The sequence below is a fragment of the Haliotis rubra genome, unplaced genomic scaffold (assembly GCF_003918875.1).
Source record: "Haliotis rubra isolate DU_JTF1 unplaced genomic scaffold, ASM391887v1 Scf102, whole genome shotgun sequence".
NCBI classification, from domain to species: domain Eukaryota; kingdom Metazoa; phylum Mollusca; class Gastropoda; order Lepetellida; family Haliotidae; genus Haliotis; species Haliotis rubra.
In genome coordinates this window covers 1,047,435-1,191,613 of record NW_025764915.1, presented here as the reverse complement: position 1 = coordinate 1,191,613, position 144,179 = coordinate 1,047,435, and the positions used below count along the sequence as shown (strand labels likewise).

At 39.0% G+C, this 144,179-nt stretch overlaps 3 protein-coding genes and 1 long non-coding RNA gene across 4 annotated transcripts; 3 read left to right on the top strand and 1 right to left on the bottom strand.

Moving 5' to 3' along the window:
• Positions 1 to 18,672: 18,672 nt before the first annotated feature.
• LOC124270226 (kelch-like protein 24) lies at positions 18,673 to 25,708 on the top strand. Its single transcript, XM_046705267.1, has 4 exons — positions 18,673 to 18,823; positions 21,040 to 21,223; positions 22,053 to 22,426; positions 23,082 to 25,708. Exons 1-4 carry the CDS (start codon positions 18,807 to 18,809, stop codon positions 24,436 to 24,438), a joined length of 1,932 nt encoding a protein of 643 aa, XP_046561223.1. The 5' UTR covers positions 18,673 to 18,806; the 3' UTR covers positions 24,439 to 25,708.
• A 22,875-nt stretch (positions 25,709 to 48,583) lies between these two features.
• Positions 48,584 to 61,914, top strand: LOC124270210 (CD63 antigen-like). The gene is made up of 8 exons (XM_046705250.1): positions 48,584 to 48,920; positions 52,914 to 52,917; positions 53,633 to 53,821; positions 55,397 to 55,471; positions 57,706 to 57,801; positions 59,103 to 59,240; positions 60,370 to 60,453; positions 60,862 to 61,914. Exons 1-8 carry the CDS (start codon positions 48,865 to 48,867, stop codon positions 60,925 to 60,927), a joined length of 708 nt encoding a protein of 235 aa, XP_046561206.1. The 5' UTR covers positions 48,584 to 48,864; the 3' UTR covers positions 60,928 to 61,914.
• A 1,958-nt stretch (positions 61,915 to 63,872) lies between these two features.
• LOC124270200 (outer dynein arm-docking complex subunit 2-like) lies at positions 63,873 to 123,693 on the bottom strand. The gene is given in 21 exon segments (XM_046705239.1): positions 63,873 to 64,360; positions 65,356 to 65,577; positions 103,446 to 103,634; positions 104,304 to 104,418; positions 104,865 to 105,046; positions 105,584 to 105,799; positions 106,212 to 106,317; positions 106,908 to 107,146; positions 107,319 to 107,363; positions 107,366 to 107,530; positions 107,922 to 108,068; positions 108,618 to 108,774; positions 109,534 to 109,584; positions 112,599 to 112,822; positions 114,587 to 114,709; positions 115,101 to 115,246; positions 115,953 to 116,059; positions 120,072 to 120,324; positions 121,981 to 122,153; positions 122,592 to 122,865; positions 123,588 to 123,693. Coding segments are annotated over 20 exon segments (3,204 nt in total). The 5' UTR covers positions 122,822 to 122,865; positions 123,588 to 123,693; the 3' UTR covers positions 63,873 to 64,246.
• On the top strand, positions 65,871 to 75,500 carry LOC124270218. The gene is made up of 3 exons (XR_006896706.1): positions 65,871 to 66,058; positions 69,465 to 69,466; positions 75,486 to 75,500. It is a non-coding gene; the product is annotated as an uncharacterized LOC124270218 (long non-coding RNA).
• Positions 123,694 to 144,179: the final 20,486 nt, after the last annotated feature.

Here is a 144,179-nt window from a genome sequence, read left to right as displayed (position 1 = left end):
CACGAGAATTACAGAATACTTTGATGATTGTTCTTGAATAGATCAGATGACGCACATTCTACCATCTTCTTACAACATACATTTAAATATTTATGAAACCGTCTTCAAGATGTTATTTACGTGTATATGATTGTAAAAACACTGCATTATCAATTTAAAATCTTTATAATTTCTTCAATAAATTAAACAGACAAATTTTACTTTTTAAAGAAATGTGTGATCTGTCTCTCAGTGATGTTATTCCATTGAGTCATGATATCTGGAGCTGCGATTCATTCTCAGACACAGGTTACTTATGACATGTTCGTTTGAAGCCGAACGTCCTTTTAAAACCTTTTGTACTGACATAACACAAAGGTTCCCCTTGATGTCGGTCTTGGCCGTTGTAAGGAACCGACATCGGTCGGGAATAGGTAGAAGACGACACAGATTAGCCTTTGGTTTTAAGTTCAGATTGTCTGTGTAAACGGGAGAGTAGAGAAAAATAGTACAGTTCAACTCATGCTAGATTCGATGGAACCTTTTTCAATCGTTACAAACGCGTGAAAAATTGGAGTGTTGGACAGATGTGTTTGACAAACAGGTATTGTTCAGAAAAATACATATCCAGCACACATTCTACATTCTATCAGTGTCAAGGATTATCAGTGACCGATTTATAATCAATTTCTATTTTGTCTTCCCCCAATAGAAACTGTTTTGTCATATAATCCAGACTGGTTATTTTCTGGCATTGACGTTTTATGTTTGTCAACCCTTAAACTTTCTGTGGCTCTGTCGGGGCAAGAGAAATGCATTCAATACATATTTAATACCACGATTAGATTCATCTGTTAAAATATAAATTCTTTTCAATTTGGACAATAACATCAGCGCCCGTGGATCTAACAACATTGAGTGAGTGATTATCCTTCTTGTCCACACCACGACGAAGGCAAAAACAATCAGGACCACAATCAGCGCAAATCTTGGATTCGATCACTCTGATTCTATTAGCTGAGGGACAATTCTGTATGGAGAAGGGAGGAAGACTACAATGGCAAGAGTTACAGATACCTGTGTACTAAATCTGGACACGCCGCCTTCAGTGGAGAAGATGGAGAGCGAAGTGAATAAGTCTGCAAATATGATGGAATGTAGTCTGTCATACAGACCTTGAAACATACCCAATGTAGCCCATGTCAGTCCATGATGGGATGATACAGAGTAAGATTTGGACAGGTAGGTTAGTCTAATAACATACGTGTACCCAGTGTTTGATACTGACCGACGGTTTCATCTTGTTCTGGGTTATGACTAGAGTCTAAAATGTCCACAAAATGCCAAGCGAGTGCTATATGTGCAGAACTGTTGTTAGTCTGTTTGCTGTCATATCTGGTTTTCAGTGATCCATTCATATGTATTTTTTTCTTTTTACGAACAAAGGAATCGTTGGTTTTGATGATTTTTATATTTACAAGACAACGGAATGGACAAGCGCGCCAGATTTTACTGTCTCAGTATGGTCAGGTTACGGACGATGTTTAGTAGTCGAATGCACGTTACTATATAACAAAATCATTTAGAACCTACAAAACGAATTTACATAAAATAAAATGAAATCGTTTATTCTGGAGAAAAGGGTCTTAAATACTATTACAAACGCAATTGGACATCATAAAAACTCCTCACATAAACGCAAATATCGGTGTCATACGAGATTTTGATGGTATTTGTTTGTATATTTCTACATAGGATATTGTTAGCCTGTAGTGCGACAGCCCTCAACGTTGTATTTGTGCTTTAATTCTTTTAATCAATTTACATTTAAATTCCCAGTCCCTCTACACATCCATACATATGCCCTTCATGCTGCCCGCAAGCTTCATCCAGTAACTAAATTGTTGGTCGGGATCAGCGCATCCTCTCTGCCATAAGCGTGTCTCGGGGGTGATACTGTAGTAGTCAAGAGCTTACGTGAGAGCATGACACATCTATCAAGGGTATACTTCACGCTGGTAACATTGTTATAATTACACAAACATCGTGTCATGAAATCGAGGATGTAGTGCAAAAATGTATCCTCGGAAAATATGAGACGTAAAGGTGCACTGCAAAGAAACTGCGGATGTACTTTCAGGGAGAACCTGGTGACCTTCAGGGAGTAACTATGGTCATGCGGAAAAAACATTTATATTGTACAGCACATCGCATTTACATGTTTTGAAGAATCGTACGTTGAAATACGTTGGGATAGTCTCACTATTAATAAAGTTTATCATACTCACCTGTATTACAATTGTATTTTTGTTACACGATGCATTGTTTTTGTACTTTGTCTTGTTTTAAATCCTTATGGAAATGGTTGAACTGGGATGGGATATATTGGTATGCGGAAATTTAACTGTGTTAAAATGAAATTAATATTAATAACGATATGATTTCGAAGTAACGATGTTCTTACATAATACACACTATTCCATTGCCAAGAGAGTCCAGGATAGTTTGATGCATTCAAAGGGGATAGTGGATAAATCCTACCTTACAATTTGTTGCCCTTTACACTTGTACATATTATACAAACTATTTCGTCATACCGTTTGTAAAGAACAGCAAATGGTAGAATTTTAAAGTTAGCGTTTTAATTTTAAGTTGCAATCTTTGGAAAAGAATATTGGGTCTGTCTTGAAGAAAAATGAAAGACAGGTGTAATTTAAACCTCTGCAAGACCCCAGCACGAGAACTATGAACATGATCACAGTTATTTTATCTTTGAGTATAAAATCCCTCGCTCTTTCTTTTACATGTGTCGCATGGATGTGAAAACTGAACGGTCAAATGAATGCTACTTAAGGGTTGCCTTTCGAACAAAGTACACACGGGTATTACATGGATTATATACCCCGGGAAAGGTTAAGCACTGCTTACGGTGTAGTTCCTATAAAATACTGATTTCGTTAATTCTGGCGAATTACGGTTTGCGATTTTCAGTGATCTATATAATTAACACCCCTATTTTCCTTTTACGGCCTGTGGAGTCTGACGAATGACAGCGACTATTCTTGGGCGTTGATGTTTCATATTTTCACAATCATGAATCCATACGGATATGAGAGATCAACATGAAATATAGTCTGTTCAGGAAAGCCAACTGGGATATGCCAAAGTATGGCATATGTTCACTTTTTAAATAGGATTAGCCACACACATTACAAACAGTGACTGAATATGGGTTTACGCCAATGTAAGCAATCCCAGTACTTCACACATTGCACCAATGTGGGGAATCGAACCCGGGTCTTCGGCGTGACGAACGAACACTTTAGCCACTAGGCTACCCCATCACCCAATATTACAAAAAAGACATGGGACATGCACATTTGATGACATGTGACGACGTGAGACCGGCACAGTTTCATACAAACACAATAGCATCACGTAGATGTACTTTGAGCGGCATGTACCTCGTGTGGCTGTTTCTATTTAAAGTGGTGTCCCCTGTCGTGATATTGCTGGAATATTGCAAAAAGCGGCATGAAACCATACTCACTCACTCACTCTATTTAAAGTGTGCACATATCCATAGTTTGGTAGTTCTTTTCTGGTGTTCGTAACTGGGATCATACCTTGAGACATATTTTGTAAAGCAATAGTTTTTCGAGTAATTTTCCAATTGCTTCCTTCACTTCTTCTGTGCAAGTCTCACAATCATGCAGTGTTCTTGCAACCTTTCAGAAGTCATTCCTGGTATTTGTAATACTTGTGAAAACTTAGACGAATATCAAATGCTGATATTTCAAAAGTTCTCGAGATTTGCGATAAATGAAAACAAAGGGTGGTGCTTAACGTTTTTCCAGGAGAATATATGTTGCTACATCCCATTACTTTGCTACATATATGCTACTACATACAGTAACTTTGCTATATATATGACGCTACATACAGTTATTTTGCTATATATATGACGCTACATACAGTAACTTTGCTATATATATGACGCTACATACAGTAACTTTGCTGTATATATGACGCTACATACAGTAACTTTGCTATATATGTGATGCTACATACAGTAACTTTGCTATATATATGACGCTACATACAGTTACTTTGCTATATATATATGACGCTACATACAGTAACTTTGCTATATATATATATCACGCTAGATACAGTAACTTTGCTATATATATGACGCTACATACAGTTACTTTGCTTACTATATGTTGTTAATTCCATCGTTTTAACGTTTTAGAAGATTCAACGCTAAACACCATAAACACAAAGGTGGTAGTATGTTTGCATGATTAGTCGTGTGTTGAGATTGGACCGAGCAAAGCCGGCAGACGAAATAATAACAGTATGATAATATATAAATGTCGTATTGCATTTGGATAAAATATCAGGTATAATGTGAGTAACTATTGACTTTTTAAGAACTAACTAATCAAATGCTCTGTTGGAGTGTCCAGTGACTACATTCCCAGGGACGTATGAGTGAGTGAGTGAGTTTAGTTTTACGCCGCGTTTAGCAGTATTCCAGCAATATCACGGAGAGGGACACCAGAAATGGGTTTCACACATTGTACCATGTGGGGAATGGAACCCGAGTCTTCGGCGTGGCGAGCGAACACTTTAACCACTAGGCCACCCCACCGCCCCTCAGGGATGTATAGAACGTCCACGGCTGATAATACATTTCAAATATCCACCCAAACAAATTCCACTGAATATAACAGGCAAACTAGGAATGACATTTATATGAATCATTGAAAATCACTGACACCAGGTGTTCACGAACTGGGGAAGAATGTCCAGCTCTACAGTAGCATTACGCTTATATTTTGTCTTTAAATGATCATATTTTACAGATATATGACGAAAAGATTAAATTAAAATAAAATACAATAAAAATGAACCCAGAGACTTTCTTTATTTTCAGTTCCTAAAACTGTGGTAATTTATTCTTGTCACACATTCTAGACTTGCACGGGCTGCATTGGGTATATTTGTTTCAGGGTCTGTCTGACAGACTAGAGTAGAAGCCGTCACTCACACTAGAACAGTGGCTGCTGTTACCAGACGCCACACAGATGTACTCGTGCCAAGCCCTGGTGGCATGTGTATACATAGATATATCATTGTGAAACACTACACACTAGCCCCAGTATACAGAGTTCCATCTTTGTTCAGCCACATTACCAAACGACTCGAAGAATTTTATCCTCCAAATTTGAATAGACACCATTCGACAAATAATTATGTTTCGGCCTTCGCAGGTTGATTTTAACAGGACTTAAAACAATCAAATATATAATAGGTGTGTGTTTTTTCCACCTAAACATTACTGTTTATTCCGGGACGAGTACTATTACATGTTGATTTTGACTTTGTTACAAGATTTGTCAAAACTTCTGATTTTAAATTTAAAAAATGTTTGACACCTAGTCCGTCTCGGACATGTGACTTGAGACTCATACCACATAATGATAATGCCCTAACTACACATTTTTGAGAATAAATGTTAAACATTTTTATTGAACCGGTTTTGTTGTGTTTATATGTATCCAGAACACATACATTCAGAAACGCAAATTCAGTTAAGGATGTGATGACGTGGAATGTAGCGCCACACAAAGACAGACGTCGCCATTGATGAAACGAGTGAGTGTGTGAGTGAGTGAGTGAGTGAGCGAGCGAGTTTCATACATTGTCCCCAGGTATATGGAACTGAACTCGGCCCTTCTGCGTAACGACCGAACGCATTAACCATGACACTACTTCACGGCCCGACTTACTGAGTGAATGACAAGAGAATGGCCACCACCAGAGAAAATATTCAGTCACGCAAAATGCAAAATAGTGATGAAAAGTACATGAATGTACAGAGGAAAAGCTAAACGATGCAGACTGTTTAAGCTTTCATTTTGATGAAACCCACGAGGGCGGGCATGGTTCTGACAGACAGCACCAGGGATTTCTAACCATTAACCAGATCCTGGCATTGTTAATGGACAACACTCCTCACTACAAACTGCGGCTCCCTAGATCGGTGAGTAGACTAACCACTAGTCTCTGAAATGAACATATTTTACTGAAAAACAGTTCATAGTAAAAATATATATAATAATACAAAGGAGCCCTGAGACCTGAAGCTGTAGAAATCTAGACTTGTCACATTTTCTAGACTTGAGGTGAAAGCTTTCTTGGATATATTTGCTTCAAAGTCTGTGTGACAGACTAGGTCGGTGAGCTGCGGATTAACTAGTGAAGGTGAAGAGACCGAAACGTTCATTGTTTTCCATTTTTCTTCATTTTGTTGACTATATAAAAATAATATTCAAAGGATGTACTTCACACTTCATGGGTCAATATTTAAACTGATATTCAAACATGTGTAGGACTACACCCCGAGGTATTTATGCACACACTATGCGTGGTACAAACGGGAACGCTAGGAAACCCGGGTTAAATGTGTCTTGGGAAGTGAGAGAGTTGGGCATGAGGTAGCCTGTCTCACAGTCCCTGAACCACATCAGTTTCCCTACTGCCTAACATTCCCTGCAATGCTAAAGCCCTAAATGAAGCAAGTCTAGATTTCCCCAGGTTTCTGAATCTCCCAACTCACTGGGACCTGCATGGGTTTATTTGTTACCAGCAAAATTACATATATTCAGAGACTAAGAATTAGTCCAGGCATGAGGCTGAAGTGGATTAAACAAAAGTGGCAAACCCTTTCCAAAATTGTCAGAAATATCTGCTACAAGCGGTGTCGATCCGATTTTATCATTACAAAGTTTATATAATTTCATTCATGCATTCGACGTAAATATGATTTGTTGGACATGGAAACTTGACATGCATACAGCGTGTGTATGTCATGAAAGTCGTGCATGTTAATCCAGGACATTGTGCACTGGTAAAGGGAAAGGCGTTTTGTATTAATGTTCCAAGAAGAAATCCAGATATTACTCGGCAAGACGATTTCACTCAGTCTCATTCTGCTGAAAATATTATCAATCTTTAAATAATGTGCTCAAATGAAATTCAAGAGCACCTGATTATTTCATATGACTGTAGTTCATCTTTCATGACATAACCACAATAACATGAAAGGTGTTTTCCGCGAATGATACCTAATACCATTTGATTCAAGTGATTCAAGAGCCGAGTTGCTTCTCTTTGAGGAGCCAGGATCCTCTGTCCTGACAGATTAACCAGAGTACTGACTGACTGAGTTTGGTTTTACGCTACTTTTAGCAATATTCCAGCAACATCACGGCGGGGGGACACCAGAAATGGGCTTCACTCATTGTACCCATGTGGGGATTCGAACCCGGGTCTTCGGCGTGACGAGCCAACGCTTTAACCACTAGGCTACCCCACCGCCCCCTTAACCAGAGTAAACCCGTGAAGGTCCGGGTTAGAATATTGATCTTCAGTAACCCATGCTTGTCGTAAGAGGCGACTAACGGGATCGGGTGGTCAGGTTCGCTGACTTGGTTGACACATGTCATCGGTTCCCAATTGCGCAGATCGATGTTCCTGCTGTTGATCACTGGATTGTCTGGTCCAGACTCGATTATTTACAGACCGCCGCCATATAGCTGGAATATTGCTGAGTGCGGCGTAAAGCTAAACTCACTCACTCACTCACTTAACCAGAGTAATGTAAAGTAATTTGGTGTTCTTTAACTTCGTATAGTTTACGCGTTCTCTTATTGTTTTTCAGGCGTATATTTATCCGAAATTGTCCGACACTGTCATCTCTTACCCAAGGCATCCTGGACATACATATACTTACCAAAAAACCCAACAATGAACCTACAAAATTTCAAACTGAAAGGCATTTATGGAACCAATTGTCCAAATATGAATAAGAAATACAACCTGAAAACATTACAGACTCTGGAAATCTGTACAAACCAACACACAACAGTCAATGAAATGATCACTAATGTCACTCCCTATTTATATTTGTAATTGGAAACAAATGAAGATAGCGCCCGAACGCAGCAGGAACTCGGGGAACACAGCTGTGCAAGATGCAGCGCTAATTAGATCAAGCATAAAACTAAAAGATCTCAGAGCTTTTTGAACATCAAATGATTACCTCTTGATCACGTAAAAAGTCACGTGACCTTATCCCTATTATTCCTGGAGGGCACTGGTTTAAAGCCGGCCACTAGTCCCGAGTGGCTCGCGACGTCGCCATATTGCTTTGATGCTACGAATATTCTCCGCTCAGCCGCCATTTTGTTTCCTGTAACAGAGGTCCGTGGTGCGCGGTGCGCAGCGCTCCAACTTCACATCGTCTATGGAGACTTTCGAAGATATTTCTACGACACTATGGGGTCTTTGATGTAGGGCTTTATTGCGAATTATGAAACTGTTGTGTTTTTTCTCGCTGAAGGCCTCATAATGAATTTATGGCGGTGTCCATACGTCAGAGATGTACTTGTGCTGCTTGCTTTGATGTCATGAACATTCTGATAGTAGGGATGAGGGCGAGGATGAAAGAAATAATATTGAATTATTTCAAATAGTCTTCAGCTAATAGTTCCGCAGTCATGTTGTTTAATTTCAAAAGAAAACTCCATTTACTTATTAATAGCGTTTTGACAGACTAGTTATGGAGGAGCCATGTTCCCATGAACATAAGAACGCAGAACGTGTTTATTCCATTAGAAAGGAGCGTCGCGTATGAGACGTGACACTTTCATGTGACAGCCACTATTGGGATCCCAGTTTCGTAATGGCTGTGTGTATCTCAAAAGACCTAGTTTAATAGATGCAGTGGAAACCTAGTTGAAGTGACGCAAAAAAGTGTTATTGTCAAACGAACGAAATACCTTTGTGCACCAGTTCTTCTTCTCTAATTCGATTTAAGGGTCGAATAAAACGGAAGGTTAGCACGGTGCATAAAACACGAGCGTGCCGTGTGTGATTAGAAGTAGAGAAACTCCAATCTTGGTGAACTATAGACTTCTTTTACATTGGTATATGGTTTTGATAGATATCATGTATATTGTACCTTTGTGAGGTATCAAGTTCCGATTCCGGACATCTACGTGGGAATCCTGGAACCTCGCGTCGCCAGCTCGACACTTCGGTTATAACGACATCTCATCCTTGTGATTTCGACACAGCAGGAGTCATTTCAAATCAATGTCCAAACTTAATGTCTATCTGGGTGGCGTTGTACAAAACAACCTTAATTAGTCCTGTGACTGTCGTAGGTCTATGTAAAGGTATGGGTGTTACGATCACTGAGCCCTAAGATCGCTCTGTACAACGGCACCCTGATCATTATTTCTCGACACCGTGTACAAAGAATATCATTTTTATTGATATTGTGAACAATATTGATAATGTTCACCCAATACCTGTGTTTCTGAACATTGTTTCTTCATGTGCACCCAATAACTGTGTCCCTGAAAATAATCAATCAATCAATCGATCGATCGATCGATCGATCGATCGTCTAAATCAAGCAATGCCCAAATGATATGTTTCGGACAAATTCGACATCCAAAATGTATGTCTCTGATTATCATTCTTTATATGTACACTCCATGAGCTCCATGATCGGGTGGTCAGGCTCACATGGTTTACCCATGTCATCGTCTCTGCATTGCGAATAGGGACGCTAGTCACCTGATTGTCTGTTCCAGATTCGATTATTTGCACTCAACCGTCATATAACGAACAGGCTCAATATCGAACTCCAGTGGTTGGTTCAGGAGAACTATTGGGAACATCTGACAATGATTGTAGGTACACTGACATTACCATCCACTTTAACATCTGACAATGATTGTGGGTGCACTGACATCAACATCCACTTTAACATCTGGCAATGATTGTGGGTACTGACAATGATTGTGGGTACACTGACATTACCATCCACTTTAACATCTGACAATGATTGTGGGTACACTGACATTACCATCCACTTTAACATCTGACAATGATTGTGGGTACACTGACATTACCATCCACTTTAACATCTGACAAAGATTGTGGGTACACTGACATTACCATCCACTTTAACATCTGACAATGATTGTGGGTACACTGACATTACCATCCACTTTAACATCTGACAATGATTGTGGGTACACTGACATTACCATCCACTTTAACATCTGACAATGATTGTGGATACACTGACATTACCATCCACTTTAACATCTGACAATGATTGTGGGTACACTGACATTACCATCCACTTTAACATCTGACAATGATTGTGGGTACACTGACATTACCATCCACTTTAACATCTGACAATGATTGTGGGTACACTGACATTACCATCCACTTTAACATCTGACAATGATTGTGGGTACACTGACATTACCATCCACTTTAACATCTGACAATGATTGTGGGTACACTGACATTACCATCCACTTTAACATCTGACAATGATTGTGGTTACACTGACATTACCATTTATTTTACATCTGACATTACCATCCACTTTAACATCTGACAATGATTGTGGTCGCACTGACATTACCATCCACTTTAACATCTGACAATGATTGTGGGTACACTGACATTACCATCCACTTTAACATCTGACAATGATTGTGGGTACACTGACATTACCATCCACTTTAACATCTGGCAATGATTGTGGATACACTGACATTACCATCCACTTTAACATCTGACATTATCAGGATCTGTTGCCTCACCCATGTACAAAGTTCTAAGCATATATGTCCAAACTTTTGTTATTCCAGCTATGAGACGGTTATCGATAGATAATTGAGCCTGGGTCCGACAACAGGTGATTGACATAATGAGCATCGATTTAAGCGAATGGGACTCCTTGAACTCCCGCGAGTGAGTGAGTGAGTTTAGTTTTACGCCGCACTACTCAGCAATATTCTAGCTATATGGCGGCGGTCTGTAAATAATCGAGTCCGGACCAGACAATCCAGTGATCAACAGCATGAGCATCGATCTGCGCAATTGGGAACCGATGACATGTGTCAACCAAGTCAGCGAGCCTGACCACCCGATCCCGTTAGTCGCCTCTTACGACAAGCATAGTCGCTTTTTGTGGCAAGCATGGGTTGCTGAAGACCTATTCTACCCCGGATCTTCACGGGTCTGAACTCCTGCGAAATGAAGTCACATGTATGGGTTGATGGGTCCCTTTATTTGTTCGGAATCCTATCGGGTGGATTACAGAGTAACATGGTTTCCAGACATTTCATATATCTGCGACAACCTTTTCTCTTATCAACATGTAAATCAAAAGCATTGTGATTCTTAACAGAGGTAGGACTCAAGGTCCCATTTTTGGCCCACAGGACCTGAAATATTTAAGAACCTATCAAAAGTTTTATGAACTTACAAGAGAAAGAAAGGAGAAGGCAAGATATTTAAAAATTTGACATTTCCAGTGTGCCAAAAAACGGCCCATATCACACCTCTACAGAGAGAGGTAAGATATGTGTGAGTGAGTTGGTTTGGAAGCCGCTTAAGGGTTTTTCAGTTATATCCTAGACTAACAACTAGTCTCTCAAATGAACATATTTTACAGATAAAACTGTTCATAATAAACAAAAAATACAATAAAATATAATGAAGAGGAGCCCTGAAACTTTCTTCATTTTCTGAAACTGTGGAAATCTAGAAATATTCTAGACTTGAATGTACTTTCTTGGATATATTTGTTTCAATGTTTGGTTGACAGAGTAAGTTATATCCCAGCTTGTCAATTTCATGTAAAAGGACTGCGAGTTCAGACTTCATGAAATCCAACATTGTTCTATGTTCCATTTGGATTTATGTTTGATATTTTGTAGATAATATATCATTATAAATAACATAACTTTATCTCGGAGACTAAACGCTGGTCAAGACGAAATATAACTATGCTTTACAATGTACCAATGTGAGCAATCAAGCCGTGACATGCTGGACGTTCAAGTGAATCCCAACTGCCATCACTAAGGCTTTGATACTATTTATAAATTTTGTATAACGGCAACCTAGTCGGGAGCCATTGTTTCCTAAAACCGTTATTTTAATCAACATCTTTAATCCCCAAATTGTACGTTTATGTTCAAAGGGCTGTTTTGAGTAGAATTTGGAATCTTGCAACACAACTAAATTCTCATCTCATCAGCATCTTTAATTTCCTCGATATTAGTCTTTTGAAACTACCTATTTCAATTAGCCTTATATTATTCTAATAACGCACCTTGCTAAATTTTTCATCAACTTTTGTTCGGCGCCATGTCGATGTCGAAATCCTTGTCAGATTGAGCTTAGAGCATCGACTCGTTGTTGCGTGCTCTCAGCGAAAATCCTCAGCAATTTCCGGAAAAGTTTACGACCACCCCGTATCCCCTGAGAAAAGGCATTTTATCTTCGCCATAGTTATCGTTGCAGACATGAGAGACGGGTTTATAGCTCAAATGTACATGCTAAACAGCTAACCTGTCATTTTCCCGCCTTAGTGCTCTACAGCAGACGATTTCCTCCGATTCACGGTTGTCGTAAACGTTAGATTGCATTTGTTAACTTTAAGTACTGACTTACGGAGAGTTGTTGGAGTGTGATAGACGATATGATGATTGTAATAAAATTTACAAAAGTATGCCAACCGTGATAAAAGTAGCATTTGTATAAATCACAAACGACAATTACAAATTTTTGTCAGACTCAAAATGTGGTTTATTATTGCCATGAGAAAACCTTCATGAAGTAGTAGAATAGTATGTAAATTGTTCTTTAAGGATTAAGTAAGATTAGGCAGCCAGGGCGTAGATTTTCGAAGCTCTCTTAGCGCTAAGATAGTCGTAAGTTAATGTTAATGTATGGCATTTACGACTATCTTAGCGCTAAGAGTGCTTCGAAAATCTAGGCCCAGGTCGACATTAAATCGCAGCAAAAAAGCCAAACAGCAGGGGACTTAATTTGGTCCTGGACAGGTGTTGTCTTGGGATGGCTCCCTGTGTGCAACACTGATCACGAACTACTCCGGAATTATGGTCCAAATATACGTAGACTCTGCTTTAGTCATGATATTGGAGGACAAGGTCGCTTTTTGGCAGGAGCTCAATCTGACCCATGGTTTTGCTGCCTTTTCTACCTCCGCAAATTAACAGCGGTCTACAAAATCCTGGACCAGTGATCCAGTGATTGACATCATGAGTATCGATCTACGCAAATGGGATACGATGCCATACATCAATCAAGGCAGCGATCCAGACCACCCGTTAGTCGCCTCGTACGACATGGGCTTCTAAGGACCAATGATAATCCGGATCTTTACGAGTCCTCAGCCTGTCCTTTCACTTTCCTTCTTACGAACTCGCTTAAGGAGTAGGTGTGAAGTTCGAGCCTGTAACTTTCCTAGCAACTAGTTAGGTCGATAATATACTTACGGAAAGTCCATGTGAAGAGTGATATGAGCAATTAATATTTCTTCAAACGTTGAAGAGAAAGGTATTATTGTAACTCATGTAAATCAAACGCCATTTAAAACAAACTGAATTGATTTCATACAATGTATTGGTTTTCATCACTCACTACATTATTTTACACTCTGTTAAAAAGACGATGAAGTTAACTTATTGCCCTTTTCATCCGGATCCGTATTATTGGAAAACAACTGGCGGTTTCATTTGTACGTCTCGTAATACAACATTCTCTCGAGGAGTTTTCTGATCTCGAGGTTTCTACAACAAAAAATATCGTTTCCATAAAAAGAAACTGATAATTCTGGTTTATCATAGTAGTCGTGTGTAGAATGTAAATGACATGGGCTATTTCAAAGTGACAATCGACAATTTGGTACAAAATCAAATTGAGTCCCTTCGTGTTTGCATATTTCTTACACGATTGGTTTTTATTGGTGTCTTCCGACCTGGTGCATCCTTTAAATTTAGTCTTAAGTACTATTGTCGATATCCAGTTTACACGAAATGTCCACAAGGGGATTATGACACTGGGAATGAGATTCAGCTCCACAGAGCATCCTCCAAACCCAGCGAGAGTATGAGGGTGATCGCGACGGGCGATCGATAGAAGTAAAGAGGACGAATAAACAAACGTGGAGTAAGGGAGGCAACTCCAACAAAGAAATATACAAAGCGCTCGTAAAATACATTGTGAAATGTGACTTTCCGTCAGAGCGTTGGCGGTACATGAACGCTGGGTGTTTACGTTACGTTTACACCAAGAACACGAAAATCGATTCATGCTGTAGGAATTGGTCTGACAAAACCCGAAAAGGGCTAAAGTCACATTTATCAGCCATTTTGTCCACACGATCAACGTTATTTTGTTTGACCAGTTAATGAGTGATGCACAACGCACTATAGTCGGCCATGTTGTCCAATACTCACACTTTGCTAAGGATCACAAAACTTCACAACACAACTTTTATAATTATTTAGATTTAGATTTATAATTTGAAATTGTATCCATTTAAAACTGGATAAATAATAATATGGTAATCCCTCTTTAGGCAAACAGTCACTTTAATCTAACCTTATGCGCTTGATACATGAGTAACCATAAAAATGGTTTTCATGGCACGAATCAACCATTTTGCAAATCATGGAACGAGTCACTGACAAGTACACAACATCTGTCAATAGCAGGTATGGGTTCCACAGGTTGAAATGACCTAGAATCCATGCTTACAATAAGCTTAGATATTTAAACCAAATTTGACCCCACATCATAGTTTTCTGTTGAATCCATGATTTGATCCTTAGCAAAGTGTCAATAGTATATATTCTTATGAGTGGAAGAGTGTGGTTTTACGCCGCCTTCTGCAATATTCCAGCACTATCACGGCCGGGGAAACCAGAAATTGGCTTCACACTCTGAAATATTCTTATGAAACAAATGAAGTCCAGGGGTGGAAATAACCCATTGCCCGACGTTCGAGTCCAGTGTTTTTTTCTGTCGGGCAAGCACATTTGTATATCACGCTGTACCTGTGTCCAGTTGACATTCCAATGTTAATTATGTTGTTTGTTTAAAAAATCACCAAGAAAATCGGCCGGTAGAGCGGAAAACTTATCAGGGCAAGTGATTTTTACATGTGCCACTGTACCGGAATACACTAGTAATTTTAAAGTTATTTCCACCCCTGAATTGGAGTATTGTGTATCTCTTGTTCAGGCGATGGTCATGTCAAATATCGGAATATGACGTATACGGTATATCGAAATAATATAATCATGGATTAGTGTTCATGTCGACAGTGACTGGTCTGACATGTAAACAAACAAAATGTGAAAATACCAGATACGAGTAATGTTTAACTTTGCCGGCTGGTAATATTCAGTGGCTATAATCGAGTCTTGGTCATGCTAACCAGTAGCTGATACAATGGGCCAGGTCAGTCTGACCCCAAGAATCCAATTTCTTGCAATATGAGGTCGACACGAGCGAGTTAGTATGGCTTTACACCGCTTTTAGAATCATTGTAGCAGAACGATGGCGGACACCAGACACCACTGTATCCATGTGGGGAATCGAACCCGTAAACCACTAAGCTACCACCGCCTATGGTCGATTTTCTGATTGCGCACAGTATTATTATTCATTCGTGTCCAGACCGCCTCCGTGGTGTAGTGGTTAGAGCGTCTGCCCGGAGAGCGTAAGGTCGCGGGTTCGATCCCCGGCCGCGTCATACCAAAAGACGTTAAAATATGGTACTTGTTGGTCCCTGCCTGGCGCTCGGCATTAATGGGTACAACAAGGACTGGTCGGCTCGGAGTCAGTATATTGTGTCTTAGTGTCTGGGCTAGTACAAGCAGCCGCACATACACGTACACGCGCATGCACGTCGTCATATGAGCGAAATATTCTCAAGCACGACGATAAACCCAATTTCACCTCATATACACAATACTCCAATTCAGGGGTGGAAATAACTTTAAAATTACTAGTGTATTCCGGTACAGTGGCACAGGTAAAATCACTTGCCCTGATATTGGAATGTCAACTGGACACCAGTACAGCGTGATAAACAAATGTTGCTTGCCCGACAGAAAAAAACACTGGACTCGAACGTCGGGCAATGGGTTATTTCCACCCGTTGACTCCATTTGTTTCATAAGAATATTTCAGAGTGTGAAGCTTCACTGCGGCATGGTATCTCAGTGAGCTAGAACTATAAAACCAGTTTAAGTCTGGGCTAGTACAAGCAGCTGCACATACACATACACACGCATGCACGTCGTCACTATGGGCACCTGTTTATTTTTTTTTACGACACGTATATTTTCCAGTATATACTGGAACAAGTCCTGTTTTAAATACTCCCGAACCCAACCGTCACTTACATTATCAAAAGCCGTGTCCGTACAGGTAGAGAACTCTCTTAAATGTAAAATGGCATTGCGACAAATATGGAACGCCAAGCATCACTAGTACTGTTACATACGACTTACCCTATTCTGCAGGGTTCATTCCTCGTCTGATTGGTTTAATTTGCGAATAGTAGACATTGGCAGCAGCTCTGTCACCACAAACCTGCAATGCCCATGGAACATTGAAACCAACAGCCCGGGTTACACGACGCCTGCACGTGCACACAGCTCCAATTTCATGACTTTCGAACATTACGTAATATATCGTTATACCGTTTGTATTGGTATATTGAGGTGTCACAAGTGAAAGAACATTGGGTTTCACAGGATTGTCAGCCCATTCATTTCACGGAAAGTGGAAGTAAGATATTGCACTTACACGAACATTTTCACATAAAGAAACCTTTCCAACGTGCACCCTCAGAGGTATGTGCCGGTGTGGTAGCTTTGTGGTTAAAGCGTACCCTCGTCATTAGATTCCCCACATGGGTAAAATGTGTGCATTTCTGGTGTCTCCCGCCGTGATACTGCTGGAACGTTGCTTAAAAGCGACGTAAAACCATACTCACTCACTCACTCACTGAAAGAGGTGGACCTCACCTCTTAAATCCAAAATAGTGGTGGAAGCTGGTGGGAATTCGTGGTTTATAATATAAAGTGCACCTGTGAGTAAATTAGAAACAAGTCTCGAATCCCCTGTCGCTCTTACACAACCGACGGTGACCGTAACACCCCGAAACTTTTATAACGATCAAGTCTGCCATATTCATTCACACCACAAGGGTAGATAACTGTAATTCTCGTACAAAAAACATACAATAAAGACCCTTCGATAATGTTGGCTCCGGTTCGAATCAAGCCATGATGTTTTCTCTAGTATTTCAGTCATTTCCTGCATCTAACAATTAACACCACAATCTTTCTCATGCCACTAAATGACATTTATAATATCTGGTACTGGGTACTAGGGTTATGTCAAGTTCAGTATTAAAATCAGCTGTATATTAATGTAGATGAAACCTCGACACTCACAAACAAATTATAGCGTCAGTTTTCCAATCAATTCTGAATTTGGAAAAGTGCCTCTGCAAACACAGTATACATAAATATATTTCTTTTTAAAGGTTTAGACTAAAGAAAATTAGAATTGGTTTGCTCACTAGAAATACGAAAAATACATCCGAATGACAACTCTGCTCATCTTCTCGAGGCAAGAGTGTGCCCACTTGCCCATATCAAAGTCAAGTATAAACTCTTAACTATTATTTGGCTCGATCGTGATGCCACCCCTAGGCTAACAACTAGTCTCCGAAATGAACATATTTTACTGAAAAAAGTTCATAGTAAAAAATAAATATAACTACCTTAGCAAACGACCTGGTCAGGTAACGAAAAGATTCGAGACTTCATCCCTGGCAGACAAACAAAATATCAGCAGATATACTTATTACTGACACTTTTGGCTCTAACAATAACAGAATGGTGCAGTCATGTGAGTGTACACTGTATCGAGCAATGCATTGCGGCAACCATCTAGACTAACAACTAGTCTCTGAAATGAACATATTTTACTGAAGAAAAATTCATTGTAAATAGAAAATATATAATGAAAAGGAGCCCTGATACTTTCTTCATTTTCAGAAGCTGAGGAAATCTAGACTTGCCACATTTTCTAGACTTGCGTGGGCTTTCTTAGATATGTTTGCTTTAGGGTCTGTATGACAGACTAGCAACCATCCTAAAGGGGAGTTAACTGATCAGGAAAGTCCATTTTCCACTGGAATATCGGGGCTCGATCTCTTTCGGCTGGTATGTGTACCTCCACGTGTAAAGATCCAGCCTCTTATATTGCTTGTTCGACAAGGGTGGAAACTGGACTGTTATAGCCAGTTAACTACCTTGCCAAGGGAAGATGAACGTCGGTAAGCGAGGTCTCCTTCAGAGAGTTTTTTTCATGTATGCAATAGAGTACATATAAGGTAATGAGAGAGTATCTAGACTCGCAGGCTATCTGTGATTATATGTTCTCGATTAGTCGACAGCATATAAACGTATACATGACAATTTATATATGTAAAGAGGATTATCGTCACTGTTTTGCAACTTCTTGACACGGATGAAAATATTATCCTTGCATGATATAACTCTCTGTTATGAATGTATGTCAATTGTGACGAAGACATTTAATTGTACAGACATGAAGGTATGGTAAAATTAGCTTGAAAAATAATATGCTTGTATGGGGACTCGATCCCACAATTACCTATAACCGTATGAAGTTTTATTAAATCGGAGGCCATCGCGACTTACCTCCCTTAGACTAACACTAAGTCCGGAAGCCTGAAAGCGAAAGTAGGGAATGCCGATAGGTTTGGAATTTTCTGATTATACGCAGTGGGTGGGAATAACCAGTTACAGTTTCATTTGCTAAGACAAGGACACTGAGGAAGTAGCGTTGACTACAGGATGGCCTCACTAGTACCGTGAGTAAACTCGCCATATTTAGCCCGCGTCCAATGGCTGGTATTCAGATATATAGTTTGCCAAGTTTACGTCCTACTTACTTGTATCGCTATTCTTTAGAAATATTTGGATGTGTGTGCGCTCGAGCGTGCATGCGTCTGTGTTTCATATGCGTGCATTGGTCACCAGTTGATATTATGCCACAGCTGACATTGCGTTTAGCGAGAAACAGGATTGGGTTGATTACTCAACTTACTGCAGTAGGGATAGTCTGTCTCACAGTCCCTGAACCACATTATTTTCCCTACAGCCTAGCCTTCCCTGTAGTGCTAAAGCCCTTAACGAAGCAAGTCTAGATTTCCCCAGGTTCTGAATCTCTGGTCTCCCAGGGGCTCCTTTTCAATATCAATGGGCTTGTTTGTTACTATCAAAATTTTATATATTCAGAGACTAAGCCTTAGTCTACAGTAGGGAGTGTGAGGCGGGCTTTCAGTGACAAATCCCACCCAGCACTCGGCTGGGGTCGCCTGATGTTGGGATCGCAGTACAGGGTTCTCAAGTGTGAATATTTATAGCGGAATAATACTCGAAAATACCAATCTACTTTTTATGTTTGTTTGGTTTTTAGTTTACCGTCGCACTCAGCAATATTCCAGCTAAATGGCAGCAGTCTGTGAATAATCGAGTCTAGACCAGACAATCCAGTCATCAATAGCATGAGCATCTACTCAACCGGGATACGCGTGTGTCAACCTAGTCAACGAGTCTGACCACCCGATCCCGTTAGCCGCCTCTTACGACAAGCATGGGTTACAGACCAATTCTAACCCGGACCTTCACGGATTAATCTACTGTCTACATATGGGGAAGGGCAAAACTTGTACACAATGACAGCAATGTTTTGTTTTAAAATATATATTTTGTTAGAATATCAAAATGATGGAAACAAACTAATAGCTTGTCGTTAGGCAAATAAGGTTCAGTTAGCTGGTTCGTAGTCTGTCTCACAGCCCCTGAACCACATTATTTCTCCTTCCTCTCAGTCCTTTCTGTTATGCTAAATCTCTCAATGCAGTAAGTCTAGATTTCCTCGGATTCTCCCATCTCACTTGGGCTCCTTTTGGCCTTGAAGGGGATTATTTATCAAAGCTGTATTTATTCAGAGACTAGTTTAGCTGGATGATTGTGTGACAACGTACCAAATCGGCTGGTTTAGTATTACAGGGAAACATTGGAGATAAATACCGCTAAACAACGGGGGTTTCACATAACATCCTTCTTTTCACTGATTTTCTGCCGGGCTTGATTCAGCATATTCCTATTTGCTATTTGACGGATATCTCTATAAATACCAAATATAGGTGGACAATAGATTCGAAACTAGGGTTTCCCTATTTTTACAGTGTAGAAGTGAAAGTGAAATGAATTTATGATGCTGAGGAAATGTGGAAAATTTTTAAATGACGAAGTGCTCAATGCCATAATCGGGCTTGCTGTCACCTGGTGTTATTTCCTGGATTTAAAAGTGGGATTTTCAAAACAATATTTATAAAAACTTTTGAAACGAAATTCAGTTATTTGGCTTTATGTGGGACGACATTCAGGATTTAGTGATTTTCACCCTTTTTAAACCAACGAGGACGAGAATGGGTATCGTATTGACAAACCTAGAAACGTAATGAGGGTAAAGCTGGAATGTCAACCCACAATCATACGCCCACAACTAAGGGACGCAACTCTGTAAGCTAATCGTAGTGCATTGGTCGACTGTGACACCCTATATGCATTAAGAGCGGGGCGGGGTAGCGCAGCAGCTGAAGCGTTCGCTCGTCGCGCCGAAGATCCGGGTTAATTCCCATTGGGTACAATGTATGAAGCCCATGTCTGATTACAACGATGTGACTGGGGGTACCTAACTCTGCACATCGCGCTGAACTGCTCCTTAGACGATTTGGCCACCAGTGCCCCCATTGACAAATAAAATACAACATAGAGTGGATAATGATTAAATGAATGTCTAACGAAAAGTAAACCTTTGTTATTTTATAGAGGGATCCGGTGGTCAGGCTCGCTGAATTGGTTGACACATGTCATCGTATCCCAATTGCGTAGATCGATGATCATGCTGTTGATCACTGGATTGTCTGATTCAGACTCGATTATTTACTGACCGACGCCATATAGCTTGAATATTGATGAGTGTGGCGTAAAACTAAACTCACTCACTCTTTTATAGAGACGACTTTGATCCTGAAGAGATGGCCAGCCTGCGCTACGTCCAGGAAACCCTATCGGATGATGAAGGGGTGACAATCACAGAACCCTCCGTCCGGGACACTCTTCTTCGTGGGGAGGTACTGACCCACCTGCACGACGCCTTGGCCAGCATGTTCAAGGAAGAAGAACTCACCGACCTTCAGGTCAAACTGTTTAATTGTTTTGCTATTTGTAGTTCTTACTCCCCACCTGGTCTCATCCAAGTATGAGACCGCCTCCGTGGTGTAGTGGTTAGAGTGTCCGCCCGGAGAGCGGAAGGTCGCGGGTTCGATCCCCGGCCGCGTCATACCAAAAGACGTTAAAATGTGGTACTTGTTGGTCCCTGCCTGGCGCTCGGCATTAATGGGTACAACAAGGTCTGGTCGGCTCGGAGTCAGTATACTGTGTCTGAGTGGGGTATTCATGATTAACTGCGGCATGGTATCTGAGTGGGCTAGCACTATAAAACCAGCTTAAGTCTGGGCTAGTACAAGCAGCCGCACATACACACGCATGCACATCGTCATATGAGCGAAATATTCTCAAGCACGACGTTAAACCCCATTTCACTTCACCTCACCTCACCTCATCCAATTATGTGCCACTTGTTATTCAATTACATGGTAATTGTTTGCTCTGCATTCTAGTTGGTGAGTCAACAATAAAACATACAACTTTATGGATAACAACTTCTTGTTTATTGCTCAGGGGCTGTTAGCTTGTGAACCGTGTATCAACGCCGAAACGTTGCTCTGTTCAATAAGGTGATAACAAGAAGTTGTTATCCATAAAGCTGCATGCTTTATTTTCAGTTACATACTGTTGTTAATGTTAATCTGATGTTTGTCACAACTTACTCTGTATTTTTACTACTCAACACTTGTTTGCAGTCACTTTTAGCTCGAAAAACTGTAAAAATACACATCGAAATGTCACTCTTTGCAATAAACAAAAAGTTGTTATCCATAAGGTCGCATGTCTTATTATCTTCAGGTCAAAGTTGAGGGCAAGGTCTTTAAGTGCCATCAAGTGATAATGGCAGCCATGTCAGGCTACTTCCGGTCCCTTCTTACTTCCGGTATGCAGGAGAGCCAGAATGGGGAGGTAGAATTGCAAGATGTCTCCAAGAGAACCTTTGAACTCCTCCTGTTGTACATGTATTATGGCGAGAATGTTGTCAGTTCGGAATCTGTGGAGGACATTCTGAAAGCTGCAGTCCTGCTCCAGATAAAACCCTTGGAGAAAGCCTGTGTGGAATACATGAGCAAGAGTCTCAACTCGAGTAACTGTATGGGAATCTGGAAAGCAGGCAAGACATTCGGTTGTCCTGCACTGGTGGACACGGCCTGGGCAGTTATTTTGAGAAAGTAAGCCTATGATCAATAACTACAGACTTAATATAAATGAAAATAAATCATTTTTTCTCAGCTGAGGTATGTGCTGAACATAGCCAGGTCGTCATACATTTTACTCAAGAGGTATTGGGTGAGAAAAGCGCTTCCGTTGAGAGCCGGACAACCCAAGCAGCCATTAGGCTGATATTAAGATAGATGTTTTTAACTGTATGAAGCCTAATCGTTGTATCATGCTATTACGCTTAGGTTTTGCAGAGTTGAGTTTGTTTATGCCTTCATGATAAATCTGAAATAATGCTGTCGTTTGCAAACAACCGGTCACAAACTTTACAATGTTAGACACTGTTGAGGGGCGATGGGGTAGCCTAGTGGTTAAGAAGAAGACCCGGGTTTGATTCCCCACATGGGCACAATGTGTGAATCCCATTTCTGGTGTCCCCCGCCGTGATATTGCTTGAATATTGCTAAAAGCGGCGTAAAACCATACTCACTCACTCATACTCACACTCAATAGACACTGTTGAAAGGATTTTTAGTTTTCACTCCACATTACGTGAACGTCATAGTCCGAAATGAGTCGTGAACAACTTGAATTTAACCCGAAGTGTCTGTGAATACTCACCATCATTTGATCCATCCACTTAAGTTCAGCACATCCATGTTTCAGTTTTGAGGAGGTCAGCCACCAGGAAGACTTCTTGGCCTTGGACATGGACGACGTTGTAGCCATTTTGGACGATGACCAGTTGAACTCCAGCAGCGAGGACCCCATCTGTGACGCTGTCATTTCATGGATCCAATCTGACCTCTCTGAGAGGGAAGAACACATGGAAGACCTGCTGAGCCTTGTTTGTGTACCCAAGATGTCGTCGTCCTTTGTCTATGACAGACTCCTCCTGGATCATGATCTTATGCAGAAAAACACCTGCTTCTTTAAATTTGTGATGGAAGCCACGCGTTGCCACATGAAGCCAGATGAGAAATCGAAAGTGATGGCAAAGCAGACCAAACTGAGGAATGACCCCAATTACCGAAAGGTTGAAGCTCTCGTTGGTGGATATTTCATGACAGATGATCCACTTAAATGCGTTCTTTGTTATGATTTGAATCGGAGAAAGTGGTACACGGTTGCTTCCATGCCTCAAGAACCTGGTGAGGACTTTGCAGTATGTACTTACCAAAATGAGATGTATGTTTCTGGGGGATCTCGGAGTCTGAACACATTCATCAAGTACGTCCCAGGCAACAATGACTGGCTCGATCAACCATCCCTCATCACAGGACGAGAGTGCCACAGCATGGTCGTTGTCGGAGAAAATGTCTACATTCTGGGAGGAAGAAACTCCCAAATGGAGGAGGACAGCGGTATCGTCAAGGACATTGAGGCATACAACACGACAAGAGGAACGTGGTCCAAGGTTGGAAAACTTGAGATTCCTTTGGATAGCCTCTCTGCTGCAGTGATGAATGAAAAAATATATACCTTTGGTGGAACGGATGAAGATGGCCAGAGCTCTTCTGCCATCCAGTGTTTCGATCCAAGCAACACAAAGTGCAGTTTGGTAGCATCGTTGCCTGAGTCAACATCAGCAACTTCAGCAATTGCTTTCAATTCCAACATTTATGTCCTCACTCAAGAAGGGATGGTCTTCCGGTTCGACCCCACCCAGTCCTTGTCAAAGGTTGCGGAATTTGAAGGAAGATCCAAGTTTGGGTTGTATGTGGACGGGCACAGTCTCATGGTGGTCGGTGGACAGGATGAGAATGGGACATTCCTGGATAAGATCCTCAAGGTCAACGTGAAGTCCGGAAGCGTTGCAGATGCTGACACAAAACTTCCAATACCGTTCTGTGGATTCAAGATGGAGTCGCTGGTCCTGCCGAAGGTCATGCTGGCTCAAGAAGGGTTCAACGTCCAGGGTCAGAACCTGTTTGACCCAGAACTAGAACTCCGTGAACAATACAAAGCTGAACAATACAAAGCGAAGACACGAAGGCATCCTTTCTTACAGAACGAATTCTAGACTCGGAGCTGTGTTCTTGGTGGAGGAAATCTGATGTTAACAGATACTGAAAAGAAACCTGCCAGGGATTTCTTGAGCCAGTCGTTTGCCAACATCCATGATAACCTTCCACAACCTACCAAATGTTTTGAGCAGTTTACTACGTCAGTTATATTTAGACGTACTGCCACCAATATAACATTTCAGTTTGATGTAAATCTTTTACATCGACATTCTAAGTAATAAGAAAATTCTAAAATTGTATTTGCTTTAGACATCTAATTTAACATCTGAATTCTACAAAAAAAAAAGATATATTCACTGTATTTATCAAATTGGTTGCCTTAGTACCATGTTACAGTTAGCGTATAACAATAGCACATGCAGAGATCTATGATTATCGCACTGTGAAGCTACTTGACATTTAAGGCTTAATCTCGATTAATCAAGTCATGCATTGAGACCATTCAGGTGATATCGATGCTCGTCACGTTTTTTAACGATTTCTAGTTAACATATATTTGAAAGATGTATTCGGATAAGTAAGAGTTTTAACTTATGTATTAGTTATTGCTGTTATCAATAAAGTCGATTGGTAGGGTAGTCTAGTTGCTAGAGCGTTCGCTTTTCCAGCTGAGTTCGATCCCCAAGTTTTGCTAATGTTGGAGTCGCCGTCTTTGTATTGTAATCAGGATTCAATTTTGTGTAAAAACGATAATTATTTGATATGCATGATTTAGTTCTGTTTGCAGGATTATGCGTTGAATTGGTTTCAAATAGATATTACAGCTTTCTAAAATACATTTACGGCCAGTATGGTCCCATCACACCTGCTTCAGTCCCTGAACATATTTTTTCCCTTTTCACTAGCTCTTTTGTTTTGTTTGTTTATTGTTTAACGCTACACTCGGCAATATTCCAGTTATATGATTGCGGTCTATAAATAATGGATTCTGGACCAGACAGTCCAGTGATTGACATCATAAGCATCGATCTACGCAATTGGGAGACGATGACATGCATTTTATGTCAAGCATGTGTTGCTGAAGATCAATTCTAACCCGGATCTTCACGGGCCCGTAGTTATTAGAGGCTCGTGTAATTGCACGGAACCCTCGGTTCTTGTCAGAATGATATGGAGACAGACTAGCGTTGCTCTGTGTTGCTGTAACTGCGTACTTAACATGCAAGTGGAATGTATGTCCTGTATTGCGTCGATATTTTACATTGTATATCATATATTGCTTTGTGTTAAATAAACGTTCGAAACGAATAAACGTTATTACTGTAATACGTTAACGTTCACAATGGTGTCTCGGACTGTCTCTTCGGCGATAACCGTGGTCTAGCGGATAGAACCCCTGCCCGTAGTGCGGATGGTAGGTGGTTCACTCCCCAGCCGCATCATATAAATGGACGCTAAAATTTACTTGGTCATTCGTAAATACTCGACTCTTTCCGTGACCTAGCCATCCGGCTTGCCGGAATGACACGAGTAGTTACGAATGGGTACTTGGTGTTACCCTGTCATGCGCTCGGCGTTTATGGACCCTTCATAATTTATGGCTAGTGGTGGTGATGATAATTTTCATGGAGAAGCATGTACAATGTGAATGACCCCCCCTAAAATTTATGTACAAAGTAAGTGACCCCACTGCATGTCATGTACAAAGTCAATGACCTCCCCTCCCCTTTCCATATTTTTAAAGCATAATTTAAAAATATTTTTATGTACAAAATTGCTGTCTCCCAGGAAACGTGTACAAAATTGACGACCCCTTCCTCCACCGAACACAATGGGTGACCCACCACCCCCTAAAAATCATCATATCTTCTCTTTTTCCTCTCCTCCTCTTCCCCAAAAACAAAACAACACCCCCAAAAACCCCCAAAAAAACCCCAACAAACAAAAACAAAAAAAGCCATACATTATGAACGGCCCCTAAGGGGTTAACCAAGAGATGGCCGGCTTCAGTAGGGTATCCAGTTATTCTGGTCGGCTCGGTGTACTGTGTCTGAGTGGGTGAGTAGGGTATCCCGTTAAACTCAGAGCTAACTATTCAGTTCATTTAGTTCTAACTAGTACAAGCAGTACACGCACAGGCACACACAAAGGCGATCGCAAGTGCAGATACGCTGCTGTATAAATACAGTAAACCCATATTAACTTACGTTAGACGAACCAAGTTTAAATGACATCCACTTTCCCGACAAAATGTCAGCTATCCTCATCGCTAACTAACAAAACATATTCTACAATTGTCACTTCAATGTGTCGTTTCAGCTTAAATGTTTGCAATTCCTCCAGTAAACATCGAAACACAAATTGAAAAGGAAATGATTTTGTTGAAGTAAACAGAACATCATGATGATGATTACATTTGTTATGTACTTTAACGAAATTTAAGTGAAAAAATGTATTTTCTAAATACGATCCATCCCAAGGTAATGTGCCATTTCATATCGAAGCGTTCGTAAAATATAACATTTCCACCCATAGTCGCCGATCCGTTCAGTGTTGATTTGCTGTTGCCACTCAGAGATCTGCAGCGTCTGTTAAAAACAAATGTACTCCTCCTACTAAGGTAAATGCTAAATGTTATATCTGCATTAAATATCAATGTATATATTTTAACTGACGGAGTCATAGCACAATGGAAACGTCCTTTTGCTTGGTGCTAAGACCCTTTCAGTGACAATATATACTACCCATCAAAAGTTTAGACTCGCTTAAATCAATCACTATAAGGTACATATGGTTACAACGAAGATGAATTTCTCCATTAACTTGGAGGAAACATGTGCAAACCTTATGCAGATTAATTGCACGAAGATCATGCATCAAATTGCTGAAAAGCATGTGGAAATATCGTGCATGTGAACAGCTGCGTTTTGGTGTAAAGTTTTGATTTAAAAAATCGCCATTTTTCACCGAGTTTCATCATTTATTGAACACATGACAATAAACTTTTCATCGTCACGAATTTGTTTTACAATACATCAGCTCATGTATAAACAGTACCTTTAAACTGTATGGATTATTTTACAAAATCTAGTTTAGAATACTTGATAGTAAGTGGCTACATTTACTCCAGTGAGTCTAAACTTTTGATGGGGAGTATATAAGTTTGTGACAGTTTTTTAGCCTTGCAACCCCTTGTGAAATAACTGTTATAAGCGTCTGTGAAATCATCCGTGATTGCCATTTCTCAATGGATTCAAATACTGGCGTTTTAAGTTTATTGACGTTTTAAGGTGTGAGATGTAATGTTGAAACATTCTACTGTGTTAGATTGTTTGTAATCATATTGTATCACTGTTCATATTCATGGTCTGGCTCTGAAATGAGCAATCAAATGTGCAGCATTATAAAATATATTAATTAAGCTATCAGACATGGAAAGTATATAGGGCATTACTTTGTGTGACATAGTGATAGAGCATTACTTTGTGTGACATAGTGATAGAGCTTTACTTTGTGTGACATAGTGATAGAGCATTACTTTGTGTGACATAGTGATAGAGCATTACTTTGTGTGACATAGTGATAGAGCTTTACTTTGTGTGACATAGTGATAGAGCATTACTTTGTGTGACATAGTGATAGAGCTTTACTTTGTGTGACATAGTGATAGAGCATTACTTTGTGTGACATAGTGATAGAGCTTTACTTTGTGTGACATAGTGATAGAGCATTACTTTGTGTGACATAGTATAAAAGCACAATATTGTGTAACTATGGATAGAGCGTTTTTGTGTTACACTACACAAAACAATACTTTTAAAACATTATATTGTAATATAAAAAAGCACTAAAAGTAACACTGTATAGAATATTATATTCTTTATTTTTTAAAAAGAACATTATATCATGTGATGTATTTAAAATCACTGTACATGCTGTAGCATTGTATAGAGCAGTATGTTGTGTAAAAAAGCATTACATGGTAAATCACTGGTCCGATCGTTATGTCGGGTAACACTGGGTAGAGCATTATGTTGTGCAACATTCTAAAAAACCCATTATTTTGTGAAACTAAAAGTGCATTCTAAAAAAACATTATTTTGTGAAACTAAAAGTGCATTACGCCATGTGATATCGCATAAAACATCACGTTGTGTTACACTAGGAGAGACTGTTACGTCGCTGAACATTGAATAGAGTCAAATGGCGGGTACAGTTGTATAGAACATTATGTAGTAGACTATTTAATAGATGGTCACTGTGTGTAACATTGTATAAAGAGATGGTGTACATCAATGGTGGGGCCAGGCTCAGTGACTGATCTGATTGTCATTGTATCTCAGTTGCGTGAACGTTGTTCGCAATGTCAATTACACAATGACTGCATGTATGCAGAACATCCTGGGGATGGTCGTCCTGCTTTGTCTAGACTGACATGGTTTTACCGTAATCAGTCACATGACTGAACGCTAACACTGATATAATGATTCTTGTTGTGACTCTCTTGTATCGGTGCGGTAGGGTAGCCTAATGGTTAAATCGTTCGCTCGTCACGCCGAAGTCCCGGGTTCGGTTCCCATATGGGTACAATGTGTGAAGCCCAGTTCTGGTGTCCTCCGCCGTGATATTGCTGGAATATTGCTAAAAGCGGCGTAAAACAATATTCACTCACTCACTTTGACTTTGTTAGGTAGCATGTTGTGTGACAAGTATTTTGTTACACTGTTGTTGAACGTAAACAATGCTTTTTGATGTAATGTAAACAATAGTTTTACTGTGATGTTAAAAGCTTTATATGAGTGTGCCCCGGTATCTTTTTCCTTGTTTGCTCACGTATCTGACTCTTCAAATGACCTAAAAGCGGCGTAAAATTTAAATGACCTAACCGTTTAGTTATGTTTCTGTCAGTAGCAGCGTCACAAGAACTTACGCACCTGCTCTCCAAACTCCGACGTTCAAGGCCACCGCCACATTCTTCCAATGATGCAACGCTGCACCTGGCGACGCTGTTTCACGGCACCGTGGTGTAAGATTTGAATCTGCACCGCTCAACAAACACGAACCGTGAAACAATAGGCATTACCAGCAAGCAAGCAAACAAATAAACAAAACCCTCAGCTGTCGCCGTGGGATTAGCAGGCAGAGTAAACTGATCAATGGTGATGAGACCTGCATTGTTTGAGAATACAGAACGTGGATGGACATCTAAAACAATGAATCACTTAACCTAACGGCCGAGACGCCTCGGGCTCACCTAAATCATATTAAAGGCCATGCAACAAGGCCGAATGGTGTCCACACGTAATTGCTTACAGGACATTAACCCACCTGTGTTTTTAGAAGAGTGTGTTTGAATTAGAGCGGGCTGTAGTTAAGATAAACGCCGATAGGCCTATGTCTTTGGGGCGTATTTGTCGAGTTATCCGATGTACGTGCAATGTGTCAGTATTAAATCATTCTCTGTTCAATTCGATGTATATGGGCCATGTTATTTGTCGAGTTATCCGTAGTTCTGCAGCGATGTCATTATTGGGCAACTATGGCGTCGTGCATTAGTGTTTGAACCGTCGGATTTGTATAGGTATCTGTAGTTCTGTAAATGTTGTGTGCCTGTTTCAAACCAAAAAGTTGTCAACTCGGGGTTTATGGGCCAAAGTATGCGGGTTATCCGTAGTTCTGCAAATGCGGTGTCCTTATTAGAAAACTCTGGCGTCACATCGGTCTCTTTGGGACATCAAATTTGTCGAGTTATCCGTACTTCAGTAAATGCCGTGTGTCCGTTTTAAACCAAACTGTCGTCAACTCGGGGTCTGTGGGCCATAGTATTTGGCGATATATGTGTACTTCTGTACATGCTCAGTGGGAGTGTTAGACCACTCTGACGTCACCAGTGTTAGTGTTTTTACAAATGTCATTCCCCGGGAAAAAGATAAAAATCGACACGGACGGAAGTAGAAAGCAAAAGATACATTCAAATTAATTTCCTACTGCGTAAATAGTATGATAATGACTGATTTGATGACTCAAACTTCCCAAAGCTTTATATATAGCATAGGCGGATCCAGAGGGGGGTTGCCCCCTTCCTTGTGCTGAATGTTTGTTAAATGACCATTGAAACTCGGGTGAAAATGAAGTGTGCACCCCTCCTTTTCTCAATAGTGTGCACCCCCCCCCTCCCCCTTTTCTCAAAAAGCTGTATCCGCCCCTGCATAGCCTACCAGAGCTTATAAGCTGATCCGTGAAGATACGGGTCTTGAGCTACCCATGCTTGTCGTAAGAGGCGACTAACAGGATCGGATGGTCAGACTCGCTGACTTGGTTGACATATGTCATCGTATCCGATGCTCATGCTGTTGATCACTGGAGTGTCTGGTCCAATATTTACAGACCGCCGCCATATAGCTGGAATGTTGCTGAGTGCGGCGTAAAACAACAAACAAAGCAAAGCATAAGCTAATTCTGTCAGTTTTATAACGATTCCTTATAAATGCATTTGAAAATACATTTTTATTATTTAAACGGAAATGTTTGGCGTGTGGATGGTCCTTCAAACACAGATTCACAGACGCTGCTCTGACACAGATTTCGAATCGTGTCAACAATTCCTGCAGCGTTGTCAAACACTAACAAATCAATACTCCCCGTCCGAGATTGACGTTCAGAAACACTGCAAGCTCTACTATACGCGTACACTAGGTTTCGACATACATGTATACCAGCTTCTATTTTGTATTTTGTGAATACAACATGTGGTCCCACTACAATGAGTCATTCTCAGAATCGTTGATTGCAACGCTGGGAAAACAAACCCGATAGCATAGCAGATGTCGCGTGGTGCACTTTTCGAAGTTGACCCATGACCCCGCGTAGAGTCGATCACGTGACATTATTATGTGGCGGGGAGATATAAATATCTTATTACGTAATGTTCAACTGTCGTTATTTAACTGCCAGTCAAACACCTTTTTGTTCTCGTCGAGGACTTAACTCGCGCTTTTGTAAATAAACTCGGCTAATATCGGAAGGCTGATAAAGCAACGGCATTGCTAATGAAGAATGTTTCGACGTGAATGTACACAAAACTAATGAAAATAGTGAGTAATTTATGTAGGAACATATTACTGTCACGTGACCTGAAACATGACGGTATGTAATCAATACAGGTATTAATGTTTTGAACTAATGATTGTACTCGCAAAGGACAAGGTTCGATTCCCAATATGATTCAGTCGATGAAGTTCATTCTTGGTGTCTGAGGTCATAAAACCAGCAAAGGCGGTAACAGACAGCAAATATTTTCAACAATCCTACCGTTTCGCACCTGTCATTAAGGCTGGTTTTAGCTGATGTTATCAGCTGAGGGCCTTGTGAATACAGCGTTTGCTGGGTGGTGAGTGAGTGAGTGAGTGGGTGAGTGAGTGAGTGACAGTAGTAAATAACACTAATAACATGAAAGAATCAGGTGCTCTTAAACATCTTTTCAGTGAGTTAGTGAGTTAGTGAGTGAGTTTAGTTTGACGTATCTTTTAGCAATATTCCAGCAATATCACGGCGGGGGACACCAGAAATGGGCTTCACACATTGTGCCCATGTGGGGACTCGAACCCGGGTCTTCGGAGCGACGAGCGAACGCTTTAACCACTAGGCTACCCCACCGCCCTGTCCGGATGAGAGGAGTTCAATCACCACCGCGCTGGGTCATAAAACGGAAACGGAGAACTAAAGTCGTTTCGTTGGCCTAAAATATCATGGACTTCGATTTTCTTTGTGTACGTTTAACAGCTGGTTTAAGAATTTCTGAACAGAATGATTTATTCTGGCAAAACAACTCTCAAGCAGAGTAATCGTTACGACATTCGTGTCAGTGTCCTAGTTTAAGTGTGTGCAGACACGGGGCACCTGGTGAAAGATTGGAAAAACCTCAAAGCATTTGGTAGCTTCAACGTCGTTGCAATATACTGACTGACTGACAGAGTTTGGTTTTACGCCGCTTTTAGCAATATTCCAGCAACATCACGGCGGGGACACCAGAAATGAGTTTCACACATTGTACCCATGTGGGGATTCGAACCCGGTTCTTCGGCGTGATGAGCCAACGCTTTAACCATTAGGCTACCCCACCGCCCCTGCAATATACACTACGGCGTGTCTACTACCAGAGTAAATCTGACAGTAAATGATGGATGAATGGTTGGTAGTTAAAATGCCGGCTTATCTGTCAATTCTCCGTTACCGCGATAATTTGGTTGAATGAGACATAATTCTGTTTACCTATACACGACCGCTTGTCTCGAACTACGGATATCTCGATGCTTTGCTTATCTCGAACTCGATGGTACAAGGACTTCGAGATAAGGAGGTTTAACTGTATCTGAGTGAGTCTGTATGGTTTTACGCCGCCTTAAACAATATTTCAGCAATATTAGTGCTGAGGACACCAAAATTGGCCTTTAAACATTGCGTCAATATGGTGAATCGAACCTTGGTCTTGGAGTGACAAACGAACGCATTTACCACTAGGCTATACCCACTGTATCTCAGAGAGAGACTGAGTTTGGTTTTACGCCGCTTTTAGCAATATTCCAGCAATATCATGACCGGGGACACCAGAAATAGGCTTCACACATGGGGAATCGAACCCGAGTCTTCGGCGTGACGAGCGAACGCCTTAACCACTAGGCTTCCCCACCGCCCCCACTGTATCTGAACACCTTGCACTGTTGACAAAGACTCTGGTGGGATTTATCGCATATCCTTGACCGTGATGTGGTGGGACACGGTGGTATTGATCATATGTGTCTGAATATGTGTAGTGAATAAAGGACTTGGTTCCGTCTATAAATACACACTACAGGTAACGCACAGAAGCTATTAGCGGCGGTGAAATAATGAAGAAATTGTTATTGTGGCATCAACATTTCCAGCCATTCGCTTCATTGTGTTGATGAGATAGATATAATTTTGTTTTCATTATCCAGTTTTTATTAATATACAGGAACGGTGCATTTCATGTCATAATTAACAATGACAGCGTGCCACTGTGTTTGTTCTGTCGCACGTAGAAATACATTGCCTACAGAATAAATACGATGTCCATTACTTTCATAACCTGTATGTTTGGTCGTATGTAGTTTGCTTATCAATTTCCAATTTAAAATTAAGAGTGAACATTGTGTTACGCCGCAATCATCAGTATTTACAGTTACATGTGTATCACTGCAAACTAGTCTGGGCCAAGCAGCCGAGTGGTCGATAGCACGAGCACCGATACACACTTACACAGGACAGCACACATTCAAAACTCTGCCAAACCCCCGGTGACTAGTCTATCCAGGGTCTATACTGGAGACGTTGCCTGGCCGTCCATGCGGGGAAGCTCTCTTTATCCAGTGCATCGTATTACTGAAAAGAGGGGGCAGTGGGGTAGCCCTGTGTTTAAAGCGTTCCCTCGTCACGCCGAAGACCCGGGTTCGAGTCCCCACATGGGTACAATGTGTGAAGCCCATTTCTGGTGTCCCCTCCGCCGTGAAATTGCTGGAGTATTGCTGAACTCAACTAACTAAACTCACTCACTTACTCACTACTGAAATGATTCTTTCATGTTACTACTAATACTATGGTATGTAGAGAATGTTGTAACAGATGAATATTGCAATATGGTTTGCTCCAAGGCTGTACTTAATACGTCTATGAATGTGTAGTAATTTTATATGCCGAAGAGGACGCCACTCTCTTTTTGGGACTACTTTTTTCATATATAAACCAAAAATGACGACTTATACTAAATTTTGCTGCATAAAAGGCGGTCTATGTTGTCATACCAATACTTGGTGGCTTCCTTTAAATAATCCAGTCTGGACCAGACAATCCAGTGATCGACACCACGAGCACCAATCTACGCTGTTAAGTTACGATTACATGAAACAACCATTTAGCGGGAATGACCACCAGTTATGCCTCTTATAACAAGCATGATAGATGAAGACCTTGACCAGTGTATACAGTCAATTTTGTGAGTTTTGAGTGTCCTTTAGATCAGTGGATTGTCTGGTCCAGACTCGATTATTTAAAAACCGCCGCCATATAGCTGGAATATTGCTGAGTGCGGCGTAAAACTAAACTCACTCAATCACTCCATGCAGTTGCTTCTTCATCCGACATCACTGCAGTCTGTCAAAACGTCCCAGTCCCTTATGTCTAAACCATTACCCTTGATACTCCATTACCCTAATGATACTCCATTACCCATTATCCTAATTCACCCTGTGTTCAGGTTTCACGCAGTGGACCATTAAAGTTAGCGTCTAGACACAGACTGGACATCAAATCACCGCCGTTGGACAACCCACAGTGACCCTGGACAAACGGGAGTACTATGGAGGTGGAGATACCCTTTTAACCATACTCTATATACATTAAAGTGGAGCTTAATTAAAACAATGTCTGATTAACCTCTGCAAGCTGAATGGATTAATCTGTTTTCTTGAAAGGTAAGGTCGATTGTAGTGATAAACTTACTCTTTGTGATGCGTATACTCTTTGAAAAATGTATAGGCAAGCCAGTTATTTATCTGAGCAACGACTGGGAGTAAAGACAAATAACTGAAAGATTTTACATTAAAACTGAATTATGTTGTAAAAAATATATCATTTGTAAAAGAGGGAATGGAAAAAGGAAAATTCCTAATATGAGTAAAGCATATGAGTTTACATATTTAGGAGGGATATATCACAAGTAATGATGTTGCTGTATATAAGGAGTAACAGTGAGGTGTATATGGTAGGGTTGGGGAAGTTAGTACTCGACGAATAAAGTGCTTGTGTTATTACTATTATTGACAATTACAGCAATAATAGTAATAACACAAGCACTTTATTCTCGTGTCTAGCAATAATAGTAATAACAGAATCTCTGCCTAGTGATTACAATACTGTGCTAGATACACACAAATATAAATAATGTCAAAACAACCAAATGTCTGTGGGAAGGGTCTGAATTACAGAAATCCAGATTATTGGTGCATATCTGCGGCAGACCTGATGGAGAAATAGTAAATTGACAGGAAAGTCAGAAAATCTGAAAGATGTATGTGGCCAGTTACGTGTTGGGGGCCTGTGACACTCCACTAATATTTTAAGACCTCTCTTGGGGCGGTTGGGTAGCCTAGTGGTTAAAGCGTTCAATCGTCACGCCGATGACCCGGGGCGTGGGTACAATGTGTGACGCCGTGATATTACTGAAATATTGCTAAAGGCGGCGTAAAACCATACTCACTCACCCACTCACTCACTAAGACCTCTCTACAATAATAATTCCAGTTAGTAATATACCATCCACTGGATATGTGTTGTTAAACTAACGACTCGTTCATGTGGACATATCAAACTACATGGTGTTGATTCATCGTGAATTATCCCACTTCACAGAAAAGGTACACCATGAAGGCGGCGATTGAATTACAGCTGATAGGTATCTCACTGAAGACAGATAATGACGATAAAAATGCTGTGAAAGTATGTTCACTTTGTAATTAAAACCTTCTCACATAAGAAACCCGGGTTCAGATTTCTGCCTATACGAAATGACCTTTACGCTTAAGTGTGTGTCGTGTATGTAGGGTTCCTGAACATCTATTGTCTTCCTGATTCAGGAAACTCAACACGTAGTATTCCTCTTTCCATTTACATCATATAAATAACGGTTATATAAATGTAAGCCAGAGTTGAGTGAATCATGGTGACTGTGTGTTGAAGGAAATGACCTTGACCTTGTTTTTGGGTTGCAACACGAACTTTAGTGATTAGTGTTGGAGTACGTGCAACTTAACGGGGAAGCGTATGTATACAAAACGTGTTGCGAGAACTATTTGTCCACATACCAGTTGCTATGGCAACCTGGAGTCACCACTGTGATGTTGACCACACACCCATCTCGACATCAGACAGGCTTTTAGGTTATTTCCTGAAACTATTGCGTAATCACGGATTATTCTCATATAATCTTACAACAAAACAGAAGTAAATGTTATTTTAAAAAATAACGTGTTGCTTGCGCAGTTACAAATTCCTATCAAGTTTGAACTATATGCGTCATATAAAGCTCTGGATATTTAAAAAGGTATTTATAAATATTTCGAAAGAATTTAAGAATGTAAGAATGATAAAAGCGTATATAAGGAAACATGACTAGCACATGATGGATGAAATGACGCTTTGTTGTTATATACTGTGATATAGATTTGGGTGAGAAGTTGTATATGTTGTTATACGGATGGCTGCTAGTGTACTACACAGTGGCAAGTTGCTAGGGATACAAACAGTGATTACATTGACATCACTGACTATGGTGAGGATGAGTGGATGGGTTTAATGCTTTTTTCTGTTATATCAACCAGTGCCAGAAACAAGTGGGTTTTAACCAGATGCCAGTTGGTGAGTGAGTGAGTATGGCTTTACGCCGCTTTTAGCAATATTCCAGCAATATCATGGCGGGGGACACCAGAAATTGGTTCACACATTGTGCCCTTGTTGGGAATATCATTAAAGAGAACAAGACAATATAAAAAACGAGCTATACATCGCCAGCAATTGCAGACGGACCACCCCACTTGGGGTTAAAGTACTTTTGCTACCTGCATGGACCCGAGCTGGCTTTACATCATACATTGAGGTGTTGCCGATTTCTTAGCAAATTAGCCATACATTAAAAGAACAAACATTCTACTATTAAAATTCGGAGAATGAAAAATACTTTGAATGAAATGGGACTTACGTATAAGTGCAGTACCACTGAACACGACATTTCAAAACACGTTCAAATTCGGCTCATTGTATACAATTATACATTGTTCATTGAAAGCAAATTGGAGCCAAACCGAATTTTCTCAATTGAAGCGAAGGTGTATTCAAGTGACAAGATGATTAAGATAATAAATTGGATGGCAGGCGTCATTCCTAATAGAAAGTCCGTCTTTAAACTGGAGCTGAACGCTGTAAATGTACAACCATTGTCATTCAGATGAATGGCGAGTCTGAGAGCACCATATGTGACGGAAACTGTGGCTTTGTCCACCTGTTGGGCCAACGGATATTATGTCACAGCTCATTGTGCAAATGACACCCTCAGCACAATAGCTGAGGGCTATACGGTAATTGTGACCTTTCTTCAGTTTGCACTGTTTGACCACAGTCTCGTTAACCTGCCTCGGGATGTTCTCTTTTGCTTTTCATAAAATATAAATGACATTTAAGTATAATAATAGTGACTAAAATGTTGAAAAATGCCAGAAATGCTGCATTGTGGGAATGGTTAAGGCGACAACGATTACAATCGGCTAAACGGATAAACAACGCTTGACCCGGAAGCTTACTCCAAGCCCATGTGCTTACTTTTTCGGAAACACCTGGTGTCATCACTGATTTTGAGTGATCCATTCATGTAACTTTCACTGCTGCTTGGCCATTGTGCATCAATCGGAGTCATCACCACTACCACCACCACCATCATCATCATCATCATCATCACCACCACCACCACCATCATCATCATCATCATCATCACTACCACCGCCGCCGCCAACACCACCACCATCATCATCATCACCACCACCACCACCACCACCATCATCATCATCATCATCACTACCACCACCACCACCACCATCATCATCATCATCATCACTACCACCACCACCACCATCATCATCATCATCACTACCACCACCACCACCACCATCATCATCATTATCATGATCATCATCATAATCGGATCAATAACCATTCAAATTGCATTCTGAGAAGCTTGGGAAGTTGCATCACTGACGCAGTGAAACCTCTAACACAATAGTATTGCCCAACAGTTAGACACTGCACCAATACATTTCAAAAGCCCCGGTAACGGTTATGACGTCACAGACACTTCATTCTAAGGGAGTAAAGTCGCCATATGTAAAATTGATTATGGTGTTGACACAGCAGGGTAAATATTGGTTGTAATTCAGACACGAATAAAGAGCCTACTTTAAATGATCTCATTCAGAACGTAACTTCACAAAGAAAGGCGATGGGAAGTGTACCTGGTTTTTGTTGAGCAATGAATGTACATTTCTGAATGATATTTGTTAGTGAAAATGCAAATGTGTGAAATTGTATACTTTACGCAAACAGGAAAATGTACATGTTGGTGATAATGTTCTGTGAAATACTTTCCTGAAGTCTCATGACAGTACGGCATGAATGCCGTCAGAATACCCAAGGATTGGGGGATTGTACTGTGTGACCTGGTGTATGGTGTTCCTCAATGGTGTCGGGATATATAGATGCTGACTACGTTTAAACATCACAATATTTCACAAAGCTGAATATTATAATAACCACACACACACACACACACACACACACACACACACACACACACACACCGGTCTCTCCCCTCTATGTCGAGTAACACTTAACACTGTACCTAATGGCTATATACTGAGGGAAACATATAAGGGAACACCACTTCATGGCAGTGTTCCTGTATTTATTCTCAGATTTCCTCCCACAGTGCTATTCAAAGCTGGTGATGAACTGGTAATATAAATAAACTGGAAAATATTAAAGGAATACTTCAAATTCCCTGTGTTGCTTTATTTGTTTCTATCAGTATATAATGTGTGATGCTACAGCTCAAGCTGACACAACCTGTCATTGGGGTGTCGTTTATCGCCCCGGAATTTTTTTTCCGGTATGTGTCTGAAAATAAGGTCCTCAATTAAAAACAATTGCTTCAAACGTGTTAAAATGTACTCTCCAAACCGATTGTCAGCCATAGGGAGTTTCATCCAAGTCATTGAAAACCAACTCAGCCTAACTCAAAGTGTGTTGTGAGTTTCAATCTAGCAGTGTTAACCCTCATTATGCGGATGCAAGGATCACTTACTGTAACATCTATAGCTTGACATCATGGACTGACTGACTGACTGAGTTTGGTTTTACGCCACTTTTAGCAATATTCCAGCAACATCACGGCGGGGGACACCAGAAATGGGCTTCACACATTGTACCCATGTGGGGATTCGAACCCGGGTCTTCGGCGTGACGAGCCAACGCTTTAACCACTAGGCTACCCCACCGCCCCTGACATCATGGAAGGACACATGACAAGCATGTTGCTCAGCACCGTATAACACTCTCTCATCTTTTGTGGAGGGGTGAGAGACAAAACTCGAACAAATCGTCAGTCCTTGTAAAAAGTGAAAAAGTCTGTGTCTCATAAACATGTCTAGATTGTGAGTGAGTGAGTTTAGTTTTACGCTGCTTTTGTATTATTCCAGCAATATCACGACGGGGGAGACCAGACATGGACTTCACAAATTGTACCCATGTCGGGAATCGAACCTGGGTCCTCGACGTGTCGAGCCAACGCTTTAACCACTAGGCTACCCTACCACACCTAGATTGTAATAACGCCGATTGTTGACAGAGACACTGTATCTGACCACTTAGGTTATCCATTAATTATATTATGTTACTACTCCGAAGCCAAATGTAGCGTCAAAAGCAGGTAATATGATACACCCGGCCTTATCACCCATTCTGTATATCTTGACCATGTTGAACACCAGAGATTGTCACCGTCCATTAGACCATGCGGTTAATACTCATGCAGTTGGCCTATGAACATGTGGACAGTTTCAACAGTACAGTAAACTCTGGTTTGTTTTTAGTAACCTGATACATTCTGTGGCTAGTTCCATATCAAAAAGAATTTCTGGAGGGTGGGAAGTGTCACACAAATTAGTGGATAACACTTTTACTATTGCTGACAGATCCTAAAAGATAGGGTCCTTTCTAGCATTTGACCTAGGACCATTACTACTAGAATGTGTTTCGAAACGTCGCGCTCAGGAAATATAAAGAAATATATATAGTTTACCAATACTGTACTTCCCAACTTCTGAAATATCACTCGAAGAAGTAGACTGACGGGTAAAGTAATTATACACTTGGAAATCGAATTGAACAAAACGTTACAAACATTATCAAGGCATTACTAAGATGAAAAAAATCCCGAAACACTTAAACCCAACGGTAAAAAAAAATAAATTCGATACCCGGATCCAATACAACGTCGGATGTATATTTCTAGTTTTGTCCGAGTATTTGTGTGCAAGCCAGCTACAAAGCTGTAACAGTTCATGGCTCTAACTGGCCAGGTACAATGTCAGATTTCAGGCAGGTGTTATTATCATATAAATTTAGACATGCAAACTGGCGCCATAGCATTGAGACGAGTGTCCCTTTAACGTCCCTTACTAACATATATATGTATATTATATACCACTCGTCGCTACATGGAAATACTGCAATGTTAAATGTAACATCATTATATGTACTACGTCGTTTGTCATGGCGGTCTCATGTGGAAGACCCGTGACGGTCCGGGTTAGAATATTGATCTTCAGTAACCCATGCTTGTCGTAAGAGGCGACTAACGGGATTGGATGGTCAGGCTCGCTGACTTGGGTGACACTTGTCATCGGTTCCCAATTGCGCAGATCGATGCTCATGTTGTTGATCACTGGGTTGTCTGATTATTTACAGACCGCCGCCATATGGCTGTAATATTGCTGAGTGCGGCGTAAAACTAAACTCACTCACTCACTCACTCAGTGGAAGCTGTGTCTGTGACGTCAATTTACTGACCCGTTTAAGTGTTGTCATTGGGAACGGACATGGCAAGGACATGACTAGAATAGTTCGTCACGAAATAGATCGGAACCGAGGCACTCTTGCATTAAATCCCCGTGAAGATCCTGGTTAAAGTCTTCATCAAGCCATGCCTGTCGCCAAGGCAACTAAAAGGATCAGGTGGTCAGACTCACCGACAGAGTTGATGTGTGTCGGTGTATCAGATTTGCATTAATCTGTGCTCATGATGTCAACCACTGGGTTGAATATTTGCAGTTTTTTTGTCAGGTTGCGGGTATGTCGTTATACAACAAAGAAACATGGAAACCTGCACAAACCAAGTTCGTTATTAACAAGTATCGTTCACTGGCTCGATTCTCACCGTAACATGTAAACAATCGGATCAGACAAACCGGCGACATCAACAACGACGATGTCTTCGTCGGGTTGACATCAGTGTGCGAAATAGTTTCCTATTTTGCTAGCCAGTCGGGCTAGCTATGCATGAAAGTTACTAGCCCACAAAATAATTCACTAGCCCGAAATTTGAATGTAGAAACTAAACAAAAGATTACAAAAAGGTAAATTACCATAAAAAACAAATGAGAAAACACATGTCTGAAATATTTTGTTTATGCTCAAAAAAGTCACCATTAAGCTGATAATATGATGAACATTTTTATCAGATCATAATCTTCTTGCATGATTGAAAAGTGTATTAATAATAAACTTAACAAGTCGGAGAGAGTGATATATTTACAAAATGACCCGATGAAATATCACTAGCCAGTCGATCGAGCCAGTGACTGTGGAGATTTTCTGGCCAGACTGGATTTTTACTAGCCACGGCCTAGCGGACCAGTGGCTATTTCGCACACTGGTTGACATGACAGTCAACCAGCAAGCCATTGATTACCCGATGATCTTCAGCCGCCACAAGAGTGAAACAAGACAGACCTACTTCTCGCCAGGAACCCCTCAAGACGTTATGGTATTGTTTCACAGCAAGTCTTACGCACGTATATATAGTCCACTTGAAGTAATCTCATCATATGACAGGCTATTTATATCGATATAACTGACTCGTCACTATTTAACCTGGCAATGTTTTGGTTGATTAGGTCGACATGACACTCATTGTAATAGAAACGCCTTTACAGTCTGTTACTAAAGATAAGTCACCTGCCGCTCCTGTGGTTTGTTGTTTTGACTGGTGCTGTCCGTGGCTTCACGTCGGGTCGTTGTGTTGGGATAGTGGGCGTTAAACTTCTGAAGTGACACTGTAGGATCCTCGCCCAGCGTGGTTTCGTGTATCCACAGTGTGTATTTCCAACCACATCCATATCAATCACCGACTACCCCTCCCTCGTCTACACAGCTCCACCCATCACAGCGACCCCTCAATCTACTTTGACCCCCTCCCCGCCTACCCATCCACACTGACCAGTATCCAACCCCGCCCACCTGTCTATACCCATCTACTTGCACTCTTACCAACATAGCGCCTCCCCCTGTCCACGCCCACCTTCAGCCACAAATACCGAACCCGTGAAGATCCGGGTTAGAATTGATCTTCAGTAACCCATGCTTGTCGTAAGAGGCGACTAACGGGATCGGGTGGTCAGGATCGATGACCTTGTTGACACACGTCATCGTCTTACAATTGTGTAGATCGATGCTCATGATGTTGATCACTGGATTGTCTGGTCCAGACTCGATTATTTACAGACCGCTGACATAAATATAGCTGAAATACTGCTGAGTGCGGCGTAAAATTTAACTCACTCACTCACAAATACTGACACAGACATCTACAGTCAAGTCCATCTGTATCAACATGATATCCCAGTCCGTGTTGATATTGTACAGGGTCGGTTGTTTAGCCTAGTGGTTAAAGCGTTCGCTCGTCACACCGAAGACCCGGGTTCGATTCCCCACATGGGTATGTAATGTGTGAAAACCATTTCTGGTGTCCCCCGCCATGATATTGCTGGAATATTGTTAAAAGCGGCGTAAAACTAAACTCACCCACCACATTGAACACCACCTACCCACACTCAAGCACCCTTACCCCACAACAAACCAATCAACAAACACTCACCCGTATATATTCTTATCAACACTGACATTTATCAACACCTGACGATGAACACCAGCTACCCACACACACAAATGTATTCTTATCAACACGTATCTACCACCCCCGTCACCAATACCGACCCATCCTCTCAAATACTATCACCCCCACCAAAGGCAGCAATAATTAACAACACTGGGCCCCGTTTCACAAAGCTATCGCAGCTCTAAAACTGTCGTAAGTCTATATGTTACAGTTTAGGAAGTACCACAGTCGTACAGCGCTACGATAGCTTTGTGAAACGGGGCCCTGAACAACGTTGACCCCCACCGCTCACCTTCCTACACTAAACTTCGCCCACCCAAACCTTCACAGAGTTCAACATACTAACACTGGTACTTCCCTTCCGGGGCGCCAGTCATGCTTTCGCTCTGTCTACATCAACCTGTTTCGACATGACATCGCACATTACACCCAGGAAACCGGATTGAGATTAATAGCAGTGTGTTCACCACGTGTACTTGTGTATCCTCTACGTCATGAGAGACAGCGGGCTAGGTCCGATATAGGTTCGACAGAATACACATGTCCCCGCAGACCTGATACCATCTGGTGTATTGAGAGAGTTTTAGGGTGCATCGTGAAGGTGAAGGTTATTTTACGCCGTTCGAAGAAAATCTCAGCAAAAGGTGTGGCGGTAAATTGAGTGTCATGTTCAACCGGTGGTTGACAGCATAAGCAATGACTCGCATTGTGAGCAACAATGGCATACATTGTGCCCAAACAATCCCCATCACAGCCGTTTGTAACCTTACTAGCTTAGATTCTCCTCTAATCCAAAAGAAGTCAGAATATTTTACAGATAGCAATACAAGTAAAGATCCGGGTTAATTTTCAGCAACCCATACTTGTCGTAACAGGCGACTAACGGGATCGTTGGTCAGGCTCACTGACTTAGTTGACACATGTCATCGTATTCCAGCTGGATAGATCGATGCTCATGCTGTTGATCACTGGATTGTCTGGTCCAAACTTATTTACATCTCGCCGCCATAAAGCTTGAATAGTGCGGCGTTAAACAACAAACAAACAGATAACATGGGGCAACTAGTGGGCGATAGTGTGAGCACGAATATGTAGACGATGTTTTGAAACGTTCATTAAAAACAGCGTAAATGTTTAATAAACTGGTTTTTCATGTGTTCATTAATTGAAACATGCAACAAGACACCGAAACAAAAACTCTTCATATGACCACATTATATATCACATGTAAACACTTTAATGTATTCATGTCCACACACTCTCGCACGCACGCACACGCACCCACATACATGCACGCACACGCACACGCAAACTTTTGTTGTTGTTTAATGGCCCACTCAACAATATATCAGCAAGCTATATCGTTATATTTCTTAGTATCCCAACGATATGGCGGGACCCTGTAAATAGTCGTCTCTGGACCAGACAATCAAGTGATCGATATTATGAATAACGATTAACATCGTGTTGCGATAACCCGCAATATACACCAAGGCGCTGTGGAGGACCATCCAGTTAATTAATACTGACTGACTGACTGAGTTTGGTTTTACGCCGCTTTTAGCAATATTCCAGCAACATCACGGCGGGGAACACCAAAAATGGGCTTCACACATTGTACCCATGTGGGGATTCGAACCCGGGTCTTCGGCGTGACGAGCCAACGCTTTAACCACTAGGCTACCCCACCGCCCCAGTTAATTAATAAGTCACGTAAAATCTGGGGACAAATTCCAACCTGTTCCCGCCGGTGACACACACAGATTGATTTATATCTCCCCACTTCAATAAGGTACCTCAATATACAGCGAAAAATAATAGGCCACTCGCCGAATTGTTTTATCCGCTAACATCTTACATGCGTAGTTTCCAATATACATATACATGTATACAATTACGTTGAAAGCAGTGTGCTTGTATCCGTCCATTAATCATTTCACTGAGTTAACAGTGCCTGCTTTTACAGGCTGCATTGTTGATAACATTAAACACCGTACTGCAAGTCCTTCATAGCGGTATATATGGGTCAGCGATACAAGGTACAACTGTATTCTGGTTGGCAAGAGTCCGTACTCAAGGAGATAAAGCTGTGCTATATCGACGAGTTCGTGATGACGTTGTACCTAAAGGTGGATCTAGAGGGCTGTTTATCCACAGTGCGTGGGTCTTGAGGTGTGTGTTTATCCACACTGCGTGGGTCGGTGTTATGTGTGTGCGTGCGTGTGTGTGTGAATGAGTGATTTGTTGAAGGAATGTGTGAGTTTGCGGCTGGGTGAATGAGCGGTTGAGTGAGTGAATATCTGAGTGAGTGGTTGAGTGAACGACTTAGCGGTAGAGAGACTGAGTAACTGAGTTAATATAGATGAATGAATGATTTAGAGAGTAAGTGGTTGAGTGAGTGATTGAGTGAGTTTAGGTTTACGCCGCACTCAGCAATATATGGCGGCAGTCTGTAATAAATCGAGTCTGGACCAGACAATCAAGTGATCAATAGCATGAGCATCGATCTGCGCAATTGGGAACCGATGACATATGTGTCAACCAAGCCAGCGAGCCTGACCACCAGATCCCACCCGGGCGAGTGAGTAAATGCTTCCATGAGCGAGTGGTTCAGCGATTTAGTGGATGGGTAGGTGCTTAAGTGATTGAGTGGATGGGTAGGTGCTTACGTGATTGAGTGGATGGGTAGGTGCTTACATGATTGAGTGGATGGGTGCTTACGTGATTGAGTGGATGGGTGGGTGCTTAAGTGATTGAGTGGATGGGTGGGTGCCTAAGTGATTGAGTATATGGATGGGTGCTTACGTGATTGAGTGGATGGGTGGGTGCTTAAGTGATTGAGCGGATAGGTGGGTGCTTACGTGATTGAGTGACTGCTTAAGCGATTGAGTGGAGGGATGGGTGCTTAAGTGATTGAGTGGATGGATGGGTGCTTAAGTGAGTGGATAGGTGGGTGCTTTAGTGATTGACTGGATGGGCGGGTGCTTAAGTGATTGAGATGACGGGTTTCCAGTGAGTGGATATGGGTGCATGATTGACTGGATGGGCGGGTGCTTAAGTGATTGAGATGACGGGTTTCCAGTGAGTTTCATATCATATTCTAAAGTCGGTTTAGAAACAGGAAAATCTGCCACTCTAGCTATGCGCAGCTTTGAACAGTTACATTTCAGCCATAAATTTCATCCAATTTCGCTGGTCGTTGTGTTGTTACAGTTTATTCACACACATTGTCAGCAGGCTCGGGGATGACACAGTCACGGTTGAGAAATTTCAGAGCTATAGTCCTTTTCACCATTTAGCGTTGCGTTTAACCATGTGCAGGCTATTGCACGAGAATCTCGCGTTATTCGTGCACGCTTAAGAAAACCAGGTTGTATGATTGAGCAAAATTTCGAGGATTGCGACTGATGTGCAGAAATGATTTTTTAATATTTTGAGCAAATCCGTTGTTTGATTTTCTCAAAATGTATTTTTTTAATGTGTTTCGGAATGTGTTACGTGTAATATATCACCTGCGCGGAAGTGTCGGGACGTTTCACGCCAATCAATAGTAATTTTAGTCCGTGGGTAATATGCATACACAGTTTTGTACTGCTTATCATTGGCTTCTGAATGGCTGCGTGAAGGGCGGAAATGTTACATTGCGATCACCTTATCTGTAGCACGCAAGAGTCGGGCACAGTTGGTATTGCCCTATACCTTGTTCAGCTGCATTGTATTTAGGGGCGGTGGGGAAGCCAAGTGATGAAAGCGTTGGCTCGTCACGCCTAAGACAAGGGTTTGATTCCCCACATGGGTAAAATGTGTGAAGTCCATTTCTGGTGCCTCCCACCGTGATATTGCTGGAATATTGCTAAAGCGGCGTAAAACTAAACTCACTCACCTGCACTGCACGTTTGGGCGGTGGACGGAAGGTCTACAGCGTTGCGTCCCCTAATTAAGTGTCAGGATCTGGATCTCAATGTTCAACTCACGTCAGCAGCAACTCACCCACCTTTGGGTTGGGTACCATACCAGAAAGATTTCCCCTTTATAAAAGTAGATTAATTGCCTCTTTCATATTTCTCCAAGAATAGCTGCAAAATTGCTGGTGCAGCGTTAAACAATACCCACTCACTCTTGCTTTCGGACCATCATTTAGAGCGTTCCTTGGATATTAAATTAGTTTGTGAAGCCCTTTTCTGGTGTCCCCAGCCGTATTATTGCTGGAATTTTGCTAAAAGCGGAGTAAAAACATACTAACTCAACTAACTTTAAATTAGTTTAATTTCTCAACCTATCCGCATTAAAACCTTTTATTTATAAATGACTGATGATGTAGCCTACCTTGTCTGTGTTTGGTTTGGTTAGTTGTTTGACGCAGCACACGATCAGCAATATTCCAGCTATATGGCGGCGGTATTAAAAATAATCGAGTCTGGACACGACAATCCAGTGATCAACAGCATGTGCATCGTTATCTAGAACGCAATTGGGATACGACGACAAACATGTGTCAACCAAGATAGCGAGCCTGACCACCCGATCCCATTAGCCGCCTCTTACGACAAGCACGGGTTACTGAAGACCAATTCAAACCCGAATCAGAATCTTAACGGGACCACCTAGGGGCTTCCTCACGTGAACAGATTCTACTTAACAACGAAAGGAACCTTTTCATGCTTATCTCATGACAACAATGAGTGGTACAAAATACAGGCAGTCTGTATGGCTCTTTGAAAAGTCAACAGCCTGTGACGTCACTGGTCCCGTTTATATGACTTACTGATATAAATAAATTAAGCATGCGCTGAAAGGCATAATGGACGGCTTGGTGTGGTGTATGTGTAATATGTTATAAATAGATTAGGCATAGTGGAACGTTATTATCAGAGACCATATATTGCCTCTGGACGAAAGTACAAACACTGCCATCAAGAGAAAAAGGGGCAATACGTATCGAGACACATTAAAACCGTTTAAAAATAAAATCATAGAGGCATGGCTACAATCCAATCGTTGTAAAAATTCATTTATCTACGGGGCGGTGGGGTAGTCTAGTGGTTAAAGCGTTGGCTCGTCACGCCGAAGACCCGGGTTCGAATCCCCACATGGGTACAATGAGTGAAGCCCATTTCTGGTGTCCCCCGCCGTGATATTGCTGGAATATTGCTAAAAGCGGCGAAAAAAAACAACCTCAGTCAGTCAGTCATTTATCTACATATACATGTGATTAACGTCTTTGTTATTGTCATCGCTGTCTTTCAGATCATCCCATTTTCCCAACAGAACTGGGACGACAAAGTTTCAGTCAATTGTCAAAGTATGTTGTAATCCAGTGACTATGAACACACTGTCATTCAGCTCATGTGACTATGACACACAGTGTGTGACGTGCGGACCACGTGAGCATTTCATTATGTATAAGTTCTCGAATTTTCCGATATCTGTCAGTCTCGAGTGGAGAAACATCATCGTGCATGTGCATATTTCAATAGAAACCATTTCGGATAAATTGCCACTGCACAAATAGCGCCGAACATTCTGACTTTCGGAGGACTTATTTTCCAGGCTATCTCGGGATTACTTTGTCTGCGCGGAGGAAAATATTCCAGGCAGTCAGGTGCTTGGTGGCGCGACGGACAGAGGAGGAAAGGAAGGAGATCCTTGTTTTAATTTATAGATAGGAAAACATCTAAGACCAGCCATGGAGGGTGGAATGAAAATTGTGAAAGTTCTTCTTATGGTGTTCAACATCATTTTGTGGTAAGTACAGCAAGTTTGACATTGAAGACTCGAATATGTTAGAATTTGTGAAGCCAGTTTGAATTCGCAGCGCAGTCGTTACCAGTGGCACTGTTTACATCATAATGTGGCCTTGGACGTTTTAAAATAGATCTAGACATCTTTGATTAATTTTAAATTAAGGTTGTAAATTATCCTTATTAAACGGTGCTGAAAGGATGACATTGCCAACGATACTCCAAATATTTAGAATATAAATAAGCAACGGGGTGACCCTTGACCGGTGAAAGAATTTCGATTTTATTTGACGGCTTGGAATTTTATGGCCAGATTTTAGACTAATGCATTGTATCCCGGAGCAAACAGATTTTAGCGGCAGCTTTCATAGTGAATTCAAGGAAATATAATACGACATACCATTCTGAAGGAAATAAAATAGTGAAGCTGATTATCCTGTTGATGTGGCAGTGAGGGTGTCGATGAGGCGGGCCTATCGACACAAAACATATTTTTAGAACACAGGGAATGGCGATTGTTTACAAGGCATCATTTTAAATCTAAACTGAGACCAAGTTTTTAATTTTATTGACGAGTTGACGGGTTAAATTTTAACTTATGAATTTGGGGTTAAATTAACAACGTCAGTGTTAGGTGCGGTTACTGTGCGTAGCACTTGTAGGTTGTGGCAGTATTTACTTAGCCTAACTTGCCCAGAGTTTACGTAGACTAGCCAAATGGGACCATATTCATCCCCAACAATGACATTTTATTATTACGATAATATACATACAATGTTTGATAGCAAAATTTAGGTAAGAGTTCTGCCCGTAACCCCTGCTTGAAATGTATTCTATTTATTAGGATTATTTCGAGGGATTAGGGTTAGATTTTAGGGTTTAGGTTTAGGTACAGGCTGTTTATAAAAAAACATAGGCGAATATTCTTGGGCATATAATGATTAAAAATATTAGCATTTATTACTTTAATTATATCATATACCTCCGCTTCCTCTTCCACAGGCAGACATGCTACGCCATGCCCTAACGTCATCAATTTTACCTCCGCTGACGCTATGCCGCGTAGCTTTCATGCCTATCGCCATGCATGCACATTAGGGTCTTCTGCTTTACAAGGATCAGGTATATCTACTCTGCTTTACCGCTTTCTCAGGTATATCCACTCTGCTTTACAGCAAGGATCAGGTATATCCACTCTGCTTTACAGCAAGGATCAGGTATATCCACTCTGCTTTACAGCAAGGATCAGGTATATCCACTCTGCTTTACAGCAAGGATCAGGTATATCCACTCTGCTTTACAGCAGGTGACTAGGGTTTGCTTTACAGCAAACAGTTGGCTTGGCAACGGTAGTTGCCCTGGCTCAATATTCTTTTACATTCGGTGCCTGGCAGCGGTAGCGCCATGGCAAGGGTTTCCTAGTAACGGTAGATACTAGGGCAGCGGTAGCTGCAGGTGCATTTTCATTACTACTAATGCAGCAGCCCTCGAGCACCCCCACACTCTAGGCCATTTAACCCATATACGTCTTTATTATTTCTGCCTGTGGGCGAAGTATCTCCTGTTATAAACGGGGTTACGGGCGGAAATCTTTCCAAAATTTATGCGGTGTAATCTAAACTTCCTTGTTACATGAATGCAGTGGCTCTTAGCTTTATGCAAGTATAGTATGATGGTTTCTATTACCCTAAAAAGTTTGATGTTGAGCTGAACCCTTGATTCTGTCTTTCATAGTTGTCATTCAATTTTGGGGTGGATGAAAGTGTGTTAAAGATGTGTCATGTGTGTTTGGGAGGGGTGAACACTTTTGATTATTTTACGTGATATTCGTCGAAGTCTATGTAAGGGTGTGATATAGGGTGGACAGCTTCCCTTTTTTCAATGAGGAACGACATTTCGGTGTTTATTTTAACACCATTGGCAAGCAAGTGATGTATAGGGTAGTGAAGGAGGCATATATTATACCAGCTGCCGAACAGATATCGCCATATTTTAGCGGTATTTCCAAAATTACTCTGTCGTTCGTCAAATTAATAAAACAGTTTTAATTACGATACTTAATTAACTATTCACTCGTGTGTCCAGTCCGTTCACTGCTGCCAATTGTGTTTTTATATAACGCAGCGGAAGGGTATCATCGCCATAATTTCTCATGTCATTCGGGAAATAATATATATTTTTATCATAAAGTAACCTTGAATAATTGATTGTGTGACTAGTTGAGTCTTTTTGACATTAGATTGATACGGAATGAAACAATTAATGACTTCGGTGAAATTGAACTTGCTATTATATAGATCGTGTGCACGTCCCCCCGACTAAGTTAACAAAAATTATAGGGTTCATAACATTATCTTCAATTTTTCTCTTATGTTGCTTACTGTGAAGAATTTTTCCTTTTTGCTGTCCTTTATTATTGTCAAATATCGTGGGAAAATTACCGAAATTGTAATTGACCGGAACTGCGCACATATGATATTGATGAATTGGTGATAACTGTTTGCCAGCCAGTAGAGATATGAAGTAGTGTTCTTACAATAGACTAGAGAAGCCAGTAATGCATACAAAGCAGCAGACCTAAGGTCAATCAGTTGCTTGCAAATGAAGCTAGTTGTGTAAAAACACAGAAGGATTATGTCTGATGGGATATGTGAATAGTCTTGGTCAAGGTTTGTGGATGGTTGAAGTCTTGGAGCTCTCTGATTTTGAAGTCTCAGCTAGGTTGTTAGTGAGAATTAACAATCAAAGAATTTTAATCTAGTCATTACAACAAAATTTTAATCTACAAGCTACAACAAATTTCACCAATTTTCAACCCAAATCTACTGTTACACAATTTTACAGTTTCATTGATACCCACAGCTATAACAAGGTGCTTGTTTATTCAAGGTTTAAAATATGGTAACGGTTTACAATAACTGCTGTTATATTCTCCAGATGTAACAAGATATGATCAGTGAAACATCTTGCAACAATCAATATTGATCAGATTGGAATTACATCAAATGCTCAGGATTATTTGTACTACACACACCTGGGTTGATTTTATAGGGCTGATTACAATGCTTGTGTTAAGGTTCCCCCAATTATGATGCATGTTAAAAGAAATGGGTGGTGGTGGTGTAATTGGGTTTAACGTGCTTGAGAATATTTCGCTCATATGACGACGTGCATGCGTGTGTATGTGTATGTGCGGCTGCTTGTACTAGCCCAGACTGAAGCTGGTTTTATAGTGCTAGCCCACTGAGATACCATGCCACAGTGAAGCATGAATACCCCACTCAGACACATTATACTGACTCCGAACTGACCAGTCCTTGTTGTACCCATTAATGCCGAGCGCCAGGCAGGGACCAACAAGTACCATATTTTAACGTCTTTTGGTATGACGCGGTCGGGGATCGAACCCGCGACCTTCCACACTCTGGGCGGACGCTCTAACCACTACACCACGGAGGCAGTCAAAAGAAATGGGATATAAATTAGGTCATTGCCACATAGACATAGAAAGTCCTCATATTGTAGCTAGTCCTACTTGACAGCCATGCTGTTTCCTGTTTACATTCTGTCAGCTACATTCAGTTCTAATTAGAATAAACTTGAGGCTTTGAGAAATAGTTCAAAATTGTTGCCTCCAAAGTCCAAATGCATGCATGTGCATGAGGAGTAATTTCCTGGGTGTTTTGTCTATCTTCAGCAGAAGTAATTGAGTACTAGTGCTAATTTGGAATTTTGTACATACAACATTGCTTAATGTACTAATGGATGTATTAATTATAGACCTGGGAAGATCCGGGTTAAAATTGGTCTTCAGTGACCCATGCTTGTTGTAAGAGGCAACCGATGGGATAAAGTGGTCAGGCTTCCAGATTTGGTTGACACATGTCATCGTATTACAATTGTGTAGATCGATGCTCATTCTGTTCACCACTGGATTGTCTGGTCCAGACTCGATTATTCAGACTGCTGCCATACAGCTGGAATAACTGTCGAGTGTAGTGTTGAAACAACAAACAAGACATTAACTATATTAATATAAATTATGCTTACATCGGAGACAAAACGGGCACAATGACAAAGGGTGAAAATTTACGGATATCAACTTCTGTGATAGTGTTCTATGATGTCAAATGAATTTACCCCCACAAAAATTACAAACTTCTTCTTTTTTTCTGTTACATGTAACAAGTTACACTTTCTTAGTAAAGTACACAACACGTAACACGGGTGATATATATATATACTTTTCACCTGAAAACTGAACAGATTGAACATACAAACATACATAAAATGAACATTGCAATTCATATGAGAGGCATGCCCGTTGACCATCTTGTGGTACCCGTGAAGATTGGGGTTAGAATTGGTCTTCAGCCAGCCATGCTTGTCCTAAGAGGCGACTAACAGGATTGGGTGATCAGACTCGCTGAATTGGTTGACACGTGTCATTGTATGCCAATTGCGTAGATAGATGGTCATGATGCTGATCACTGGATTGTCTGGTCCAGAGTCGATTATATATGACTGCTGCCATATAGCTGGAATATTGTTGAGTAGCTTTAAACAACCAACCATATCATGGTGAGGTGGCTTACCGAGGTTGAATATGGCTGTAACTTGTTACAGTTACATTTGTATATGTACACAAGTTCATGAGACCCTCTTGCAGTCCCTAAGAACCCAAATTTCTATCCTCGTTTTTCCTGATTTCAGATTGTTGGTTTTGCGCTGATTGGTGCCGGCGCCTATGTCCAGACACAGCTGACCGATGTAGCCTCCATTTTCGGCAGTCAATACAATGGACCTGGTATCCTGCTCATATTTGTTGGCGTCATTATCTTCCTCATTGCCGCCTTTGGATGTCTGGGAGCGTGCAGGGAGAACCACTGTTGTATTATGACCGTAAGTATGGCACTGCTGTGGGCTGTTACTTTGGAGTTAGGGGTCGGCTTAGTAGGGCTGGCTAATGATCGATAACCGGAAATATTGTTGATAGGATTTCTTTTACTGGTTATCGGTATGAAAATTGTGCGATTGATAATATCATATATTAACTTTTGTGATAGAATTTTTTTATTTTTTCACACGATATACAAAGTTGGGACTTTATTCATGGTCTGCTTCTAAATTATGTTCATGACCCTGTTAATAATCCCTGCAAAAACATGTCATCACACACCAATGATGTGAAATATGAGCATTTTTGCTAAAAGTTAGTCTGCGATAATTATCGATAATTGATCGGTATTTTGTTACCAAGTATCGATCTCGTTTATCTCTATCGATAGCCAGCTACGATAGTGTTTATCAAAAGCTTCCTCAGAATTATAACGTGAGTAAGGTTTTAAACCGCTTTTAGCAACATTACAGTGGGGAACCACAAGAAATGGGCTTCACACATTGTATCCATGTGGGGAATCAAACCTGAGCAGATGCTTTAACCACTTGGCTATGACACTGCCCCTTTAAAGCATGAAAGACGAGGACTTTCTTCTTAGTGCCCCTATGTTGTGAAATAAAAGTATACTGCTCAAAAATCATCTGTGTTACTATAGTTAATCGATATGACAGATTTAGTAGAGCAATATAAAAAAATTGAATGTTGTTTAACGTCTTGGGTAGAATGACAAGGCACTGTGGATATGAAGAACTCACTTTTGTAGTATGGGAGGGGTAGTTAAGGGGGTATGTTGAGGGTGAGTGAGTATGGTTTAACTCCATTTTCAGCAATAATCCAGCAATATTATAGCTGAGGTGACCAGAAATGGGCATCACTCATTGTACCCAGGTGGGGAATCGAACCCGGGTGTTAAGCGTGGTGAACAAAATTGCTTTAACCACTTGGCTATCCCACTGGCGTGTATGCGGAAATTTACTCTGTGTCTTTGTCATTGCCCTAATGATATAAAATGAAGGTCATTGCCCTAATGATATAAAATGAAGGATTTCAAATTTTTGTGCATGAAGCACTAGGGCCCCTGCAATGCTTGTGTGGGGCAGTGGGGTAGCCTGGTGGTTAAAGCAGTCGCTCATCAAGCTGAGTCCCAACATGGGTACAATTTGTGAAGCCCTTTTCTGGTGTCCCGACATGATATTGCTGGTATATTGCTAAAAGCGGCGTAAAACTAAACTCACTAATGTCTGTGAAGTCAACATGAAAATATCATAGATAAACCTGAATGATTGCACATTCAGATTGATTAAGTCTCATTCTCACTGTACTCACTCACTCAATCACTCGTTTTCTGTTACCATGGTTGCATGGATGTATATTATCATGTGAGCAATGAACAAATAATTGATTTGTGTAAACTGGAGTCTTCTATCAGCTATGCAATGTGAAAAACTGACCAAAATGTAAAGAACCCAGAGAAATCTAGTTGGGATGTTATTATCCAGGCACCAGGATACAGGGACACAGACCTATTTTCTGTGAATGTAGTGACGTTTGTAACAAGCCGTTTGTTTGTCTTTCAGTTTGCTGGTCTGTTAGTTGTTATTTTCATCCTTGAGATTGGTGGAGGAATTGCTGGATTCGTTCTCAGAGACCAGGTAAGTCAGTGCTTTGGAGGATTGAAGTGGTGTAATGATTTGACAATACAAGTTGAAGAATTAATGATCATGACAATATAACGTAACAAATATGATGTCTATGAGGTCAAATCTATCTCATGTTGTGATAATGAAGAATAGAAAAGCATAAGCTGATTTTGAGTGATACAACTTCATCCTTTCTGATAGTTTGATTAGAGTGTTTTGTTATTTATTAGAATAATTTGTAGATTCTTCAATCACATGCTTTCCTAAGCCTGAAGTATGAAATTGTGAATGTATTTTGACCAAATTGAACAGTTGCAAAAATCAGACACAATTTGTGGATAACAATATTTGTTATGAATTCTGAAGGCAACATTTTAGTTTAAGATCCTTACAATGTTGTCAATTTTGGGTGCTCTGAAAAAACAAGCTTGACAAGAGTATAAGGATCTTTACTGAAATGTCTGCATTCCATGATATGGAAGATTTTGTCCATAAATTGTGTCCATTGTCATATATAAACTTAACTGAAAGCCTATCAAACAGTTCAGTTGCATATTTATTGGGAAAAGCCTGTACTGAAAGCCAGTAATTGTGCTCTGAGTAGTTTATGGTTCTTCTTTAACAAATCTGAAGTCAGCATGATATGATAAGCATGATAACAGTGTCAGGTTGTGAAACATTGAACACACATGGGTATGCAGTATCTTATCAGTTGGATATGCTTCCGGTGGAATGTTTAACAAGACTGTTCTTGGTTATTTGCTTGATACGTTGACTTGATGAAATGATTACCTAAGATATGCTTTTGTAGGGTGCCTGAGTTGTTACTGGTCATATCAAAGGTATGGACTACTGCATTCTCTTCCCACAGAGGTTACTTGTCATATCTTCCTACGAACATCTGTTCTAATACGGCCATATTACCCGGTTCTCGTAAAATCCCCTAGCGGCAAAAGATCACAACACGAATTATCTCCCTTCTTTCTATCCAATCAAAACACGTGTTACATCGACTTAGATTCAACTTGACTAACACAAGCAAATGTGGGGCCACAAATATCCCCCATCTGCCGGGGACTTGTGTTGATATTACACACAAGACGTTTAATGGCTAGCTTGTCCGTTGTCAACGAGGGCGATGGAGACGCCACTGGTCCCCCCATAACATGACTGAGTTCTGTCTAGAAGAAACGTTTGCGCATCGCGCAGGGGAAGAGGTTTAGTTTTCTTGAAGCATACGGAAATTACCGAGGCTTTGCGAATGATCACTTTTGAAACAACGTCGCTGATTGCACAACTAAATCTGATTTTCTCCAATCACGAGTCTTGAACGCTCACACCATGAAAGGGCCGTATTAGAACAGAGGTTACATAGGAAGATATGACAGGAGTACCCTCTGTGGGAAGAGAATGGGACTACTGGTGACAAGACTTGAAATTTTAACACTTATGATGGTCACTGATGACCAGGTGGTTTATAGCATGTCGTTGGAGCCTGATTAAGTGGAGTGCATCTTAAAGTATCGCTCTTTTGATTGTCTGGTCTAAAGGCAATTAATTACAGGCCACTTTCATTTAGACCATGGGTTTTTGCATTTGGAACATTACTTGTGAAGATTTGGGTTAGAATTGGTCTTCAGCAACAATGCTTATCGTAGGATAATGGGATCAAGTGGTTCAGCTCACTGACTTGGTTGACACGACATCATATCTCAATTGCTGTTAATCAATGGATTATATGGTCCAGACTTGATTATTTGCAGGCCGCCACCACATAGCTGAAATATAGTTGAACGCGGCATTAACAAACAAACATGGGGAACATTGCTGAGTGCAAACAGGTTAAGAGTACCAGGTGCTTATCTCAAACATGGTTGTTCTGACTAGGCCTGCAACAGAATCTACTGAGAGCCGGATTTAATTCATGTCATGAATTTAGGGTTACAAATTCTGCAAGTGAATTTTAACAGCCCTTGTCCCCATGCATGCCACTTGTCATGAAAAACCAAGAGCAAGGGAATATTGAGGAAGGTTGAAATAGTCACTAGACATCTTTTTAACCCATTAAAAGCATGAATTCAGCATGGCTGTTTAAGTAGCTGGGTGAGTACTGGCAATACTTTGTATGATAGGGGTTGGTGAAATACCATACACTTGCATGTAGGTTAAATTGCTTAGCAACATGACAGATTTCTTTTTATATCTGAATTGGAATGCAGATGTGTACGTGAATGGTTTTGTTCCAGATTGAAAACACAGCAGTAGAAAAGATGGAAGAGGCTCAACACAATTACCCAAATTCAACGGACGTGCAGGAGGGATGGAAGTTCATCCAGCAGTCGGTAAGATGTGTTTTATAACCATAGTAGAGATATTGTAGCAATAAGTCATTTACAGTTTATGCTGATAACATACATATCTACCAGCCCTAACATGGCTCCTTGCTAAATTTTCAGTAGATATCAATAGTATGTTTAATAGTATACATAACAATCGATAGGTTCAATAGTTGCAATGTGAACTGGATCTGCTATTGGCCTGTATTACTACTTCAGAATAGAGAGGTGTGGTTTGGTAGCCTTGTGGTTAAAACGTGCTCGTCAAACTGAAAAAACGGGTTCAATTTCTGTACATGGGTTCAATTTCTGTACATTGGTTCAATTTCTGTACATGGGTATGATGTGTGAATTCCATTTCTGGTGTCCCCCTGTCGTGATATTGTTGGAATATTGCTGAAAGCTTCCTAAACTCGCTTGCTTGTAATAAAGATACCTTCCTTTGGTTGGAGGAGTTAATCTTTAAGTTTGTTGGAAATACTGTATTTATATCTGTTACATTGACTAATGTAATTATAGTGTCGTGAAGTTGGTTCACTGCTATCATACTCAGGACAACTATACTGCTGTCCCTCTAAGTATTCAGTGCTTTTAGAAAGAATTGGCCGATTAACAGTGAAATGTGGAATGTCAAGAGATAATGCAGTGTAAAATACCAAGCTTGTCCTTTCCTTCAGTGTACTTAAGTTTTTCTATTTCTATAGATTTTTAGTTTTGCTTTTAACCAAACAAGAGTCAGGGTTTTGCATGGCATAACATGTGGTGACCTATATATTGTAAATGATCATAAGAGATTGATATTAAGAGTTGGTAATGAATATGTTGATTGTGTGTTACATACATGACGTTTCTGTTGAACATCTTGGACCCTCGTGTTAATGCCTTGGAGCCTCGTGCTCATGCCCTGGACCTCGTGATCATGTCTTGGACTCTCGTGCACATGTCTTGACCCTCGTGATCATGCCTTGGACCCTCGTGCACATGTCTTGACCCTCGTGCACATGTCTTGACCCTCGTGATCATGCCTTGACCCTCGTGATCATGCCTTGACCCTCGTGATCATGCCTTGGACCCTGGTGATCATGCCTTGGACCCTCGTGATCATGCCTTGGACCATGTTGGTGCCTCGGGCACCTATGGCTATGCCTCGGGCACTCCTGTTCATGTCTTTGACCTTCATATACCCATGCCATGGCTCCTGATGTTCATTTCCATCTCTTGGACCCCTCAGTACCTTCAATTGCCTGATTTATGCAGTAGTTAGTAAAATCCCTGTATCTATAGCTGATATTGATTCTGTGTTTCAGTTTGAATGCTGTGGAGCTGACAACTACACCAGTTGGAAAGGAATCCTGACCGAGCCACCAGAGTCATGTTGCAAGAGCATTGGTACCAAGGAGTGTACTAATCGGTCATTCACCAACACAGTCGGCATTTACACTAAAGTAAGTGTTGCCAGTAGTTCAACCGTGACCAGATAAGCCAAAGTGGTGGTGTGTGGTCCTGTGTGTAGAGCTCAGGTTACAAATCAGTTGAAGTTAAGCAACGTCGAGCTCAGACAGTCATTGGATGGGTGACCGTGTTTGGCAGCTCGACTCCTGAGAGTTTCTAGGACTTCAGTCCTGCCCCACAACGAAGCACATTTGATACATTGGTCTCACCGTAGGCAAGTGAGTTTGTTCAAAATTGCCTCTGTTCACACAGCAGAAAATGGATACCCGGTTGGATAAAGTCATATGACTATAACCTTCTAGCGCCTAACAGGCAGCTTGGGTTATCTGGGGTAATAATAATCAGATTCTGATTACAGCGTCCAGTGAGCAACTAGTCAGATGGATACTAGGCGCTATATAAATGAATTATCATTATTATTATTAAAGGAGCAGGTGATTATGCTAAAAGCGGCGTAAAACCATATTCTCGCACTCACTCTTTAAAGGTACAGGTGATATGGGTGATTATGCTAAAAGTGGCGTAAAACCATATTCTCGCACTCACTCTTTAAAGGTACAGGTGATATGGGTGATTATGCTAAAAGCGGCGTAAAACCATATTCTCGCACTCACTCTTTAAAGGTACAGGTGATATGGGACAACTGCAGTCATGCGTTTCAAGTTGGATGTTACTATTAGTTATAAGACAACAAAGAATATGTAAAATGTATGTAAGGCCTCGGTTTCAGCTCAGTGCCTCACATTCTTTTGAATATTATTATAAACAATTACTGTTGAAATCTTTCAAAATAAGATATACAGGTTATCTGTACGGTCACAACCATGTGTTAAAATACAGCCACCGTGAACAGTTCATTAAGAAAATCTTAATTTCCAAAATAAACTGCCATATTGTTTAAAAATAATCTATGGAGCGTTTGTGGCCTGTACTAGGCCTGGGCCCTGTTTCACAAAGCTCTCGTAAGCTTAAGATCTCCTAACTATTCTCGTAGTATTCGTACCTCCTATACTGTAACATTGGCTTACGACAGTCGTAGCGCTACGAGAGCTTTGTGAAACAGGGCCCTGTATGGTATATGTTTGACTGCCACATGTGTTTAACACTGCTGTCTCATTTCAGTCATGCAAAGAGGGCATCATTGACTGGCTGAAGAAGAATGTTATCTTGCTTGGTGGAATCGGAATTGGACTTGCCTTTGTTCAGGTAACTTATGAGAAAGAGTTTTTTGCTTCAAAATTCCACAAATCAATCTGTAGTATCTCATAGGTGCACATTTCAAGTCAAACTGACCTCCTGGTTCACTTGCTTGAGGACCTGTGAAGATCTGGGTTAGAAACAGTCTTCAGAAACCCATGCTTGTCGTAAAAGGAGACTAACGGGATTGGGTGGTCGGGCTCACTGACTTGGTTGACATGACATTGTAACCTAGTTACAGAGATCGATGCTCATGCTGTTGATCACTGGATTGTCTGGTCCAGACTTGATAATTTCCAGACCGTGCCATGTAGCTGGAATATTGCTGTTGGTCTACTATTACAGTCTAAACATTGCCTTGATGTCAGACACACCAGTGTAGCACATGAAATTTACTGATGCCATTGTCCATTTCAGGTTTTCGGAATCTGTTTGGCATGCTGTCTAGGAAAGGCTATCAAGAAGGAGTACGAGGTCGTGTAACATGTCACGAACAAGTTGTTCAAGTTGCTGTGGCAAAGATTGGATTGTAGCAGACTGTAACATCTGAATATTTTTCTAACATTGCTCCATCTTGTGAGAGAATCCATGAAGAGAAGAGGATTCCTGGCTTGATCCCTAAGACAGCATTTTGTGACCAACAAAACAATCCCATTTTCATCTTGTAATTGTCTGCTGTATGTTCAGTCCTGACTAAAAGTTTGTCTGTGTAGGCTAGATTTTGCTGTCTGTTTATACTGTACATATTGTCAACTACCGACTTAACTTGGCTAAGATGAGATGTGATATGTTTTTCGCAAAAATCATGTTCACATTACCCTGCAGACATTTGGAAAGAGTGCGATGAAACCTATGGGATCTGATCTAAGTTATTTAAATTCTCATCACATGTTAGTCACGTTATGGGATTAACGCTCAAATCTCCTTCATTTAAGAGTTTATATGAATTTCCTTGATTGCTGCATCTATTTTTATGGGACTTTTGCAGCATGTCCTGGTTGTCATGGTTACAATGTTTTTTCGAAGTTCAAGTAGCAATCTTGTTAAAGTTGTTATCATATAACCTTGCAATAACAGATCACTTTTACGTGACGGGACAATGATTTTGAGAAAAAATGCTGAAAATGAACCAAATCAGTAGGGCGTATGAACTAGTCATTGTTGTGGAGGGATCACTACATATATCTCCTCGATCTCTGAGTTCCGCTGTCGTGTTGACCACCTCGTAATACTTTCAATCTAATCTGTGGTTTCAAGGTTTGCTTCATTGTTATTCATGGTTAATTTTTATATAATCCATGTTTTCCAGCAATTCGATATAGATTTGTATATTTCTCTGGTTCATTGTCTTAGTTACTGTCTGGAAATTCTATTTTGTGTATACTCATTCTGTACAAATGTCACTTGGTAGGGTTTTTTTCTTGCTCATACAAAAATGTATAATGTTGAAATAAAAAATCTTTATGTGAATTGGTACTATGTTTTTATTTAGATGGCAAGGAACTTTGAACTGTTTTGAGGTATGGATCCATGTCTTGTATAGACTATATGGATGAATAGCCAATTCAAATCAGCTGCCTGTTGATACATCACATACTGCTAGTCCCGCCTGGTGCTGTTCGCACTTTGAGCTGACACACTGAAAATAAGTCACTAGGTTATCCTGAAAATAGCACAAATATAATTTATGCAATTTGTTACATATGTCGCTAGTAGTAGTGGTGTTCTAATGAATTGAAATAATTGAAAATTGGTCGCTGTGACCAAACGGCCAAGCAATCAATCACACATTTTCTCATAATCAGACACAAGTTTGAAATGCTTGACATATCTTAGAAGTTGTGTGAGGACCTGAAAAAGTGTTTAATTCTTAGAAAACTGACAAGTTACTGAAAAGTCATGACTGAATATTTCTTGAAGACTCTGGGAAGTTTATCTTCATGATATATAAATCATCACTTTAAAGGAGCAAGTTGCATCATTTTACATTGGATGTAAAATTTGGGCTGTTTCTGTATAAAACAATTATAACATCAGAAAACCACATGTTTTTCTTTACACTTAATCTGCATTAACAATCTGAACAGAAAAATCTGAAAAATGATGCTAACCAATTTTTTTTCGATGAGTGCTTGTTGGTAATGAACCAATCATCAGTTGTGAGATTTCAACCAATTCCCAACACGAGTCCAATCATCAGTTGTGAGATTTCAACCAATTCCCAACACTAGTCCAATCATCAGTTGTGAGATTTCAACCAATTCCCAACACGAGTCCAATCATCAATCATCAGTTGAGTCCAATCATCAGTTGTGAGATTTCAACCAATTCCCAACACTAGTCCAATCATCAGTTGTGAGATTTCAACCAATTCCCAACACGAGTCCAATCATCAGTTGTGAGATTTCAACCAATTCCCAACACGAGTCCAATCATCAGTTGTGAGATTTCAACCAATTCGCAACACTAGTCATTAGTTGACAGGGTTTTTGTTGTTTACAAGGTGTTGATATTGGTGGGAACCTTTTGCACAAATCCTACTCCTGCCTTAAGGATGAAGGTCAGTATGGTTAACTGATGTGTGGGATCAAGAAACACGGACAAAAGGGGGACCAGCAAGAAACACATACATACATGCTTTCTTTGTGACACTGACAACTTTTATTCCATCTAATGGTTCATCAGAACGGCTATACTCTTGAGCATATCACACAAGTGTTGGTACGATATCTAGCTGGGAATCATCTCGCTAGAAAAACAAAACACTGGGATCAAAACAGTGCCAACATGCATACATGCCAAGTTTGGCAAGGACTTTTAATAATGCTTGTTAATAGAAAATGTCTTCAGTCACCGGATGTCGGTTTATAGTGATTTCCACAGTACTTGGATGCCATTTTATAGTGATTTCCACAGTACTTGGATGCCAGTTTATAGTGATTTCCACAGTACTTGGATGTCAGTTTATAGTGATTTCCACAGTACTTGGATGTCGGTTTATAGTGATTTCCACAGTACTTGGATGCCAGTTTATAGTGATTTCCACAGTACTTGGATGTCGGTTTAAGTGATTTCCACAGTACTTGAATGCCAGTTTATAGTGATTTCCACAGTACTTGGATGTCGGTTTATAGTGATTTCCACAGTACCTGGATGCCAGTTTATAGTGATTTCCACAGTACTTGGATGTCGGTTTATAGTGATTTCCACGGTACTCGGATGCCGGATTATAGTGATTTCCAGAGTAAATGGATGCCGGTTTATAGTGATATCCAGACTACAAGGATGCCAGTGTATAGTGATTTCCTCAGTACTTAAATGCCGGTTTACAGTGATTTCCACGGTACTCGGATGCCAGTTTATATATAAAGATATCCACAGTACTCAGATGCTGGTTTTGTTGTTAACAAAACAAAACAACACACAAAACATGTCAACAATTTATTAAAAACAGTGTACAAGATTTTCTATCACAGAGTTTATATAGTTTGAACATAGTAATATAACATATTGTATATCACATACTGACACAGATATTTCCTTTAAACTGGACGGAATGTAATGACAAATGAAAGGAGCAAGAATAACTTCAATATGAAACAAGTAAAGTCTCAAAATAACCTTTAAGTTGGTACTTATATTTTTCAACTGAGTTGTTACGATTGTAATATTTCTCATCATAGATCAATTTATTGTTATATCCACAGAATAAAATGGAGAATCATATGGAGGTGCCACTAAACACACTGTTATGGTGGTAACTCCAGCACTGAGATTGATCTTTGGCTGCAGTCCTTTCCTATCATGCATATTTGGCCTTTTCATTGGCAAGTGCCAGACGACGTATGTTCCCTATGCATCCAGCTGCTGCTTCTTGCAGGTCCTCGTCAGTGGCGCCAACCATCTTCATCAAGGGCTGTGTAAAGAGAATGAGATACAAATAGTCAATTTTGTATTATTCCAAATACACAAGGCTTGTTAAGCTTTTCTACATACTTTATGTACCCAGTATACATACTCTACTGTTGCTCAAGGGGTGGTGGGGCAGCCTATTGGTTAGAGCATTCACTTGTCATGCTGAGTACCTGGGTTTGATTCACCACATTGGAATGTGTGAAGCCTATTTCTAGTGTCAATTGCCATGATATTGCTGGAATATTGCGAAATGTTGTGTAAACCCATGCTCACTCACTGTTGCTCAAAGTTGCCATAAGAAATATTCCATCTGTTTAGACTATGTAAACCATGAATGAAGCATGGCCAATAAACAATGCCTTCAGGGTATATAATCATATAATCATAAAAGTACCATCCCTGTAGGAATTCTGGCTGGTAAAGGTCCTGACAACCTATGCTGGTTGAAAGATTTGATTGGTTTGACTTAGTATGTCTCACAGTCCCTGAACCACATTATTTTCCCTACTGCCAATCCCTCTCTGCAATGCTAAAGCCCTAAATGAAGCAAGTCTAGATTTCACCAGGTTCAGGTCTGAATCTCTGGTCTCCCTGGGTCTCCTTTTCAATTTAAATGGGCTTGTTTGTTACTATCAAAATTATATATATTCAGAGACTAAGCATTAGTCTAGGTCTGACTTTATGACTTATGTCACTGTACCCCGATATCATAAATTGTTGCTTATGACATCAATCACTGGATTGTCTCGTCCAGACTGCCACATTGGCATGTTATTGGAAGGTTAACAGCAATTGCAATCTTTAAATGTCTTTTGCTACGATGTGTCAGTGGACTGACAAGATTTTTGACAAGGTCATAGGAAAGACATCACGACTTTGTTACTGATGTGTCATCATTCTCCAACTGAGTGGATTTATAGGCTCAATAAGTTACGGACTACCATCATGTAGCTGGAATATTGCTGCTGCGTTTAAAATCGAAGACACTGAACCTACCTGGACCACTCCCGCTTCATGCATTGTGATGCAGTTGTCAGGATTCTTGGATAACTGGAAGAGTGCTCTAGCCGTCGACCTGTGGACGTTCTCGTCTTGTGACTTGAGGTACTTCACCAATGGTGCCACTGCCCCTTCTCGACCAAACGCTACCCGATTATTGCCCCAGTTACAGCAACGTGCTATTGCCTCTGCTAGGTGTCGCCGTAACTTGTCGTCTGTCTGAAATACAAAGACTGACATGTCACTCAAGGAACACATTGTCTACACTGATCATGCTACAGTTGTTCATATCAATCATCATACACTTCATCTTGAACAGGTTTAGATGAATAATATTACAGCTGGAAATATAAGAATTTGTCTCCAGCAGAATGATACAAACGTACAACCACCACCCCAACTAAGTAAACTCAGCACTCAGGCATGTCAGCCTATGTAAATGTACGATGTTACTAATAGTCACACTTCAGATTGCCTTGTAATCTCACTGCCCTTGTTACTGTAGATATTTGAGGACCAAAAAAGCAATCTGTAGAAGGGGTTCGACTTATCTACAGGTTACGCTTTCGTCAAACCTTTCTTCTGGTGGTAAGAGACATCGTATCAGGTCAAGTGAACGAACAAAAGAAGAGGACTTTGTCAGTAAAGGCGTCAAATTTGCAATTAAACATCACTAGACAAGATTATTTATCTTTTTAGTGTAATCATTACAGGCTATTAGTCTATGTTAAAGTAGTGGACTTTATGGAAGTGGGCCCATGAGATGTCATATGCCTGACTTAGCAGTTAGCGGATTGCATCAGCTACACCAATTTGGGGACTGCACAGATGAAATGTGAGACAATGTTACTGGCATCTAATACTGTCATAGTACCAAGATGACAAGGACAGTTTCCTGTGCAAACAACCATGACTGATTCAAATATGAATATCTAGTCTGCTGCAACGGCTCAGTAACATTTTTCTCTGCATCATAAAACAACATGCCTTAAGTGTGCTAATAAAAGTTATTTGGAAGCTGAAAATGAAAAATGTTAAATGTTTATGGAGAATAAAGTAATTCTGAATAGCTTCATGGTGATAAAGGCATTATCTCAGTTACTCAAATTACACATTTCTCAATTATATGAGCATACAAATATATTCATTTCATATTAACATTCAGTAATGGGGATAACATAATCAGGTAGTATATATTCATATTGCGCATTTTATCCAGAATGATAGCTTTATGATTATTCATTAATGGTATCAAATAAGTTTTGTTTGTATGTTATCATAACTTTAATACTGAGCCGGATATTAAGCCATTTTCATTTCATCTTTCAGTAAATATAATGGTCGTTTTGTTGTTTAACACCGCAATCAGCAATATTCCAGCTACATGGCGGCAGTCTGTAAATAATCAAGTCTGAACCAGACAATCCAGTGATCAACAGCATGAGCATTGATCTACGCAATTGGGATACAATGAGATGTGTCAACCAAGGCAGCGAGCCTGAACACCTGATCCCGTTAGTCGCTTCTTACTGACTTGTTAATTCAAATATTTCTGTTTGAGTTTATTTTCTTTCCACTTTCAGAAAGCCTGTATGACTTTAAATTGATATTTATCACTTGCACTAGTCTATGGTTCAATGCCACAAACAAGTCAAAAGATCTGGTATCCAGCTCTTTGTAACATGTAATGCAGGAGCTGAATCCTCAAGGACATAAACCTGACGACTGAAATAACTTAATGTTAAGAAATGTGCCTCAAGGTGAGTTAAAAAGTCTCACACTAGCTTCAGTAATACAAATGTAGTCCAACCATACAGTGGAATCTGTCTATTACGGACTGGCTAAGTATCGACTCATTTGTCCGGATTGTAAAGCAGTCCGGATTAGACAACTTAAGACAGGACAATAAAGCATCTTAATGATAACTTACGAACAATTTTGCCGGGACTCAGACAGTAGTCCGTATTATGGAGAAAACCGGATTACACAGAGTCCGGATCTGACAGATTCCACTGTATCATATAGGGGACACCAAAAACTAGCTTCATACACTGTAACCATGTGGGAACTTGAACCCTGTACTTTTCCATGACCAGCAATGCTTTATCCACAAGGCTACCCCACCACACTTAACAATACAATCAGTCTTTATATGAAAAGCATATTCAGCAATATGGCACCAGTTTCATCCACATAATTGCTTTATTCTGTGACTTATTTAACCAATGCAAAGAAACACCTCCACTTGATCTATGCCAACAGGATATTAATTCTTAATTTATTGATAGAGCTCTCAAAAACCTCGCTATTAAGGAACTATCAAGCACCTGACTTTCTGAGGTCACCCACCATCAGTGACGGAAGCCTCGTCAGATGAGGCTGGACCAATGAGGAAGGAGATGCTGACAGGTACTATGGTAATGTACTATGGTAATGCTAAACCATGCTTATTATGCAGCTGACAGCAGGTGGGAAGGTAACACATGGTGCATGCTGATTAAATATATTGGAAACATGTTGGCAGCTGAGAAGATCAATAAGTATTTGCTGACAATTCAATGCATACCACCAAACTTGCTGACCAAACACATTTTATTTTGGATATTAGCATTAACAAATACTGAACTAAAGGACCTGTAAACAGTAGGGTGAAACGGTATACTGTGGTATCAGTAGAACTAATTTTGCCTTCAGTTCAGTATACCGTAACACAATCCGAAAATTTGGTATTTTCGGTATTCGTACCATCATTTTATTAACCTTTTTAAACAGTGCGGCGTTATAGAACAAACCAACCAATGTTTAAATACGTTAGACCTAGGTTGAAATACCCTCTAAGCAAACCTCAAGTACCACACGCTCTACTATAGAAGCATAGTCTCTGAATATATATATAATATTGATCGAAAGAAATAATTTCTTTTAAATTGAAAAGGCACCCCAGTGAAATTCAAAACCTGAGGAAATCTAGACTTGCTTCATTTAGTGCTTTAACATTGCAGAAAGGGCAAGGCAGAAGGGAAAATAATGCTATCTTTACTTCTGATACTATCTGTTCAAAACAGGGATGGATTTACAACATCTATGCCTAATTTTATTACCGAAAACAGGAAAACTAACTGTGACCTACATAAGAATAACCTATTTAAAGTTTTCACACATAATATGAAATGTGATACTACTAAAGGAAACCTAGAGAAGCTCCCCCTTGGTTTCATTAGCAAACTCTTCCTTTAATTAAGCTGACTGCCATTTAATCCGCAAGACTGATTTTCATTAGGTTTTTGAGGAATAGTATAAGAAAAACTGCATATACCCTTCCTGGTGGAAAATTGGGTAATTAAGAAAGAAATCAAAGATTTCATACCCTGAGAATTTGTAGCGTCTACAGATATTACAATGGAAACTTGACATAAATACCACCTTCTAACTAACACCATCAAGTATTATTAAACATAATGAAACAATGTGTGTTGCAATATGATTGAGTGGAAATGTTAAATTGGGTTCGAAGACTGGACATGTTTTTGAATTATATAGTTTACTTACAAACATTTGTTTTAAAATAACCACTTTTATTCCTTGTTCCTTCAGGATGCCTCATTATTCAGACTTAAATTCAAATTGGTCAAATCTGTGTTTCTTTCCTGTTAATAACAGCAGCTTGCATCTGGTCATGGAGAATATGGCACAACACTGGTCATATATGTGGCAAGAGTATCCATATTCTGCAATACTCAACAACACAGTGCAGGATGTATTCAACAATACAAATAAGGCAAAATTTCCTTTGAAAACCATCCAGGAACATTGCTAACATACTTTGCAATCAATAACTACTGTTCTTCTCATAATGATTTTCTGCACTGCACAATGTACATAAAGTACGAACGATCACATTCTCAATCAACAAAATGTCTTGTCGTTTTTACACACTTTCAAAATCAATACATGCACACATGAAGCTCTCTTGAAAATACAAATGATTGTTTTAAATTTTTTTAAAAATATATCAATAATGTTTCATTGGAATATTGTGCTAGAAAACAATTTGAGCTTATGTCTGAGACATTGCAATAACAGTATGTTGTAAGACAGTTTGGCAGTCGTTGGTAGTATTAATTCCATTGTGTTTGAAATATGACCTATGTGCTATTTACACAGTGTATATGTCGATAATTCATTTTCCCTTGAAATTCACGTCTATTTCAGTCGTACATTACACAAAGTAGATAAATAGACTCAACTGAAATATACATGCAATCGACACACCTAGCTACCAATGCACTCCATGCACCTGCTTGATACTGACGAAAATCTACAACAACAGACATTGATATACACATGGAACACATGGAATAGATATAATGGTTACATATGATAGCGGTCTTTCTAAGGTGTATATGGAATAAGCATTGTGTCCAACATCCTGTACAATACATTGACGTTCAGAATATCGTTGTTCTGGACACCACTGATATACAATGCTTATCAGTTTAGCGGCATTAATACTTTATTTCAACAATTGTTAGCTGGTCTATTTTATCCTAGTCGACAAGTAAACAATTTCCTGTAGCTTGTTGCCGTAGCAACAGTGTTAGCTGATGAAACAATGTCTGTAACTTGTGAATGGTCTAATTATAGAGCTCTAATAAAGAGCTGTATAAAGGATAATAGCATGCTATCTGGTTCAACAACGCAATGTTGAATTGCAACGGTCACTGATAAGAACTGGCTTAAATACATAAAATTCTTGGTCATGATCCTTCTTGCTCCATTAGCACTGCATCAAATCAAGGAGAAACCAAGGTTCTTGAGGCTTGGTCATATGGTATTTTAAGGAACTGACCCCTAAATCTTTAATTTTTAACATAAAGGTTTCACATAACTCTTCTAGGCACTGGTCTAATCTCATTGCCAGATTCTGAGTAATTTATAACCCAGGAAATATTGATATGTGATATTTTAGTATATTTTTCAGCCAACAGGTAACAGTGAGTGAGTTTAGTTTTACGCTGCCTTCAGCAATAGTCCAGTGATATAACAGATGGGGACACATGAAAAGGGCTTCACGCATTGTACCCATGTGGGAAATCGAACCTGGGCCTTTGGCATGACAAGTGAACACTTTAACCACTAGCTACCCCACTGATTTTCAATGATTTTCAGCCAATCAGTCGACAGGGCAGTATACACACCCATTTGTTCTATCATCTAATTAATCCAATATTAGACACTATAAGTACAATTTCCACATTATTTTCCCTACTGCTCAGCCCTCTCTGTAATGCTAAAGCCCTAAATGAAGCCAGTCTAGATATCCTCAGGTTCTGAATCTCTGGTCTCCCAGGGGCTACTTTCTTAATATAAATGGGTTTATTTGTTACGATCAAAATTATGTATATATTCAGAGACTAAGCGTTAGTCCACAGGTGATACTGTCATGCTGACATACAACTTGAACTTTTCTAATCCGATGTAACTTCCTATTAAAACCTGAACTTTAAAATCAAACACATAGTGAAATTTAAGATGCAAACAGCGTACCCTAATCCTCAAAAATTAAACAAGCTAAATAAAATACATGACAATGCAACATATTGTTTTGCCTGGATACCACTTGCTTTTATCTCGATACCTATCAAAATCCCAGAATGACTTAAAACTGTTCTATAAATGGCTAGCAATCTGTTCGCAGTCTGGATCAAGTATCAGTCCTTTGCTAAATGTTGGACCATCGGGAAATCTTTGAGTCAGTGTAAAGAGGTTTCAGCTGATCCATATTCATTGGGGTTTTGTTGCACTGCTTGCGGTTGGATTGATAAAGGCAAGCTTTGCATCATCGTCATTGACAAAGCTCAGCCTCATTGCTATACATAAGGAGGAGCTCGAGTAGACTTGTAAATGTCAACAGTACTATCAGGAAGTTGTCCATTGGATCTGATTGTCCTGAAATAGACAACCTTTAGGATGTTCTTTCTGTTGAGAGTATTTAAATGGCTTGGTTTAACTATAATTGACAGCAGTTACCTCCACCACTTGGCGGATGGTGTGGCTTATCTTAAAAATATCACTATCAATAGGGCTTCTATTGAATACGAGGGACCTGTATGCTATCACTGTGAAAAGTAAATTTTCTGAAATAATTAAAAGAAGAAACTAGGAATGAAAATTGTGTATTCACTGATCCAGTGACCTAGCTGGGGAATGTACAACATAACCTTAGCAAATGAATGGCATAAGTCTATGTTAAAGTATGGGAGTTACTATCACCTTAAGGCTACGATCGCTTTGTACAACTGACCCACAGCTAATAATTTGCGGCAAAAGGATGAGGTATATTTTAAAAAGTTTGATAGATTTCATTTTAACACGACAGTTTCAACCACATTAAAAACAAAAATCATATTATTCCACTGATTTCTCTTTGGTATATTTTAAGAAAAAGTATTAAAAATACATTTTCCACCAATACAAACTGACATATCAACTCCAACCTAAGATACAGACAGCTTACTTAAATCCCAGATGAAACCGGACTGCAGTCTGTAACAAACATTTTATTGTTTGCAAACAGAAAATCTATTGTGACATTATTTTCAGTCGATATTAGGTTTGATGGATGGACCAGACTCAAAGAAATTAAACTAGGCTGAAGTTTGTGACATGTGACAACTGCAGACTGAAACTGAGAATAGAAAAAACTGCAAATGGACATGACATCATTACAATGCACCAGGATGCTGTTGTAAAGACCGATCTTAGCGCTAAGGTGGTTGTAACTCCCATAATATACTGACTGACTGACTGAGTTTTGGTTTTACGCTACTTTTAGCAATATTCCAGCAACATCACGGCAGGGGACACCAGAAATGGGCTTCACACATTGTACCCATGTGGGGATTCGAACACGGGTCTTCGGCGTGACGAGCCAACACTTTAACCACTAGGCTACCCCACCGCCCCTCCCATAATATAACATATTATATTTAACATATAGCGATAAGGCTGTTTTGTACAACTGCTCTCTTTAACATGCTGTTGACCACTTAAATAAATCAAACAATTGAGGTCTTAATATCATCCCTGAGATCACTGCTCAATATTGCCTAGCATCCAAATACTGATCAAATATTTGTGACTGATTTCAGTCAACAGCTTGAAGCCAGGAAGGAAATTTATTAATCGGTTCTCATACCAGGATGTACTTGTAGGCCAGATGGTTCAGCATGTACAAAGGGACATAGGTTACTATCGAGACTGGTGTCCTTGGATGAATATTGAGATATTATCTGATAATAGCCTATATACATTGAATCAATACAGGCCATGTCTTCCGTGAATTTATTGTTATATTTGTGCAGTGGGACCAGTGAGGATATGGTTGTGGATGTATGACTGTGTGTGTTTTGTTATGTGCGTCTGTTTTGTAACAGTTGCCTGGAAATAATCACGTCTGAACCAGATAATTTAGTGATCGACAGCATGAGCATCGATCCATGTCACAGGGTTCGAGACAATCACGTCATTGAGTCTGACCCCATCTAAAACTGCTAGAAGCCATCCATTGCTTCTACTAGTTGCTAAGGATTGATGCTAATTCCCCATGGGGTGCATTACATAGTGTTCACAGACATGACATGGTGTTCACAGACATGACATGACAGACATGACATGATGTTCACAGACATGGTGTTGTTCACAGACATGACATGGTGTTCACTGACCAAGGTTAGTTGGTTAGGTTAGTTTGTTGTTTAACATTGCACTCAGCAATATTCAAGCTATATGGCGGCAGTCTGTAAATAATCGAATCTGGACCAGACTATCCAGTGATCAACAGCATGAGCATCAATCTACGCAACTGGGATACAATGACGTGTGTCAACCAAGTCAGCGAGCCTGACCATCCAATCCCGTCAGTCGCCTCGTACGGACAAACATGGGTTGCTGAACACCAATTTTAACCCAGATCTTCACAGACCAAGGAACACATGGGTGAAATCCCTGATCTGGACCCACAACACACTGATTATAACTGGCAGGAATGCAACACCACTGTGATAACCGTAACAATGTCTGCCACCTGTTCCCCATCAAATGATAAAATGTCTAACAAAATGTATGCAATGTACAGCATGCATGAATAACAAAATTTAATGATATCAATAAGAAAAACAATATTGAAATATTCTTTCATAGTCCATAGGTATGGCTGAATTAAAAAACAATGAAGTGTTTGTTGAATAATTATTGCATTGCGTTACCAGCAGAGTGGATTCCCAGCACCAATATGTGTTGTAACGGCCAACTGAAAGCGGGGCAATATGACAGCGTAACACCAAAGGGTGGTTGTTGAAGTGGTGTTAACCACTACCAGGCCCCGATTTTTAAGTTTTTACTCAAATGTCAACCTGAGTTTTACAATTTGAAACAGCTGAATTTTTAACTCAGCAGCATTTTTGAAGTAAAAATGCCCAAACAAAGAAAGTAATCTATTCACCAAACTCAAATTGTCTACTATGTTAGAGTGTAATATCGATTTCAGTTCGTTCTGGAAAATGCATTCTCCTGCGTTTTCTCAAATTTGAATAAAAACTCTAAGTAAAAACTCAGACTTAAGTTCGTTTTGAGAAATGGGTGCCATGTCTTATACAGGCTGCATTTGTGAACATTCTTGGTTAGAATGTCTTCTGCACCCCATGCATATCGTAAGAGGCGACTAACAGGATTGGGTTGTCAGGCTCAGTCACTTGGCTGATGCATGTCATTGTATCCCAGTTGTGTAGATCGATGCTCATGATGTCAATCACTGGAGTGTTAGACTCAGTTATTTACAGACAATATTGATATTGCTGATTGCAGCCTCAAACAAACATACAAGCTGCTGTAGCTAGAGATAATGTATAGTAAACCAACATCTTCTGACTGGTGCCAATCCTGAAATATCTTAAAACTCAATTCTACCCATCCTCAGTCCTACTCAACTTCAGTCAGCCTCACTCTAAGGTATGTTCCCAAGACAACCCTCAATGACAAATCGGCTTGTCCTATTCATTTTCTATTCTATAGATCTGTCACTAAACTAGCACCTCCTGTCAACATTCAACCCTGTCAAACTTCAATCCCACCTACAACCCTGCTGTCCCTCATCCTATCACAATCCCATCCCTCCTCACCCTATCACAATCCCACCCATAAAAGTCCTGCTGACCCTCACCCTATCACAATCCCTCCCCCCCACACCCTGCTAAACGTTACACTATCACAATCCCACTCCCCACACCCTATCACAATCCTACCCATCCCCACCCTGCTAACCTGTACACTATCACAATCTCACCCCCTGCAGCCCCTCACCCTATCACAATCCCATCTACCCACACCCTGCTGCCCTCCCACCCATCCCCACAATCCCAGCCACCCACACCCTGCTGCCCCATTCCTCACCCTATCACAATCCCACCAACCCACACCCTGCTGCCCCTCACCCTGCTATCACAATCCCACCAACCCACACCCTGCTGCCCCTCACCCTATCACAATCCCAGCCCCACCCACTGCTGCTAACCGGGTACACTATCACAATCCCACCTTCCCACACCCTGCTGCCTTGCACCCTATCATAATCCCACCTACCCACACCCTGCTGCCCCTCACCCTATCGCAATCCAGCCTAGCCACCCCCTGCGGCCTCTCACCCTATCACAATCCTACCCATTCACAGCCTGCTGCCCCTCACCCTGTCACAATCCCACCTACCCACACCCTGCTGCCCCCCCACCTATCACAATCCCACCCACCAACACCCTGCTGCCCCTCACTCCATCACAATCCCACCTACCCACCCCATGCTGACCCTCACCCTTCCACAACACCTCCCTACCCACAACCAGCTAATGAGTCTCCCCAAATCAAGTCACAGCTCACACACACTACCACAATAGAAAAACCTGGCCTGACAAGATAAGGTCAATCACTGTCAGTGCATCTGACCATGACAGGGCAACCTTTATGAAACCAGAAACACGCATCACGAAACGGACTCAATCAACCGGAAGAACAGAGGCAGAAGGTGAACAAGATGAACACACGCAGCAAAGACACCAGCTCCAGATTGAAAGAAGCAATTTGTTTCTGCTTCCTGCGACGACGGCACCTTGCATTGTGGCAAGACAGCGATCAATACGTCTTGTAACATGGCTGCTTTTGCAGCAGTGTCTTACTGCCATGCAAGCGTTGCACAACATAGATGGTAGGCCTATTATTGATTTCACTATGAGGTCTTGTTGTCTATCACCGCTTCATTGTCTTACTTACTTAGGAACGTGGCAGCTTAAGAGCCCTATCTGACATCATTTATTCTTTGTCATACCGGGGTCATCGGGATGTGTGACTTCATGTTAACCAGGGACGGAGATACCATGTTTTCAAGTAGTTTTACGTCATAGGCTATTTTGGAGTCTATTACAGAGGCAAAATAACTCAATCCTGATTGTACAGACCAGACTTAGACAACAATAAACATGTCGTATAACATGTCCTTGCATGCTGTGATTGTAAAGTCTTTGTTTGAAATATAACAGGTTCTTGGTCCGTTAGATTTGATCCAATGATATTTGAATCCTGGGACCCTTAAACTTAAATCATAGATGTGGACCCATGACTCTCATCAGTCATGGTTAATTTAAAAGTATTTTGCTGGAAATACATGTACAGAAAAAAAAAGATTGATAACAAAAACATTTTTCAATCAGTTCATCATTGTCCGTAGATATTAAGAAAAACCAAAACTGCTTCACTGCTGCCATAACAGTTTAAGGAGCTTGTCACGTTTCCCTCATGGACATCAATGGTTCCTGAGATGAAACCTCAATGTGGATGCATGAAACCACTGCGAACAAATCACAAGATCTGTATATGAAAATCTTTAAAAAATTGGCAATTGCTCAAACATTTCTGCCTTAACTTCTCCTTTACAGCAGAGCCAATTAATCATTGGAATGTTCACCTCTGTTTCCAGGGCCTAATTCAGCTTCAGATAAGTACTCAACATAACAGCTCCAAAAGCTGTTGTGATCCTACTTGCATTATGCATGCAGGCAATGAAGTGGTGTGATCTCCAGGGACTGTGGAATATACATGAGACCTGACAAGCGATACGTATACTGGCAAAATACATCTTGTTTTATGCTTTAAGCTGTGTCCTTTACAAAGTTGTTATTCAATAAGCGGGAAGTATGTTTCTTCCTCTCCAAGGAGATTGTCTAACATGATTTGAGGAGAGTATTTCTTCTCACAGTAGCTGTTTTACAAGATTTATACACTTGTGCAGTAAGACCTAAAAACTTTCGAACCAATGTTAACACTGCTACAAAGAAGAAGCACATGCTCTCTCACTAGATGAAATAAACATGATTTTTATAAGGAAAAAATATATACACTTTCTGCTGTTACTTGAGAGCTATTATTTGATTAGAGCTAAACACCATCTTTAATGTGACGTAAATGCCTTTCCATGTGCTGCTTTCCCTGGGTTAAATAATCTTTTAATCAAGAACTAAAAAAATCTGCAACAGGAGCAAAACGTTAAAGTACTAAACTACAACAAGTACTAAACACTTTCTGAACAAGTACTGAACACTGTCTGAACAAGTATTGAACACTTTTCCTGTCAAGTACTGAACACTTTTCCGTCAAGTACTGAACACTTTCCCCAAAAGTACCGAACACTTTTCCCAACAAGTACTGAACACTTTTCCCAACAAGTACTAATGCTGATAATCTCTTCCATAAAGAAACCAGAAATCATTCTCTTCAAACCCCGAGTAACTGCTCACCCTAACATAAGTTCACTCCCCTTTCCACAAGGACATCAGAAGAAGCATGCATCCTCTGAACACTCAAGACACAAAAGGCCATATTCTTCCACCGAAAACAAGAGCTGAAGGACAAGAGTGTACGATGCCATACTCTCTTCTGTCACAAACTATGCACCTCTCTACTTTGATAAGCCCACCATTCTTCATTCCTGATGAGAGATATATCCATTTATTCTTCAGAAAAGTCTCAGACATTTAGTTCTTCCCTCACAACCAAAAACAATTTTATTGTCTCCTTTTTACCTCCCCCAGTAGAAATAATGAAGGTGATATCTCACAGATCAACAATATTGCTTCCTTCAAACCAAAGGTTCCATCTTCTTTGAGATTGGGGCGGTGGGTAGCCCAGTGGTTAAAGCGTTTGTCATGCTGAAGACCCGGGTTTGATTCCCCACATGGGTATAATGTGTGAAGCCCATTTCTAGTGTCCCCCGCTGTGATATTGCTGGAATATTGCTTATAGTGGCGTAAAACTAAAAACCCACTCACTCACTTTTTGAGACTGATTTATGAATCTTTAAGAACTAATAGCTACAAGCAAATAACATATAATGGTCCTATTGTTTTAGTTGAGGAAAGTCCACTGATTCGCCCATGTCTTGAACATACCGGTACCCTGAAACATATCTGTGTTCATCAAGACATTCAACTTTTGGAAGTAAATTAATATTTAATACTCAATCAAGGCTACAACAGGATGCATAGTTTTGTCTCCATCAGTTTGACCATCAAAGGGAATAGCTGATGGTACATGCTAAATGTATTTGAAATCAATAAAAGTTACAGACAACCGTTAGTCTTCCCTTTTGGTGAACTAACATAATGAATTGTCCTTCACAACTGACATGGATTCTTCTCTAAAGACATATGCATATTATTTTATCTGTTTAATTACCTTGGTTGTAAGCTAACAAACCTTGCTCTAGATTGAAAGCATTTTCAGAACCAACACTGTTATCATTATTGTTAAGTCTTTATTTCACACTGTTTCAGAATTTCAAATCTGCAAAAACAGACCAACTATATTCAATGTACATATATTAAGAAAATTCATGCACCCATGTTATCTTCACAGCATTTCGGTCAAAAGCCATTAACTCTACCAACCCCAATGTGGCTATAAGCATAAATACATTTTAGTAATATCATATTGACTGAGCTTATTGGACCGATAAAATTTTCACTGGACTCAGGCTTTGAAACAGTGAGCAGAGTCACAGCCTGTCTGCTACTGATAACTAAATTCAGTTTTTCCAAACAGAAACCGATTCTACAATCCTTTGACTGAATTTCTCACAACTCTGCATGGTTGGTGGGGTAGCCTAGTGGTTAAAGCGTTCACTCGTCACGACGAAGACCTGGGTTCAATTCCCAAACAGGTACAATATGTGAAGCCCATTTCTGTGTCTCCTGCCTTAAAATCGGCATAAAACTATACTTTCTCACTCAGTGTGCGAAATAGTTTCCAGCTAGCTATGCCTGAAAGTTACAAGCCCACAAATTATTCACTGGCTCGAAATTTGAATGTAGACATGGGTTTCATCATTAAGCCGCTAATATGATGAACATTTTTATCAGGCCATAATCTTGCATGATTTAAAACTGTATTATAACTTAACAAGTCGGAGAGAGTGATATACATGTATTTACAAAATAGCCAGTTGGGCCAGTGACTGTGGAGATTTCCTGGCCTGACTGGATTTTTACTAGCCACGGGCTAGCGGGCCAGTTGCTATTTCGAACACTGTGCTCACTCCCATCTCTGCAAACTGCTTTTTGGAAGCAGGGTCTCTTAGTATCCAACATTTTGTGAACAAGCATATATCTGCGTCAAATGCCATAGTGATCATTAGTGTCATAGCCCATCAAAGTATTACATACATATGCAGCGATCAACTCCCTACACTAACTGACATTTAGACAGAGTCACATCAGCTGATACAGGCTGACACAAAACTCCCTACACTAACAGGGAGGCTGATTGAACTGGCAATATCCATTTATCCAATATCTAACAACAATATCAACAACGATGACAATAACATCATCAACAATAGTTCTCAGGTACAATGCCAATACATTTTGTACAATGTTTATATTGGATGGGCTGTATGGAAAGCACTTTATTCATAGCTTGTTACAAGGTGGAAACTTTATTTCTTGTTTGTTCTCTGACAGTCCAGGGTGCCTTGCAATCTTATATTTTTCACATCAAGATTATGACAAGGAGTTTCGAGTGATTGAGTGGGTTTATGTCACTTTTCACATAATGCCAACACAGTATATCAGCTTAATGTGGCAGGAAAGCTTGATGTGATGCAAGTCACCATGCCCCTTCAACAATTGACTTGCCCATGCATGTGTTTGTGACGGGTGCAGATGGGTTAGGAAATGCTCACCTTGCTCAAACACATGACTGTGACATAGCCATAAATATAAAATGGACAAAGGAATCATTATGACAATGGATTGTGTTTATCTGTTTTTATTAAAAAATATCCAACACATCTGTTGATTGCAAAGTAAAATAATCAATATCCTTTTCCATACATAATGACATAATATGGATTTTCAAATATGAATATGTAGTAAACAACGGTTATAATGATCTGAAAGGGATCCACTAATATTAGTTGTTATGACACTCAGGGCCTTATATTTCTTGACTGAGTTTGGTTTTACGCCGATTTTAGCAATATTCCAGCAACATCACGGCGGGGGACACCACAAATGGGCTTCACACATTGTAACCTTGTGGGATTCGAACCCGGGTCTTTGGTGTGATGTTGATTTTCGAAGCTCTCTTAGTGCTAAGATAGTCGTAAGTTAATGTTAATGTATGGAACTTACGACTATCATAGCGCTAAGTGAGCTTCGAAAATCTAGGCCTAGGGATAGAAATGCTAATTGTGTTAAGGGTGCTGTGCCATAGGGCACCAGACAGATAACTAGATGTGCCTTTGTCTGCCCATACTTTTTGATGATCCAGTTAAACTTAAAGCATCACAACAATTATGCCATTTCAGTTCACTGTTAATAAATCCGTAAACATGTTAACCTGTGAACTGATCTGTCTCACAGTCCTCGAACCACATTATTTTCCTTTCTGCCCAGCCCTCTCTGCAATGCTAAAGCCCTTAATGAAGCAAGTCAAGAGTTCCTCAGGCTCTGAATCTCCCATCTCACTGGGGCTCCTTTTCAATTTAAATGGGATTATTTGTTACCATCAAAATTATAATATTCAGAGACTAAGTATTAACCTAACCTGTAAACTTGACAGCTGGATTTCCTCAACACTATCATGACTGCAAGAACAGTTCAGCTTCATTTGTCCAGGTCCAAAACTAACACCCACAAACTAAGTTATCATCCCAAACAGCTTTCCTGTTATGCTCACTGGCATTAAAAATGGCCACAGCCATGTAAATCTGTGAGATTAAGAATGCCATAGATAAAAAGTTTGATGGTGTGGAAAAATATCTTTTGAGTCATTTAAATTGGTCAGATTTATTGCATTTTCCTTTAAATGAATCACAGTGTGTATTATTTTTATAACTTTAGTCATGCCAGGCACATTGAAAGTATTTCATCTGTGTCATTTCAATACTGAAAGTGCCAAGGCACTCAAGATCAGCACTATTTCATCTCTGACAGTAGTTTGATAAATGCACATCAAGTGACCTGGACCAAGAAACAGTTCATCATATAGCCTGCTCATTATAAACAGTATCTACAGTATCTAGTTTTTCAAAAGTCATCAGTTTGACCAAATATATATCAACTTAAAACCTGTGTGAATATGTCTTCCTTGAGTTCTCGATTTGCTACAGGAAGAATAATGTTAGCAAAAAATATAATAAATAAGGAAATAAACCACCCGCCCACAACTAAAGTTATGACTCAGCCTCCAGACTGTCAGCTGCTATGCTCGGTATGTCTCCATCTCCACAGGTATGTCTCACCACGTCTGGCCTTCAGAGCAAGGTCAACACTAGGGTCTCTAGGTGATGCTGGTGGAACATATATCATTCAATTTCAGCTGTCATCTTGTGGTCAGCTGTCTGCCCACTGACCATCTGGCCAATTATTAGCTAGTTAGAAGTCTAGCTCCTCTTGATTCAATAACTGCACCAGAAGATCAAAGGTTGGTATGGAAATATGAAAATTTGGAGTTTGTCCATTTCTGCTCCAAAGATCAATCAGGAAAATTTCATCTCAAATCAATCCTTATCTTGAACTTGCCCATCTGAAAGCCCATCCTATTTAAGGCTCTGTGTTAGTTTTGCAATCATTTTCTTCAAGAAATCATATTATTAGAATACTCATCTCCTTCCCATCAGTGAACAGCTCTTTAGTCTTTCCTTTTAGTTCTGTATACTAAACTATTTAATAGACAAAACATATTATAGAAAGTGTCACTGGTGCAATAAACCTATCTGATAAACTTGGCACATGATCTGATAAGTATGCAAATGAGACCATCTAACTTTAATTACTATAAGCTTCTTTCTTTAGTGTTATCTTGCTCAGTATATCACATTTAAACAGCTTTCTGTCAAACCTTCGATGCATTGAACTTTCTCTTGTCCTGAACTAAAAAGTGTGTCCCTTTGTAACCCTTGTTTATGGATCTATTTGGTGTTGTGTTGAACCACACATAACTTAAAGTATTTACGGATAACTTGAAGAACTTTAAGTAGGTTCCTTTGAGTTTGACACAGCAGTGTTACTGCAGTTATATACATTCTTTTCGAAGTGATGATAACGGTGTTAGTACCTACACCGAAACGTCGCACTCATTGCAATAAAGAAGTTGACTATCCATAGAACTTGGTTTTCCTTCATCTTAACAACTTCTAAAATGTCTCTCAAAAGAATTTTCTGATGTATGGGAGCTTCTGCATATAAACAAAGCTTCATAGCTGCAAATCATTTTGGATCAAATGATAACTGATGCAGTTTACTCTTACATCTAAGGTTATTCTATTGAGTGACATGATGTCTTGAAAGAAGATTTCTCTAGAATGTGAGTACATTACAAAGACAACATTACTCTTGTGTTTCCTTGTATAGAAATATATGAAGAATACAAAACTGGATAATACAATTTGTATTCCTAACATATGGTATTTATTTTATGGAAACACATTCAGCTACTAATCCCTCTATCTCCTGTATATTGTTTGGAGGACAGCTGTCTGGTGTCAGGCAACAAACACATTTTTATGCAAATTGTGCAGGTGACAGGTGCGACCTGTAGTGCAAGGCAGGTTTAGTCTCCATAGACACCTGGTGTCTTCACCAATTTTTCATCACTAATTTTTCATCACTAATTACTGGATAGCTCTTAATGCCCAATGGGATCTCTTTCAGCCACTGGGTGAGACTGGTTATTTTCTGGCTTTGGTATTACCAGCATATATTTACACCAGTCAACACAATACCAGCAGACATGGCTGTGGGGCGGTGGGGTAGCCTAGTGCTTAAAACGTTCGCATGTCACACCGAAGACTTGGGTTCGATTCCCGACATGGGTACAATGATTGAAGCCCATTTCTGGTGTCCCCGCTGTGATACTGCAGGAATATTGCTAAAAATAGCACTTTAAGTCTGGACCAGACAAACCTGTGATTGAAAGCATGGGCGGATTTCAATGGCATCAGGCTCAATGACACACAAACACACAATCAGCCACGTCACTGTGTCGGGTGTTTAACACACACACGCACGCACACTCACATACACGACACACACGCACACATGCGACACACACACACAACACACACACACTGGGTTACCAGTTAACCATCACATGGGTTAATCTGTTTCACTGCCCGTTACAACAGTATTGTAATATTGCTGAATCAGCTTGACACCGTTCTCACTTACTCAAAGAACACCCATTTATTTTACATCACTATTGCTGATCTGTCATGACAGATGAACTGTATGAATAGGGTGTTCTTCTACTTCTTTTGAGCATTATATTTAGACAAATGGAGATTCAATGCTTGTTTACCAAAAATTCAAATATTCAAGTTGCCGTGTCTGAATGATTCACACTGCAACATGCATTATGCATGAGTATTTAGATCGTCCTTATATGTAACTGAATCAATGTGACAATCGTTTGTTGACCATCTGTCATTGATTGCCAACTGTTTGTGGGTGGCACGGCAACAGCCGATGCTTCACCTTCACACGTGACTACATGCATATCATTAGTGGCACAGCATGCTGAAAGGAATGGGTACCATTACAAGAGATGGTTAGAATACCTTGAATATAGAGACAATTACATTACTCTAAGCCAGAGATGGATCTAGTATTTTGAAGGAATAATTATGAGCTGAAACACATTGAGCAGGCGTAAGGGGGGTCTGAACTGATATATTTGGAAACAATCAGGGAAAACATGGCCAGGATTCTGGTGCTCCTTGTAAGGGACACAACCGTGCACATTAAAACGTGGTTGGTTTGTTATTATATGTTGTTAAACGCTGCACTCAGCAATATTCCAGCTATATTGCGGCCGTCTGTAAATATTTGAGTCTAGACCAGATAATCAAGTGATCAACAGCATGAACAACAATCTACGCAATTTCGATACGATGACATGTGTCAACCAAGTCAGCGAGTCTGACCACCCAATCCTGTTAGTCGCCTCTTACGACAAGCTGGGTTACTGAAGACCAATTCTAACCCGGATCTTCATGGGTTCAATGAAACATGGCCTCATATGACACGTGATGCTGACATTTCATCCCAAGCAGTCAGGGGTTACTTCATGCAACAGATGTGGAAAGTATATGTCGATATCTAATGACAACAGCCATCATTCATCTGTGCATACATGAATTATTTGAACACTCCGTCAGAATGGCAGCCGACATCAATTCAGCTCTTGATGACACACTGACCAAGCAAACTGACATTTTGAATTCACAATTCAATTGAAACCCCACAAACACCAAATTTTACAACTACAGTGATAAATCTGTAGGTTGCAAGCTACCTTTGAATTGATATGTCACGGTTATAGTGGAGCATTATATGTGACATATACCTTTAAAAATGTGACATGTTTGTGAGTTTTACACTACTCTTAGCAATATCCCAGCAATATCATGGTGGGCGACACCAGACATGGGGTTCCCGTATAGTACCCATGTGGGGAATCAAACCCAGGTCTTTGGCATGATGAGTGAACATTTAACCACAAGGCTACCTCGCCTAGTGATATACCTGTCTGAAATATTTTCAAGATAAAAAAGCATCTAATTTGTATATACATTTGTAATTAAAGTAGTAATCACAGTAGACGTATCCAATATCATCCTATGAAGTGAGTGAGTTTAGTTCAGTATACTATGAATGGTGTTTTGGTCATACCAGGGATGGCAACAGGAAAATCTATTTTCAGCAGAAAACTTAATATTGTGTCATCGAGTTGAGGGTTTCTCAATGAATTTAGACGATTCACAATTGAACAATTTGAAATAAAATCAGCGGGGATCAGCGGAAAATTGCCATCCCTGGGTCATACCCTGCTGTCAGCCTGAGTGGATGGCAAGCTAGAAGTGATAGGTCTGAAATGCTTACAACAGTTGAAACTAACAACCACAGGCATGGTGCTGACAAACCTTGGACCAAATCAGGTGAAACTCAGATTTGAACCCCTGATCACCAGTTTCTGGCACACCCAAGGGACACAACTCTGCACAGAAACTGCAGAGTCTGTGGGGTATTGGTCACCTATGTCCCCTTGCATTGTGGGAAATTATTTTGTTGAATCCTATTGATGAAAGCAAAGCAAAGTAATGAAAGTGTCTTTAAACAAAAATGGTAAAACTGTACAGTTTGTCCCTGCATGAACATTTAGAGTAGGATGGTAAAGTGTTTTTTCACATTTCAAAGTAATATTTTTCATCAGCCATATATCATTTTCAACCATTAATAAAAAAATAATCACCACACTATCAATACCAACATACTCCCTAATAGACAAAATAAAAACAGGCATTGAATACATCAAATCAATACAGTCGTGAAATGAAATGAAATTCAATGCTTTCCATCTGTAAGGTGTGCCTCCACCATTACAATCTGCCTGGTCCGTTGCAGAAGCTGCAAATGAGATACCTTTATGTGTAGTTTACAGTGCATTACCAAATGCTATCACTTTGTCACCAGTAATGCTGCTGTCAGCCGTGCTTGTATATCTCCACTTACCACGGCAGCATCTGGGTGATTATTGATCTTGGTTATGTTCGACAACAAATAAATTATTAATGCATGAAAAACGAATCAATAATGCCATACCAAGAATGTCAATGCATAAGGATTTTGAAAACCTACAGAAGTTGAAAAAAAATGACTTTAATGTTATGGCTATAAAACTTATTTGTGATCTATTTAATGCAACTGAAGGTTTAGATATACTGCTATAATAAGCATGACAGGATACCAATGTACTTTCACAGAGTCTGCCTATGCTATGGTTGTCTGCCATTATCACAAAACCAGATAAGGCCTTTAAAATGCATTTGTTAAATATATTGATCCAAAGATATTATCATACATGTTTTTCATAATTTCATATGTATTGACAAAGACATTCTTTTCGTCACAGTGGCAAAATACAAAATCATTGAAAATCGCTGGTTAAATGTGAAATACCTTGATGAAAGTTGCCTTCAGTGTTGCAAGTTTTTCCGAAAAACATTACATTTGTATCATTATTTAACTTTTAGTATCAGTATATTTAATGACAACCGAACAAGTGGCACAAACCTACTGTGGTTTTTATGTTTGTGAGGTAAAATGGAATTCAAGACAGTTTCTTTCACACAGCAACTTCATGCATGAGTTCTGACCCTGGTATATTTTCTATGTGTAAGTTAAAATATAATCACCAATACAACTCAAATTTCATTTTTACATCACATTCCAACTTTTTGTACACACCCTGCCACTCATAGCAGGGCTAGATATGCAATTTTTTCAATGGGTACCATAGGACACCAGACATATAATTCAGGTGTGCCCTTGTGACAATAAGCTTGTCCATACCTTTTGATCCTCTAATTAAATTTAAATGTCCTTTCAATATTATATTTAACAAATCAATAAATATCATATTACCTTGTAAACTTGAGATCAGGATTTCCTGAACACTATTAAGACTGCAATAATACTTCAACTTCATTTGTTCTGGACCGATAAACTGGATCTAACCTACAAACTATGTTATCATTCCGAACAGGATTTCCTGTTTTGCAAACTGGCATTAAATATGAGTATGCCCATGTTAAGCTGTGAGACATTTTAATCCCTGTACAGAATTAGAATCGAGGCTAAATGAGGTCACATGTTACGACAGAAGGATATTCTCTACTCCTATATAATTGTCACCTGAACTATAATAAAAAACAAAACCCTGAGTATCCATCCTCCCTCCCCAGGGTGTTTTAAAAACATATGTCACAGAAAACAGGAATACAACTATGTAACCTGGACTTATTACTGATTACCTACTCCACTAATCTGAACTATTTTAATACTTCATCACGATATGCAATAACAAACAGTGAGTGAGTGAGGCAGCTTGGTTTTTAGTGCTGCTGAGAACAGTATTCCAGTTTTATCAAGTCAACATGGTGTTGGAGGAAAGCCTGGAGTAAGGCAAAAACAAATCTAAAAACATAACTGTGGCTTCGGACTCGAACAAAAGATCAAGATGTTTCTAGTATGCCCAAGTGATGCAACTCAGCAAATTGTGGTGTCTTAGATGATTGGTGCCATCATGTCCGATATCAAAAACAGGAAAGAAGTATCTATCTTGTAAAGAGCACTTCAAAATAGAAAAGTAATTTCGTTTAAAAATAAGGGGACCATTATTGGCATTTATACGGTAATGATTTGTCTACTACAGCCAACATAGCTTAACAATTTTGTATTTCCTTTCATGGCAAATTCAACCGATTTGTGAATTTTCAGTAACCTTAATTTTTAATGATGATAAAGTCAAACATGATCAATATATGAACGTTGATCACAACTATGAAGAAAAACCGAAGACATGGTGACAAAAAAGAAAAGATATGTCATTTTGTAGTCTAGACCATTAATTGTATCCAGAAGCTAGACCCTGGCAGACTGTCTGAAGTTGGCTACAAATTGAGCCATGTGCATTATTTTACTTCATCACTGTGCTATTTCCAGCTTACCACCATTCCCATAATGTTATTTTTATTCAAAGCAAGGAGTGGGTCACAAAAAATTAACATAGCTCAAGTTTCGTGCAGTCTACAGCAATAAAATGGAAATAATCTTCATGAACTTAACAAAATGGCTTGTGAGCATCAGCATTGCCTTTTCTAAGCAGAACATGGCAAACTGATGTTAAACAGGACCTGACAGACATTTCAACATGAAGCTGCTGTTAGAGCATTTGTTAAAACAGGATCATTATGTTCTTGTAACAGCTGTTTGTTCGATGGGAGAAAAAATTAGCAAACTGTGGACAAATAAAGTGGAACATATTTGTGCATGGTACATAATTTCATGGACATAGTTTCATGATTATTCATGACAGAAATATAACTTCCTTTCCATCTATGTTTTTTTTATGAAGCAGTCAGCAATAGTCAGCCTTTAAGTAATCAAGTCTAGACTACACAAAACCAGTGGTGGATATCACGAGCAACATCATCAGGTAAAAATGCTATACAATCAACAAAGTGTCTGAACATGACCACACAGTCCATTTACTAGCGTCCTACACCAAGCACAGGTTGCTGCAAACCAGTTCTCACCCCAAGTGTTTCCTGTTTTAATGAAATATAAGATTCCAAGAATATTTCTTTGATTTAGAAAACCTCTCAAAAGGGTCCTGTTCTTCATCTTGTTCACATTGTAGTGATAATACAGTATAGTATAATACATGTTTTAACAGCTAATCATGTAGATTTATTAGAGCTGGGTAAATATTGACCAAAAAAACCCCAACCTCCTTGTAAAGAATCAAATTCCAACTAGATGCTGTTGTACAACGTGATCTTTGCACAAAGGTGATCTTAACTCCGATGCCGTAACACAGAGTTGCGACTAGACTAACAATTACTCTCTGAAATGAACATATTTTACAGAAAAACGCTCATAGTAAAAAAAATAAAACATAATGAAAAGGAGCCCTGAGACTTTCTTCATTCCTGAAGCTGTGAAAATCTAGACTTGCCACATTTTCTAGACTTGCATGGGCTTTCTTGGATATATTTGCTTCAGGGTCTGAATGACAGACTAAGTTGCGACAGGCATAGCGCTAAGGTTGTTCTGTACAACAGCATCCTGTACATGTATACCGTCAATCAGTCAATGCACTGATGGTAGGTAACCATTAAACTATTATTAACTACTCATCAATAACTGAACACACCACTTTTAGCATCAAAGCCAATTTCTACTCTTATCAGGAGCTGTTCCTTTCATCCTAGAACTATGATTACTAGCTTGATTCATAATACTACCACACAGATGCTTAGGAAAAGTCAAAGAATTATTATCACAATCATAAGTTGCCTGATAGTACTCTGGCAGTGATGTGAGTCTTCCCAAATCGCCTACTGATTGGATTCTCATGGCTGGTCGGGAGGTGAATTCTTCAAGGATGCATCTCGCACAAATTTCCTTTAATTAAGGCAAGCAAATATGGTCTAATATGATGAATGAGGGTCCTGATGGAGGTGTCATTAGTTGAATAAATATAGGGACTTTTCAGGGCTCGATTTAGTGCTTTGTTACTTGCACTGGTGCAACCCAATATTACAAAATGCAACACAGTTATTTGTCTACCTTGCACCAGGTGCAAGTCAATGTTTGAGTGGGTAAACTTCTGAATAAAACATCTAAATAATTCAAAAGCATATTTCTGATATTACATATTGCATTAAAAACAGTGCAACAGGAATTTGACTGGTGCAACTAGGTTTTTATCTTAGGTTGCACCTGGTGCAAGTGGGTTAACATCTCCTAAATCGAGCCCTGCTTTTGTTACTTGGCAGGAATGGTTTTCTTTTAAGTCAGTAGAAAGGACACGATTGGAATTAATGAATGGTTAAGCAATGTTTCTACTTTATTTCTATATTTTTATTATAGAACAGTTTCTTTGAGAGGCATTTTAGAAGTTGTGAAGATGAAGGAAAACTAGTTTTCCTTATAGAACAGTTTGCCAAAAAGGCCTACATCAACCATCATCTTAAAGTCAGTCACTTACTTGTGTTTTTCCAAAGTTTGACAATAAATAGTACATGCGTATTTTACATTAAGAATAATGTCTATGTAACTGTAAAATAAAGAAAAACAATATTGCAGTTAGTGTTGGGAATCGGAAACCAAATCCACTATCGATTATCGAAGGACTTGTGGTGAACGATTATCAATATACCGGTAATCAAAATATATACATTTTTAATGCAATCCCCAATTTTAAGGGTTTCTCCCCAGGTTTTTTCTAATCAACGTTTTTTTATAACTAATACTGTCGTGCAATGAAATGCATGCATTCAAGAAAGACACTGGAATTGTAATTAAACAATAAACATTTTACAATGTGCATAGCTTTATGCTGTTGAGCGCATGTGTGTTTTTCAATATTCGTCAAATTTAATGGTTAGTGTACTTCATTCAAGTGTGTTTTACTAAAACAACAAAATTCTGATTAATAAAAATATATTTTTTACAATCGATAATTATTTTTAATCCTTCTTTCGACCGATTTTCGATTATTTTCGATCATCACAACACCACTAATTGCAGTATAAAATGATCTTAAAACCTTAAAACAGAATTAAAAAAAAAAAATGGTTTAAAAAAATATTCCAGCTATGTAATTAATGTGCATCTACTTTTCATGTACAAAATCTAGGTTTCTTGCAGAAAGCACATCACTGACCTACATCTATCAGCAGGGGACAAGGTACAGGAGACAGTTGTCCTTGTACTATCAGTGTTATCAGCAGCCGACCCTGAAACACTGAGCTGCACCTAATCAGATCTGTATAATTGTCCTGTCCTCTCTCCCCATGTCATCACATGGCAGTCCCAGTCATAGCTCCACAGGCCTCCTAATACTCCACCATCAACAAACAGATACCTAGACTAATGCTACCTAGACTTATATATACTTTTGATAGTAAGAAACAAGCCCAATTAAACTGAAAAGGAGCCCCAGGGAGACCAGAGATTCAGAACCTGAGGAAATCTAACTTGCTTTATTTAGGGCTTCAGCACTGCAGATAGGGCTTGGCAATAGGGAAAATAATGTGGTTCAGGGATACCAAACAGCTTACTGAACTTAAAACAATCCACAATGCAAGCCACTGCACTGAAATATCTGAAAACAGACTGGGATTGGGCTAAATGCAGTCCCACCAGTTCAAGATTCAAGTACCACTGTGTTTGTCTTGTGGTTCAAATTTCATGATTTATACTACTCACAGAAAGTTAAGAACAACTTATTTTAAAGTATTTTTAAAATTGGGTGTTCTTTAACTTGTTATGAGTAGTGTATATCAATCTATCATTTATTATTATCATTATTATGCAATGTCTTGATTTCACTTATGGCATTTATTACAATATGAATTGCAATGAAAATATGAATCCATTACATTTTATTGGCTAATTAAGCAATTTTAATGACTGTTAAGGTTTCCATAAATATAAACAGATGATACATTCAGAAAACCTTTTCATGTTTCTTTTGCCCTAGATACACCTTACATCCAGCCAGATATTTCAGCTTCAAGCAAATGACATTTATCTCATAACCATTTTTGTAGGCACATCTTGATCTGCTATATAAATACAATATTAAAGAAAATATGCCTCCATTTCACATAATTGAAAATTGTGACTGGGGAGCAAATATGTGAAATATTTGTTGCTTAACATAAAAACAAAATGAAAAATAAGAGAAGATTTTGAAGCATAAATCCAATTATACATATTTCAAATGAGGACATGTTGTTTCCAATGCAATTTTAAAAACAACACAATGGACCAGAGCTTTCTTACTAGTGAGTGGGTGAGTGAGTGAGTTCACTTTGGCAATATTTGGCAACTAAATCAAGTTATAGATTAATAATAATTAAAGGTAAATTATAAAAATTTGTCAACGAAGGACAGTGAAACAACTAGATTATCACAGATACAAATTTAAAACTTGCAATTAAATTTAAAACATTTTAACTCTACAAGACGATACAACATAAAAACAGGCTATAGATTGCCAACAACTGCAGGTAGATCACCATACTAGGGACAGCTTTCTTACTAAATGCCTCCCATTTGTAGGTATCTTTACTTATAGCCCAGCTCCAAGGGTCTGACATGAATGTGACAGCTGTCACGTACATTTCGTTGACATATGGCCTCCACACACAACACTCGCATAACACTAACACCAGTCACAGGCATTGCTTCATTAGGAAGTGTAATATAACGACACATGTATTGGAGATGGTGATCCTAGTATAATATTGCTAATACTGTCATAAATAGCATGACTAACAAACTTGCTAGCTAAGAGTGAGTGAGTAAATATTGCATTTTGCTGCATAAGCAAATTTTGTGGCTTTGTGTGGGTGTGAATTTTATATACAACATAACTTTATACTTTTATAACCAAAGTTTGTAATTACCTTAGCATGATAGGGAAAACAAAGGGCAAGGACAGGTCTGTTTGAAACATCTTGACCTTACCTTGTCTTTATGTCTCCAACTTGTATATGATATTAATATCTGTGAAAATATAAATGTCTGAACAGGATAATAAACATCATATGACGAGAAGTAATTTGATATCTAAGTACTATAGACTAAATCTAATTCTAATCTCGTTTGATTTTACTGAGTGACAAAATAGTACCACACATATGTGATTTTGTTGAAAATTGGGGTTTTCTGTAAAGTTAGTATTTTCTTCATTTCAGAAGTTATTTTACACTGTAGTTAACAATGTGTACAATGCAATAATGAAAATTAACCAAACCATTAAAGCCTATTCCACTTTTTGGATTTTGTTATCTGACTGACTGAGTTTGGTTTTACGCCGCTTTTAGCAATATTCCAGCAACATCACGGCTCGGCGGGGAACACCAGAAATGGGCTTCACACATTGTACCCATGTAGGGATTCAAACCCGAGTATTCGGCGTGACGAGCCAACACTTTAACCACTAGGCTACCCCACCGCCCGGATTTTGCTATCAGTAACACATTGACATGAACTGGAATCTTGTTTAAGCCCTGTTGGTAATTTCAACTGATATTTGCTGCAGTTGACTCACTGTATATTTGTACTCTGAGGTTTTGATATATATCCCATTATACTTTACCATATATTGAACAGAACATAGTTAATGGGACCATGATTATTACTATTTATTTATTCATTTGACTTTTTATTTTTTTTATTATATTTTTTTCATTGTTATTATTTTGTTTTTGTGGATGTGTATTTTTAGGCAGTTGTCTTTTTAGGCTTCAGTACAAAGAGATTTTCTCAAAATTACCAATGATCCCAAACACTTTTTGTTCTATATGTGTAATGATACCACACATTGACAGTGGTTCCACATACGTCACACCACAGAAAATACTTGAAATCATGCTGAAGGTGAAAGTAAACATGATCATCATGACAACATCTCTATTACATAGACATATTACAACCAGCTAATTGACCTGGGTATGGTGACTTGATGCACACATCTATGACATGGAAGCCACGATAACACAGGGCTTGATGTTACCTGTGGAAAGCTCGTTACTCACAGTACAGGTGTGCCAGGTCACGAGTTGACCTTTGACCCGGTGAAGGAGTAGGAGGGCAGGTCGTCTGTTGAGGCTGACAAGGAGGATACCCCAGATCACATCATTCAATGCTATGGTCATAATGTAAACACTGTTTACAAAATACACCTAAATCAACTATAGAAGGGGGAAGAATTCCAAAATATATTTAGAAAATAAATAATGAAAAAAACCCCAAACCCATGAAAACAATCATGATAAATATTTTCCTGAAAACATATCTGTTCTGCATATATGACTAGCTCCAGTTATTCATATCTGAATTCATCTCCAATTATGACCAGATTTCAGGCAAAATGGGAAAAAATGCAAGTCGAAATGCTGTAATAAAAAGACCAAAAAACACAAATGGTATCAACACACTAATGACCTATGGATACTAGTATATCTCAGACGGTCATGCTGATTGACCTCAATATGAACCACTAAACATGTCATTAGTTATCTGAACATGAAACACTGCCAAGGGCAATACCTGATTGATAGCTTGCTCATAACCAGCTGCACACCTGACAACTTCAACCAGGAATGTGTGGCTCAGAAATAAATATATTGAAATAATGTATCAAATATATTGTAATTAATATGATAATAGGAAGTTCCTATTTGTCTAAAAACAAGCACAACCCTCATTCTTAGTATAAGTCCAACTTACCCTCATTCTTCAAATTGTGGGAATTAAAATGTAACATTGTAAACTCCTGATCAAGCAGGACTAAACACAAACTCCAAGGACCACTGCCAGAAGATTCACCAGTTTTGAGAAAAAACCAAAAAATCCAAATTTGTGAGGCTGCATTAAGCAAAAGCATAATTTTTTCAGATGTTTCAGATTGATTACAAATATGATAAGGGTTTGCACTGATGTCTTGATTACTGCACACTTGATGCTAAACCCCAGCAACACATACAGATCCCCGGCCGTGTCATACCAAAAGATGTTAAAATATGGTACTTGTTGGTCCCTGCCTGGTGCTCGGCATTAATTGGTATAACAAGGACTGGTCGGCTCAGAGTCAGTATAATGTGTCTGAGTGGGGTATTCATGCTTAACTGCGGCATGGTTTCTCAGTGAGCTAGCACTGTAAAAGCAACAAGCAGTCACACATACACATGCATACATGTCGTTAAACCCCAAATATGACGTTAAACCCCATTTCACCTCACCTCACACATACAGATATGGCCACCAGGCATAGTGCTCTAACTAGAGACAGATTCTGTACAGCAATATTGTCTACTTGAAAATATTATAACAAATACTCAATTACATCCCATGACTGCCTTTAATGTCATGTGTTTGAACTTGACTAGTATACTGCCCACATAGCCAACAGTAATGAAAGATGGCTTGTGAAATACTGGCGATGGCTACACTATATTCTCACTGCAGGAAGCAACAAGAGAACATAGGTCCATCAATACAGTATGGTTTTACAGGTCACAAAATAGTGCAGCCTATATGTGTACAAATGGAGAAGGTCTTCAATAATGGAGATGTGAGTCGTTTTTAAAGCAGGAAGGTTTCAAAATAATTTTGCAACACACATCATGACACTTCATCATGACACTACATATAATAAATATAACTACATATTGTCCTGTTTTTAAAAATACAGACACACAGTATCACTATGACAACACAGTTTGACCATCACCAAGTCAGCCTGACATACCTGTTTACTGTTACTATGGTTTCACTATGGCAGAATTTTGTAATTCTCACTGGCCTTCAGATCAAGTCTCTTTGTAAATATAACAGTTAAGCACAAATTTAGTAATTTTTCAGGTTGAGTCCCTTCTGGGATTTGAACCCCTCTCATAGTAAGGCACCTAATGTATAACCTGATGAAGCGAAGTCAGTGGTAACCCAATCAGCAAACATGGTGTCCAATAAAACTGACTGACTGACTGACTGAGTTTGGTTTTACGCCGCTTTTAGCAATATTCCAGCAACATCACGGGGGGGAAAACCAGAAATGGGCTTCACACATTGTAGAATTGTACCCATGAGGAGATTCGAACCCGGGTCTTCGGCGTGACGAGCCAACACCCAATAAAACTGAAGTCTGACAAGTTAGTAAGTAGTCAATGTTTGCAGGATCATTGCTGGGGTTCATATTTTTATTTGTACTACAATCACTGACTCATGAAATGTTTTAGAAATTACCGAAAGCAATGTTATGTATAATTTGTATCTTCATGAGTGTAAACCCTCACCATAATTTACCTGTTACATGTCTGAATAATGAGTGAACTGGGTCCAAGGTCAAGAATATTTCAGTTCCATCATGTCATGTCAATGTGATATGATGATAGCAAAGACAATGCAGGCTTTAAACACAAGTACTCGTATGGTACTAACAAATCCAACGATCAAACTCTGGGAGATTCAAACCCAGAACCACAGACTCCTGGCATGATTAAGTGATGCAACACTGCAGCAAGTTCTGACACATTTGACGCCAGGACCGGACCACCAATATCGCTACAGGTAACTCACAATATATACACCAATTTATGGTACCTTCACTGTATAAGGTTTATCAGTAGATCCAAGTTCTAGACATAGAAGATGGACATAAGACTGTCATTTTATCACATAAGTTGCATATTGATGGAGAATATCAATTTCTTTAAAGATTCACTGACTGACAATTCACACATTTTAGACTTCCTACATCGCATATAAATAACAGATCTACCACGAGCATATGTCTCAATGAAGAACATCATATAATGGAATAACTTTGTATGACGTTACATCACTGTATTAAAGATGACACATGATAATATTCTAATGTAAATAACAATAACATAATTTATTACAATAAAATGACATATTATACCTTATTGTTTTATTCAATATCAATGTGATATCTTTATATAATACCACAAGTTATATGCTCATATATACATTATTCACAGACTAAAAGAATGAAATACAAAAAATGATGACTCATGATAATATTTGTGGAGTCGGCGAGGCCTGGTGTGTGAAATTCACACACTCATCATGTTCTGTATGTTTCTATGTTTCAGTTCAGCATCAGGTGATAGCAACATTTGTGTTGATGATAATATTGGGTTTTGGATGAAACACAAGCAACTGATGAATCACTGTTATTGTTGGAAACAGCTGGTTTCGATCAGATCAACCCCCTCATGCGTAGTCCTGGATAGAAAGCTTGCTTGAACACATGGTACCTTTTGATTTAACTCAGTGACACCATGTTTCAGCAAAGCATTCTAGATATTGACAAGTATTGAATCCTAGGTGTCACATCATGGAGCTGTCAGACCATTTACTATGGTTCAAAGAGTCATAATGAAAATATATTTTCAATAATGTTTTGCTCTCAGAATTCAAGGAGCAAAACAGCTATCATGAAACATATCTCTCATTGCACTGTTTCACATTGTCTGTCTCCCAGGGACTACAGAATACATCTCATCTAACATGAATCTTCATGGGACAATCTGCCTTAGCTTAAAAACAAAATTAAGAAGTATCAATTTACAATGCCTTTTAGAAAATGGTCAACTATGAAAAACAATTATTTTTTACCAATTTCAAAAAGGCATTGTGTTTTCATAACTTTTGTTGATGGGAGACTTGCCAATTTACACTTGTCAGAGTGAGTGAGTGAGTTAAAATTTAATGTCACATCGGCAATATTTCAGCTATATCATGACACACTTGTCAGAAAGGAAAATAACTTATAATAGGATCTAAACTACCAGGTGTAAGGTAAGGTCCATTTTTACATCCTGTTGGTGAGTGGAAAATGATCATATCTGTGCAATTGTCAATGTGATGATACAATTATTCAGGGAAGACACTGGTATTAGTTGATGTATTAGTGTATTGTCTGTGAGGCAGCCACCTGGAATAACGGCATTGGTTTTGGCGTCAAGCTTCTGGGAACATATATTCTTAACACAAATCCCAACATGCTTGATGGTTGTGAAATATCAAGCCCTCTATCAATAAAACATGGCCTGAACTGATGTGACTCAAGTGTAGGCAACACACCTACAGGGAACAAACCAAGTCACAAACTGAAACAGCTGAATGATTGGTGATGAATAGAACCCTGGCCTGTTTTTGTATCGAATGCTTACCTAGACTTGAACTTAAAATGCTTTTTCATTAAGACTGAAAGATTACAGTCATAATTTGTGAGTGAGTGAGTAGGTTTTACACCTATTTTAGCAATATTCCAGCAATATCACGACGGGGAACACCAAAATGAGTTTCACACATTGTACCCATGTGGGGAATCGAACCCGGATCTTCAGCGTGATGAGCAGATGCTTTAACCACTAGGCTACCCTATCGCCCCACATAATTTGAAAGCATGTGACATTCTTTCAGACTTCATCATGAATATGGAACATTAGTCACGACAGTTTATCAACATGAACATCAAACATGGGCATACATTTTTATAAAAGGTCCCGCAACAATATGGACTGTGGTCAGCTTCCTGTTGATGACTAGTTTCCACTTCCTGTCTGCTTCATCACATTCACGTACATCCTTCCCAGTCAACATGTCACTGCCATGTCACTGATCAACGACATAATTATCCATGTTAGTCTGGGGAAAATTACAAACTAATTTCATTCTATTTTCACTCCTTGCTTTTTTGTTGCAACCTCAACATCGTGCTGAAGATGTGTTATTGTTTCATTAAACTGAACCAAGGAAATAAAAAGCCAAACAAATTTGACAAGTTCATTTGATATTGATGAACCAGGAACATATGTTTACATCATATTAACATGTGATAGAGTATTTACATTTCAGTTGTGTCATCAAAGTCACTGTGTGTATTGAAAAAACTACAAACGTACATAAACAGTTCTGTGTGCTGAACGAAAACACAGCATAGAAGAGAGTTAGGTTTTACAACACTTAGAAGTTATGTCAGGTGTGTGTGAGTAATGTAAATAGCTTGAGGTGAACCAGTTTTTGCAAGTATTTACTTTTCAGAATTGGATCAGGGTCAGAATCACACTGAGATCAGGATCAGAATCACACTGAGATCAGGATTAGAACCACACTGAGATCAGGATTAGAATCACACTGAGATCGGGATCAGAATCACACTGAGATCAGGGTCAGAATCACACTGAGTTCAGGATGATCAGGTCCAGAATCGCATTAAGATTAGGATCAGAATCACACCAAGATCAAGATCAGAATCACGAATCTAAAACATACTGATACTGATCTCAAAATTCATTAATGTCAACCAATATGTGTTGAAAAGTCAATACAGGCGAGGAATGATCTGAGCTGGTTTGTCAGGCACCCTAGCAGTGAGTGTATAACAATATTCGTGACGGGAGATCTTAAACCTCTATCCTACCTGACAAATAGTTGTCTTCAGTGAAAAGACAACAGTTTCATTAAGACACAAAATGAACAATGAACAACCACCGAAAGCAGGAAAATTATGAACACATGACTTTGGCCAAATACAAATTTTTTAGAAATACCAGATTATATAAAACTTAGCAAACATGTTTGTGTAACGTAACAAAACTCTTCCAAATGTGTTTTCAGCCAGTTGGAAGGAAAATGAATGGATGTCAAGTTTATATCTCATTCCCAGAAAGAATGTCATTAGGGCTCTTCTGGGCCCACACGATCAGAAAAATTTACGAAACAAGCAAAACGTTTAGAAATTGTTATTTATTAGGAAAATGACCTTGTTTGCAGGGACAGAAATGTAGATTTTTTAAAAGATGCCATAGGGCACCAGACAGATAATATAAGTGTGGCTTTGTAAAAACAAGTGTGCTCATATCTTTTGATGGTCCAATTAAACTTGAAACATCCCTGCAATTATATCCTTTCAATTTATTGTTTAACAACAGTAAAAATCATGTAAACCTGTTGATTTGAGAGCAGGTTTTCCTGAACGATATCATGTCTGCAAGAATAGTTCCACTTCATTTGTCCTGGACCCATAAACTAACCCACAGACTATGTTATCATCTACAACATGATTTCCTGTTATGTGCAATGGCATTCAAAATGGCCATGCCCATGTTAGGCCATGCCTTTGTTAAACAGTTTGATAGGGTGCAAAAATAAATTTTCAATTTTTGTACATGGTCAAATTTATCACATGTTCTATTAAATGAATCATAGTATTATTTTTATGCTACCAGGGTACATTGAAAATATTTCATCTGTGATTTCAACATTTACTGTGATGCACACACATACAGCACTATTTTGATCCCTATTGTTCCAACTATTGCATATTTTTGTACAAATATCAAAACTAAATATGATGGAAAGGCTAAAATCAGTCGATAGGAAAATACATAACATGAATAATAACTGAGCTGATGTTTTTAGAATATAAAGACAAAGATAATACCGCAATATGGTGGAAAATTCATCTTAGGACAGACTTGGATTTTCTCATGAAGTTTGGAATATCAGCCTATTTCACTCATGTAAACCATACTTGTGTACTTGATCACATCCAAAGTTGAAAACGTGTATCAACAAAGCAGAAACTTTACCCAAACACAAAGCCTGACATTGTTCCACTACACAGATAATGTGTATCACGAACCTCCCTTCCTAAAATGATTGTGACTCACATAAAAACTGAATTTCTTGGACCTTAGCCATTTGCAAAAACAAGGAGAGATTGATTTCTGATGCGGAGATTTTTTGCAATTTTTTATTTGTTGCTCATGAACTTAGTGTTAGAGTGAGTGATTGAGTTTAGTTTTATGCCGCTTATGGCAATATTCCAGCAATATCATGGGGAAGGACACCAGAAATGGGCTTCACACATTATACCCATCGAAACCTGATCATCCAGCAACGAGGGAATGCTTTAACCACAAGACTACCCCATTTCCTCGATTCAAGAAGGGAGGATCTAATCACCTAATCTGATAAGAGAAGTAAAAAGTAAAGGAAACATTTCCAAGCAAGCAATACAAAACTTCTGGAGTCAGGGATATAGGCTATTTGTGGGACTGTATTGTTGAAATACTCGATATTTGGAATTCTTTCATCAGTGAACACTGCATCCTTAAGAAACTGACACCAAATATGTCAAAAGGCTAGAGTCACATGAACACTGTTGACCCAGCATGTGTGAACTGATTAGGAAGACAGCACGTTCAAAACAATAGGTGTTTACACAGAATGTTCTCAAGGAAACTACATCAGAAAAATAGATTTTCCTAATACCTATATAGAACACACCCTTGAAGAAAATGTATCTTTAACTTAACATTCAAATATTAATGTGAAGCCATTAAATAAATAAATAAATAAATAAATAAATAAATAAATAAATAAATAAATAAATAAATAAATAAATAAATAAATAAATAAATAAATAAATAAATAATTAAATAAATAAATAAATACAATGAGTAAAAACATTATGGCTGATTATTACTTAAATGTTAAAAGTAGGAAGTCATGTGATGTTTAGCTGATCAAGCTGAGAAAGGCGCATCTGCCACTTCAAAGTGAACATATAACGCATGATCACCTTTCAGAATATTAAACATACATGAATAAATATAAATATGTGAAAAATATATGAGAATATTTACTGGGAAATATTAACATGACAATATTCTGCGATGAAATTCTATCCATGAATGATGTATGAGACAGTATTTTAACACCTAGCTATGTCAATTTCATTGTCAGTTCTAAAAAGAATATCCCAATCTTTAAATCAGTACTTTGTCAAAACAGGCAAACATGATAATCTGTTTAGTTTTGATCACACAGTTGAGGCTTTTTACCCTAAAAATGCCACATTTAAAAAAATATATATAGAACACATGCTATTAACATGCTTCCTCATCAGTAGGTGTCGATTTCATCCCAGTAGTTGGTCCATACATGTGGGCAGATCTGCTCATATCATTATAAATTATCATGTGACATATCATCATTATTATAATGGTCTAAGTGGTATCATTCGGTTCATTAGGGTGAGACAATGATTAACAAGCCCATGGTTCATTATCAGCGAAATGTACAACTTCTATCTAAGCATGAGGATACAATCTGATAGCTGGTATCCCTATCAGTAGACTTATTGACAACAGTATAAGCAAGCCTCATATGTCGATTACTCACAATCTGACTGTTCGTCATTCAACTGAAATGACCTGCAGATAAAACAAGTTTCAAACAAGGCATAAATATCTATATATTATACTTTTCTCCTTTCATGATCACAGAAGTATTCTTTTCAATTAAAAATATGATTACCAAATTGCAAGTTAAACCTGCTTATGGATGAAAGACTTTTCTTTCTCTGTCATTAAGTTTAATGAAAGATAATATCACAAAACATATGTTAGAGCTGCATTATAACTAATCATGAAACAATACCCCACAGGTCGGTGCTGTATAATCTCATATAATGCCATAAAACAGTCTTCCTGCTACTTAGCGTAATGTCACAATTACTGATATGCTTACCAGGCAGATATATGGTGGAGAGAAATGTCAAAGTTTGTAGAAAAAGTGAAAAGGACTAATTCCCCAGAATGATAACAATGTATGGTATGAAACATATGTTAATCAGTGTTGATACACATTAACTCATGCCTCAATCACCATCGATCAGGAGCTTTCAAAGACACACAGAGAGACTGGAGTCTTCATAACGCATGTCGCCAGTGTGATCACGTACTAATTAATGTCAATCAAGGACTTAAATTGAGTGCAGTCTCTAAATGATCTATTAACACTTTACTAAGCAAATCAATAGTCTCAGCAATAGGGCTGTGCAACATAACCGGTTTACCAGTATATACCAGTTCAGACATGAAAATGATACGTATTGCGATATGCTGATCGAAAACCGGTATTTTGACATGCATTCGGAAAACTTCGTAACACTTGGAAATCTTCGGATATTTCCGTTTTAAAATCATTCCTTTCCTTGTTTCATTTGTGCCAAACATTATTTTCATTTTTATTTTGTCATGATTAAAAGTTTTGATTAAAGCTTAATCAAGCATAGTGATTTTGTTGTGTTTTCGCTTTATAAAACAAGCATTAACTCCATTATAAGTAGTTTTTTTGTTAAATAAAACTTCTTGCAATATATTGTAATACATATTGCAATACATGCTTTCGCATCGCAGTTTATTGCAATATGAAAATTCCCTGCAATACCCTCCCCTACTCAGCAAGGACATTCCATTTGACATGAATATTGCTGACTATTTCCTGCAGGTACAGCTGGCAGTCTCCTGTGCACTCACCTATCCATATACTGGAATTCCCTGAAGGCTTTTTCAGCACAAATTCTTGAAATCCTCCCCCCACTCAAGAAAATATGAATCGGATTGTCGAGAATATTTTTTACATGTGGCTGCCTTTATGATTATGTAACCATGTGAATGTATTAATATTGTACCTGCTACTCAATTATATCACGTGATTAGATAACATAATGCTCACTCATATTGAATCTATAAAACAAATGAATATTGAGAAGGGAATGTTTTTAAGTAATAAATGCTAGGTTTTGTATTACATTTTCAATTAATGTCACATATTAGTTATGTAATACTTGAATGACACACACAAGAATCAGGTCAAAACAATCTTCCAGTTGAGGTCCTCATGGGCTCAGATCCTTTAGATAAACTTAGATTTAGTGTTTATATATATGGCGGTAAGTCTGAGATCACAGACAACTTTGGCTACAAGGGCCTCATTTATGTAATACGTACTATGAGTTTAGTTTAATCTTTCATCTAATACTGTTGAATATGTTTCAATCTGTACTTTGACAACACTACAGCATTAAAATGACTGCATGTTAATTAATCCTCTATTGATGAACAGATTCAATGGGGGTACAATAACAGTCAAGTCACATCTGTTCTTGTCTGAAGATTTCCTATCAGATATCTTTCACACCTAGATGCTATTGTACCTAAATCAAATTTTGTTTGTTTGTTTGTTAATGTCACACTCAGCAATATTCCAGCCATATGACAATGATCTGTAAATGTTTTAGTCTGGGCCAGACAATCCAATTACTGAAATCATCAGTATCAATTCACACAATTGGGATACGATGACCTGTCAACCAAGTCAGCAAGCGTGACCACCCGATACTGCTAGTCGCCTCTTTTGACAAGCATGGGTTAATGAAGACCGATTCTAAACCGGATCTTCAGGGTGACAGCATTAAGTAATGGAGAAATTTGCAGTTATTTGTCTTAGGAGAATATTCCAATCTGAAATAGACAAATGAGTTAATATCAAGACACACAGCAAACATATTCTGGTACTTACAGTGTTGGTAAGTCTTGCCAGCATCGGTACGACACCATGGTCTGTGATAACGGCAAGGTTTTCTTCATCTTTGGCTATATTGGCTATTGCGGCACACACACTGGCAAGGACTTCTTTGTCCTCAGACTTGAGGAGGCTGACGATGAGCTCCAGACCTCCCACAAACGACCTCACCATTTCCCCAGCATCCTGAACAGTTCAAGACTTAGGTTAAACAGTACACCAGTGTTTCACTTGGTCTTTGAAGTTTTGGTTTCTTTGTGAAACTATTAGTGTATGCTCAAACAAAAATAATTGATTGTAACCTGTTTGATGCTAATAAAAAAAACCTTTTAATAATTTAAAAAATAAATTGTATCTTGTACACTTTTAGCCTCAATATGAGTCATTGTTGTATGGAATGTGTGGACATTGACCACCCCAGGCATGTATTTGCTTGTTTGTTTAATGCAATGTTCCAGCTGTATGATGGTGGTCTGTTTATAATCGCATCTGGATTTGAACAATCCAGTGATTGACGTTGTGATCACTGCTCTATGCACTGGGATATGATGATATCTGGATTTTTGTTCAACGGCACACCTAGCAATATTCCAGCTTTATGATGGCAGTCTATAAATAATCGGTCTGGACCAGACAATCCAGTGATCAACAACATGAGCGTTGATCTACACAATTGGGATTCGATGAGATGTGTCAATCAAATCAGTGAGGCAGACCACCCGATCCTGTTAGTCACCTCTCAGGACAAGCATGGGTTGCTGAAGACCAATTCTATCTCGGATCTTCATGGGTAGGTGATGTGATGAAGTCGGACACTACCCATGTAAGGTGTTGATGGTAGTTTGCAGGGCTTACCTTGGCATTTTCTATGCATGGACATATGGCCCAGGCAGCACTGGCCTGGACTTCTGTGTTTTGATTCTTCAGGAGTGACCATAGCAGCCTCACACCATCTAATTTGTCAATGATGCTGAAAAATTCAATGAAATAATTACAACATAATACAACTGAAAGTAGGATGCTCAATATTTACAACTAAAACAAATCCTCTTAGTAGCAAAGAATGGAACCTTTATGCAGTGTATAATGCCAGTAGCTGGAAGGCTGGTACAGACAAACACTTGACATATTGCCATGTACAGAATTTGCTGATGGCATGCCAGGAAGAGTTATCCCCCTTTATCACCAAACCTTTCACAGCGAAACAACCATAATTTTTACATTGATCAAGCAAAACAGAGCTTATTAGTGTGAACATTCAACATAGTTTGGACTGCACATTTGACCCACAAGGATTTGACACCAAATTCCCTTGTTCAAACATTTTCAAAATTGAACTTACTGAGAGAGTGAGGCACAGGAAAATCCCCAATAGCAGCAAAACACCACTGAAATGACTGCATGAACCAAACTTACACCATGTTATCAGGCTCCTCTGCACACTGGCCAACTGCTTTCGTGACGTTGACAAGTAATGCTTGGTTTGTTCCGGTCAGCAGGTTAACTAGGGGGGATATTCCACCGGACTTTCGGATCTGTAGTCGATTTGGTGGATCTTTGGCTAGCTCCCCGAGGGCACCGACTACATTCACTAATACCTGGACACAAACAATAAGACCAATAATATGTTGTACAGCACAAAGAGTGAGAGAGTGGGTGAGTGAGTGAGTGAGTGAGTGAATTGGGTTTAAAACCACTTTCAGTATTTCAGTTACATCACAACATGCCAGATTGATGAAGGAGTGAGTGAGTGAGCCTCTTTTAGCAATATTCCAGCAATATCACAGCGGGGAACACCAGAAATGGGCTTCACACATTGTACCCATGTGGGGAATCAAACCCGGGTCTTCGGCGTGACGAAGCGAACGCTTTAACCACTAGGCTACGCCAACACCCCCTTAATGAAGAAGGACATGATGTAGGTTTCACACTGCCGCTGAAACCAGCGAGAATGGGTTGGTGACTAGAATTCTGGGATTTAAATCTGTGTCATATGTTACACTTCTACTCAGTGAAATTGTAGCACCTTAGACACCTAACCCACCTGTGCTGTATGGCAGAACCAGTGAATGATCAACATATGGTATTATATACTTTCATTTTTATCGAAACAGGCTAATGTGAATTTGTCATACCTCTTCAGGCTGGTTATTAAGCAAGCCGACAAGAATCTCTATGGCTTTGAGTGTTTGGAATCTCTGGACGTTTTCATGACTGATGGCGCACTTCCAGATTGCACCGGTGGCTGCTGCTAGGAGCTCCTTGTTCTCACTCGTGTTCAGGAGACCAACCAAGGGGTCAAGGCCACCATACTGACGCACAAGGTCACGAGTTTCTTTTTCTTCAGCACACTGTAACAAGAATTCATATCGTTGGTTACAATTTTTAACTTTCATACATGTACGTGTTACACAAATATGCAATCTAATATTGAATCTATGTATGCTAACACGTCCGTGGTTGGGATGTGTGATAAAATCAGATCATGCGACTTCAAAGAGCACAACAAAAGACATGCATTAGTACAAAATTGAATCAAACACAAAGGGAAAAGCATGTATCCTGTATATACGTCCATGCAATCCTGAAACAGAATAGGTCCAAGTTCCTAGGTATTATGGCTAGAAAATTACCATCCCTACTTTGACATTGGTCTTGAAGAGGCATACTTGTGGCAGTGTCCAACCAAACCTTACCACATTTACTTCAAGAGGTGACAATACTGTTCACTCCTTACACTGATGACATTGGTCCAGTTCTCACCTTGAATATGGCTGAAGCACAGTGCATCTGCAGCTCCTGGTTGCTGCTCTTCAGGTTCTTCACAAGGTCCTCCACCATGCCTTCTGTTCGAATAGCAAGACGGTAGCTTCGGCTGCAACAGAAGATTGTCGTTAAGTATAGCCCAGACAAAGGTCACACCTGACTCAAGAATTATATATACTTTTCGTGAATCCACAACACCATAATATGCATTACAGATTGACTCAAATTATGAGCTGGAGCATTTGAAGCAACATGATCCAAGGGAGATAACTCCTCCCCTCTACTTGATTCCCTTGAGTGAGCCCCACTGTCAGCTGTCCTCTTTCTCACAAAACTCACATGAGTTAGATAAATAAGACAATTATAGAGTCATGGTATTGTTATTAGCACCAAATTTGATTCCATGAATAGTGCACTTCCCTATTTAGGATTTCCCACTAAATTCTTTGAACACAATAACAACAGTTTCATGAATAAGGACCTATAGTTTTATTACACTGAGCAACACAGCCACTACCGTTAATTAAGATACTGTCTAAGCAATAATAAATATTAATTCAAGTACAATCGAGTTTACAAACATCAACAAATTTTTCGTTTCCTTCAGTATCATTATTACTGCAAATTTCAGACTTAAATAGGAAACATACAGGAACATCCAAGGAAGACAATGAAGTGATTGATAATCATGACTAACCTCCGATGCACACTCCTGGAAGCGTCCCAACCACTGGAATGAGCATGTCCTCAGTGGGAGACTTGAGGAGCTTGGCTAGGAGAGGGATGGCTCCAGCCTTCCTCATGGCCTCCTTGTTCTTCTTGCTCTTGCTGCAGCTCCACAGGGCCAAGGCTCCACACCGGGCCACCTCAACATCCTTCTCCATCTCGGCGTTCATCGGGCTGGTGACCACTGCACAGTCCAACAGACTCACCTGGAAAAGGAGGGGAAGGGAGAGTCTCACGTTAAAAAATGTGTCACACTGTGATTGTCAGTGGGGGGAAGGAAGGGGGATGGATATTATTACTGCCAAATATGGACAATGGTGGAAATATGAGTAAACTACTGAAGACCAGGAAGATGGACTTGTCTAAGACAGTACTTACCAATCTTCTGATGCCGCCATGTTGCCTGACTGTTCTCCTGGCACGGGGCGGAACTTGGCCACATTTGCGATGGTCTCAGCGGCAAGGCAGCGGAGTTCCTTGTCTTGGTCACGCAGGATCTTCACCATTGTCTGTAGCCCTCCAAGATCAGCGATGGCACGGCGGATTTGGATGTTGCGGGATATTTCCTTGAGAATCTTCAGTGAACCAATCTACAAAAAACAATATGCAACCATGTGTCACAAAATGGATACGTTTCATATAAAACTTTATTAACCATATCAGCTCACATTTCTGAGCAGTTACGAACATTTGATTGCCCTTTGACCTTTTTAGTGGAGTAAGTCACTCATTTTTTGGGGCCTCTTCTTATTTGGATGGGGGTGAACAAGAAAGGCTGATGGTCTAGATGAAACTGGTAAACTGACTTATAAAGTTCAAGCCCCTTGGACAAATACTGCTTCTATACTTGAATCAACAACAGGTACCTTTATCTGATATGACACAAGTCACAGAATCTATCATCAGAACCATTTAACCATCTTGATGGAGGAAATATAGGACAGATGGTCAAGGAGAATGGCTACTGTGTCTGTGACTGACCTTGCACTTGCTCTCCTCTGTATCAAGGAGGTTGATGAGGACCTCCAGCCCACCGACATCTCGGATGGCCAGCTGACATGTCTCTTGTGCCAAGTTGAAGTCCCGCAGGGAACACAATGCGATGATAGTGGCAGTCTGATTGCCTCCCTACAACACAATGTTATTTTCCAATTATGTCCCCATTTCTTACAAATAATTATGATAAAATCTTGTGTTTTTATATTTTTTAGTCAGCCCCAAACACACACATTTTCAAAAATCATTCATATTTTTTCTTGTAACTTCTTTGGGTGGTCTTGTCAACAAACAAAAACTAAAAACTATTTTGCTGTTAAATGCTGTACTCAGCTATATATATTCCAGCAATATGAGGAAGGTCTATAAATTGTTTAGACTGGACAGACAATGCAATTCGGATAAAAAGATATTCATGAAATCAATCAAGTCAGCCAGCCCTACAACCTGATCCTCTTAGTCGCCTCTTATGACAAACATGGGTTCCCGTAGGCCAGTTCAAACCCGGATCTTGATGTGCAGAAAATTTGAAAGTGAACATAAATTTGAAAAAGCATACAGCAGTGATTATCATGTACCTTGTGGTATTTGACCACCTTCTGGATGACAGTCCGAACTCTCATTTGAATGAGCTGAGACAATAAGCTTGAATAAACTAATACAGCAGTGATTATCATGTACCTTAAGGTATTTGACCAGCTTCTGGATCTGCCAGTACTCAGAAGGAAGGTCGGCATTAGCCTCTGTTCTGCGTTCTACAGCTTCCTCTTCTTCTTCACTTTCAGTAGAACTCTCGCTGAAGGAATCCTCACAGTCCACAGGAGTCTTAGACTTCAGCCTGTCAGGATAAAGTGTACACTGAATACTCCAAAAATATGTTCCACGACAGCTTTCAACAAAGATATAGATATTCTGTTCAAACATGTTCGGGCAGAAGTCCATTCATTCAGCCAGAACTTTTGACATAAACAAGGAAAGTCCCAATCAATAAAGAGAAGGCATCAGATATATGTTGTATTTAACATATTGATGGTACAACAGTCACCCTGGAACCCCAAATGCAATCCATGGGATCCCCCAAATGTACTTCTGAGACTCCACAGGGTTTGTAATGACTAAGGAGGATCTATGAGTTTCAGTGTCAAATAAGGCTGTAACGATTCACTCGTATATTCGGTGAATCGAACCGTAGCCCTTCATGAATTCAATTCGTTATTCGTGGTCACCAGAACCGAATATTAACGAATATTTACGTTTTTCCTAGGGAGCATGTTTTACTTGAACCCTTGTGTACTTTTGGAAAGTGAGATATGCAGTAATGGAATATGCCCAAGTCATGTTAGTTTGCCAACGCCACACATGGTACTGTCAATTATAACTATTACATACCAAATTTGAGTGTCATGAGATCACTGGTTATTGCTGTGACAAATCAAAACTGTCAACATGGGCGTTCAATATTGTACATCAATCACTTAACTACAATATTGTATTCGTGAATAATTATTCGTATTCGTTACCCAATAATCATGATACATATCATATTCACCACATAGTGTATTTGTTGCAGCCCTAGTGTCAAACATTTATAACTTACTTGTGGGTTTGTTTCTTGCGTGATGGAGGTTTCTTCCTCTCTCTCTGCTCCCTGTAAATAAATGAATGGTAATGAAGCAAATGTTTTACCAATTCAGCATTTATTCACACTCAAAACTAGAATTCAAATTTAACAAATGATTTACACATGAGATTTAATGACATGAACAAGGGATGTAATGATATATACATAGGATGTAATGAGATATACAAGGGAAGTAGTGATATACTCAATGGATGTAATGATATAGACAAGGGATTTACTGACATGAACAAGGGATGTAATGATATATACATAGGATATAATGAGATATACAACAAGGGATGTAATGATATGAATAAGGGATAAAATGACATACACAAGGAATGTAATGGCACACACAAGGGAAGTAGTGATATACTAAATGGATGTAATGATATAGACAAGGGATTTACTGACATGAACAAGGGACATAATCATATACTCTGGGGATGTAATGATACATTCAAGGGATGTAATGATATGAATAAGGGATAAAATGACATACACAAGGAATGTAATGACATACACAAGGGATGTAATGATATACTCAAGGGTTCTAATGATATACACAGTGGATGTAATAACACACATATTGCGTAGATCGATGCACATGTTGTTGATCACTGGATTGTCTGGTCCAGACTCAATTATTTCCAGACCGCCGCCATATAGCAGGAATATATTTGAGTGTGGCGTTAAACCACAAACCAACCAACCAATCAGTCTCTGACTAAAATCACAAACTTGACTAAACCCAACTTAGTACGGTTACCTTTTGTTAATTCACATAAAAAAAACCCCTAAAATATACTGAAATTATACTCACATCCAAGTTCAGGCTAAACACTGTTTTAGGGGACAGACTGGCATGAGTCTGGTTTAATACATTCTAAAAAAACTTCTATGACAAAACTGTGAAATCAGCTAAAGGGAGACAACTCTTGCAAAGTTAGGACCCAAGTTTTCTGTGAGTAAAATTTACACAAGAGTAACATAAAATCCTACTAGTGCAATTTGTGCATTGGAGTCTCAAGGTCTACCTCTTACTCATCAGTTATCTAAGGAAACATGAGACTTTGCTTTCACTGTCCATGATACGTTTGAGTAGACAATCTTGGACATGTGATACTGTTGATGATGTTGAAAACATACAAATTTAAGACGTCATCAATCACTGGAACATCTATTCAGCCGTATTGTCCTCCCTTGGTTTGTTAAACCAATGGCCAGTGTTAGCAAAGAATCAGTTTTTACAAACAATGGAATATTAGAAAGAAGCTGTATTTCACAATCATAAAGCGCTGTTTTAAAAAGGCCTAATTTTTTTCCATTTCCAGGAAGAATTTAGACTCTTTGTTTGTAATTAAAAAAACATCATGCACATGAAGTTTGGAAAATCAGTGCAAATATATTGATTTTGTGTAATCTGATCTCACACTAAAAAAAAGACTTTTTTAGGTGCATATGTAACAGTTATGATTGAAATTTTACATGTCTGTTTACAAAATTTCAGTTATTTCACTGCATGTTAGTTTGGTGTGGGAGAAAAGCATGAAGGGATACAACTCTTTGACGCTTACACTTTGGTGAAACGCACATGTATGAGTATGGCGCTGAGAAACCTAGGAACAAAATCAGCACAAACTGGGATTTGAACCCATATTCACACATTTCTAGCCTGCCTAAAGGGCACCTCTATATAGTATCTTGCAGTGCTGAGTGATGGGGCATCCGTGAAAAAAGATGACAAGTTCCTCCTGATGTACACAAATCAGTCTTACAATTTGGATTTCTTGCTACAGTTGGCTTCTTACACAACAGAACTGTCCCACACATAATTAATTTGTTTGATGATTGCAAAACATCCTTCGAAAATTCATGAAGCGTAATTTCTTTCTGGTTTAAATAAACAATATAAGCATGACTTCCCTTTCTTCAAACCCATTTGACCATCTCGATTGTACAATTCCAGTACTTGTTTTATGTTTGTCTGGTGGACCAGCATGCTTATCACACCCTATTCCTCCCTGAGCATTGATCACAGCACACCCTAAAGACTAGTGTTGGGAATTGGTTAAAATATCATAATTGATGATTGGTTCATTACAACTGATCAATCATCGAAAATAATTGGTTAGCGTCATTTATGAAATTTTCCTGTTTGCACAAAAACATAAAGAAAAAAACTTGTAGTTCTTTGGTTGTTTTTTCCGCAAATTTCACATCTTTAAAGGATGACTAGTATGTTAGGAACATAAATTTCTTGGGGTCTTTAAGATAAATTCAATCATGACTTGGACCGAGCTTGTAGTGCTCATGAAATGTAACAGACAAAACCAACCTTGTGAAAAATATTGTTAATGCAAAAGGTGTTTCAGAATTGTTTGTATTCGATTATGAGAAAACATGATCGATTGCTTGGTCGTTTAGTCACTGCGATCAATCTTCGATTATTTCAGTTAATCGGACCACCACTACTAAACACTGTACAATGAAGGAAACTACCACAGATGTCACCCCTCATCAGTTGTCAGGGTTATCTCCCTTCTATGTTTATATACCATAGACACATTTATAAGAGGACCTTTGTTTCTCTCTGTAATTTTGATTGGATGGCTATATTTAGCATCAATCTATTTGTATTGGGCCCTAACCGATAATATGGCAGTGAAAATCTGGGGCATTTATATTTTGACAGAGGTGTAACGGAATTGAAAATCAAGTAAAAAAAAAAACTAGTCAAAATGTAAGTCAGTTAAACCATTCAGACACTGTGTCACTGAAACAAGTCAGACACTGAATCACTGAAACTACTCAGAAAAAAGAGTCAGTGACAGTAGTCAGAAACTGAGTTAGTAAAAGCAGTCAGAAACTAAGTAAGTTAGTAAAAGCAGTCAGAAACTAAGTCAAGAAACTGAGTTAGTAAAAGCAGTCAGAAACTAAGTCAATGAAACCATTAAGAAACTGAGTCAATGAAACTACTGCGTCAAACAGAATCAATGTTTCTACATTGACAACAGATAAAACTGCAACAATCCACTCACTCTTTGTACTCCTCAACACCCAGGGCTTTCCACTTAAGTGATGGTTCAAGCTTCTTCTTCTGCTGTCTACTCTGCTTGTTTTGCTTGTCCTTATCCTGATGGGAGGTCCGCTGTTGCCAGTTCTGTTCTGTCCGATGAGTAGCATCACCATCCTCCTCGTCACGCTTCTCTTGGGACATGTCATAGTGACGGTCATCTCGGGTGTCCACACGAAGAGCGAACTCCTAAAATAATAGCAGCAACATCAAATGAAATCAACAATAATAAAGTAAATCAGCAATATAATATTGAATAGGAAATATATAATTAAATTAGCAACATTAAAATTAAAAGTGACACTTGAATTATTTAGTCATATTACATCAAACTAGTAATTAAGAAATGACATTCCTATAAAAGAATATATGTAGACCCAAGGTTCTCTAGCCTGTTGTATCCCCGTAAGGGAATCAAACCCAAGACTTTCATATGATGAGTGAAGACATTAATCACTAGTCTACCACACTGCCAAAACATAGTTTAACGTCCACTGAGCCAAACTGCCATAATAAATCAATTCTTTGATTTTCAATCCTGAACACCATTACTAAAACCCTGCCTCATATCATCTTATTGTTCCTAAATATCTGTATGTGATTACTTTTTTTTCCATTACATCCTGAATTTAACACAAAATACTCCCCCCCACTGAAAAATTACTGCTGTGTGAGAATCAAACCTGTCGACAATTAATGTAGTTGCCTGCATTAATTTGTTCTTTAAAAAACTTATTTAAAACATACAATGACAGACAATCTTTTATAAACTTGGATGAAAATGTAACAATTAATTCTTTGTGGCCTAATGGAAAATTGTTTTCTTGAAGTATGATAACTTTGAAATCTGAGACTTTGTTAGGCTGGAACACAATTTGATAAATTACTGGAAAACGTGATATGATGACGAGAATATCACAAAACAAAATTAGTAACAGTATTCTATATTTAACAAGACACATTAAATGCCATCCTGTTTTATACCCCCATAAAAGGTAGTAAAACAAATTCCTTAAAAGGTAATGAGGCAATTTAAGCTAAAAATTACATGTGACTAAGTTTGTGCAATTTGTAATAAGATTTCAAAGAGAAACTGTAAAATTAAAATTACTTGGACTTTAATGCAATAACTATTATCCTCCTTTTCAAATATGTACAAACAAAGTTGGAATTTCTGTAGGCAGTGAAAAACATTATGATTCGATATACTGTACCAAGATCGAAATTCCTCTTGAAAAGGAATTTCAATTCGAAAATTACAGTTTCACTTTGAGACCATATATTAACAAATGGCATTGTAACAGTCTCTAATTGTGAGAAAGATCTCAGCAGAGCTCCTAAAAAAGGAAAACAACGTTCTGAGGCATTCTGAGTGGGTGTGAAACTGCTGGCTATGCAAAAGTTACAAGATACACACCAACACACTCCAACAAGACAGTAGCAATGTCGGGGCGTTGTGTCACACATGGTTCAGTTTGATCCCTACTTAATGCTACTCGCTTAACATTAGCAAAACAAAACACTATTTTCCTACCACTACTTGCATGGTTTACAAACATTTTTCTTTCACTCTCTGCATTACTCCAATATTGAAAAGACGGGGTTGCCATATGTTATTTTCAACAGCATGCACGAAAAAAATCACACACAAAATAAACAGAAATATATCTGCACTCTTTGTAGGTGTTTTAAACTCCGAACTGAACTCAATTATCAATTCAGCAGTGAAATTGGCTCAAACAAGCCTACAAAGCTTTCGAGACAGCATCATTCAACATTCTTTTGTAGTCGTCCTACTATAAGGCTGTATTGGCAGAGTATCCAACAATACGTCTTCCCTGTGAAATTGTAGATTTTCATCTACATGCCAGTAACGTGCAGCTATTGATGTGTTTATTTATCTGAAGCTGAAACAATAATTCAGCACCTGCTGCTAATGCGCTCTCGACCCACCTGCTTTTCAATCATTTCAGCGAAGCGACTACTTTTAGCTTTGAGAAGTGTGACAAGATCGCGGAAGATGTCCTGCTCTGGGCGTTCGTAGTCGATCTGACCAGGCTTATCCTTGTCTGGCCCCTGCAAGAGATTTGAGAGATTAACATCATAAATTCTCAGCATCAGCAGCTCCAAGGTTTTTTCTGTGCATAATTCATTAAGTTGAAAATGTTGAGAGTTGACATGGGGATGAGGATCTCTGAAATATGAGTCATGACAAGATATTGATCTTTTTACGTCTGTCACTAAAATATGGAAAAAATCCCCTGTATATCACATACCAAAACTGACTTAAACCAGGAACATTTCTGTAGAAGTTAATAATGCTGGAATTTGACATGAACTTCCCCTTGAAATATATATAACAGAAAATCATAGTATTGAACATGTCTTAAAATAAATATATCATTAAATTTTGGTTTAAATCTAAACATGGCTCCTAAGAAATGAAATGAAAAGTTTGGAAATTTACATTATTCAGGTAGTAGCCAATTGTGTTGGCAGTGATGTAGAGTGGCTTGTCAAGGTCATGACATTTGACCTCCAGGAAGCAGATGTCACCATGCAACTGACGCCATGGCTGTGCCCGGCAACCATTCTTAAAGACAAATGTGTCACCTGAAAAACATATAAAAAATACAGATAATAGGTCATCTATTGAACAACATCTTTACAGTTGAACCTCGTCAGTCAAGAAACCTGTTAATCCAATAACCAAGCCACAATTCTGCACTCATTCAGGAACATTGATAAATGATGATCCCTATTAGGATTGTTAATATAGGAAGATAGGCATTTTTGGATAAAAGCAGTGATCGAAATTAAGCATGAACATCAAAGCATCCTTAAGGTAAATCAAATAAATATGAAACCAATGCGAATTAAGACAGAAATGCTGATTAAATCTCATATGTTTTTTTTCGTAATAAATTGATATATTTTGCTTGTGACAAATAGGCATCATCTTAATATGTTGTTTGTAAAAACACATATTGCAATATGATGAGATTATAATTCTCAGCTGAACTTCAATTTTGGAAAGGAATTTGTTTTGAAGATATTAACTCTGTAAAGTAATTCTATGAAATCGATAAGTATCCAACATTTCTTGACAGAAAACAACCTAGATCTGTCATGGTTACTATAGTTACTGAACAAACACATGTATCATATCAATAATTTATATGCATACAGTTCAAGAATTTACCACAGATTTGCTTATGATAAATCAATTCCCTGAACGCGTCCGATCATATACTAGCAACGTGACAATGTCATATTGACAAGCAGAATATCAATGTCAACGATAGTAAGGTTATCTCACCGTAGTAGCTGATGCTTTCTAGGACTGACTTCTCCTCATCTTCTCCGGACAGCTGTTGAAGGATGCTGACTTCACCGTCAACCATTGGTGGTGTCAAACGTGTCTCACTGGAAGAGATACACAGGTAAATGGTTAATTTTTAATATCAGACATTGGATTCTTTTCTGATTATTCCTTCACACGGAAATAAGTTTGAAGCCTCTTAGTGACAGTGGAATCATCATCATCATCATCCTGTTTCACTTTGCGCTTTCCTTTGACATAATCATGATTCAGCAGACATGATGGTTCATATATGAGATACATGTGTTGTTTAAGCTATTTTATTACCATCAAGGAGCAGTAGCCTAGTGGATAAAGCATTCACTCGTCACACCGAAGACCCAGGTTTGATTCCCCACATGGGTACAATGTGTGAAGCCCATTTCTGGTGTCTCCCGCTGTGATATTGCTGGAATATTGCTAAAGTGGCGTAAAACTAACTAACTCACTCACTCATTACCACCACAGACTCACAGGAGCCTGTTTTGGGGATGTCAGATTACAGCAGGTCGCTATACTCACCTATACTGGTCTCAATAAGACACCAAAAACATTCAGTGGTAATATTCAGTGGCCATAATCTTGCATGATTTAAAAGTGTATCACAACAAATTGGATGGAGTGATATGACCCCATGAAAATTCAACAGTTACAGGCCCGACTGGATTTTTACTGGCCACAGGCTAGCTGGCCAGTGGTTATTTTGCACACTGATATATGTTATATATTTCCTCAGAATGACAAAGTGTCATGTTTTAACAGCTTGCTCAAAATTAAATAAGTTTTATTTTGTTACAATTGATAATTTGAACACTACATTTGACAGTGAAATCTTTCTTCTCACAAAAAGTCATTCAAAAAAAAAGTTAAGAATACAATGTTTGTCCTTAATGCTTGAAATACTTTTTAAATTTACAAAAACAAAAGATAATGCTTAAAATACTTTATAAATTTACAAAAACAAAGGATACAGGACTTAAATTCTTGACAAAATATTTGACAAGTCAGTGCAGAGTTCATTAGCTTCAACGATATGATGCACTTGTTAAAAAACAAACAAACAGCGAAAAGATCAAAGTTTTTTTGTAAAACCGCACCCCTGTCATTGATTACGTCAAAAACGTGCAACTGAGATTGAGCGAATTTGGTTAGATATGTCGGCAAATAATTGGAGTGTTTCACACGACATCCGCACATTACTTGCTGCATGTGTGTGTGGGCATTCCGAGAAAACAAGCCTCGCCAGACAATAGCACGTCGTTATCAATCGGAGAATCGTGAAGCGATTTCACCTGTGCCTAATTCTCCGTAGGGATGTACCCTGCCACCATGCTAATACACCTCAGCATTTGGGCTGCTTCGTCTGCCTGGTAGAAATTACGATTAGATCGAAAATTCTTCACTGCACTTGTGAAAATACACTACTAGAAGTTGGTACACGCTGCAGTTTGATTCTCCCCATTGGTGCAGTATTACCGATATCACATCCTTCGTCTTTTATTGTAAAGCCTTAATTCGGATCAGATGTGTACGCACGCATACACTACTCCCCACCTGCCTCATTATAACACACAAGTTGGGAGACAAATTAATCCCAGGGAAAGGGAACTAAATTTACACAATTCAAACTCTGGATTTGTTTAGATGCCAGATTTAAAAAAATTATTCCAGCATAAGGATGATGTCTAAATTCTCTGACAATCAGAACAAAGCGTAATAGATGGTCATATTTAGGTTTGGCATTAGTTGAGGCACATGTTGAGAAAGCTGCGGCTTGTAGGAGGTATTCTCCCGGGCATGTTGATAGTAAGATGATACTCTTTGATTGTTTTGAGAGAGATAATCTAGATTAGTGCGGCTATAATTTGATTCAGAGTCGATGATGGCAGGTCAGAGCAGGTTCAGAAAATTGTGAATTCCAAGAGTTCCATTTCATGTGCGATTTTCCGATTACGTCATAAAGACAGTTCTGCTGGAAAGGCGGTGTGGCCTTTGGGCTTGCTGTTGGAAGCAGGGGAGGAGTAGGATTTCAAACATATCATTTAAATCATGAGACAATGTACAAAAAATGAGGAAATAAGAAATACTTAGAGTCGTGTATTTTTTAAGAGTCTGATATACTTCAGTGTTGGTTGGGTCAAGGTTTTAGGCATCAAAATTCATTATTTTTCAAAAAGTGAGAATAATATATATAATTAGTTTTGATTCAAAATGTGTCAGGAAGCTATCATATTTAATAATAATTGTTACCTAACTAATAGCTGAAAACTGAAAATTTATTAATTTAAAAAGATTTTTGGATTTTACATCGATTCCTATTCAAAACTAAAAACATTCTTCCAAATATCTTTTGGGATACAACTGAGGCAAATATCTGTCTGTGCATTATTGATTGTCTAAATACAAAGGATAATGTGAAATTTCTTTCAAGAAACTATATTCAACACAAACAAAGCAATGCTAAGTATAATCTAAAAACTAGTTAAATATTTAAATAAAACTAGTTAATTATTTAAATAGTTAATGTACCAACATGAGCACGTTCAGATTCAAATATCCACAACACCTAAAAATACTTTGCTTTGATAAAAAGGTAGACCACTTGCAGGCTATCAAATAGGCCTACTGGCTGTAGGAAATCACTGTTTACAAAAGTTACAATTAATTCAGCACAACCCTCAGGAACCTTTCTAGGATTCATATGGGAACATCATTATGTTTTTAAATTTCCTAAATTCAGAGGACCCGCGAAAGGTCTTGGTTAGAATATTGGCCTTCAGTAACCCATGCTTGTCGTAAGAGGCGACCAACGGGATCGGGTGGTCAGGCTCGCTGACTTGGTTGACACATGTCTTTGTATCCCAATTGCGCAGATCGATGCTCATACTGTTGATCACTGAATTGTCTGGTCCAGACCTGATTATTTACAGACCACGGACATATACCTGGAATATTGCTGAGTGAGGCGTAAAACCCAACTCACTCACGAAATTCAGAGACATCAGTGTAACTGAGCATCAAATCCTGTTCACCTTTATTGGTTTTATTATTTTATTTATGAAATTCAGGTCACCTCTATAAAACCATAATTAGTGATTGTATTAGTAACAATATTGATATGTATTGAGAAATGACAAAATCCAATTTGGCAATTTTTACTGACGTTACTGCTGAATTGGGGCCTAATATCAGCCTCTGAATAGGGTGCCATTGTATAAAGCAGGTGGTACAGCTGAGCTTAAAGATGATGATGTTGATGATCATGAGTATGTTTTAACGTTGCTTTAAGCAATATTTCAGCAATATTGCAAAGAGGGCTTCACATTGTGCCCATGTTGGTAATTGAACCCGGGTTTTCAGTGTTACGAGCTGGTGCTTTTAACCACTAGACTATCCCACCATCCCAAGCTGAGCATAAAAGTATGTCAAGTTGATTGTTTATTCACTTGACACATTTTAATCTGATAACAGACTAACATCTTGTCTCTGAAATGAACTTATTTACAGAAAATATAGTTCCTAAATTATATTCATAAAAAATAACAACCTAGATTTGCCACATGTTCTAGACTTGCATGGGCTGTATTGAGTATATAGTTTCAGGGTCTGTATGACAGAGTACACTGATAATGGAATTCTTTGTCGCATATTTTGATTTTGACATATACAATAAAGGGAATAAGGGCTCAATACTTCTCATATTGCATTGAATTCAATGTTAAAATACCTAAAAACGTAAGAAAAAATATATATTTCAAAGTAATCAATTTCTGATGCCTTTACCTGTTTTGCCTGCCACCAGAACATGGTGTGAAATCGTTTGTAACACAAATCGTTTGATCAGCATTCTAGAAGTTGGTGAGCCAATACTAAAGCATATGACTTTATGGATAACAACATTTTGCTTATTGCCTAGAGCAACTTTATGTAACTTAACATTGTTACGTTCTGTTGTTGATTTCATTTTGAAATTGGTACTTTGTGAAATATAGATCCACTCGTAAATTATCCTGTGTAACACTACCAGAAGGACAACAGTATTTTCCCCAAATATAACACTTTGCCTGCATTGCTTACCTTGAGATCTTCTGAATGCTCTGATTAAGAAGTTGTTCGTCAAGTCTCAAGAGTTTCAATCTCAGTCTCAGAACAATCTTCTTCTCCTCCACCTCGGACATCTTCGAGGTGTCTCCCTCTGCCTCGGTACCTGCTCGTGCAGCCTGTTCGATCTCCTTGGTGATCTCCTCCATGTAACGGAAGATGGAGTTGTCATCCCCCTCCACTGTAGCGAACCTCTCCCCCAGCATGTTGACAACGGGGTCGCGGTTAGCTGAACAAAACACAAAAATAATCATCTATTGGTCTCAACCATTTTTGGGAGTTAGTGTGAACAGATCTTCCATTGGGTGTCACTGTTAATCATTACATCACCTCGTACATTTCTTTTGGACAAACCCTTGTAGACAGGTAGGTAACTGCTTGTAGCTTTAACCTCTTACTATAACTGTAAAATAGGCCAAAAATGAGGCCATTGTAGACACTGAAGAGAGTGAGTTTGGTTTTACGCAGCTTTTAGCAACATTCCTGCAAAATTCCAGCAATATCATGACAGGGGGACACCACAAATGGGCTTCACACAATGTACCCATGTGGGTAATCGAACCCAGCTCTTTGGCGTGACGAGTGAATGCTTTAACCCCTAGGCTACCCACTGTCCCAGACATTGAAGTATTAACTTTGACTGCTATAGTTTCAAACTTTGCTTTTCAAAACTTGGTTGTTTCACATGGAGGGGTGGGGAGGGCTTTGCACATGTAGAGAATCAAACCTGGGCCTTCAGTGCGGTGATGGAACCATTAGGTTCCTCAAATACCCTAAAACCATGAATTAACATCAAACAAAGTGTTTGAAGAAAAGAGCTACTGGGGTCCTTGACATTTGCTCCTCTGGTATTTGAAACAGCGGACCCATAGTGAGTGAGTGAGTGAGTTTAGTTTTACGCCGCTTTTATCAATATTCCAGCTATATCACGGTGGGGTACACCAGAAATGGGCTTCACACATTGTACCCATGTGGGGAATCGAACCCAGATCTTCAGCGTGACGAGCGAACGCTTTAACCACTAGGCCACCCCCACTGCCCCCATAAACCTTTAACGCTAGTTTTGTGACAGAGGCTGCTTGATTTTCATGCTTAAATTTAATTTCAAACACAACATCTACATTTTAACTTGTAATAATGTCATATTACTGGTACATGTGGGACAGAATGATAAGTTATGTTATTGATTTCATTCTGAAATTGGTACCTTGAAAAAAATAGATGTACTCTTAAATCATTTGATGCCATGAACCAACAAAAGAAACCCCAAGTCATCATAGTTGATCATACTCTAACACAAACTTCTAAAACGGTTGTAGTGCTAAGCTTGATTTGTGTAAGTGGGCAAAAGTGGATTCGTTACAAAGACATCAACCTTTGAGGACTCATAACAAATTACTTTCTCATGCAAAATATTTATCTGAAAGTACTAAGGCTGTAACGATTCATTCGCATATTCGGTGAATTGAACCGTAGCCCTTCATGAATTCAATTCGTTATTCGTGGTTACCAGAACCGAATAAAGCGAATATTTACGATTTGTTAAGGGAGCATGTTTTACTTGAACCCTTGTGTCCTTTTGGAAAGTGACATATGCAAGAATTGAATATGTACTAGCCTTGCAGTAGCGCAAGTCATGTTAGTTTGCCAAGGCCGCACATGGTACTGTCATCTATAACTATTACATACCAAATTTGAGTGTCATGAGATCACTGGTTATTGCTGTGACAAATCAAAACTGTCAACATAGGTGTTCCACATTGTACATCAATCACTTAACTACAATATTGTATTCATGAATAATTATTCATATTCGTTACCCAATATTCATGACACGCATCATATTCCTAGCAGCCCTAGAAAGTTCTGAATAAATGTAGCTTACCCTCTAAACAGCCTCTGAGTTCCACCATCTTCTTGTCACCAGCTGACCTGAGAATGTTCTCTGTCTGTTCCAAAGACATCACGCTGACCTCATACTTATCTTTGGCTAGCTTCTTCAGCTGAAACAGGGCTTGGCCATCCTTCCCCTTTGCATCTGACTCCAAGTCTTCACCTCTGTGAAAGAAGATGCATAATGGTAGGGATGCAATTCAACATACATGATGTTAAATGATGATTTTTGTGTTTTGAAGGCCAAAAGTCAAGGGTACTTTTTAAAAATTTAAATCAAATTCAAGCATTCAAGCCCTGTTTGAATCATGTTGATCACAAAAGTGTAAAGGACTGGACCACACTTTCTCTTCAAAAATTTCATTATGAATATAGAAAGAATGGGGATTGCTATCATGGTCTAGTGGATAGACTGTCTACCCAGGTTGTTTGATCTCTGTTTGTGTCCTACCAAATGTGAATGCACTTCCCTATAACATATAAGTGGAGTAATCTTGAATATGATGTTCACTTTTCACATCACTACAAAAGAAACAGATGATGAATAAGAAAAGGATCATATAAGAGGGGTAAATAATAGCTGCATTAATAACTGATGCCTACTTTTCAACATATGCTCCTGACGAGAATTGTGATGGCAGTAGAGATGTTTTCCATGTGAAAGGCTTCTTGAATACGAGTTTGGCTTCCTCTGGACTTTTACCACTAAATCCTTCAACAAACTGGAGGATTGTGTGCAGCAGCTCTTCATTCGTTGGAGTGAACTCAAGCTTTCCGCCGGAACCATCTCGGGCAGATGTCCACTGTGCTGCTCTCTGTAGAGCCTGACCCATGGTCAATCAGTTGATAGACGACTGGCTCACGTGGTCAAGCGTATCTGAATCAGAATTGAAAGTGTCATCATCATATCCTAATATCAAAGTGATAAGTGAGCATCCAAATTTTGGATTTCTGGCAACTGTATGTAAACCTTAGGTTGCTAAATGTACATTATTATTGTCAAATGCTCCTTTCTTACCTGCAAAGATCATTATATACAAAGATGTGGCCTAATTAGAACACATACCATTCCAGACATTTGGTTAAAGCAATGTAATGAATGAGTCAACATGCTGGGTGCACAATGCCTTTGCTGATACGTTCGTTTTACTTAATTTTCACGTATATTTCATGATTAGAGACGCAATTAATTACGGTCAACAGTATATGCAATTACCAACTAACAATGGATTACGTGAAAATCTGTTAGGTCGTTTATGGGAAGTTCCCACTTATATTGTTTGTTGGGCTTTGCAAAGTATGCAAAGCTATACATAGTAGTATTAATAGAGTTAATCCACTCACAAAGTTACCCTCTAACCTTCGCAAGCATTGCTGTTAATAGTTAAATAACAAAATACTACATGAGTACATATACATAGGATACATTGGACTAACGACAGTTAGAATATCTTATGTTGTTGAAAATGGGTGAAACTTCGCACTCGCAGTGCGACCTGGGCCAACTATGAGCGTAACTTTCTCCAATTATATTTCAGAATAGTGAAGCTTTACATAAAACAACTGGGAAAAGAAAAGTATTAATAATATCTCAACTACCTTCTCCTCCTGCGAAATACCTGCAAAGTGACAACAACAGAGTAAAAGAGAAAAATATACACCTGAATATTCCCGCTGATTGCTTATAACTGTGTCCTGCAGCAACGGTTGCTAGGCTAGGTGCTCCTGCGCGACAGGAAGTTTCAAAGGGAAATAATTATAGCAGAGACGTTATAGCGCACCACTAGAAAATATATTTCGCGAATCATTGCGTCTCTAATAATCTTTCCTTAATTTACAAATTTACATTTAAATTTCACACAGGGTTGAACATAAGCTTCATGCTTGTGTAATTCTAAACTAGCTTTTAAAATACGTTTTAGCAAAACCACAGTTGCCGTCAGTATCAATTTTCACTATAAAACTAAGATAATAAAACTAAGATTTACAAAACATTCTTTTCGTTATGCCCTCTTTAATATTTTCGTCCTAAAATAATTCATCATACTGTTGTGTCATGAATGGTATTGAATCTTTACTATATTTCAAAACTTTCTCACCAGAATCAACGTTTCACATTCACAGAGTATATGGATTAGATTTTCATTAAAAAAAAATCTAAATTAAATAGTGCGGAATTATTTTTATGGATTAGATATGTATCCGCATATAGTTTCTATATACATAAACACATTTCTTCACTATTTAATTTGCTTATTTTGTAATGACAGTTTGATCAGTACGTTTACCCAGGAAGTAGTTATATATCAAGAAACGAATTTGTGTTTCTAAGATATAATTGTGTTGATTTGTTTGAGAATGGTTATAAAACGTTTACCAGTCGCATCACTCTTTGATATTCGCCTCTGAAACTTCTTATCTATCACATCACGTGTAACGAAATAAACATTCACCAATACGATTAAAATGATATTTACACAAGATCGTTCTCACAAATCTAGAGTTGCTCTAGCAGTCTTTTTTCCAGTTCAGACAGTGGAACGTATGAATGAAGGAGTTATTTGTTGACGATAACCCTTACGATGGATGTGTTTATTGTCAAAACGGACAGAAGAGTGCGCGGGCAGTATATCTTGGCTAGGACACCAGGGTCCAAAATTGCTGCCCGACCCCCACCCGGTTTTCCAGGGGGGAGAAACTTTATTTTCAGGCATAAACATTTGCAGGAAGAAAATGAAGCTATATTGTGTCCAAATGCGAAAACAAATCGACTTGGGGAAAGCGTCATCCAGAGGACTGGAATCATGTTAAGAATGAGAAAAAGCACTAATACAATAAACAAAAGCCAAGCGTTGATTCTAGAGACCTCATACGATACCACCCCATGTGGGGGGTTCAACATGGGTGGGGAAGATTGTTGTTTCGAAATGAGGCTCTACACGAATGGGCCAATCATCGAGACTAATCGGCTGGTTTCAAACATCTGTCTATACTTCGCCGACTAATCGAGTCATTCTATTGGCATAATAGACTTGATTTTTAACTGGGAAAAAACGTCTGTGGCTTTGTTTCTTGGTTTAAATGAGGCAGTGTTTAGGTGGGGCAATTATTGTCTGTTATTGAATTTCGGCACAGGTGGAAATGAGTTGTTCAAGGTGGATCATTGAAAGAAGTTGAAGAAACGTGATTTCACTGGGGCTCTGGACGAGTGGCATTAATTGTTGAGTTTAAACTAAGGTTTGAAATAAGTGTTAGGGTTGAAATGAGTTACTGTCAAATAATTGTTTGTTTTAAACAGCTAAAAAACAGGAACAGGTGGCACAAGTCTCTTATTTCGAATGAAAGTTGATTTTAAAAAATGTCAAATACAATTAGCATAGATGCCAAACGTTAGATTAAAAGTGGCCCATCTAACTCAAGTTTAATTATATATATTGTTGGGGTAATCAATGTTTAGGATTAACATAAATCTAACAGTAAAGCTCATTCCATTAATAGCCCTGGGCCTAGATTTTCGAAGCTCTCTTAGTGCTAAGATAGTCGTAAGTTAATGTTAATGCATGGTACATACGACTATCGTAACGCTAAGAGAGCTTCGAAAATCTAGGCCCAGGCACATATTTCTCAAGTCATACAGAACAACGGCGATACAGTCAAATCACTTCTCTTTGGGAAATATAGTTCTATGTTATTTCCTTTCCTTGAATAACTGACTTGTTCGTGCATTCTTGAACTACATGTTAATGCAGGTAGGAATATAAGCTGTTATTCTTTACACCTTAAAGTTAATAACAAAACTTTATCCGAGAAGAATAGTTTTTGTGTGCTGCTCTGTCTTGAACATAACATGCATGTTGATTCATGTTTCATTAGATTGTAACACACACTGATAATTTTATATCACGAAATAAAATGATATTTTATAACTGCACGGCGTTTATTTCATATGAACATAGAGAGGGTCCTCTAGAATTTTACAGATTTTTAATCAAATCTTTAAATGCTTTCGGAATTCATTGCCCAGCTATAGAAACGAAGCTGGTTATAAGCCAGTCACAAAGTGGGGCAGATTTTGATCCTTGGGTTAGGCAAAGCTGTCATACAATCACCATATTAAAGCTAAACCCTCTCTTTGAAACACGAGCGAAATAATCTCCGCGAGTCGAGATCAATTGGGTATTTGATGTGAATCGTGGCACAGTGCAAATTACGGATAACTAACAAAGTTGCCTGTAGCCAAGTTTGACAACTTCAGAAGCAACAGCCACGAAATATCGTGTTTGATGTGATCATTATCCAATGCGATATTAAATCAATACAAACGTGTGAAATAATTTTTTTAAGTTCGGGGCTAAAAATGTCTCTCTCTCACTCACTCTCTCTTCTCTCTCTCTCTCTCTCTCTCTCTCTCTCTCTCTCACTCTCTCTCTCTCTCTCTCTCTCTCTCTCTCTCTCTCTCTCTCTCACTCTCTTCTCTCTCTCACTCTCACTCGCTTTCTTCTCTCTCTCTCACTCTCTTCTCTCTCTCCCTCTCTCCCCTGGGGTTCATTCATCACGCAGAAGACCCGGGTTCTATTCACCACATGGATACAATGTGTGTCCCCCGACGTGGTATTCCTATTTTACTGCGAAAAGCGGCGTAAAACCCGACTCTCTCTCATCGCTTCATTTCTCCCGCTTACGAAATACCTTTTGAATACCTCTCAGTTTGAAAACCGTTTTGTGCCATTGTTTAATTTTAGACACAACGAAATATACCTATAAAACGTATTAAGCATGAATATCATTGCGGATAAACAAATCATCAAAATGTGACTCATATAATTATGATATTTATACTACAATAAACCATGTCTATTAAAACACAAATTATACTCGGAAATAAGATCCGTTAATGTTAGCTGTGTGTAGGACATTCACGAACAGCTCCAGTCGGGCACTCTACCGTCGAACCGTTCTAGCGTTGCCGGGCGAATGCGGAGCTCGATCGATCGGTAACCCTCGCCACATTGTCTATCACCAAAGCAGCAGCACACGGAACCCACAGGGCTGGTTTAATATCACAATGGATCTGAAATACGACGGTTCTAGTTACACGGTAAACCGTTATTCAGACGATTTTACATTTCAAAATAACTGGAAAATAATTATTTTGAGAAATCGCCTATAGTAAATTTAGAAATGCAGAATGAACATTTTCTGCGATCAGTTCCATGTCATTTTAGTTCGATAAACGTGATGTTTTTAGAAGTTATTAAATTATTGCGTCTTGGATTAATCTTGGCTTTCTATTTCTATTCTATTCTATTTCTCACCATTACGAACTACTCTTCGACCATTTAGTACTGGCTTTTTGGAATAATACACGGCTTATAAAGCTATCGCCATTAAATTAAACATAAACTTTCTCAAAATAAAAATAAATATAAATGATAATAGCGTCGTATATTTATTGTGTTGCCTATGAACTAAATGCAAATAGTATGAATATTCACATTTGACAGTTTTATCAGTTGAGGAATTTCAATGCCTAAATGTTTTTTGCTGTATTTAAATTCACATTTCATGAAGCCATCCATGTATATGGTGTACAATGTTTCGAAATGACACGAGAATCTTTTCATATATGTTTTACATTTTACGTTTTAATCTGTCCTATTTAACCCGTTAGAATTCTTTAATATTTGTTCAATTAAATGTTTCGTTTTAACTTAACTCATGTCTGCATTCCTGAACCGTATACGTTTACGAACGATGCTGTTTTTAACAACCGGATGGGTCGGTTTGTGATTAAACATGTTATTACCGTGTTGATATTCCTGTGTGAATACTGTGTATATAATTGCGGTCATTATCGTTTGTAAACTGATGTATTTTTGTGTTCATTATCAGGTGTAAATTAACTTAAATGTGTGAATACTCAGTTTATATTTGTATCAGTGTCAATTGTAAACTGACCTACGTGTGTGAATACTCACTTTATATTTGTATCACTGTCAACTGTAAACTGACCTACGGGTGTGAATACTGTGTTTATATTTGTATCACTGTCAACTGTAAACTGACCTACGTGTGTGAATACTGTGTTTATATTTGTATCACTGTCAACTGTAAACTGACCTATAGGTGTGTGAATACTCAGTTTATATTTGCATTCATTGTCAATTGTAAACTGACCTACGTGTGTGAATACTCACTTTATATTTGCATTCATTGTCAGCTGTAAACTGACCTACGTGTGTGAATACTCACTTTATATTTGCATTCACTGTCAACTGTAAACTGACCTACGTGTGTGAATACTCACTTTATATTTGCATTCACTGTCAACTGTAAACTGACCTGTGTAAATACTCACTTTATATTTGTTCACTGTCAACTGTAAACTGACCTATACTACTCACTTTATATTTGCATTCACTGTCAACTGTAAACTGACCTACGTGTGTGAATACTCACTTTATATTTGCATTCACTGTCAACTGTAAACTGACCTACGTGTGTGAATACTCACTTTATATTTGCATTCACTGTCAACTGTAAACTGACCTACGTGTGTAAATACTCACTTTATATTTGCATTCACTGTCAATTGTAAACTGACCTACGTGTGTGAATACTCACTTTATATTTGCATTCACTGTCAACTGTAAACTGACCTACGTGTGTAAATACTCACTTTATATTTGCATTCACTGTCAATTGTAAACTGACCTACGGGTGTGAATACTCACTTTATATTTGCATTCACTGTCAATTGTAAACTGACCTACGTGTGTAAATACTCAGTTTATATTTGCATTCACTGTCAACTGTAAATGACCTCACGTTTATATTCTGCATTTATTTGCATTCATTGTCAATTGTAAACTAACCTAGATGTGTGAATACTCAGTTTATATTTGCATTCACTGTCAATTGTAAACTGACCTACGTGTGTGAATACTGTGTTTATATTTGTATTCATTGTCAACTGTAAACTGACCTACGGGTGTGAATACTGTGTTTATATTTGTATCACTGTCAATTGTAAACTGACCTACGGGTGTGAATACTCAGTTTATATTTGTATTCATTGTCAACTGTAAACTGACCTACGGGTGTGAATACTGTGTTTATATTTGTATCACCGTCAATTGTAAACTGACCTACGTGTGTGAATACTGTGTTTATATTTGTATTCATTGTCAACTGTAAACTGACCTACGTGTGTGAATACTGTGTTTATATTTGTATCACCGTCAACTGTAAACTGACGTACGGGTGTGAATACTCAGTTTATATTTGCATTCACTGTCAATTGTAAACTAACGTAGCTGTGTGAATACTGTATTTATTTTGTATTCATTGTCAATTGTAAATTGACCTACGTGTGTAAATATTCTGTTTATATTTGCATTCACTGTCAACTGTAAACTGACCTACGGGTGTGAAAACTCAGTTTATATTTGCATTCACTGTCAACTGTAAACTGACCTACGGGTGTGAATGTTGTGTTTGCATTCGTTATCATTTGTAGATTGACGTGGTGTGTCAATGTTGTATATCATTTGTATTTATTGTCACTTTTATATTGACTTGTGAGAGGAATGTTTTCTTTTAATTCTCCAAATTGTCTCATGTATAAAACTTTCGTAATTATTTATAATGGAAAACTACTTGTTGTCGCTAATACTGTTGTTAAACGAGAATTGTCTATGCGTAGCAGTCCAGTTAGGTACAGCAGTTTCGATAATTTCAAATAAATAAAATTTATCATACAGCTTTTATAGGTCATATATTTTTATCATCAGTGTTTGAAAAACAACTTAATCTGCACAGTGTAACAATACCCTGTTAACGTAATGCTAAACCACCCAAGTCTGTTTGAGAAAAAATATATGCTGTTGTCATATTCATATACGTATTGATGCATGAATGATTCATAAATGTGAAATGTGAAAATGTGCAATTGTCATATTTATATATGCAAAAATGTGCTTACATATGTCTTTTGTTTTTTTTGTTATCGATTATGAATGACTGATATGAATAAAATTCATTTCTGTGACTAAACATGTCATTAGTTTTGTTTTTCTTAGGGTGGAATTTATTAGGGGTGGATTTTGTCCGGGTGGATTCTGTCCTAGGTTGCAATTTTGGGGTGGATTTTGTCCGGGTGGATTTTGTCCTGGATTCGTTTGAGAACCACAGTTGTGACAGAACGATAATATATGCTTAAAGCAGGGAGACTATATAACGAGTATCCCTACTTAAAGTAAGGACAGTAAGGATTATTTATATGGGAGTAAGGACGTCAAGACCGAAGACGGATAAAACTGAAAACGACGATTACTTAACCCTACCATTTGATTTAAGAACAAATCTGAAATAAAAATTACATACATAAGTAAACTTTCTTAACATGTCTATTATCAAATTAGTTATGTGCTGCTTTGCGGCGTATTCTTGATCCTATTACAAACAATTCTTGTCAACATCGATGGTATAACACTCGAAATCAAATACATTCTACCAAATTTATTGGAGCTGTTATTAAGTTCATTTACCAGTGTGCTCTTTACACTAATTTCAGACTGATCTTCTTTCCCCACACTGGTATTATTGACAAAACGGGTGTCAGGGGGCCTACGCTCGCCGCACCCCCAGGGATCGCAGTCTCTATCACTCACCCAGTGGGCTATGGATTGACAAAGCGGCAATATTCTCTAGGGCGGCGGCTTTGGTTGTACGTTGCAGGCATTCGGCGCGTCTCTATCCCCAATCACATCGCATTAAGCCGTTTAACTGCACTATAAAGGTACAAGATAATTAATCACGTTTATGAATTATTCATTGGCTACATAATGGCGTTGTTGTTAACGATATTATACGGTTGAAAAAAGCTTGAACAATCCATACTGCACTTGGTATGCATTAAATAAAATATTTGCAGTATGTTTTTGTACATAATCGGCTTATACTGATAATACTTAAATAATTAAAAATGGGTTTGGTTAATGTTTTGTTATTTTGCAGTTATAATAATTGAGGCGCCTATTTGCATTACAATGATATATTTGATAATCCTCGAAAGTAGGGCTTTACAAGTCAGTTTTGGTTTCAATTGAAAATAGCTTCATTAAATATTGTATTTTTTAGATATAGGAACCGCAAACGAAATGAAATAACGACTGAATCGATGTACAGAAGTGTTTTTAATTAACATTTCGTCATATTATCAATTTCAAATGGGTATCTTACACGTAATCACTTTACTTGATCTTGAATAATAAAATATACAATTGCGTCTTACATTGGCGGGCGTTCCAGCGTACCAATGCATGGTTGATACAGAAACTATTGAAACGGCCTTAAAATCACGCAGGAAATTACAATATTCTTCACATCTTCATAAATACTGAATCTTTCTTCACAAACAAAATGTGTGCAAGATTGTGTACACTAAAACAGACGTTAGTAACTGTTTATCATTGTTGACATAGCTATTGTGTCATAAAAAGTGTGACAGTTTTACAAGCAACGAATTTTGTTGAAATATTATACTGCTTAAACAAGACACTTTCTTGAAATACCTCGACCGAAAACATTTGAGAATTAAAATCAGTTAATGAAAAATTCGAAACCAATAAAATATAAGCAATCTTTGTCATGTAGTGGTCAATATACACTTATTCAAATAATTCTACGTTTTTGAGGCTTCTAAACTCCAGGGGAAAATGTATAAACCATGTTTGGTGATTGTTAACCATGAAACACACTAGAGAAGGATATTCAAGTGTGACGTATTTGTAGCGGGTATCGTAGTTTTGTTTTGGAACTTAGGGTTGTATAACGTTTGTTACTATTTAGATAAATCCGTTTTCATAGTGCATGCAGTTACGTTTAAATTCAATGCTGTTTAAGCGGCAACCCTTAGGCATGACTTATAAACCTCTTAACTCTCTCCACTGCATCTTTCTAATGCAAAACTAGTAATACGGAACAATGTTGATACAAAATTCTGTTACTGCACATGCTTCCACGTAAGCTGATTCAGTCTACTGCTGCTTGCACCATGTTCTACCCATAGCACCTATACATCATCTTTCCAAACAATGCTGTTCACTTTCTGTGCTGTATCTATCGTGCAAAGAATGCTCGTGCTATACAACTGTTTGAGATAAGCCAGCAACAATAGGCTTAGGCTACGTTTTACTGTTATAGGTAACAGTACAATTTGTTTACATGTATATTATACCAACACTCCAGTTAACTGTATTAAGAAATGATATTATTCATGGTATCTTTAATTCACTAGGATATCGGTTTTAGTTTCATCTAGTGATTGATTTGTACTTGACCTCTGGATATATCGATGAATATGTTATGATAGTGGTGTGTTTGTTTATTATTAAGTAAGCTTACGGCAGACAATATGAACACTCAAATCTTTCACCGAAATTTCGAGATGCCTTTTGAAAAAAAAAAAAATTCATATCTCTTGCAGGTACAGTTTGATAAAGAACCTTCGCTTGTACGTTCATCTACATTCGTGATAGTAGATGCCCTGTATTAACGGTGTCTGTATAATCGGGGTTTCATTGAAGCGGAATTATTATGTGGATATTATCTGGAGAATTACTGGATGAACACAACCATAATGTGATAGTTATGACATAGAACCACAACATCCTTTATTAATCATCGCACAAACAAACAAACAAACAAAATTCACCAAGCAAGCAAGCAACCAACAAACAACAAGGGAAGATAACCCATTTTCAAATCACAATTGCGAGTGTTCAGTATAGCTGGTTTATGTAAGTCGCCACATAAAAAGATATTATGATGTCAACGCTGATATCATTTAGTCAGCCAGAAAGCTATTATACATTCCTTCTCGAATGGTAAATATTCACAGCCATGTTGCAACATATGCGATTCCCACACATCAAACCTAGATTAACCCAATGCCAACCTTGATATTTGGCCGTGTACGACTATTTGACTTTTATCAGTGTATGTTAGGTAACACGATATTTATACTACAAAATATAGTAAACACATGTGCGTTTATATTACACTGGATACTGTACATGATAAACATATAAAATAAAGTATAGGACATAACATACAGGATATATATGGAAACCCCGTTTATCCGGTACCTTGTCAAACCGGATGAAGTCGCCTCTGCGTCCATGATTCATGACATGTGCTAATCCTGAGAATGTCAGAGCGAACGTCATGTCCGGATTAACGGGGTTTCACTGCATCATCATGTAATTTTCTTTTTAGCTGAATTTTATGTGGGGGGCTATTTCTTGTGTCCCTTACGTGACTTTACAGGTATACTAAAACGGCGCAAAAACATATGCCGTCAGCTCATTAACCTGAACGTTTTTACCGAGCCAAGCGTTGTTAGAGCATAATGTCCGTACGTAGAAAGTTGCATTAAAGGGATTTCTGTTTATATAAAACATCAGTAATACCGTATCAGTGTGAAACATCAGTAATACCGTATCAGTGTGAACGTATGAAACAGTGAACTGGTTTAGCGATGCTTTGGACTCTACCCCTGGCAGGGGTAAATTTGTCGAGGGGGAACAGGGGATCCATGCTACCTGAAGTGTGCAGTGTTTCGGCCACTGTTTTTGCCATGTAAAGTTTGGATAACGTTCATTACATTTGTTGCTCAAATCCAGTTTTCAAGGGTAAACTTTCAGTTGCTTGGCAGTGTCTATTCGCAGTACGTCAGCCATTGCCTTACAAGTGGACATTCAACATATCTCCAAACTGACGTATTAATACGTTATACATGTAATGATCTAAAGGAAAACACATTAGTATCATATCCTCGTAACGGCATTCTCACAAAGATCATCTTCTCCCTTGAAAACACACCCATGTTCAATATATTAAAATAAAAATGTCCCAATCGCCATTAGTACGACCAGTCGTAATGTCGCAGTCGCTGTTTACGACCGACGTCGTCGTTGCAGTCTATGCAGGCTCATAATTTAAGTACTTCCACACCAATAGAGTGTAATTTGGCTACAAACAGACACGCGCCTGTGTATTGACACGACTATTAATGTCTGCAATAATTAGCAAGGACCGCACCGCACACTGTAAACAGGGGAGGCTAAACTTTGTCCACTCGAGGTGCCAGTTGTTAATAGTTGCGGTCACGTGTCGATTGTGCTCGTACTTCCTGATTAGTGGTCAAATAATTGTTCGAGCCACACGTCTTCTGAAGTATTCCCGTTGCATCCTTTATTTGTTCCAAATGATTGCAAATCGGGTTTGAAAATTGATAATTCAAAAACGCCCGATGAGGGCAATATTGTTATAATGGCTATCCGGGTACAGTGCGTGAGCTGCTCACATTAGTATTTGAATGCAGTGAAAAGCCGGTCGTATATACAATTATACCAGGGCAATGTGGAAGCATATTAACGCATTATGTCACAAAGGCTAACACATATTTAGTCAGTGTCTATCGAAAATATTAATAAATAAAAACAACAGCCCCCGACCGAGGCGCCCCCGAAACCCCATAAATAAAACATTAAAAGATTAATCAACAAAACATCAACAAAACCAAAACAAACCAAGACAAACAAACAATCAGACCAAAAAAAAAAGAAAAACTCAAAAAGAAAAAAACAAAACAACAAACAAAACAGAAGCAAAGCAAAACAAAACAAAACAAAATACAACAGCAACAAAAAACAACTACCCCAAAACAGCAAAACACCCAACAACATAAAACCCCAAAACAAAACCATACAAAACAAAACAACCAATCCGATGAGTTAATAAATAAGAAACCCAAAGAACCCCAATAATTTTAGCACTTTAAGGTGTGTGTATCTAAACTGAAAGAAATTAATTCTTTTATTCGATGTCATACTTCTGAACGGTTCCCTTAATCAACCAGACCTCCCTTCTTCGGTCTGTCACACATTCAACCCTTTACTCTTACGACCATACTTTCATGATGGGTTACTTTTTCACTGTCTATCGCAACGACTGTTCCACATTCTATGCATGTATGTACTTCTGTACGGGCTGTCAGAATCCCGATGTCATGGGTTTGCCTTGATTTTTGTACTAGGGATTTCAGCGTAACCCGTACTCCCTTGTTTATACCTATAACAACTGCATCACTTCGCCTTATCTTCTACTTCGGAGGAACCCGCAAATCACACGCTCACACTGTGGGCAATCGACCTCGGGTCTAAAAACCCCCACATCTTGCAAATTACTATAGTCTCACACTAAAAACAAAACACTTTCAACATAATGATGTTGATGGCGACGATGACGATGGTGATGATCATGAATAAATATTTCTTACATAATAATGAGAAATCTCTTAAAAAAGGTATGCAGGGCCCATCATAAATACTTGTTTATGAGCCACTGTGAAAATGTGACGATATCAGGCCCCGATTTCTCAAAACAAACTTACGTTTTTACTCAAATTTCAAACTGAGTTTGACAATTTGAAACAGATGAATTTTTAACTCAACTGCATAAAATAACTTAAGTAATCTATCCACCAAACTCAAATTGTCTACCATGTTTGAGTTTAATATCGATTTCAGTTCATTCTGGGAAATGCATTTCCTCCGTTTTCTAAAATTTGAGTAAAAACTCTAACTTAAGTCAAAACTCAGACTTAAGTTTGTTTCGAGAAATTGGGGCCTGGTGTTTGTGTAAAGGTGAGCGAATCCGACCCCACAAGTTTTGAGTGAAAAATCACAAAAAGAAGGGTTATTGTTAGCGTTATTCAAATATTTTATGCAAAATAATACTACTAAATCTGTATACACTGGAAAATCTTTTAAATATATACATCACAAATCGTCACAAGAATAACATTAAAATGACTTGTATAAATATACATAGAAACCGCGACAGTCCGGAGTATCCTCAGATTTTGCTGGGCATGAAAGGCAAACTAGTGGTGGAAATTATCTCTCTGAAATTCAGGAATAACACCAGGCGTTCGAGAAATGTTTAAGCATGTTCTGAGCTATGTCATACCTCAAATTGTATTTCCTTCCAAACCTGCATAGAACGGGAAAGATGGGTAAACATCGCAAGACATTCCGCCATCATTTCTCTTAAAGGAGACTGGACGTCTGGACATGGACAGGCCTATCAGATTTCATTTAGTTCCTTACAACCCATCCTGTTTGTCTCTTAATTCTTATTTATGACGTATATCATTTTAGCAATCGTATTAATTACACACGCAAGCACTCACACACTAATTCTGAGTTTGATATTTGTCATAAGTAAACCTAGAGCATCAGGTCATGGCGGATTGTTCCCTTTAAGAACACCACCAATGCTGGCAGAATTAAAAAGGAGATGTGTAGTGGATGGGCCCTTTTTAACCACTTGAAATGTCAAATTTTAAAGTTGGAGAAAGTTTTTCTCACACAAGTGGAAAACGTTAAATGTGAGTTCTCGTTACCATAGTGGTTATTTCTCATCTCTTGTCACGGAATTGGAAACTTCTAAAATGACTTTTTGTATCACGCCACTAGTTTCCTTTGAGAGTAAGTTTTCTTTTCACGCAGATCGACACCCTTTAAAGATGAGTTCTTTTGTCAGGCACATCGATACCTTAAATCGTCTTTCTCTTTATAAACCCGTGAAGGTCCGTGTTAGAATGAACCTTCAGTAACCCATGCTTGTCGTAAGAGGCGACTTAAGGGATCGGGTGCCCGCTGACTTGGTTGACACATGTCATCGGTTCCCAATTGCGCAGATCGATGCTCATGTTGTTGACCGCTGGATTGTCTGGTCCGAGTGGATTATTTACAGACCGCCACCATATAGCTGGAATATTGCTGAGTGCGGCGTAAAACTAAACTCACTTTCTCTTTAAACGCAAAAAGTGAGTTCTCTTGTCACTGAAGTGAAACCCTCGAGTGGTGAAGTTCTTTTGTCACGAAGTTGGATAACTTCCATTTCATTTCTTTATCTTGAAACACGCGTAGAGATCGATACCTTTAAAAGTGTAGTCTCTTGTCACGTACGTGGAGACCATCTAATGGTGAAGTTCGTTTGTCACGCAGCTGGATAACTGTTCTTCCTCTTGAAGCCGGGCGGATACCCTGAGAGACGAGTTCTCTTGTCAAGCATCGATACCCTGAAAGACGAGTTCTCTTGTCAAGCATCGATACCCTGAAAGACGAGTTCTCTTGTCAAGCATCGATACCCTGAAAGACGAGTTCTCTTGTCAAGCATCGATACCCTGAAAGACGAGTTCTCTTGTCAAGCAGATGGATACCCTGAAAGACGAGTTCTCTTGTCAAGCATCGATACCCTGAAAGACGAGTTCTCTTGTCAAGCATCATCGATTCCCTGAAAGACAGAGGATTGAAGACCCTGAAAGACGAGTTCTCTTGTCAAGCAGATGGATACCCTGAAAGACGAGTTCTCTTGTCAAGCAGATGGATACCCTGAAAGACGAGTTCTCTTGTCAAGCATCGATACCCTGAAAGACGAGTTCTCTTGTCAAGCATCGATACCCTGAAAGACGAGTTCTCTTGTCAAGCAGAAGGATACCCTGAAAGACGAGTTCTCTTGTCAAGCAGATGGATACCCTGAAAGACGAGTTCTCTTGTCAAGCAGATGGATACCCTGAAAGACGAGTTCTCTTGTCAAGCATCGATACCCTGAAAGACGAGTTCTCTTGTCAAGCATCGATACCCTGAAAGACGAGTTCTCTTGTCAAGCAGATGGATACCCTGAAAGACGAGTTCTCTTGTCAAGCAGATGGATACCCTGAAAGACGAGTTCTCTTGTCAAGCAGATGGATACCCTGAAAGACGAGTTCTCTTGTCAAGCAGATGGATACCCTGAAAGACGAGTTCTCTTGTCAAGCAGATGGATACCCTGAAAGACGAGTTCTCTTGTCAAGCAGATGGATACCCTGAAAGACGAGTTCTCTTGTCAAGCAGATGGATACCCTGAAAGACGAGTTCTCTTGTCAAGCAGATGGATACCCTGAAAGACGAGTTCTCTTGTCAAGCAGATGGATACCCTGAAAGACGAGTTCTCTTGTCAAGCAGATGGATACCCTGAAAGACGAGTTCTCTTGTCAAGCAGATGGATACCCTGAAAGACGAGTTCTCTTGTCAAGCAGATGGATACCCTGAAAGACGAGTTCTCTTGTCAAGCAGATGGATACCCTGAAAGACGAGTTCTCTTGTCAAGCAGACGAGTTCTCTTGTCAAGCAGATGGATACCCTGAAAGACGAGTTCTCTTGTCAAGCAGATGGATACCCTGAAAGACGAGTTCTCTTGTCAAGCAGATGGATACCCTGAAAGACGAGTTCTCTTGTCAAGCAGATGGATACCCTGAAAGAAGGAAGACGAGTTCTCTTGTCAAGCAGATGGATACCCTGAAAGACGAGTCTCTCTTGTCAAGCAGATGGATACCCTGAAGACCCTGAGACGAGTTCTCTTGTCAAGCAGATGGATACCCTGAAAGACGAGTTCTCTTGTCAAGCAGATGGATACCCTGAAAGACGAGTTCTCTTGTCAAGCAGATGGATACCCTGAAAGACGAGTTCTCTTGTCAAGCAGATGGATACCCTGAAAGACGAGTTCTCTTGTCAAGCAGATGGATACCCTGAAAGACGAGTTCTCTTGTCAAGCAGACCCCTACTCTTAGTGATACGAATGCTTTAAACAGCGAGTTCTCTTGTCAGGCAGATGGATACCCTTACTCTTAGTGTACGAATGCTCTGAAAGACGAGTTCTCTTGTCAAGCAGATGGATACCCTGAAAGACGAGTTCTCTTGTCAAGCTTATCCTTAGTTCTTTTGTCACGCAAAACGAATGCTTTAAACAGCGAGTTCTCTTGTCAGGCAGATGGATACCCTTACTCTTAGTGTACGAATGCTTTAAACAGTGAGTTCTCTTGTAACGCAGTCTTATATAAATAAAACCTAGATGTCTTGACACGCATGTATAGATAAATTAAAAGTGAGTTCTCTAGACACGCCGGTTGATTCCTTTAAAAATGGGTTCTCTTGTCATGCATACCCGTGAAGGTCCGGGTTAGAATATTGATCGTCAGTAACCCATGCGTGTCGCAGAGGCGACTTTAGGGTTTTTGGGTGGTCAGGCCTGACTTTGTTGACACATGTCATCGGTTCCCAATTGCGCAGATCGATGCTCATGCTGTTGATCACGGGATTGTCTGGTCCAGACTTGATTTTTTTACAGACCGCCGCCATATAGCTGGAATATTGCTGAGTGGGGCGTAAAACTAAACTCACTCACTCTTGTCATGCAGGTGATTTCCTTTAAAAATAGATTCTCTGATCACCCCATAGGATACCTTCAAATGTGAGTTCTCATGTCACGCAGATTAATACCTTTGACAAGCCGTTTTCATACCAAGCAAATGGTTATCCTTAAAGGAGAGTTGGTGTATGCGCCTTAAAGGAGGTGCGGGGTGGTGGGGTAGCCTAGTGGTTAAAGCGTCCGCTCGTCACGCTGAAGACCCAGGTTCTATTCACATGGGTACAATGTGTGAAGCCCATATCTGGTGTCCCGCGCCGCGATATTGCTGGAATATTGCTAAATGCGGTGTAAAACTGAACTCACTCAGACACAAGTTAGAAATGAAAACTAAAGGAACGCTACTAAACAGCTGAATGCCTAAAGCCTTCATTCTAGTCTGTTACGACAAAAGAATTTAATCAATGCCATTTGTAGTAAATCAGATTGTAGTATTTGATATATTATGACAAGATAAAATGTCTTTTTCGAAACCAGACAGAATAATTATCCCCTCAAGTTTGTCTTGCGGAAATATAATTTAATCTGCTGGAAATAATTGCTTATAGTCAAGTTGCTATTTTGTGTTTATATAGATTAAAGATATTATGTGTACTATGACAGATTGTATTTGTGTTTATTTACATTTTATATATATTTTTTAACAGTAAACAAACAGTTTCAACAGTCGCATATGGTGCTTTTAAGCCAGACTGATTAAAAACAGCGATTACATCTGACACTGGACAGTCATGTTAGACAAACTAGTTTAACTGGACGAATGTAGATATTTCAACATAGTTTTTCTTATGATTTGTTAGTCTAGACGATAATTATACGGTTTCGGGTAGAAAGATGAAATATCGTTTGAGTATCATATACAACCGAGCCCGGAGCGGGATCTGGTTGAAGTCTGAGATGGACAGTCTGCAGAGGGCACTTGTATCATATTTAGCCTTGAAGAAACAGACGTATGTACACTTCAAAATATATTTAATGAATGAGCTCAATTAAACACACCTGTTCCAAATTGGTTTTAAATTTCAGCTGAGACTGAGATTATTGATTTACTGAGACTTTGGTTTGGGGTTGTGTGTGGCGACATGTGTGTGTGTGTGTGTGTGTGTGTGTGTATGTGTGTGTGTGTGTGTGTGTGTGTGTGTGTGGTGTGGTGTGGTGTGGTGTGGTGTGGTGGTGGTGTGGTGTGGTGTGGTGTGGTGACTGGCTGGATGGAGCGGGGTTGGGTATTTTTAATAATGCTGGGTGGGCGTGTTGCATGGGGAAGGGACATATTTCTTTTTTGGGTATAGGGGTGTTGGAGGGTGGTTGTTTCGCGCTGGGGAGGAGGGATAGGTACTGGGTGTGGTGTGGTGTGGTGTGGTGTGGTGTGGTGGAGAGGTGGATGATAGGGGACTGGAAGTGTGAAGAAGGGGAAGGGGGTCGGGGAAGGGGGATGGGGAGAGAGGTGGGTGAAACGGGTCGGAAGGGGTGGCCAAGGTAACACACAACGTTTTCTCAACGTTGTGGGGAGGTTGTAGATTGGTAACGTCATGACGTTGTCACAACGTTAGTATTACGTCAGCGTATAACGTTATGTCACAACGTAATAACAACGTGTTAAATGTACGTTGAGGTGATGTTATGCGTTGGGCTCCTCACAACGTTATAACAACGTTTGTTATAACCTGGTGTCACGATAGTTTTCTTTAAAACTTTTCACTTTGCGATTCTTTCTTTACTTTTCAGCTACAGCTCAGAAAACACACGACCGAAACAACAATGCAGATTGACGAATAAACATTGACGTGAATTTCCGATTTGTTTCTTATATACTGTTCACTTATGGGAAAACTATTCAAGTATATAAGGTTGAATAGAACGTTAGACGGCGTAAAACACGTTAGCATCAAATAACCTTGTGGCGACGTAAAAATTACGTATCACAACGTCAGACTACAACGTTGTGACGACGTAAATGGGAGTCCACAGAATAACGTTGTAACAACGAAAGCATAGTGAAATTGTGAAATTGTTCTCTTGGGGTGGGTCGGGGGTTGGGGTGCAGGGTTGAACTTGATGAGGTGGTGCTATCGGGTTTTGAAATGTGGCACATTCTGGATTAATTGCTCTGTGGAATAGGACATGTTGAAACTGCTGGTAAAGGAATGATTCTTATTCTGCAAGTTGCATTTAACAGTTTCCCTTTCACAGTGAAGTCGACAGACAGCTTTTTTGTATCAGTTTCACCTTCAACCAAACGGGGTCATATACGCAGACATACCTCCAGACTTGGAATCAGTGGTAATATAGACAGAGATTAAGCCAGTACCAATTAAATACAAATCACACAAACTCTTCTATAAGTATTCGTAGATATAAGTCTACACTGACTGTGTAGACGATCAGATATATCACACGCACAAACAGCAATACCCTGCGATAGGTTATTGCCAAACTGGAGATTAGCCATTATTAATTGTCTGGACACAATTGACACAAACGCACTACACTAATGGTAATGGGACAATTCTGAAATGTCGAATTTTCAGAAATCGAAATAAACAAGTCAATGATAATAAAAATCGCATATATGATGAAAACATGATTTCCTGTGGTATACAAATAGACACATTGTATTTAAATGAGATCAACATCTTGGGTCAAATTGTATTCGTTCGTTGAACATAAATTGTCAAAGTTCTTTGATGATTTTAGTCGGCGCTCATAAGAAACCGACTTTGACGAGATTCAACCAGGAAACTGTGTATTAGAGTTATTTATATTCAAACTACCATGTGGTGCGAATATGAAATTGTCACATATTAAAAATCAGGTGTATATTTATTTCCACCACCTGCCGTGAAGTTAAATATACGAAACAGAAGTATCCAGATTTTTATGAAACAGTTTCGCATGTGCTGATTCGTGTTTAAATATCTCTCCATTATTATTTCCACTTGCGTGTAGTGAAGCTCTTCTCAACTCAACACAGCGGTGTGCATGCACCTGCAGAATGGATGCTTGTGATTCTGTTATGCATATCATGTGCATTTTTCTCATTTGTTAGTCCAGTCGCCGCATAGTTTTCTGCGTCTACCAGATGCTTTGAACAATCGCGCTGTGTAGCTCTCACAGGGGAAATAATAAATACCAGTTTTAAAAAAGAAAAAAGAAATAAACCCGACATGCATATGTTATCCAATATGGCGACGCGCATGACACCACGTGGTTTGACGTAACGAGGGACAATGGAAGAATTTCGTTAGCTGTGTTCAAAGGTAATCCCATGGTCAGGACGGACGGGGAGGCTTGGAACGTGGTTTGGGAGATAGTGAGCACGACTGGGGAAACGCGATAGAATGAAGAAAAAGATAAAAGAGGAAAAAAAGTAGTTTTCTGTGTGGGTGTGCTGGGTCTAAGGGGAGCTGGAGTCCCGTGAACAACTCTAGTCATCTCAACACGCAGATCAAAGACTGAGTGTAGGGACGTCATCGTGTAGAACATACCCAGTGAGACATAGCGGTATGTCTGCGTCGCAAAACAAACATATCTGCATCCAAGACCTCACTTTACTGAGAGCACAGCGATGATGGTGATGATGATGATGATGATGATGATGATGATGATGGTGATTATAAATGTGTTAACTGCTAAAAGTTCTACGTCTGACGTACACATCCTTCTTCTGTTTGTATTATGGCTACCGCTACTGTGGTTACTACTGCTGCTACTACTGCTCTATTATTACTGTGGCTATTGCTGCTGCTGCTTCAAGAATGATGTAATTACTTAAAGTGAGAACCACTCAAATATATTCTTAATATTTGTAGAATAGAATCTGTAAACATCTTGCAGAAAACATTTATTTTTGATGTATCAGCGCCATAGCCAACACTGCAGAAGAAATATTCCTCTTAATGATTTAATTAATCACACAGTATAAGAAACATTCTTCGGCCCATGAGCAATACAGCTGACTATTTACATTTCTGCAAAGATGAATAGACTGGATGTGCTTGCTAACACCATGCCTCTCTGTTTACTGTAGTTAAACAATATATAAAAATTAAACAGTTTCCCCTTCTAGAAAAAAGGGTGTTGCTTTGAGCTTGATTTTTGAAGTTTTTACACAAGTACCTTTGTCGACCTGATGAGTGTGCTTAAACCAAACATTAACAACTGAAGTGGTAGAAGGACTTTTCTGAACCCACAGGATCTGCATTATTTCAGAACCTTGAAATTAAACCTTTTTAAAATTGATATGTGTACAGATGTATTCATATGAATGAGAACGAGACTTAATTATCAACTGCACCTCGTCATTTGAACATTTGGGAGGTATTTCAACAGTAGATGTTCTATTTTAGGTAAAGGTGAATACAAGCCACTACGACACACTATATTCTCCAAGGCAGGAGTTAGTCTAATATTTGAACGCGAACAAGACTTTGCGCTAAGCTGAATTTAATAGGCGATTTAGAGAGACACAATACAACTTGTGTTCATATCTATAGACCAGCATTTTATTATAGGTGTGGTGAGGTTAGTGTGTGTGTGTGTGTGAGAGAGCGCGCGTGCGTGCGTGCTTTGCACTAAATTACACTCCCCCCAGTGCTTGTAATATTTTAAATGACTTTATTTTCTTTTATTATTTTCACTAAGTTACTGGTGCCTTACATTTTCATTCAATGTTAGACAATAATCTTTTCCACTAACTTTATCCATATTTGTATGTAATTAGGTGGGATGAGAGAGTCTGAAACCTGCTGGTGTAAGAGAGAGAAAATCACCAGTCTTGGAGTTCAGACGTTTACCACTTTGGTGAATCCCATGGCAATTGGCATGGTGCTAAGAAGCCTGGAATTCTGAACAGTTAGATCCCTGGTTTATGGG

Excerpts from the sequence above, each read along its gene's own strand:
- LOC124270210 (XM_046705250.1), top strand. The coding sequence starts at position 48,865 with ATGGAGGGTGGAATGAAAATTGTGAAAGTTCTTCTTATGGTGTTCAAC. Across the intron at positions 53,822-55,396 it reads ACCACTGTTGTATTATGACC|TTTGCTGGTCTGTTAGTTGT; the intron begins GTAAGTATGGCA and ends TTTGTCTTTCAG. Across the intron at positions 60,454-60,861 it reads TTGGACTTGCCTTTGTTCAG|GTTTTCGGAATCTGTTTGGC; the intron begins GTAACTTATGAG and ends TGTCCATTTCAG.
- LOC124270226 (XM_046705267.1), top strand. Across the intron at positions 21,224-22,052 it reads AAGAACTCACCGACCTTCAG|GTCAAAGTTGAGGGCAAGGT; the intron begins GTCAAACTGTTT and ends TATTATCTTCAG. Across the intron at positions 22,427-23,081 it reads TGGGCAGTTATTTTGAGAAA|TTTTGAGGAGGTCAGCCACC; the intron begins GTAAGCCTATGA and ends TCCATGTTTCAG.